Below are 127733 nucleotides of genomic sequence, written 5' to 3'. Positions count from 1 at the left end.
TGTGCTTCTCTGCCTTTGTCACCAGAGTGGAGAATGTGGGGGTGCGGAGAATGCTCGGAGAACACTCCCCAGCCCCGCAGCGCCCGCACCTGGGACGTCATGCCACACCAGAAGTTGGAGTAGGCGGCACGGGAGTCCAGCATGGGCGCCACCACCGTCTTGTTCTCAGCCATGAGCAGGGTGAGCGTGTCGGGGTTGAGCAGCAGGTTGTCTGCGTCCACAAACTGCAAGACACGACAGTGGCAGTACGTGGCCACAGGTCACGGAAGCAGAAGGAAACCAGCACCGGGCTACGACATATGGCGGCCCATGCCAGTGAAACGTGAGTTGCGCATGGGGTGGTCCACACAGCCCACAGCCCCCAGCCCCTGGACAGCCCCGGGCATGCCAGCAGGTGGAGGCCTGGCACCATGGCTGGGCATGAGTGGGGCAGTGGCGGTCATTCCCACATGCCCCCAAGTGCCCTCAGCACTGCCCAGCAAATTGATCCTCAGTGAAAAACCACAATGGCTGGCCCAAGTCCCTGAGGGAGACACACAGTTGGGTTTCTGCCCTGAGGCCTGATCTGATTCCCGCCGCTGTTTTGCAGAGATCAATAAAGGGGCCCCCTCCCCAGCACAGCCAGAAACACGTGACAGGCCTGGGGGTCAAGGCCACATACGTGGGGCAGGGCAAGACGCACTGGCCAGACCAAGGGTCCTATTACTCCCCTCAGCCCCCTGCCCCTGCAGCCAGGGCTGAGCTGACCCTCCCTGTCCCCTCAGGGCTGAGCTGACCTGCGGTGTCCCCCAGGACTGAGCTGACCCCTCCTGTCCCCCCAGGACTGAGTTGACCCGCCCTGTCCACCCAGCCCCACTTGCCCTGTGGACTTGGTCCCTCACAGTGAGCCCCAGTTCTGCCCACTTGTTCACCCGCTGCTCGCAGAGACCCCGTCACGGGTTGAACTGTGGGTGCGCCAGCTGGCAGGGCGGCCGGGGTCACGGCTGCAGCCACGACACTGGTTGTGCATGCAGACAAGGGCTCGATCCCCAGTACCCTGGAGTCCCTTGAGCTCCACCAGGAGTGACCCCTGAGCACAGAGCCAGGAATCAATTCTAACCACCACCAGGAGTGCACCACACCCCGCAAGAAAGGAATAACCCCTCTGGCTCCTGACAGTCAGAGGCAGACTGCCTGGAGGAGGAAGTGAAATGAGCTCAGCCCCACCAGGGACACAGAAACCCTGGGGCTCCTGCAGTTCAGAGGACGCTCTTCCCAGCCTCAGTCTCCCCAAGAAAGGGCTATCTCCATACCCCCCTGGGTCGCCCAGCCCACAAGACGCACCAGGATGTAGTCGGCCCACATCTCGCGTGCAGCCTTCAGAGCCGCCTGACGCAGCTTCATCACATGCTCATAGCGGGCGTCCGACCAGTGCTTCGGGCCTTCCTCATCCGGGTAGGACCTGGGGAGATGCAGAGCAGGACAGTGGGGCGGCTACAGAGGAAGTGGCCCCGAGGCCACCAACACTGGGCCATGAGGAACACAGGGGGTATGGGGAGTGCGGGTGGGGGGCCTGAGCACAGGGGCAGTGTGTCCCAGCTAGATGCTGGGGATGGTCAGGTCAGAAGAGCACGGGCCGGAGTCAGGACCTTGGGGGCGGAGTCTCTGTCTTGGGGGCGGAGTCAGGGCCTCAGGGACAGAGTCCCAGGTGGGGCTGTGTCCCTGCAGGTACTCACTGGGGCTCCTCGGCCGGCCGCCACTCCACCGAGTGGTAGAGACTCTTCACGGCCACCAGCCACTCCCTGAGCACCGCCGTGGTGTTGTCCGAGTTGTGGTCCGTGGCGACCCTGTGCAGAGGGGGGATCCCCCAGGGTTTAGATAAAAGGACTGAGACAGCAGGACACCCATGAGGGTACGGACAACACCTGTCAGGCAGGGGCACGGGGGAACCCAGGCTGCGCGTTCCAGGGGAGAGGTTGACGCCAGGCAGGCATCACCGATCTCAGATCTGCCCTACGCGGCAGTGGGGGGCTGGAGAGACAACGTGGGGATTCAGGTGTAGCCTGGCACGGGTGAACCCACTCCAGCACTGTATGGCTACAAGCACCTTGGACACCCCAGTGCAGCCAGGCACAGCCCTGAATGCCTGAGCACCCCTGAGTGCAGCCCTGCACGCCCCCAGAATCCCAGATGCAGCTCTGAAAGCCGTCGAGCATCCCCGAACTAGCCTCGGGCACCTTCCAGGACCCCTGGGCGTAGCCCTGAACGCCCCCAGCATCCCCAGGTGCAGCCCTGGACGCCCTCCCAGTATCCCGGGCGCAGCGCTGGACGAGCCCCACAGCATTCCCCGAGCGCAGCCCTGGACACCCGTTAACATCCCTGGCGCAGCCCTGGACAACCCCTAGCATCCCCCGGGCACAGCCCTGGACGCCCCCCAGCTTCCCGGATGCAGCGCTGGACGCCCCCCAGTATCCCGGGTGCAGCCTTATCGCCCGAGCACCATCGGGCCGGGTGTCCCCAGCACCGCACCCTCAGCCCTCACGCCTTCCCTTCCCCGCCCGGCCCGGTCCGGCCCGCCTCACCACAGCGCTGTGCGCGCCCGCGGGTGCCGGAGCCGCTCCAGGGCCCCGAGCGCGGCGGGCAGCGCGTGGGCCGCGTTCCTGGCCAGCAGTGCGATGAGCACGCGCGGCGCCTGCAGGGGCGACTCGGGGCTCCAGCGCTCCTCCGGGAAGTAGGCGGCGGCGCCCGGAGGGCTGCCCGGCGGCGGTGGCAGCAGCAGCAGCAACAGCAGTAGCTGCTGCAGCGCCGGGAGCGGCCACCCGCGCCGCCCGCAGGCGCGTGGGGCCGCCGCCATCGCGCCACGCGTCGCCTTTAAGCCGCTTTTCTGCCGGCAGATGAGGCCGCGCCTTAAGGGCGCCGTGGGGACCCCGCCCGGGCCGATGCGCCTTAAAGGGGAGGACTGCGCTGGCAGCCAATCGGCGGCCAGGCCCCGCCCCGGCTGGCCTTAAAGGCACAGGGAGAGGGGCACCCGGGGAGTGACGTCACTCGCCGCCCAGCGCCCCGAGCCCCGTACTCCGGCCACACCCTGACTGAGGCGGCCACAGGGTGTCCCGCTCCAGCTGCAGTACAGTCGTCCAAACTCCCTAAGCCCCAGGCTCTGCCCTCCTGGAGCGCCCGGAAAGCGGGAATCTGATTTAAAACCCTCCCCCAGTCCTGAGCCTCAGTTTCCCCAATTGCAATTTCGCTTCCCGACCTCGTGGGATGTCCTGAGCACATGTGTCGCCCGCATCTCCGCTCTTGAGATGTGTACTTTCTTGCTTTTCTGTCTAATGCTAAGATGTGTTCAGAGGCTCTCTCCGCCCTTGGAGAAACCCGTGTTCTCTCTTGAGTAAGTTATTCTCTCACTCTCTCCCCCTCCACACCCTAAAAATCCTCCAAATAAAATCTATTCTACTTCACTGCTTGTGTACTCCTGAAATTCCTTTCTGGGAGCAAGACAAGAACCCAGTAACCCTGGGTCCGGGGTGGCAGAGGCGGTTGGGGAGAAAGTGACTCTTTCTCCTCCCTACCTCACATAAGTCACCCGTGGGGCCCACCGACATCAGGTGGGGTGGGGGTCTGTCAGCTGGAAAGGCTCTGACTTTAGTGGGGGGCAGGGGGGTCAGCCCAAGTGACGCTGACCTCTGGGGGGGGTGCTTACAGGGAAATTCCTGGTGTTCCTGCCTGTTGGTGCCCCCAGGGCCACACACCTGGAGGGAGGTTGTTGGTTTGTTTTATTTATTTGCTTTGGGGCTATAACCAGCAGCATTCAGGGAGAGTTGAACTCTGACCTCCTGCCTGTAAAGCCTGTGCGGTCTCACTTTCGGCTCCAGCTGGTCCCCCTCCCCCACCCCCCCACCCCCCCACCCCCCCACCCCCCCCCACCCCCCCCCACCCCCCCCCCCACCCCCCCGCGCGCAGTTAGCTTCAATTCACAGAAACAATGGAAACCCAGAGACACCCAGAACCTTGGGTTTTCACAAAAGCCTTGGGATTTCTCCTGCCCGCCCCCTTGCTATCTGCTCCTGCTGCTGCTGAGGGAGCCAGCAGGGAGCCTGACAGCCCCAATCTCAGACAGGACCCTGGGCCTCTGGACAAGCTGTGTCTAGCTGCTGGGTTCCACCTCACACAGACCTTCAGGAAGCTCTTGGCTGGGGCTGGAGCCATAGGACACCAGGGAGGGCGCTTGCCTTCCATCATGCGGGTTGGATCCCCAGCATCCCACGTGGTTCCCTGAGCACCATCAGGTATGATTCCTGAGTGCAGAGTCAGGAGTAACCCCTGAGCACCACTAGGAACGAAAGAAGAAAAGAGAAAGAAAGAAAGAAAGAAAGAGAAAGAAAGAGAGAGAGAGAGAGAAAGAAAGGAAGGAAGGAAGGAAGGAAGGAAGGAAGGAAGGAAGGAAGGAAGAGAATTCCTTGGTCCTTTTGCTGAGTTTGGATTTACTGCATCTGTCTAAAAGAGAGAGAGACAGAGACACACAGAGAGAGAGAGAGAGAGAGAGAGAGAGAGAGAGAGAGTGAGAGAGACGGACAGAGACAGCGAGAGACAGAGACAGAGAGATACAGCGAGAGAGCTGAGCTCAAGCTCCCAGGTTTCCGACGCTGGCACCGCCCAGTCCAGAAATGACAAATCACTACTGCAAATTTTCCCGTGCAGACCCCGTGTCTCCTTCTGAGAAAGAAGCAGCTGGGGTGGACCAGGCCGCCCCGGATCTAGAACAGGGAACTGGGGGAAAGGGCGCTGGGCAGGAAGCCCTCATTTCTCCAAGGGAGGGCTGGACACCTGGGGTGGGAGGAAGTGGCCCCTGGCTGCCAGCACCCTGAAGATTGCCAGGGAGATCTCTCCGGAACCGGCTCCGGAAACAGCTGCTGGAGCTCGTGATGGGGACAGGCCGCCCTGTCCCGCTGACAGCTGCCTGCTTGGCCTCTGCAGAGAGGCCCTAGAAAGGGTCCCAGGATCAGGGGCCCCTGGGAGAGCATGCCACAGATCCAGGCGTCCCAAGGAGTGCGTGGACAGAAGTCTTGGCCTCCGCCCACCCCATGTCCACTGAGTTTTGTCTGCTCTGAAGAGAATTGCTGGACACAAAGAACCTTTACTTGTGTGTGGGGGAGGGGGCAGGCAGCAGGACAGGAAGTGTGGGGAGCTCTGCCCTTGCACGCCAAAGACCTGGATTCCATTCCCATACCCCGACGCTCGGCCCAGGATGCCGCAGTGACACAGTCTAGTAAGAAGAGGATCACGGGCTGGGGTGGAAGGTCAATGCCTCTGAGTCCTGAGAAAGTTCTGGCACAGAAATTCCACAAACCAACTTCCCCCTCAAGCCGAGAGGGGTGAAGGCTGAGGCGTGACCTTCAGTCCTGGAACGCCCCCGGGGCAGGCAGGGGGCAGCCCTGCTAGAGGCCTTCACTCCATCATCTGTGAGAAGCAAAGTGTCACAAGGCCCCCAGAGGTCAGAGAGGCTGATACCCACACGGAGCACCTGCTCAGCCATTCAGAAACCAAGTTGGGGACTGGCGGGGGGGATGGGCAGTTCGGGATGACCCTGAGCCTGAGCACCCCTAGGGGCAGCCCCCAAGCAACAAGCCAGAGCAGCTCCCAACTTGACAAGACTCAGAGTGCTCGTCCGTGCACCGACTCAGGGTCTCCCCAGTCCCCAAATTCACAGTCGTGGCCTGGGGGCCCTGTGAGTGTGTCACCTGCTGCCACCTGCTCCCTGGAGGCCTCCAGTGCGTAGTCACCATCGCCGAGGGCCTTGGTCAACTCTGAAACAGAGACAGAGCCCAGAGCCGCAGCTGCCGGTGAGGCCCATCTGCAGGGGAGGGAGCCCACCCAGTGGTGCTCAGGGGTTACTCCTAGCTCTGTGCTCAGGGATCGCTTCTAGCAGGGCTCATGGGTGATGCTGGGGCTTGATTCGGGGTCGGCGGCAGTATGCAAGGTGAGTGTCTTCCCTGCTGCCCTATGGCTCTTGCCCCTGTTGGGTGCAGTGCTCAGCCCCTGGGTTCACAGGAAGGGGGGTAGGCAGGGTCCTGTGGGTAGCACATAGCAAATGGGCTACGGCTGGGGGTTCACCTCTTTCGATCCTCTGCAGCAGGACCCCCCGTACAAGCTCCTCGTAGACCCCATTGATGGTCAGGGCCGGGCTGCCCACAGCCAGGATTTCCGCTTCAAACTCAGTCAGCTCCTGCAGGGGTGGGTCAGGCTGGGCTGCGGGGACTGTGCTCTGGGGACTGTCAACCCCAGGCCCAGCCCCGAGCAGCGGTTTCCCCAGTTTTAATATGGCTTTTAAGCACATACTGTTGTGGGAATGAAGTAAAGAGAAAACATGAGGCAGGGCAGGGCAAGAGTCCCAGAGGGACCTCCTGACTTTATCTAGATGAGCCTGGTGGCACTTCCTGCCTGGTGCCACCAACCCCTGTGTGACCCGAAAGCCTCCTCTACCTCCTTCCCACTCCTCACATGCACCACCCGCACTGCTGTAATGACCTTTCCCCAATATGCCAGAGCAGACCTACCTCAGTGCCTTTGCACATGCTATAGAGACTCACAGCCCCCCTCATGGCTTGGGTGCACTGCTCCTGACTTTCATCTCAGGAAGTGCCTCCCTGCCAACCTGGGACATCACACACACACACACACACACACACACACACACACACACACACACACACATCAGCTGCCTCCCTTTTCTCTGGAGCCTGCGCTATTGGGGATCTCTGAGGTTAATCAGCCTCGTTTGTCACCTGGGCACAGTCATAGGGTATGGTGGTGCCCCAGAGAGCACCTAAGCCAACGCTGGGCAGAGAGTACAAAAGTCTCAGAGAGTGGAGATAGCTGTCCGGCACTGCGCTCCTGTCTTTATAGAAAGACTAGGACTTTGGGGGTATGCCTCGAGTCCAGCCTGTGTGTCCCCCAGCTTGCTTACCACTCTGCAGCTTGGCTCCAGCCGGCTCAGCACGAAAGGCAAGAAGATGCGGAGCAGCCACCCGCTGACGAAGCTTCTCTGCGCTGAGCCACTGTCAGACTGAAACTTCTGCAAAGACAAGCTCTTGGGGTCTGGGGCAAAACCGGAGACCACCCCCAACGACCACGCCCCGTATAAGCCACGCCCACAGACTCCGGTTCTGGTGTGGGCGTGTCCAATGTGAAGCCACGCCTCCTGTCAACCTGGCTTATTTCCCTCCTCTCTGTTCAGCCACGCCGCCTCCCACTGGGTCTGAGGAGGCCACGCCCTCCCAGGTTCCCCTCAAGAGGCCACGCCCCACGCGCCCCCACCCCCACCCCGCAGTCAAAACCTTTTTCTTTTTTTTTTTTTTTTTGGTCACACCCAGGATGCTCGGGGGTTTCTCCTGGCTCTGCACTCAGGAATTACTTCTGGCTGTGCTCGGGGGACCCTATGGGATGCTGGGAATCGAACCCGGGTTGGCCGCGTGCAAGGCAAACGCCCTTACCCGCTGTGCTATCGCTCCAGCTCCTCAAACCCTTTTCTGCCCACACACCTTTAGCACGCGCCCCTGCACTTTCTCCAGCTGACCGGCAGCCTGGTCACAGTCTAGGGCTGGGCTCAGGCACTGGTCCGCTAATTGCAGGAAGGTGGCCACGGCGTCGGCCATGAGCTACAGGAGGAGATGCCATGATGAGCCCCTGCCCCGGCTGCCTTTAACCCCCAGTCTCCACTCTCCCTCAGCACCGGGGCTCATGCCATCATTAGGGGCCCTCTCCTCAGCAGGGAGGCGGCCAGGGCTCAAGTGCCCTTGTACCATCTCCCAGAAACACTCTTCCTTTCCCCACTCACCTGCTGCACAAGATCCAGGACCCCAAACACCAGGCTTTGAGTCCCAGAGAAGCCAAATGGTGCTGTCAGCTGCCCCAGGCGCCCACGGTTCTGCTCAGCCTCCCGGTAGCACTTCTGCATTAGCTCTGGATCCCATGGCATCTCCCCAAAGGAGTAAACCTGCACACCAGTGGCAGTGGGGTGGGCAAACATCATCAGTCTGTGGAGTAACAGGGATGGGGACACACACCCAGATAATCCACCCCAAGGGGGAAGACCAGCGGAATCGCACCTCATGTCAGTGGTCCCCAAAAATGTGTAATAAAACTGAGATTGGCTGAGGTGGACATAAAATAATAAAATGTTTTTTTTTTTAAAAAAAGGGCAAACACGGTGCTGGAATGACTGAGGGGAAATGAGCACTCCTGCCCCCTCACCCCCACCTGATCTCTTTGGGACACAGAGATAGAGTGGTCCTCAGTGAACTCTGCCCCAGCCACCTAAAAGGCAGGAGCAGACAAGCAGGCACAGTGAGGATAGAAGCGAGACGTGGCTGTAGCAAGGGACCAGGACTTCTCCAGGAGGAAGTGCAGAGACTTAAGGAGTTGGGGGCTTTCTGGTGCACAGTGGATATTAAACTCATACTTCATACGGGGGACAGTGAGCAGCAGAGGAAGAAGAAATTGTGGCTGGAAGACTTTGGGAAGGAGATCCCTGAGGGAAAGTGGCTCCAGATGGGTATTACTGAAAGTTTGACCCCCTGTATTAAACTGTGCCCCCTAATCAGCGTGTGGCGGCCTCCGTAAGGCAAAAGCCTAGAACATGCCGGGAACTTTTCATAAGCCTAGAACAAGCCGGGAGCTTTTCAAGCTAGATACACAGTTCCCACTCAGCCCTGCGGCCTGCCCGGCGGCTCTTACCTCCTTGCGCAGCCGCCTACCGGAGGGGCACCCACGAACCCCCTGCACGTGGCGGTGCAGCCGGTCCATGCCCTGGGTTAGAAGGGCCTGCACCGCCCCCAGCGCAGCTTCCACGGTACTCAGCAGCTTCTTCGTGACATGAGGCAGCTGCGAGTCCACGTTCCGGCACAGGCAGGCCTCCAGGGGAGCCTGGATCTGACCTGCGAGGGGAAAACGCTGCTTGGATCTCTACCACCAAGTGCGCGCCAAAGAGGGGGTGCGTGCTGGAAACTAGACCTTCCCGAGGGGGTTAGCGAGGGCAAGTGCAAGAGCCCTGAGCGCCCGCTTCTACCATTCACAGATGAGAAAACCAGTGCAGAGAAACCAAAGTCTTCTTAGGACAGGCATTGTCCACGGAGGGGTTGACCAGGTCTCACGGCGATTCTCGCCCTGCCCCTCCCCACCCGACCCTTTCTCCTCACCAAGCCTTGTCTCACTCTCGGATGCTGGGGTTTCCTGATCTGCCCCTATCAGCCCAGTCCACGCCCGGGCCGCGGACCTTCTAGACTTACCCGGCCAATGAAGATCAAGCCCCACAAGACCACGCCCCAAGAGGTCCCTTCCGCCTATTCAGGGCTTTCATCCAAGCACCCGGCCCCGCCCCTGCAGGATCAGGCCACACCCCAAAACCACGCCCTACAGGCCCATCCCTACTCAGGCCACGCCCAAGGCTGCGCTCTGTCCGTCAATCAAGCATTCAGCCCCGCCTCATGGCCAAACCACGCCCACAAGACAACGCCCTACAGCCTCACCTCATTCCTAGAAACTCGGGCTCCTGACTTGCCCTTGTCTGCTCAGGACCCATGAGGCCACGTCCTTTTTGCCTATTCAAGTTCTTCATCCAACCAAGCATTCAGCCCACGTTCTGCGTGCTCACACCACGCCCACAACGGCCCCGCCCCTGACCGCACCTTGCAGCCTCCCAGCCACGCGTGCCCGTAGCTGCTGCATCTGCTCCACGTCGGGCCGGAGGGTCCTCTCCAAATTCGCCAGCAGCTCGTCCTTTTCAGGCTGGAAGGCGCGCAGGCCTCCAGAGGTCCCTGCTAGCACGGCAGCGTGGACTGCGTCTAGAAGCTGTCGGGGTCATCAGAAAGGACCCCAGAATGGCCAGGTTTGCAAGAGAGCAGACAGGGCAGGATGGAAGCCAGATGCAGCTACCTCACAGCCACCCAGTCCTCCTTCCTTTTCCCTGTGTGAGTCCCGAGGAGTGCGGAACCTGGGTGTCCAGGGACCGCCGAACAGCCCAGGGACAGCCAGCGTATCTGTTCGCCCAGCAACCCGCCAGGTGCCTACCTCTGTCCAGCCCAAGGCCCGGGCCCGACCGGAACCCCGCAGGCCAGGCAGGGTCTGGGCACGCAGTACGGGCAGCAGCTCCCGCATCAGCACCGAGGTCAGCACCTGCGGGAGGGGCAAGGGCGGGGCAGTGGGCGTGGCCTTAGTGATCCCTAAGAGTCCCAGACCCTGCGCCCACTCACCTCAGCATCCGAACCCAGGGTCAAGTCGTCCTCGCCAAACTGGCCTCGGTGCTGCTGGTAGAGCCGGACGGCGTCCAGGAAGGCCTGAGCAGCAGGCGCCTGACTCCGCTGCAGGACTGGGGAGTGCGGGGGCGCCTCAGTCCCAGGCGAGCTCCCCAGCGCCGGAGCAGGAATCCTTCCTCAGCCTATCTGCCAGGTCCCCAAACTCCTTCTCATCCAGCTGCAGAATTCCGGACACACTCCCCAGGACCCCGAGGCCAGGCATCCTCTGCAGACAGAGCCAAGCAGCCCCAGCCCCCGAGTCTCAGGGCTCCTAACCTGTCCCGGGGCCCACCTGTGCCCCGAAGTCGGATTCCCTCCTGCAGCGCCAGACGCCACGCCCGCTGTGCAGCTGCCGACGTGGCCGAGAAGCAGAGGTGCCGGCGGAAGGGATGATGCAGGAACAGCGGGAAGGCTCCAGGCATCTCCAGGAAAGGGTCGGGGTCCTGTGGGGTGTGTCCTGAGAACAGAAGGAGGGCGGTAAGCCTCCAGCCTCTCACCTCGCGGCAGGTAACTGACCGCGCTCTGGACGCTAACTCTGGCTCCCAGCGACCCTGGTGGGCTGGCGCCCTCTGGTGGCCGTAGAGCCTCCCTGCGGCTAGGAGAAGGACAGGCAGAGGGGTTCACTAGAGCTGGGGGCTCCCCTAGCCACTCTGCTGCTCCCAGGTGCTGCTGAGAAATGCCTGGACCTGGACGTATTTTAAGGTGTCACATCTGGGTGTAGGTGCTACCAGTACTTGGTGGATGAGTTCAGGGAAGCAGGCTCAGGGACACCCCCCATCGGTGCTAGGAGACAAAGAGCCTTACCCAGGGGGTCCCGGCAGAGAGCGTCCAACTGGCGGAGGTACTCACGCTGGGAGGTGAGCACTGTGTATCCTGTCAGGGTCGCGCCGCCCAGCGGGCTCCCCCCCTTCTCATATTCCTAGAAATGACATGAGGGAGCCATGAGAAGGGGGTTTCAACTCCATGTCCCAACTGTGGGGACGGCGTCATCTGCACCTTGTCCCTCCCTCCCTGCCAGTAACTCAGCATGCACACCTACACACATGCATACAGGTACACACATGCACACACATGCTTGCATAGACACATATGTGTATGCACACACGTGTGCACAGATGTACACATACACGAGTATACACGCACACACATATGCAAACACACACACACATACACAGTACATGTGCTCACACACCCTGGCAGACAAGACACCTGCGATTGGCCCAGTGCAGTGGGTTCAACCTCAGCCCCAGGCTGAGTTTACCCATGCCTCAGTTTACCCACCTGACCCAGCCTACTAAGGACTGAAAAGCGATCAGAGGGTCTGGCAGGGAGCAGGATGCAAATTCAAGGTGGGTGGACGTGTGTGTGGAGGGGCGGTCACTCACCGCGCGGTGGCTGAACCACTCCAGGCGACCATCTCCTTGCAGCACACAGAAGATCTCATGCCACTGTAACTGGCGGACCCGGAGTTGGGTCAGGGTTCCGCGATGCTCCCGCACTCGTGGTAGCTTCTGGGAAGGAAGGGGGCGGGGGCAGAGACAGAAGGGGCGGGGTCAATGGCAGAAAGAGGTGGGATCAGAATTTGAGTGAGGGGGCTGAAGAGATATACAGAGGGTAGGGAGTTTGTCTTGCATGCGGCCGGCCCGGGTTTGATTCCCAGCATCCCATATGGTCCCCCGCGCACCACCAGGAGTGATTCCTGCGTGTATGAGGCAGGAGTAACCCCTGTGCCCATCGCTTGGCGTGACCCCAAAAAGCAAAAAAAAAAAAAAAAGAATTTGAGTGAGGAGGCATGGTCATAGATGGGAGTAGGGCGGGAGTCTGGTTGGGAAGCTTGTGGTCATATTGACAGGAGGGGTGGGGCAGAGGTAGAAGGGGCGGAGCCAGAACAAGGAAGATGACCGCCTTTTTGCATAAGGGGCGTGGTCACAGCCAGTGAAGGGCGTGGCCAGAGGTGAGAGGGGCGGGTCCAGTCGGGGAGGCAGGGGTGGAAGGCAGGGGAGGGGCGCAGCCAGAGGTGTGAGTGTGACCCAGATACCCATTCGGGGCGCCTCATTCATCCTGGACTGTGACATCCCCTTTTATGTCCCCATCCCACTTCATCCATTCTTGGTCTCCTCAGCAAGGAGACAAAGGAGCGGGGAGGAATGTGGGGATCGCAGACCCCAACTCAGACGCCGCGCCTCGGGTGAGTGGCTCCCCCATCACACTAGCACCCAGAGGGCAGGGTGGTGCGCTGTCCAGGTGCGCCAGTGTCCTGGAGGAGCCCGGTGAGTGTGGGGGGGAGCAGATCACCCAGGTCCAGCAGACGTGAGGAAGCCCCGCTTGGATGCCGTGACTCTCCCCCTCCGCACTGGCAAGCACCCACTTTGCTCCTCAGCAGCTGGCACACGGGGGGCTCCTGGGGGCTCAGTTCCCGGGAGAGATGCTGCAGGGTGGAGGCAGCCAGCTGTGTGCGGTAGCAGGGTAGGAAGTCTCTCAGCAGCGCGTCCACCCGGCCTGCGGGCACAAGGGGAGGGATGACAGGGGCAAGCTGACCTGTTAGGGAGCAGCCACAGGGTCCCCCAGCCTTTTTTCATCCATGTGGGGCAGCCACTCAGCTTAATCTCCACTCTCCTCCCCTCTCCCTGTTTTTTAAAACATTTTTTTCTTGGATGAGGGAGCCACACCTGGCGGTGCTCAGGGTTTTGCTCCTGGCTCTGTGCTCAGGGACCACTTCTGGCAGGGCTCAGGGGACCATATGAGGTACTGGGAGTTGGACATGGCTCAGCCTACCCACTCTGACCCCAGCAGCCTTAGCAGTCTGAAGCAATATTTTTTTTTTCTTTTTGGGTCACACCTGGCGACGCTCAGGGCTTACTCCTGGCTTTGCACTCAGGAATCACTCCTGACAGTGCTCAGGGTACCCTATGGAATGCTGGGAATCGAACCCGGGTGGGCTGCGTGCAAGGCAAACGCCCTACCCACTGTGCTATCACCCCAGCCCCTGAAGCAGTCTGAAATTTGGATGCATGAGTGACCCTGAGAGCTGTCACTGCTGAAATCATGAACACAGCCATTACACCTCTTACCTTAGTGTGTTCTCACACCTCTTACCTAAAAGACTGTCAAAAGCTTTTAGGAATAGATCCCCTCCAAGTGCAAGGGAGGTGGGGATGGGTGGGAGTGTTTTGATCCCAGAGATTTTCTCTTAACATGTGTGCATGACTGTCTGTGAAACCTCTGTTTAGCCTGACTGGAATGTGGACCTGATGGTGGGAGCTCCTGCAACTTTTCTGGGCCATGTGGTGGCCTGGGGCACAAAAGCTTGATGTAGCAAAAAGATGAGAGGGAAAGGGTAAGGGTGTCTTTTTTTGGCATGACACCCCTGTACCTCACTCTAGGAGGAGAAGTAAATACTAGAGGTGAAGCCACTCAACAAAAATAACAAATCCTCGATAGCACAGCAGTAGGGTGTTTGCCTTGCGTGAGCCGGGTTTATTTCCTCCACCCCTTTTGGAGAGCCAGGCAAGCTATCGAGAGTATCTCGCACGCACGGCAAAGCCTGGCAAGCTACCCGTGAAGCATTCAATATGCCAAACACAGTAACAAGTCTCACAATGGAGACAGTATTGGGCCTGCTTGAGCAAATCGATGAGGACAGTGCTACAGTGCTACAGATTCTTCTTAGAGAAAACTTTCTGAATTGATGCACATGAAGGTGCCTGCACCATCTTTCTGGTATGAACTTTGAGCTCACACAGGTGGGGACACCTACTCCACGGTGTACCCCAGCATCCAGCAGCTTTGTGTGCAGGATGCAGAGGACCAGTCCCTCTGTTTCAAATTGGAAACAGTCTGGTCTTTGAGGCCCCAGAGAGTTCCTTCCCACTTGGAGTCTCTGCAGAAGAGCTGCCTGGGTCTGGGACCATCTGGCCCCAAAGCCTCGACTCAAACCCGTGCCCTGAGTAGATCATCAAATTTACCAAATAAAGGGGCTGGAGAGATAGCACAGCGGGTAGGGCGTTTGTGTTGCATGTGGCCGACCCGGGTTTGATTCCCAGCATCCCATATGGTTTCCTGAGCACCGCCAGGAGTAACTCCTGAGTACAGAGCCAGTAGTAACCCCTGTGCATCGCCAGATGTGACCTAAAAAGCCCCCCCCAAAAAAATTACCAAATAAAAACTTTCTCAATAAAAAGGGATACCAGTGGAAAGTGAATCAGAGGGAAATAAAAGGGGAAAAAGTTTCATAAAAGCACTGCTTTGTGCAAAACGTGGGACATTAAATACTTCAGGTATTCCTTGCTTACCCGGCAGGAACAGCGACCCGGCACTGAACCCACCCACATCCCCGCCTCCGCTCACCCCTCAGGTCCTGCTGCTGTTGCTTGTCCAGAGGGCTGGAGGATCGCCCACCCATCCTGCTGCCGCGCCGGGCGTGTCCTCCTCGCGGCCCAGAGGACCCTCACTAGGAGCAGGCGGGGTGTGAGGGGTTCCAGTGCCGGGAGACCAGCTTCTACTGGGGATAAGAAGCCACGCCACTCACGCCACGCCCCTGCATCATCAAGCCACGCCCCCTAAGCCTTCGCGCTCCACTGCAGGCTCACGGCATAGGTCCCCAGCTGGTGGCTTTTGTAGCAGGGGAAGCCCCAGGGGCGGAGTGGGTGGGGCCGACCAAGTTTCGGCTAGTGCTGGAGAAGGGAAGTGGGGCAAACACCTGGCAGGATTGGGGAGCTGTGGTTGGTGTGGGAAGCAGCGAGGCGGGTCAATGATAGAGCAGCGATCTCCCCGCCAAGCCCCCTGCACTGGCCTCTGCTGGGGGTTGCTGGGTCTTCAGAGGGTCTAGCCTGGCCCAGCTCCCTAGGGGCCGCCAGACTGAAGACAGAACCGGACACCCACAAACACCCCAGTGTCAGCTGTCAGATCTGCAACAGGGGACAGGTGTAGGCAGGCCCTGGACTGCTGTTCCAGTCCAACTTTTACCAGAAATGTGATGAGAGAAATGGGTCTCCTCACCCCTTCCCAAGGCCCAGGATAGAATATCCTTGAGTGTTTGGCAAAGTAAGAATGGAAGGAAGGAGGGGAGCCTGCACTCATATTGAAATGTGATTAATGGGGCTGGTCTCACTGAAGGAAGTTCCTGGGGCCGGAACATGGATGTGAGGGCTGGAGCACAAGCAGTCACCTTGTGCCATGAGGTGACAGTCATCTTAACAACAAGGGCAGTCCTGGAATGGGGTTGGGCAAACCAGGGTCCCAAATGAGCTCATGGCAATGCTACCATGGGTGACTTTCACTCTAGTCAGGAAAGAAACATTCTTGGACCTAAGCACCCAGAAACCTCCCACTGTCCCTGTCCCAGAGTCTAAATCTGCAGCCTCTACCAGCCCTAAGCTTGGTGCAGCCAGCGTGGGACACACTGAGCACCCACCCACCCTCCTGGGACCCCAAGGAGGAAGAGAGAACGGAAAGGAAAGGGAGGGGTGGGAAGGGGACAGGCGGTGTCAAGGGCTGGAGGTGGGCGACTCAGGGCGCAGCGTGCAGGGGGGACTCCCTCCATGACTAGACATAGGTGCGGGTGCTGGGGGCTTGCAGGCCACAAGAAAGTGGGTCATGCTGAAGGGAAACGCAGGGGTTGGGGGCACGGGAGGGAACATCCGAAGCCCTGACTGGTCACGAGGGTCTTCTTGGTGCCCCTCAGGGTCCTGCACACCTGCAGCCACTCAAGCGTTGGCTGTTGTTCCTGCAGCCTGTCCACTTCCTCCTGGTCATGTGCCACAGGGTGTAGACGGAACCTTCACTTTCTGTGGTTTCCCCTCCCCCCCCAGTCTCGATTTTCAAGATCCCCATCCCCCTGCTTGGGCCTCCTGGATGGAAGTGCCCGCCCCATCAGTCCAGCCGAGACCCTGGGTCTGCCTGGCCAGTGCTGTGGGCCCACCAGCAGCTCGGGGAGAGCCAGCTCTGGCACTCAGCCTGAGGACACCAAGCAGGGCCCCGGACACAGGCCACATGTGTCTACAGGTAAAGGTCACAGGGACTGGCCCCCGCCTCCATCCAAATGCGGAAGGCGTGGGCAGGTGTGTGGACCTGAGCCCAGGTGCACCGGGGGAAAGGGAAGCCCCCACGGGTCTGGGAAACAGCACTTCAGATTCTGTTTTTAAATGAATAGGGGCTAAAGTGACAGGACACGGGGGAGGGTGCTGGCCAGCCCGGCATCCCACAGGACCCCCAAGCCTACCAGGAGTGACCTGAGTGCAGACCATGAACCCCGAGCATTGCAGCATGTAACCCAAAATGAAACAAGAGAAAAGGCTGAAGCAGGACACAGCCCTGCACACTCCAGGCTCGGGCCTGGCCCCCGGCATCGCATGGCCTGGCACCTTGGGCTGGGGGCTTGCGGGCCGCAAGAAAGTGGGTCACGCTGAAGGGAAGCATAGGGGGTTGGGGGCATGGGAGGGCATATCTGAGGCCCTGACTGGTCATGAGGATCTTCTTGGTGCCCCCCCAGGGTCCTGCACACCTGCAGCCCAGCTCTTCTGGAAAATCCCATACACCACCCCCCCCCCCCCCCCCGGAGGTCAGTCACGCCACCGCAGGGTCTTTAAGAGATATATGACCCTGAGGCTGGAGTGATAGTACAGCAGGTAGGGCGCTTGCCTTGCACGCGGCCGACCTGGGTTCTATTCCCAGCATCCCATATGGTCCCCCAAGCACTGCCAGGAGTAATTCCTGAGTGCAGAGCCAGGAATAACCCTTGAGCATCGCTGGGTGTGACCCAAAAAGAAAAAAAAAGAGAGAGAGATGTATGACCCTGTATTCCTGACCAGGCGACTCAAGGATGTTGGCACATGGGGTCCTGGATCCCCCCGATCAGGGACAAGCACATGGTCACCACGAGCCCCTGGCATGGCAGGCCTGACACTGATGCTGGGAGGTCCTGTGGGACCCCTCCTGAGGCTGCCAAGGTGGTCTCCTCAAGAGGAGCAGCGGGGAGATGGCTGAGGGAGAGGCACAGTGCATCCTGGGGATGAAGTTCCAGCAGGGGAGACAGAAAGTTCTAGATGGTGGGGGAGCCACAGGGATAATGGTGGTCTGGGATGCTCACACTTACGTCCCCAGAAGCCCTGGGTGCGGCCTTGCTGGAATAAGAGTCTCTGCCCAGGTGACTCTAAGGCCCTGGACCTGTCTGCCTGGGCTGGGGCACCCCAGAAACTCCATCTTGTCTCTGGGCACTTGAATCCTGGTTTATTCTAGAAGTTTCAAGCCTCAGTGCGTGGCATCCAGCTGTCATGGCCTGGCCCTGCAAGGCCCCACCCCCGCCTTGCCCCGCCCTGGGCCCTACCCACACCACACCCACCCCACTCTCTGGGGGGGGGGCAGAGGTGGCCGGTTCAGGCTGTCAGGGAGTCACCCGGCTGTGCGAAAGGACCACTGGGACAGGAGGGAGACTTCAAGCCAAGGCTGTTTAATACTCCCCGGTGTGTAGGCCTGCGGGTCGCCCCAGAGGCTCTGCAGAAAAGCACCTGATGATGGCCCCTGGGGCAGAGGCCGCAGGGCCCGGCGTGATCGTGGGGATCAGCAGGCTCTGTTTGGTCCTGGCGCGGCCCCCTAGGGCCAGCTACAAGGTGGAATGCTTCTCGAAGGGCACGGTGAGGAGCCGGGCGGCGGCCTCGTCCAGGAACCAGCAGAGCTTGCCTGTGTGCGGCTGGACCAGCGCCGCCGGGAGGGGGCGCTCCTCCTTGTCTTCCAGGATGCGCTGTGCAGAGAGGCGGGGCTGGCTGTGAGCCCCAGCGGCCCAGGGCCCACCGATAGCCCCCACCGCGAAACGGGGGCACACTCGAAAGAAACGGAAACCTTGTGGGAATGGAGGCTGGGACACACTCTGATGGGGGGGCGGTGCTGAGATTCGGGGGGCGGGGAGGGGGAGGAGTTGGCACAGCCAGGCCACACCAACGGTGCTCAGGGCTGACTCCTGTCTCTGTGCTCGGGGCTTGAGGAACTGTATGGAGTGCCGGGGATGAGCCTGGCTGGCCGGGTGCAGGGCAAGCACCCTCCCTGCTGTGCCAAGGCTCCAGTTCTGCTTTTTCTTTTGCTCTTCCCTTTTCCACCCGTTACCTTGAGGACGGCAGCCTTGCCCTCGCCGGTGGCCACGAAGATGACTGTGCGGGCAGCATTCAGCACCGGGAGTGTCAGGGTCACACGCTGTGGGGGCGGCTTCGGGGAGTCACTGATGGGGGCCACGATCTTCTCCCGCTCCTGATGGGGGGCGCAGGGCAACAGTCACCACGAGAGGCCTGCCCGGGGCCTGTGCTAACTTCAAGGCTCTTTTCAAGGTGGATAAATTGTGGCTGGCAGGAGTTAAGCCTGGGGCCCTGGTTCTTTCTAGAGGTTTCAGGCCCATAGGTGGCTCCCAACTGTGACGGCCTGGCACCCGCAAGTCACCTCTGTGGCAGGGCTAGCTTGGCCCCAGCTGGTCTCTCAGTCTGCCGGAGGCCAGAGGGCAAGAGGGAGCACTCACTTGCAGGAGCGGGTGGTCTGGGAAGAGCGAGCAGGTGTGGCCATCGGGACCCACGCCCAGGATCAGGAGGTCGAACACCGGGATGGAGTCTCCTAGGAAGGCCTGCATGGGCAGTAGGGGAAGGAGGCCCAGAGGACACCATGAGGGAAAGACGGGCTGGTGCCCACGGGCCGGAGGGCTCTGGCAGGGGGACCCCAGACATGGCCATGGGCAGCTGGACCCAGGGCAACACGACAGCTCCAGGGGCGTTTCTGTGGACCACGCCCTGGGGATTGCACTGCGGCTCTGGGTGTTTGTTCTGGGACCGCACAGCGGGGGGGGGGGGGGGGGGGATGGCGCTCACCTGTCGCAGCTTCTGGGCATAGTCCTCGGCGGCCACCTCCACAGGCAGCTGTGGATCAATAGTGAGCACTTGGCTCTCGGGGATGGGCAGCTTGGAGAGCAGGTGGGTCTGCAGCAAGGGGGGACAGCAGGGACACGTCGCCCTTGGGAACATGCAGTGGGGGCACCCCCAGCTGGACCGTAATGCCAGCCTGGCTTGGGAAAACTCCTCTCCACCTGCCTCACGCCACCTCCTCCTAGCAGCCCTCCAGTCTGCCCCCCCCATAGGCTGCCGCTATCATGCCCCAGGATGGCAAACTTGGGGGCTTTGAGGACTCAGCAGAAGAGCAGAAACCCTGGGAGGAGTGCTGGGATAGGGTAGCAGAGATGTGGGGGGGCTCCACTCCAGATTCCCGGGCCTGAGCCAATAGATACACTGCCCTGGGGGTGCAGGCAATGGGGGGCCAGGGAGCAAGAGGAGCAGGGGATGGGGCGCAGCCTGGAACTTCCCAGGGACACACTTTCCCACGTTGCATACTCAGCCTGATCTGTGGACACGTGTCCAAGCGCACGCCCACTCTCTAGACACGCCCCTACGCGCACCCCCATTGGCCCGCCCCATGCTTGAGTCCCTTCCCGTGACACGCCCCCTTCTCCTGGACAAGCATCAGGGACAAGCCCCTTGAAAGCACAGCAGGCGGGCGGGCAGGTTCTGAGAAGTGGACAGACAGGTTTTCCCCGGAAGCACTTGTGCTGCCAGGGCTTTCACCAGCTCACCTTTCACCTTCGCATTTCTACTCTGTCACCTGTGCTAACCCCTTCTTAGGAGCCAGAAAGCCAGAAACCTGGGGGTCCCCCTGGCCCGAGGGCGCAGAGATGTACCGAGGGTAGGTGGGACCTCTCCTCCCCAGGATGGACTGACCAACAGTCCCCCAAGCTCACGTCCACCGGGAACCCCGGAAGGGGGTCAGGTCTCTGGAGAGGGAAGTGGGACGAGACGCCCTGATCCCACGGGCGTCCTGCTAGGCCCAACAGGGAACAGAGACAAAGAGTCACAGAAGGGTGTGTGGAAGGGGCGCAGCACAGCACCCTCGGGCAGCTCCGCGATCTCGGTCGTGGTCCACACTTGCACGGGCTCGGTGACAAGCGTTTCCCCTTCTCTGCGGGACTTCTCCGAAGTCCACCCCAGGGCGCAAGCAGGTACTGGGCCGCTTCTCGGGCCCTGCCCCACACACTGGTCACGACTCCCGTCCTCGGGCCTCAGTGTCCCCATCGCTGCAGAGCGGAGCGTGGGGCGGGCAATCTCGGGATCCGAGCACCCGCCTGGGGAAAGGCGCGCGCCCTCGCCGCCGCCGGCCCTAGGGTGCTCACCCGGTAGAGGCCGTACGTGCTCTCGGCGTGCTCGAAGGGCACGAGGCGCTCGTCGCAGAAGCCCAGCGTCCAGCGCTCCAGGCTGGCGGGCCCGGCGGCGGCGGCGGCGGCGGGCAGCTCGCGGGCCAGCATGGACACCAGGCTGCCGCCCGACAGGCCGAGCGCGAAGCGCGCGCGGGCCCCCGCCAGGCAGCACGCCGCCCGCTGCGCCACCAGCTGCGCCAGCGACGCGCCCAGCTCCTGCGGGCTGGAGAAGACCGAGATGAGACCCGGGGCCGGCGCGGCCATGGCGACGCGGACAGGGAAGCGCGTCCGGCCTGGCCGCCGCGCCTGCGCCGTGGGCCGCGCCTGCGCCCTGGGTGCCGCGAAGCCCGAGCGCGGCCGGGCGGGGCCGGGGCGGGGCCGGGGCGGGGTGGGGCGGGGACGACCCGCCCGCCCCTCCCGTTCTGTTTGCAGGCCCTGAGCCGCCCAGCACAATTCTCTTGCTGCCTCTAAATTGTGAGTCCCACGTGGTCAGGGAAATTGAGAGACCCGTGCCCCAAGAGCTGGGGAGCAGTGTTGTTGGCAGGGACGGGGCACGGGATGGAACCGCGGGGGCTACAGGCAACCCAGGAAGTCCAGTACAAGGACCCCCACAGGATCAGCCCTGGGCTTTGGACACTCGCTGCACCCCGCACTCCCCTCTACCCTCAAGGGGCGGTGATGCCTAGGTGGCCACGGCCACAGGCTCTGGGGACCTCCCTCCCACGCCTTCACCAGCCGCCCCGTGCCTTCCCGACTATTTCGGTGACCACGCGGACACCCGCGGAGGGACAACGCCCTCCCCACGGGCCACTCCACGGCGACGCCTCCCCATGAACTGTCCGCCGCTGCAGTACCCCAAACCCCAACAGACAAGGCCCGCCCCCTGGCCCAGGTGCCCTGCCCATGGCCACATCCCTTTGCTGACCCACTGCTGCCAGCCCAGTGCTGGACAGGTCCCAGACCTGGACAGAGAAGGGTTCTGCTCCCCAGTGGCATCACTCCGTGCCTGCTTTATTTCAAAATCTGAACTAGGAAACAGCCTCGGAACTGGGTGGTGGCCCCGTTATCTCCGCTGCCTGGGGAGTGGGGGCTGCGGGTCACGGTGGCAGGTCCCAATCTCCAGCAAGCCGCCACCACGCCGCCGGAGGGGCTGGGGACGGCCCAAGGCTCCAGCTGTCCCCCGGAAGATCAGCGGGGACATTTCCAGCGGTCAAGCCCCTACACCTTACTGCCTGCACAGGCCGAGGGCAGACACGTAGGACTGGGGCGTGCTAGGGGGCGAACCAGGGTCCCCTGGTGGGAGCTGCATGGAGACCCCGAGGCAGGGAGACATGAGGGCTATAGTCTGGAAGCTTCTGGGGCGCCAAGAAGTCAGCTGGAGCAGGGGGGCCTGCAGACCCTTGACCCAGTCTGGACGTCTCTTGTCCCCTGCAACCCATGAGGGCTAGTCCCCCTCCAGCTCCTGGCTCTGCAGTGGAGATTCAGGGGGCCCGATGCCTGGGAACCCAGAAACCCTGGGAAGGGCTGCTTAAGGCACAGCTGGGAGGGGGGAGGCCCCTCTGTGAACCTCTCACAGTCCCTGCAACCTGGAACTGCCATTCGCTGGCTGAGAGCCCAGGAGAGGTTCAGGGAGAGGGGATGGCGGCACACAGGGGTGCAAAGGAGGACTCGTCCCCAGTCGCAGGCGGGGCTGCCCTCAGAGCAGGGCAGGGGACTATCCGGGCACAGGGGGGCGGGACAGGGCCTGCGAAGGAGGCGTCACAGAGCGAAGGCGCCTGCGCAGATGCGCGTGTAGACCGCCTGGTCCAGCGGCAGGTAGTGGCCCTGTTTCAGGTCCAAGAAGAAGAGCCGGTCCGAGGTCTGGCGGGGGTCGAAGCCCTCGTGCTGCAGCCGCGTCTTCTGGATCTTGAAGGTGCCTGGCGGGGACGGGGAGCATGACTCTAGCCCCGAGTCCCCTGTACCCCCAGGCTTCTGCGCAGGCCCGTTCCACCTCTGCCAGGAGCTGCCCTCCCCGTCTGTCATCCACTCTTCCACCCCCAGCTGCCCCTCTCATCTCCTGAAGCCCCGCCCGCCCCTGCCTGGGCACAGGGGTGCGCCTGCTACCTTCGAGGTCGGGCTGAGCAAACTAGAACCCAAGCGCCAAATTTGCCCTCCCTCCCCTGTATGATTTTTTTTTTCTTTTTGGGTCACACCTGGCAATGCACAGGGGGTTACTCCTGGCTCTGCACTCAGGAGTTACTTATGGCAGTGCTCAGAGGACCATATGGGATGCTGGGAATCGAACCCGGGTCAGCCGAGTGCAAGGCAAACGCCCTACCCACTGTGCTATCGCTCCAGCCCCCCCCCCCACCCGCCCCACGTAAAATTTTGGGGAGTTGTGCTACTGTGTTTGCTATTGTGGGGGACCAGGAGCTCAATGAGTGGGGGGACCTTCAGGGAGAAATCGGGGCCAGGGTGCTGAGCCTGAATGGACCAGGGAGCAGAGAGGGGCACGGGCCGTACCTGTCGTGTCCACCTGCGGCAAGAGGCGCAGGAAGATGGGGCGGGCGTAAGGTGCCAGGACCTTCTGCATCTCCTGGTAGAGCTCGTTGGGGTGCAGCTGGCCCAGGGGGTCTGCGATAGCCGCCATGCCAGCTTTGCCCTCCACTCCTGCGGGCAAAGGGTTGGCTTGACCACGTCTCGACCCACCCCCAGTCACCCTCCCCTGTAGGGGTCCCCGACCTTTCCAGCTGCCACGAAGCCTGCTCCCCAGCTTCTGCGAGCCCCCCGGAGTTCCTAGGCAGGGGGTCATGGCGGTGTGTGCCCGGCGACAAGCCACCTACCTGGCACAGCCACGCCGTACACTGCCACATCGGTCTGGCCCAGCAGGCGGCTGAGCACGGCCTCCACCTCGGTGGTGGACACGTTCTCCCCACGCCAACGGAACGTGTCCCCGCCGCGGTCGCGGAAGTACATGTAGCCCAGTTCGTCCATCACCAGCACGTCACCTGGGGGCAGGCAGGGAGGGTGTCGGTGGGGCGCCGGGGCCGGGCACCCCACCCCTGCTGACCACGCCGCACCTGACAGGTAGGCGCTGTCCCCCTTGCGGAACACGCTGTGTGCCACTTTCTTGCTGGTGGCGCTCTCACTCATGTAGCCGTCGAAGCGCCGCAACGGGTCCTGCTGGTTGATCTGGCCCACCAGGAGGCCGGGCTCCCCTGCGGGAGGCGCAGGCAGGGCTGGGGGGTGCGGGGCGGGGATAGGGGCGGGGCCGCGGGGCGGGGCGGGGTGCGGGGCCGCTCACCCGCCTGGCAGGGGATGCAGAGGCCCTGAGCATCCCGCTGCGGCTCCATGGTGTCCTCGTTCACCTTCACCAGCCGGATGGGGTACACGTGCGGCAGGATGCGACTGTTGAAGCCACAGGCACCCACCTGAGGGGGGACCAGGGGCAGTGAGGGGTCCTGTTCCAGGGTCTGGTCCCTCAACGCCCCCTCCCAACCCCTGAGGCTTGTGGCTGCTCCCCACCCCAGCCAGCCCACACCCCACCTGGAGTGTCCCCGCTACTAAGATCCTGGAGAACGGGGTGCGGGGTACCCAGGCCGGTGCCAGGTGGAAGAGAAAATAGTCCCTAGTGCATGGTCACTGTAACATCTGATGAGGAGGTGGGGCAGGATGTGAAGGAGAAAGACAGGGACCAGAGTCATAGCACTGCGGGGCCGGCACTTTCCTTGCAAGCGGCCAGGCTCGGTTGATCGTGGGCATCCCATATGGTACCTGAGCATCACAGGGAGTGATCCCCAAGTGCATGGCCAGGAGTAAGCCCTGAACACAGCCGGATGTGGCCCGATTAAAAGAAAAAAGCAAGCAGGAAAGAAAAAGGAGGAAGGGTACAAAAATCTGTAAGTCTACAACTGTATCTCATGGTGTTTCACTAATAAAAATTAAAAATAAAAATAAATAAAAATAATTTTTTTAAAAAAAGGAGGAAGGGCAAGAGTAATCCAAGTCCTGGCTAGCGTCTGTCCATCTGTCCATTCTGCAGATGGACCTGGTCAGTCCAGATGCTGCCCAGGGCGGGGATTGCTTTTCTCCTTTGAAGAAAAGGAAGTGAGGGGTGGGGCTGGTCTGCGTCCACTTCCTGGGGTCACTAGGAGCCACCCCCTCTTACAGAGGAAGCCGCAAGGCCAAGGGACTTGCCCCTTGGAAGGATCCTATGCGACCTGCTCTTGGCCTCTCAGCGTCCCGATTCCCCACGTTCCCGGGAGGTAGCGGGAGCGGCCAGAGCCCTAGGGTGGGGTGGGGGCACCCGGCCGCGCCCACCTTGCCGTCCATGTTGGCAATGCTGCAGTTGCACTCGGTGGCGCCGTAGAACTCGCCAATCTGGCGCACCCCAAAGCGCTCGCTGAACTCCTCCCAGATGGCCGGCCGCAGCCCGTTGCCCACAGCCAGGCGCACGCGGTGCTGGCCCTCGGCCTCGCGAACAGGCTGCCGCAGCAGGTAGCGGCAAATCTCCCCGATGTACTGGACCACCTGGAGCGGGGGCAGCGTGGGCCATGGGCAGCCGACAAGAGCCTGCCAGCAGCCCAGGACAGGCCCACCCCACCGTGTGGGCAGAGCCCAGGCTCTGGCCCCCAGCTGTTCCCTGGGCGCAGGGCTCCTGGGGAGGCACAGCTGACACCACCAGTGGACCCTGGACCCTGAAGCAGGACGACCCGTGACCCACACGTCAGCCAGCTCAGCTGCCCCTTGTCTCCTGAGGCCACCTACTGATCCCCAGGTGCTCTGCACTCATCTCTGGGCATCCGATGGCCACCCTCCCCATTCTGCAGCTGGCGAAACTGAGGCAGTCAGGCCTGGGTCTGGACACCCTCCAGATCTGCCTGAAGTCCTCTGCTGCCCTGATCACCCACAGTGGCCCCAGCCCAGCTGCCCCCACCCGCACAAATCCCTATCTGCGCCCCTGCCCCACTTGCAGCCACCTCCTCCCGCTCTGGGACAGCATGGGCACAGTCTGGCTGACCAACCCAGTGCAGTCCCCCGCTGGTGAGAGGGTGGATGTGCCCAAGTTGGGCCACGAAAGGCCGGAGCGATAGCACAGCGGGTAGAGTGTTTGCCTTGCACGCGGCTGACCCAGGTTCGATTCCCAGCATCCATATGGTTCCCTGAGCACCGCCAGGAGTAATTCCTGAGTGCAGAGCCAGGAGTAACCCCTGTGCATCACCAGGTGTGACCCAAAGAGCAAAAAAAAAAAAAAAAAGAAAAGAAAAACACCACACACACACAAAAAAACAAGCTAGTCCATGGAGAATCAGCCCTGAGGGTCTGGACCTATAGCAGCTGCTGGGAATAGCCCTGGAGAGACTGGAAGGGGGATGGCAGCACCCCCTGAGCAAGGCCGGGGACAGGAGGAACACATGGAGGGTCATCCAGCCTCAGCCACTTGACAAATCTGTTTCTGAAAGCCACGCGCAGGTTAGGGCTGGGGCTCCTGACAGTGCCCTGTCCCTCGCCTGCAGGGACCCAGCCAAGCTCTGGGCAGCTCTCCCTGTCCTCCTTAGAAACCAGGCCAGGGAGGGGTGGCCAAGGGTGACAATGACGCCCTTGTGGCCCAAGGCCACCGCCAAGCACTGGGAGCCAACAGCTGCCGCCTGCTTCCGCCCGGCCCTGACAGTGGGGGGCGAGGGGGGCAGAGTGCAGAAGGGGCCCCTGGCAGTCTCCAGATGGGGCAGACAGCAGGGAAGCCTGGGGGCGGGAGCCAGGAGCACCACAGCCGTGGAGGGCTGGGAACCTCTCCCCACAGGCAGTGCCCTTGGAAAGCAGGACCCTAAGGGCTTCCGCAGGCTCCCACCCCGCCATCACAGTCCCCCTGCTGTGATGATACTGAACTGACATTTGCTCATGAGTGTGTGTGCACATACGTACACATGTGTGTGTGCACATGTGTGCAAACGCACCATGTGTCCTGGGCCTGGCTCAGGGCATGGGTACCTCACATGGCCATGCAACCTTCCCCACCACCATCTAGAACCTTCCGTCTCCCCTCCCGCAGCCTGCCCCTTAGTCCACTCGTTCAGGGGCTCACAAACACCTCTTCTGCCTCCACAGACATGGGGGTGCCTATGCGTACAGTGCGCGCGATACAGCTCTTCATAGACTTGTCATTTTTGTTTTGTTTGGGGGGCCACAGTCACCGGTGCTCAGGGTTTACTCCTGGCTCCGTGCTCAAGGATCATTCCTGGGGACTCAGGGGGATCATATGGGGTGCTGGCAATGCAAGGCAAGTGCCTTCCCCACTGAACTATCTCTGGCCCATTCAGACTTTCAAAATCTTCCCCCCCCCCCACAAGTCCTTACCAAAAATGTACAAAATCCAGGAAAACGTCCAGAAAGTGGGGGACTAAGGGATTGAGGGGAGGAAACTGGGCCAGAGCTCCTTCTGGAACTACATGGAGTTGGTGGTGGCCCGACCCAAGTCTGTGGCTGACAGCCCAGAACTGCCCACTACAAATGGCTCCTCGTGGGAACTGCACCTCCACTTGGAAGGAAAACGATGCTGTGAGTGGTTTTCCAGAAACATCTGGGCAGGAAATCCTCTGGCACCTGGAACCGCTTACAGTAACAGGGGCGTGGGGGAGCTGGGAGGTGCTGGGGTCCCTGGTCATTCCTAGCTCCATGAATACATATTTGAAGCTTTGTAATTCCAGTTGCTTCCAGATGGACTTTTTCTTTGGGGGGTGGGGGAACTTGGGGGTACTCGGTGATCATTCCCAGTGGTGCTCAGGGTCATATGCACTGCCCAGGATCAAACTGAGTTGGCCACACGCAAGGCAAGTGCCTTACACCATACTACCTCTCCAGACCCACATCATTCCGTTTTGAAGACCAGCCTTCTTATACTCCAAAATTCAGACTAGTGTTTCCCCGAGAATCTCCTCCCCAAGCAGAATTTCAGCCCCTCCACACAGTGTGGGGTCCTCTGGAGGCCCAGCCCAGAACCCTGCTCTACACCGCTGTGTGATCTGGGGAGGCTGATAAACCTCTCTGGTCCTCTCCACACAGTGGCACTCCTCTCCCCTGAGAGGTGATCGACTCAGCGCTCTGAGACACCTTCATGTCCAAATTCTGAGCCCGTTTCCTTTCACTGCAGGGGCACAGGGTGACCCTCCTGCTCCCCTGCATAGCTGAGGACCCCCACCTCGCCTTGGCTGCACCCATCTTTCACAAAGAGCCACAGGCAGCTTCTCAGCGCCTAGCCAGCCAGAAGGGCGACCATGGGGGGGAGGGAGCAGCGGTGTCAGTGGCACAACGAGGGTTACAAGCTAAGGGGTGGGGTCTCGGGATGGGGCACAGGCAGAGGGGTTGGAGCACCAAAGGGAACGACATTGATGCAGGAGTGGTACTTAAGGGTAGGGGGGTAGGTGGAGAGGTGGAGCACTGGGGCAGGAGCCGAGCAGCAGAGGAAGAGTGGGCATGGGGAAAGGACAGAGCATTTGGAAGAGGTGGGGCCTCGGAGGAGAGGCAGAAACTCAGGGAGAGGAGGGGCAGCAGGGAGGGGTAGAGCATCAGGGCACTGGAGGGGAGGAGCTTGGGGAGTGAAGGGGCAGAGCATCGAGAGGTTGGTGCACAGGGGAGGGGCGGGTCATTGGGAGAGGGCGGGACATCGGGAGGGGCGGAGCATCGGTGAAGGGCGGGGCATCGGAAGAAGGCGTGGCATCAGGAGAGGCGGGGCATGGGCGGGATATAGGGAGAGAGCGGGACCTCAGGAGAGGGCGGGGCATCAGGAGAGGCCTGGGCATCAGGAGAGGCCTGGGCATCAGGAGAGGCCTGGGCATAAGGAGGGGGAGGGTCTTCAGGCGGGGCATCGGGGAGGGCAGGACCTCGGGAGAGGTGGGGCCTTGAGGAGGGAATCAGGAGGGGGTGGATGGGCAGGCTCAGGTGGGAGGGCAGGGGCAAGGGCGAGTGGGGGGCGGGACTCGGAGGGGCAGGACTCGGGTGGGGGCCTGACCGTGCAGTTGAACTGGACGCAGTCGTCCCAGAAGCGGCTGGCCGAGAACTTCTTGCGGAGGACCACGGTCTGCCCATAGAGGAGACACTGGCCCACGCCCATGATGTTCCCTGCGGAGACGCACCGGGTGAGGGGTCGCGGGCGCCGCACCACCCCCCGCCTGCCTCGCCGTACCTGCAGAGTGGTACAGGGGCAGGCAGTTGTACAGCACGTCGGCCTGGTTCATGCTGTAGGCGTGGTGGCCAAAGGCCGCGATGCGGTAGTACCTGCGGGCAGCAGCAGAGAGTGGCAGCGGGTGCTGCGGGGCGGCCAGGAGTGCGAGGATACTGCGAGGGGCGAGCTGGCGAGGGGCTCCTGGAAGAGGTGCCTGTCCACGGTCTAAGTAGGTCGAGGGATTACCCGGGGCAGTCAGGGAGAGGGGCCTAGGAACTTGGGTAGTTGTGCGGGGTGGGGAGCAGCGCGGGGGTCTCGGCAACCCAGAGTCCTGGGGGGGGTGGGGGCGGGGGTCGCGCCCCGCAGGGCCCTCACCTGCTGTGGACGATGATGGCGGCCTTGGGCAGCCCCGTGGTCCCCGAGGTGTAGATGTAGAACAGCCGATCTGGGGAAATGTGGTGATGGGGTGGGGTCTGGGCAGTGGGGGCGGGGTCTGGGCGGCCCGGCGGGGTGTGTCCCCCCACTCACCGTCCATGCCCTTGCCCGCGGGCTGCGCGGGGGCCTCGGTGGACGCGCCGAGCAGCAGCGGGTCCAAGAGCTGGGCGTCCGACAGGCCACCCTCAGGCCCTGGCTCTCCCGTGCAGAACTTGGTCAGGCTCTTGCCCAGCTGCGCGCTGACCTCGGCCACCGCTGCGGACCAGGAGCCCAGGAAATGGGGACGGTGAGGCGTGGCTGGGCGGGCGCCCCTCACCGCCGCCACCTCCCCCGCGCCCCGCGCCCACCTCACCCTCCGCTAGCTCCGCGCCGAAGACCAGGGCCTTGGCGCCCGACGTGCCCAGGCAGAAGGCCAGCGGCTCCCGGCGTAGGTTCACGTTGAGCAGCGCCGCCTCCACGCCCGCCTTGGCCAGGCCCAGCCACAGCCCCACGAACTCCGGCCGGCCCTCCACGAACACGGCCACCACGTCGCCCGGCCCGAAGCCTCGCTGACGGAACAGGTTGGCCACGGCGTTGGCGTAGGCATCCAGGCGCGCAAAGGTCCAGCGCGCCCCGCTGCCCGCGTCCACCAGCGCCAGGCGCTCCGGCTGTCGCTGCGCCACGGCCTGGAAGATGCCCGGGATGGTGTGGCCGGCGCGCTGGTGGCGCCGCAGCTCCAGCCTCACCCGGAGTAGGACGGAGAGGCCGCTGGGTGGGGAGGGCGAGCGGAAGGATGTGTCACCCGGGGGTACAGGGTGCCCTCTGCCTGCAGCTCTCCTGGGAGGGGGGGACAGAGCCCAGAAGCTGACCCAGTTCTCGGGTGGGTCGGGGGCGCGGCCTCACGCTGGAACATCTGACCCCCGACACCCACTGGGACCGTCCCCTCCACCTGTACCAGCAAAGTCGGGCACTGTGTCCCCAAGCTGCCTGCTGGGGTGTGTGCCCTGGAGGAGGGGAGCCAGCCATGAACATTTCCTGTCCTGCCAACAGCACCCAGAGTCCGTCCTGCTGCCAGGCTGTGTGACACAGCGCTCTCCTCCCCACAGGCCCCCCACCTAGTCACAGCTGGGTCTGCTCCCCACCCTCACCCCTCCTCCCACGCTCCCCTCTCTCCTCCCCTCCATGGCACCCAGGTCCCTGCACCCCATCCCGGCCACCCACGCCTCCACCCCCCAGGGCCTCTCTGCCAGGACAGTGCCCACTGCAGCTGCCACCACCACCCTGCCAGGGCCACACCCGGCATCAAGCCCAGCCCATGCCCCTGGGCAATTGCTCCCTCTCCCTCTCTCTCTGTCCCCCTGTCCCATTTCCCTCTCTGTCCCCCGTTCCCTCTCCCTCTGTGTCCCCCTGTCCCATCTCCCTCTCTGTCCCCAGTCCATCCTGTCCCCCTCTGTCCCCTCTATCTGTCCCTCCCACTCTCAGTTCGCTCCTTTACCACTGGTCCCTGGTGGAGGGTCACGTGTCTGTCCCCTCTAAGGCAGGGGGACACAACTGCATGGAGACCAGGCCCCCTCCTGGTGTGGCCGAGAGCGGCCATCCCAGCCTCGGGGCCATCACTGAGGGTGGGCAGGCTCTGGGACATGCAGGGCCCAGGGAGAAGGAGCCAAGACAGGGATTCTGGGCAGGGAGACCCAGAGGACAGCTCTGGTTGTGGGGTCCCCTGAGCCAGTGCCAGTTGCTGCCCACACTCCCTACTTGTTTCCCCCTATGCGTGGCCAAAAGGTGTGGGGGCCCCAAGTCTGGGCTCCATCCCCCGCTCCCTCACCCCCACCTGTGTGTCAGACTGGATGTGACCGTGGCCCTGAGCCATGTCCAAGTCCTGGCACCTCCCGCCCCTGACCTGTGAATGACCCTCCAGCGGATAAAGGGCTTGTGCGGGGCTGGGGAGCTGCGGGGTGCTGGGGTGGGTCTCAGAGACATCAAGCAGATGTGGGGGCGTGACCACAGCCTGTGTCCTTCAGGAAGAGCCTGGATGGGGCTGGCTCAGCCCATGAGTCCGTACCTACTAGGGGGCCTCTCCTGGTGCTGCCCAGCTGCTGCTGACCTTTGTCCATTGAGGGTTCTTCCCCCACAACAGGGCCTGGCACCTCTCCCTCTGTCTAGGAGCACTTCCTCCTACTTGCCCCAACCCTCCTCCCCAGACACCAGACCAACTGGGAACTGGCTCTGCTGCCCTCAGCCCTGCCTGTTCCCGCCACTCCAGCGCTGCCTAGCCACCTTACAGACACATCAGCCCCTCACATGCTTTGCAGCGTGAGACAGTGTGGCAGTCTGTACCCCTTCTCCTCTGCCCAGTGACATGACCATCTGCATGTGATGGCTGGAGCCACAGCGGGCACTATGAAGCCATGAGGAGAACAGGTGGAGATATCACATCTTTGCAGCTCAGAGAGCACTTCAGAAAGATGGCAGGAATTGGGGTCAAGGAGAGCATGGGAAGCAATAAAGTAAGCCACCTGACCCACGGGATCCCAAAGGCTAACCCCATCGCAGGGGCCCCTCCCCAGCACCTGAATCTCCCCCCCCACCAAGTTCCCAGTCTCAATCAATCAGAGCCCCCATCATGCAGGTCTGGAAACATGTCCCAAGTCCCACAGCGACCCTCCAGCCAACAGAAGCCTGTGTGTGCCCACAAGAAAAACACCTATTAAGAGACCCCAAAACTCCAGGGGCCTGGGGAGAGGACAGGAGGCCCTGGGCGGCCTCCTCCAGACCACAAGATCCCTCAGAACCTCAGCAGTGGCCCCTGAGCACTTCAGGCATTGCCAGATTTGACCCCCCAAAAAAGTCTTTGCAGATGCCCCAAGAAGCACTTTCAAACTCCTAAATTTCAGGCACCTTCAAACCGAGTTCTCAATAGACCCAAAGCATCTTACGTTGCTGGGTTTCCCTGCGAGCCACCAGGTACCTACCCGCGTCCCTAAAGGCCTCCCTGAGTCTCTGTCGTGGTCCTGAGATGCAGATCCCAAACCCACAGTTCCCCAGTGACACCCAGTGTCCTGGAAGTCCGGGCCGCCCCTGACTCTCCGAGGCTGTGTTTCGGCCCCTGAATTCACTCCTGGAGCTGCAAGAACCTTGAGACTACTTGTCTCCCACCAGCAACCCCCAGGCGGTCCGCGGCGACCCCTCTGGGCTCTCCAAACCCGCTATTCCTCAGTCCCGGCCCGGCCCCCAGTCTCCAAACCTCGGAACCCAGCCCTCAGCCCCCCCCTCCCGAAGCCCCGCTGCATAAGCCCCCTCGGTTTGTTTCTCGGGTTCCGGCATACCCTCCCGGCCTGGCGCGGACCCGGACCCGCATCAGGACGCACTCACAAGAGGTCCCGCCTGGCCGTCTTGCAGACGATGCGCAGGAAACGCCAGCCGCCGCCTCCCACGTACACGCCGACCGCCGCCGCGGCGCTCCAGGTCCACGGCAGCCCGAGCAGCCACAGCAGCATCAGCGAGGCCACGGAGGCCGCGCCCGCGCCCGGAGTCCGCATCCTGGGAGGCCGACAGAGCCGAGACCTGGGCCTCAGGGGCCTGGGCCCGCCCAGGACACCCCGCCCACTGCCCGCTCGCCGGCGACACGCCCCCGGAGGCCCTGCCCGGGGATAGGCAACTCCCTCAGGTCCGCCCCCAGGAACGCCCCCGGGTCCCTCCTTGCCGCTCCGGGAAGCCAGACCCCGCCCCCAGGAGGTGCCCCCACCACCCCACGCCAGAACCCAGAAAGATTCGCCAAGTCTCGGCCCCGCCCCGCTCCAAGCAAGATCGTCGGGTCGCAAGCCCAGCGCCCCCAAGGACGAGGACTGGCTTTGTACGGACCTGCGGGGCTCTAAAAACGAGCTGCACCCGCACTACGAGGCCCGGGTTCTTAGGCTGCACCTGATTCCCTAGAACACTGGCCTAGGCTCGTTCGGGTCACTGGACCAGGCCACGCCCCCACTAGCAGCGCAGCCTCCACCTGTCTTGCTCGCGGTTATTTTGTTGCAGCGGCCGCCAGGCCACAGGCATTGCACGTGACCAAGTGTTATGCTCCGCCCCCTTCCTCAGACTCCGCCCCATCGGTCACAGGCTCCGCCCTATAGGCCACAGGCTCCGCCCCTCGCTCAAGCCCCGCCCCGCGCAGGGCTCAGGTCGAAATTCCCCGCTCCAGTTCCACCCCCGGCTCCATCCGGGTTCCGATTCACCTGTCGCCCAGGCCCCGCCCATCGGCCCGCCCAGGCCCGCCCCGGGTCCCCGACCGACCGCGGTGGCCCAGAGCCCCTCAGCTACCCGCGAACCAGGCCGGCCCCTTGCCGAAGGCCGTGGCCATAGAGAGAGTTCCGGGCCAGAGAGACCACAGCCACTGAGACGCGGGAGCTAGAAGGGCCCGTCGCCGGCGCCGCTGTCTCCATGGCAACCAAACTGCGTTTTCCCCTACCCCCACCGCCCTGGCCCCGGGCGCCGCGTTAGAAAACACGTGCGTCCCTCCTACGGGGCGGGGGCGTGGAGAATCTCTGCCCCGGGGCGCGGAAAGTTCGGGCTCTCTAACTGGGTTGCCCTGCAGGGCTCCTGCCTCGGCTTGTTCAGATCTCATCCTTGGCGCTTCTGGATGTCAAATTCATTCCTGGGAGTCCTCAATTCCCTCCGTCCAGGTTTCAGGAGGCTCTGAATGGGTCTTGCAGATAGATGGCAAGGACCCACCTCATCCAGTTTTCAGAGCTTGTCATCGCGGAGGCCGAGCATGCACCTCTTCCTCAGAATGAGGTCCTGAGGTCCAACCCCAGCCTCCACCTAGGAAACGTTTGCACCAGGCTATCGATCTGCCCAGTGCGCCCCTCTGCACGTAGAAGCCCTAAATGCTCCCCCACAGTCCCTGAAAGCCCTGGTTAGGTCGGCCAGCGCTGGCCTGGCTGTCCACCACCCTGATTCCTGGCTCACCTGGAGCCCTCGGTCGCAGCTCCCAGCAGCTCCTGCAGGAGGCGAGAAGGGAGGAGGAGGATCAAGGCGGAGACGTTGACGCGTGCAGGGCAGGCTGGCCGGTGCAGGGGGCTCCCAGCTCCGTTTCTGTACACCGCTGGGTCCCACTCTGGGCGCTCACTGCCCACTGGGGCCTGCGCCCCGTGTCCCTCCCTCCCAGCTCCCCACCCCTTTCCACCCCTACTTGTTTTCTGCCTCTGCTGGCTTGGCCGACCTTTCCAGAGCGCTTCCTGGGGGACTGCCAGGGCCGGCTCCCAGCACTACTGGCAGGCACGGCTGGGCAGGCATCACCCCACGCCGCTTTCTGTGCCTGCCAGCCGCACCCGTTGCGCGGGATGGGGGCCTGGGAGACAGATCCGGAGCCCAGGCCCAGAGCCAGCCCCTTTCCCAGGCAGAACTTAAGGCTGTCATAGGGGCCAGCTCTGCTCCCGCTGACTCTGTGCGGGTCACCCCCATTTTGCAGCAAAAGATACTGAGGCTCATGGCTATCACACAGTGGGGAGTTGGGGTTCACTCCTGTCCTCTTTCCTCTCCCTCTCAGTCCCGGCTCCCTATCCTCACTGCCCCCCACCTATCCCCTCCTCTGTCTTTCCTCCCTCTGGTCCCCTCCTCCCATGACCAAATTTGCTGAACCCAGATGGTGCTTCTCTTCCAACTCTCCCCAAACCCAATACTTTTTTTTTAAAGGAGGGGGGGTGATGGGGCTGGAGTGATAGCACAGCGGGTAGGGTGTTTACCTTGCACACCACCCGGGTTTGATTCCCAGCATCCCATATGGTCCCCCGAGCACCGCCAGGAGTTATTCCTGAGTGCATGAGCCAGGAGTAACCCATGTGCATAGCCGGGTGTGACCCAGAAAACAAAAACAAAAAACAAAAAAGGAAGGGGGGGTGCATATGCTGCTTGAGCCCATGTGCTGCTTGTGCCCACGTGGCAGAGCACATGTGGTGCCTGAGCACATGTGTCACCCAAATCTCCCCTCTTGAGATGTGTACTTTCATGCTTTCGTGTCTAATGCTAGGATTTGTGTAGGGGCTCTCTCCGCCCTTGGAGAAGCCTGTGTTCTCTCTTGAGTACATTACTCTCTCGCTCTCCTCCAAATAAAATCTATTTATTTCAAAAAAAAAAGAAAATAGAAAAAGAGGAAGGGGAGAAGAGATGGATTGTCTTTTTTTTTTTTTTTTTTTTGCTTTTTGGGTCACACCCGGTGATGCTCAAGGCTGACTCCTGGCTCTACACTCAGTAATCACTCCTGGTGGTGCTCAGGGGACCATATGAGGTGCTGGGGGAATTGAATGCGGATCCGCCGTGTGCAAGGCAAATGCCCTACCCACTGTGCTATTGCTCCAGCCCTGAGAGATTGTCTTAAGTGGGTGCCAGAACTGTGCTCTGCTGTCCACATCCCTGCCCTGCCCCCCATTTCCACTCAACTCTGTTAACCATTTACGTGCCTGTTCCTTGTAATTTTTCCTTTCCTTAGATGCCCCTGGGCCTTAGGGCTTAGGAACAATCCTCAGTAAGCTTTCTAAGAATGAAAGAAACCAGACTGAGTAGGTTTCCGGACTGCGGGGGTACAGAAATGCAGTTCCTGGGGGAGAGGGCGCTTGCCTTGCAGGCAGCTGGTCAGAGCTTAATCTCCAGCATCCCATCTGGTCCTCTTAACTTGGCCAGGAGTAAACCCTGAGCATCGCTGGATGTGGTCCTAAAAACAAACAAACAAAAAGGAACAACTGCAGCTCCAGATTACACCAGGTTCTGCCCCCACACATCTGGGGGTCCTGAGAACTAAATACCTGATCATCTCATCTGGACAGAGGAGGGGCTAGGCAGAAAAGCAAGAGTGTGTGTGTGGAGGTCATGCCCAGGACTGTGGGGATGTTTCCAGGAGTGTGTCCTTGTGCTAAGGCCATGGTGGAAGGCTATGGGTCAGGGTTGGGACAGTGGCTGCATTATCAGTGGGGCAGGGCCATCTTTCCAGTCTCCAGAGACACCAAGACTCTGGAATCAGGGTGTTGTGGAGCCAAACACCCCTGGAATCTCAGGGAGTACCCTTCCCGGCACTCATATGAACAGGGGTTCCATGTGTTCTGACTGGGGGGTGTTCTCAGGCCCTTCTCTGCCTCCTGCCTGTGTGTGTCAGGGCACTTGTCACCCCACTGGGGAAAGCTTGGTAATCCAGGATGATTTATGGGGATCCTCCCACAAGGAGCCCTGTCCCGGCAGAGGGACGGGTGGCCGGAAGCTCCAGCCCTGTGAGCAGACCAGGAGCCCCAGCCCTGTGCCACCCACCTGTTCCCAGCACGGTCCCAGCCACCCCACCCCGTTACTGCAACAACACATCATCCGGGGTTCACAGCCCCCACACTCAGCCCCTGATGAGAATAGCCATAACAAGAGGGAGAGGGGCAGCCAGGCAGGTCCTGGGGCTGCGGACCTGGGCGAGGCTCTCTGGGCCACCATTTGCCCTGCCACAGCTGAGGAGTCCATTCAAGTCCTGGTTCCCAAATGTAGGCAGGGCTTTTGTCCCCACTGCCCAAAACATACACAGACTGGAAAGCATCAGGACAAGGTTAAGTGGTCACAGCTGTGAAGGGGTGGGGTGAGAGGCGGGGTGCGAGGCGTGGTTTGAGGTGCCGAGCAGGGCCTGACCAGCCCCCAGGGGAGCATGGCATCAGGGGTCATCTGAGAAAGGGTGGGGCCAGGAAAACTGGCTTGCCCATCCACAGAGGGTAGCAGGCACCAGGATGGGGCGGAGAGATAGGACAGCGTGGAGGAGGGCGCTTCCTTTGCACACGGTTGATCGGGTTTGATCCTCAGCATCCCATATGGTGAGCTGAGCATTGACAGGAATGATTTCTTTTTTCTTTTCTTTTTTTTTTTTTTTTGCTTCTTTTGGGACCCAGCGTATGGGATGCTGGGAATCGAACCCGGGTTGGCCGCTTGCAAGGCAAATGCCCTATCCCCTGTGCTATTGCTCCAGCCCCAGGAATGACTTCTTAGAGCAGGGGTAAGCCTTGAACATCACTGGGTGTAGCCCTTCCCCGCCAAATAAAAACATCTATGTGCCACCAGCTCAGTTCTATTTCAAACACCCCACAGCCCCTCTGCGCCCCCCCCCCACCGAGCCCTGCCACTGTAGTCCAAGAAACCCCAGACACTACAGGACCTCGAGTCCACCACTGGAGAATCACCAGGCAGCATCCCCAGCTACCCTGAATTCTGTTTTGAAGACCTCAAGAAACGGGGTGTGGGGGGCTGGGGGCATGCAGTGAATGCGCATGGGGCCCAGGCAGCCCGCCCCAACCTCCAGAATCAGGTCCTGGGTTAGGCAGATTAGTGGGCTCCTAATCCGATAGCCTCCAGCTGGAGAACGGCCCACCTGCACCCCGGGAGCCATGGCTGCCCTGTTCTCAGGAAGCGTGCTGATCCGGAATAACAGTGATCAGGACGAGCTTGACACAGAGGCCGAGCTGAGCTACCGGCTGGAGAACCGGCTGGTGCTGCTGTTCTTTGGGGCCAGGGCCTGCCCACGCTGCCAGGCCTTCGTGCCCACACTCAAGGACTTCTTTGTCCGCCTCACTGATGAGTTCTATGTGCTACGGGCAGCCCAGCTGGCCCTGGTGTACATTTCCCAGGACCCCACGGAGGAGCAGCAGGACCTTTTCCTCAGGGACATGCCTGAAAAGTGGCTCTTCTTGCCCTTTGAGGACCAGCTGAGGAGGTGAGGCAGGGGAAGTCAGGGAGAGCTTCCTGGAGGAGGGGGCCTTCCTAACTAAAGCAGCATCTTTGGTATATTTGGGGACGGTTGGTCTAAGAGATTGTGGGGCACAGACTTCTACCCACAATGTAGGGCTTGTTACCGCGACACCAACCGTTGCTAAATATCAAGTCTTTGTGTCTGTACAACTGACTCCCGGGAAGTTGTGCAGGGAGCAGATTTCTGAGGGCCACTGGGATGATCTTGTCTGTCCTCCCTTTTCCTGGCCATACCTGGCTGGGATTCTGGCCTGGACTTCAGAAGGGTGGGTGGGGAGACCAATCAAGGGCTCAGGCCGCGCATGCGCCACCACGAGTCCAGCCCCGGGCCACAGGGTGTGTGTCCGGTTGGTGGGGCCAGGCACTCGGGGTGTCCAGATGTCACCCAGGAGTGGCCCTGCAGGACCCCTGAGCACTGGGAGTCCCCCCCACACTCCATTTTCCCACCCCAGAGAGGGAGTCTGGGGTTGAAGTCTCCTGAACAGGCAGGAGGACTGAGGGGAGCTCGCTGCAGCCTGGTACCCCCTGGTTGCTGCCCGGAGCTCAGCCACCTCTGGTCGCTGTGGGTGCCCGGATGGAACCGCCATCTGTCCCCCTCCACCCGGGACCAGAGGTGGAATGTCATCCCCTGAGTCCTGACCCCGACGCCCGCAGGGACCTTCGGCGCCGCTTCTCTGTGGAGCATCTGCCTACCGTGGTGGTGCTGAAGCCGGGCGGGGACGTGCTCACGCGCCACGCGGCCGAGGAGATCACGCGCCTGGGGCCCGCCTGCTTCGCCAACTGGCAGGAGGCTGCTGAGCTGCTGGACCGCAACTTCCTGCTGGCCGAGGACCTGGACGAGCCCGCGCGGCGGAGCCTGACCGAGCCGCTGCGCCGCCTCAAGTACCGCGTGCCGCGCGGGGACAGGGCGCGGGGCGCCGGGGACGGCGGGGCCCCCGGGGGTGCCCGGCCGCTGTTCTGAGACCATCGGAGGGAGAGGAGCTGGGGGGAGGACCCAGCACAGGGTGCTAGAGGGTGGGTGGTCTGAGGATGGCGCCCCAACGGGGGGCCGGGAGTCTCTGAGTCCCCCTAAGACAGCAGGTTCGGAGTCTGTGATGGGTCCCCTGAGGGAGATGGGTGTCTGGCCCTGTGCTCCAGACTGGAGAAGAGCCAGGGATGGGGGGGTGGGGACTCCCTCAGGTCTAAGCGTCCCTTCTCAGCAGCAGGGGGGCTGGTGGAGCCCAAGTTGGAGCTTCTTTCTGAAGCCCCCCTCCACTAGGACAGGGCTGGGGTGCGCACCTCTGGGAGCAGCACAGTTGGACTTGGGGTAGGGAAGGACAAGATACAGGCCAGTCACTGGGCAAATGCCCACCCACCAGAGTGGGCACCAAGAAGAGTCCCCCAGGGGGCTGGAGCAATAGCACAGTGGGTAGGGTGTTTGCCTTGCACACAGCTGACCCAAGTTCGATTCCCAGCATCCCATATGGTCCCCCGAGCACCGCCAGGAGTAATTCCTGAGTGCACAAGCTAGGAGTAACCCCTGTGCATCACCGGGTGTGACCCAAAAAGCAAAAAAAAAAAAAAAAAAGAGTCCCCCGCCCCCAGTCAGGAGTGATTCCTGGGCTCAGAGGCACGATTCCCTGGCACCTCCAAAAAAACAGAACTCTTGTGGCTGGGGTGATAGCACAGCAGGTAGGGCGTTTATCTTGCAAGGTGGTTGACCCAGGTTCGATTCCCAGCATTCCATATGATCCCCTGAGCACCACCAGGAGTAACTCCTGAGTGCAGAGCCAGGAGTAACCCCTGTGCATTGCTGGGTGTGACCAAAAAGCAAAAAAATAAATAAATAAAAATAAAACCAGAACTCACACCCACTTGGGGCCTGAGCAGTGGTACAGCGGGCAGAGCGCTTGCCTTCCAGCTGGATTTCAGCCCTGGCAACAAGTGAGGTCCCCCATGCCAGCCAAGAGTGAGCCCCGAGCACAAACCCAGGAATGAGCCCCGAGAAGAGCCAGGAGCCAGCCCTGAGATCCGCCGAGTGTGGTCCCCCACATTTCCCACCCTCTCGCCACCCTTGGGGAGGTCGCTCTGCGCAGGAGACTCCTCGCTTCGTCTTTAGCGCCGCCTGGTGGCAGAAGTGGGAGGCGCGTCCTGGGCGCGAGCCTCCCTCCCAAGGCAGCTGCTGTGGACCCGGCCTGCTCTGGGGTCCCCACGCAGGCTGTGCACCGAGGCGGCTCGTCCGGGACTGGACAGGTCCTTCCTACCTCTCATCCCTACTTGCAACGTCCGAGGAGAAAATGCAGGCGCGGGGAGTGCCGCAGCTGCCCCTGACAGACCTCCGTGTGCCCACCAGTGGATGCATCCACCGTGTGGGATGCCCGCACCGCCGCGCTGGCCAGTAACGCACAAGTGGGCTGCTGTTTTGCGAAAACGTCGGAAAGTGTCCGTCCCTATCCGGGCTGTGGTGATGATTCACGCCTGGACTCTGCTCTCAGTCCACTTTCCACTTGGACGTGTAAATAAAATAAAATAAAATAAAAATTCAGGTTTCATTTATTACTAAAAATTCAAGACCGGTGGCAGGTCTGCGGAGCAACACGGAGCAGTGACTGGGGTGTCTGCAGTGTGGGGAACCCTGCTCAGCCTTGTGCCTCCACTTTCTCCCCTATCCAGCCCTGGGCGAAGACCACCTGACACGCCAGTCCCGTTTCTTGTTTTCTTGAACAAATTTCTTAGAAAAGAAAGAGGGGTCGGAATGAAAAGACAACGGGGAGGGCGCTGGCCTTGCGCGTGGCTGACCTGGGTTCAAGCCTTGACACTGCATAGGGTCTCCCAAGCACCTCCAGGAGGGATCCCTGAGGATCAAGGATCAGAGCCAGGAGTAAGCCCTGAGCATCACCGGGTGTGTGCTCCAAAAAGAATAAAGAAATCAGCAGCCTGATGGCGCCTTCAGGCTTCCAGATACCACAAAATTGTTGCTGTGCCTTTGGTCAGACCACAAAAACTTGGGGCAAAGTTTACCAAGAAAGTAAATGGCCAAAAGTTAGGTCTGTGGGAGACACACCCACAAACCACCTCCGGCTCAGCTATATAATTGGAGGCATGGCCTCTCTGGTTCCTGATGGGACTGTTTAACGGCCATGATCCCAGAGACTCAGAAACAAATCTCGAAACCCAATGGCTTTTGGCAGAAATGTGTCTGGTCCCTGTAGTAGGTTACCGGTGCCAGGCCACCCCAGGTGGGAATAGGTTCCGTGCCTTGGCCTGTTCCCCCTGGCCTGTATGACCCGGTGGCCGTCATCCTTCAGAGGCCACTGGACAGTCAGGTTTGGGTCCGCAGTGACGATACACGCGGGGCCTCATCGGATGGGGGTGGAGTCGGTCCTTTCCTCCCCGTCCCAAGGAGACCCTGAGTCGTCGCCCACGAATGGCCTCTCTGGCTCCTGATCAAGCTGCTTAACGACCATGATCCCAGAAACTCAGAAACTAATCTCAAAACCCAGCAGCTTGTGGCAGAAATGCATCCGGACCCCGAGTGGGTTACTGTCGCCAGGACACCCCGGGGGAAAGGGTGCTGTCCCTTTCCCTCCTCCTGCTCTCCCTAGGCGGCTCAGTGGCTGCCAACCTCCAGAGGCCATTGAACAGTCAGGATTGGGCCCGAAGTGGCAAGACATGCAGGGCCTCATGGGATGGGGTTGGAACTGGCCCTTTCCTCCCTGTCCCAATGAGACTCCAAGTTGCCACCCACGAATGGCCTCTCTGTCTCCTGATCGAGCTGCTTAATGGCCATAATCTCAGAGACTCAGAAACAAATCTTAGAACCCAGCAGGTTTTGGCAGAAATTCCTCCAGATTTAATTGCCAAAATTTTGGAATTTCAAAATCACGCAGTCATTACTGCAGCCACACAACATCATATGTTATTCATAACAGCAATAGAAAACAAATTGTCAATTATTGCCTTTTCGGCAGATCTGAGTGTTGGGGTAAAATCCCAAATAATAATGGTGGGCCTGGTGTCAAAATATTGAATGTAATTAAAATAGAGAGAGAGAGAGAGTAATGTGGAAATCATCTGCCCCACAGGTAGGGGAGGGTGTGGGATGGGGTTTTTGGTGGTGGAGAATGGGCACTGGTGAAGGTACGGGTGTATCATTTTATTACCAAGACTTAAACCCGAAAGTTTTGTAACTGCTCTCATGATGATTCAATAAATAAAATTATATTTAAAAAAAGGAAGAAGAAAGAAAAAGACACAGGTAGTTGGGGAAAGAGGGTTTAAAGGAGTTTTGGGACTAGTGAGATTGTTTTTCTGAGACTTTTTTTCTTTTTTTTTCTTTTTGGGTCACACCCAGAGGTGCATAGGGGTTACTCCTGGCTTTGCATTCAGTAATTACACCTAGCGGTGCTAGGGGGAACATATGGGATGCTGGGAATCGGACCCAGGTCAGCTGCGAGCAAGGTAAACGCCCTACCCGCTGTGCTATTGCTCCAGCCCCTGGAATAGTGAAACTTCTAGTGTCCAGCCACCATGTCCTTGCACCTGGCATGGTCCCCATTTTCACCCCTTCAGGGGCTTACCTCTTACTGGCCACGCCCAACATCAAGTTAAACCAGCAGAGATCCCGCCTCGAATGCACCCCGCCCTTCAAGGCCACGCCCACATGGCCCCGCCCCCGAAACGCCCGCTCTTCGGAGCTCAGTTCCGCCAGGTTGGCCCCGCCCCCTCCCCACCACGCCCCCAGGTCCTGGAGCCCAGAGGGGGCGCCCGCAGGGTCCTGGAGCTGCGGATAAAACTTTGACCCAAGCTTTTTGAACAGAACAGCTTTTTGGTCCCGAGCGGACCGACAACATATCGAGTCTCCTGCGGCCCCGCCCCTGCCAGGTCCCCGGGAGTACCCGGACGCCCCATCAACCCTCGACAACCTTTGCTGGTCCCGGCAGGGATGCTGGCCCCGATGGTCCTGCTGGGCATCCCCGCGGCAGTGCTGGCGGCGCTGGGCGCGCAGCTGCTGTTCCAGCTGCAGGCCGGCCGCGCCGAGCTGCGGGGGTCGCGCGTTCCCCGGCTGGACCACGAGCTGGGCGCCGGCCCCGGGCTGCCCGAGGACGCGGCCGGGGCGCTGCTGCCTCTAGCCGCTGCGCTGGCCGCGTTGGCCCTCGTGCTGGGCCTCACCTGCCTGGTGCTCGCTGCGCTCTGCGGACACCTGGGCGCCGAGCTGGCGCGGGGACCCGGAGTAAGCAGGTAGGAACCTACGTCCCTGGCTGCGGCCGGTCTCCTGGGCCTTGGGTTCGGGGAACCGTCCCGCCTGCCCTCCCTCTGTCTAGAGCTCCTGGAAACCGGCCTCACATATGTGGAAACTGAGACTCAGAGAAAATCCGGGGTCAGCACCCCTTTGCTGTTCAAGGATTGTTTGGGGGACGCGGATTCTGTGCACGTCCTGAGCCCTTTTCCTCCAGCAGCCTCAGATCGGCCGCGTTCCTGTCGGACTGCCGCCCACTCAGGCACACAGCCCTCGGTCTCTTCTGCTCTGGGATCTCCATCTACCTGGCAGGTGTGTGCTGGGGTGCAGAATGTGGGGGACTCCGGGGCTGGGGTCCAGCTCCTGGCGTTGAGGCATCCTTGCTCTGGGGCACCAGGAAGATCCCCCACCGTGCCTTGGTCCCCTCCATGAACAGAATGGCCGAGAGGGTCTCATCACTGTGGAGTGGGGTCTCCACCAGTGTCGCTGTCACCACACGCCTGCAGATACTCTGGTACTCTTTCGGAGGCCAGCCCAGCACCCCCTGTTTTGGTGACTGATGGAGGAAAAGTGCCTTAAAAATGGCTTAAGAAAAAACTTGAGGGGCTGGAGCAATAGCACAGCGGGTAGGGTGTTTGCCTTGCACGCAGCCAACCTAGGTTCGATTCCCAGCATCCCATATGGTCCCCTGAGCACCGCCAGGAGTAATTCCTGAGTGCATGAACCAGGAGTAATTCCTGTGCATCGCCGGGAGTGACCCAAAAAGAAAAAAAAAAAAAAGAAAAGAAAAGAAAAGAAAAAACTTGAAACCAAACCAGGGGATGGAGACTGGAGAGAGAGCACAGGAGTTCGGGTACTGGTCTTGCATGTGGCTGACCCATAGTGCGTGCCCCCAGGCCCCGCCAGGAGTCATTCCTAACACAGAGCCAAGAGTCTGCCCTGAGCACCTCCAGGTTTGGTCCAAAAACAGGCAAATAAAAATCTATGGTCCCCAGAGCATCCCCATGAGTAAGCCCTGAGCACTGGGGGTGAGGAACCAGCACACCCCCCACCAAGGAAAACAAAAGACATCCAGATTTTTTCCAGCAGAATTGAAACTTTAAATCCCCGAATTTGAAACAGAGTAAAAAGGAGAAGCCTGTTCTGGGATGGATGCCTTTTAGGGAACATTGTCCTTACAGGACCCACCTGTCAGCTTCCCTCCTCTGCTTGGCACTGTTATTAGACACTTTCCCTCACCTGTGTGGGTCCCTCAAGGAGTCACATCACCAAGTTTCTTTGTTGATTGTTTGGTTTTTGGGTCACAGTGGGTGGTGCTCGGAGATCCTCCCAGCTGGGTGCTCAGAGGTCACTCTTGGCAGTACTTGAGGGACCGTGCAGCGCCCGAAATCTAGCTCAGCCCTCAGCCCATGAGTCAGCTCCCAACACATCACCACGTTCTTGAGACTCCTGCCCCAAGGAGTAGGTGGAGTCGGTGGGGTCCCTGAGTCATGGGGATCTGGACAGCCCCAACAAAAACCCGTTTTACAGGAAGCAGAAATTCTCAGTTGAGCCACAGAGGATGCACCATTGCTGGCCCTTGCTTGGTGCCAGGAGATAAAGACGCAAAGGCTGTGCTGACGGCTGGTGGTGTGGACTTCACTGGAATTCTGCAAAGCCTTTGCTGCTTGACTTCATATAGTGCTTTGGACAGGGGTTCTTAAAAACAAACAAAAAAAAATTTGAACGAGGCTGGAGCAACAGGGCAGAGGGTGGGGCGTTTGCCTTCATACAGCCGACCCAGGTTCCATCTCTGGAATCCCATATGTCTCCCAAACACTGCTAGATGTAATTCCTGAGTGCAGAGTCAGAAGTAAGCCCTGAGCACTGTTGGATGTGACACCCAAACAAACAAATAAAAGTAGACAAGGTGACTTGTGTATCTGAAAAGACAAGCGATCATCAGCCTGGGCTTAGGCTGCGTCTGGGGCTCCAATGAGCTTGTCAGCAGTGCTCAGGGTCACGCCTTCGCCTCCCACCCCCAAACCCTGACCGAGTTGTCCATATCACTAAGTGCTTTCAGCCCGATCCCTGCATCCACGTGCCTTTCCACGTATGGGTGAACAGTATTGGGATCAGAACAAAGTAAAAACTCAAAGAAGCTCACACTGCAACAGGGCAACGGGGTATCTGTGGCTACGCACTAAACTCCGGACATAGTCACCTCCCATTTACATTCTTTTTGAGCTCAGGTGACCTCACTTAGAAAGAATTCCCTAGCGCATCAAAGCCATCCTTTGTGGGCCTAGAGCGACAGTACGATCCCAACCTGTGTTTGATCCCGGGCACCCGTATGGTCCTCTGGCACCACCAGGAGTAATTCCTGAGTGCACAGCCAGAAGTGGCCCCTAAGTACAGCCGGTGTGATCTAAACACAAAACAAAACAAACAAAAAAACTTAAAGCTATCCTTTGACAGTCCTCCGCCCGAATCCCAGCCAAGCCCAGTGAAAGTCCCAGAGCCCAAGCACGATTCCTCGGACTGATGCTGATTGGCTGGGTGTGGGTCATGTGGTATTCCCGCACCAATCACGACTAGGAGCGAAAGCAATGCTTTGATTGGCCAAGTCAAGGGTGCTGCTGGGATGCCAGGCCCGGCGGGGGACCCAACATGCAGGGAGGAGCTGGTACCGGGTGGGTGGACGCTGCTAAAGGTACAGCTGGTCCTGATGGCCCTCGCCAATGTCATGGTTACGAAGTGACAGAGCCAGGCCGGGCCCTCGGGCTTATGGCATGAACCTGTCGTTCAGATCGGTAAACTGGGTGACAAGGTTGCTGGGACTCCCTGGGCAGGGTCTCGGCAGCCTGAGCCTGAGAAGGTCACACAGCTATGGCTGAGGGGGACCTGGGGCCGACGGCCGAGGGCCACGCGGGAATGAACGCCAGCCCTTCCTATCCCCAGCGCTGTCCATCTACGCCCTGCTGCTCTTCGAGATTGAGACCGGGGCCGCCGCCGCTGCCATCCTGGGCCTGGGTGTCCTTGTCCTCGCGGCAGCGCTGACGCTTACTCTGCGCCAGGCTGCCCGTGCCTCCCGCCACGGTCCCCAGGAGCTGTCCCCTTCGCTGCCGCCACATTGTGAAGATGACACCATCCACCCCACCGAGCGCTGCAAGGCCGGCCCTCAGGCCCCTCATCAGCAGGGTACCCACCGCCAGAACCCCTGCTCATCCTGTCCAGAACCTGGGGACCTCTTCATACCTGCCACCGTGGGGGGAGGCCAGGACACAGGCCTGCTTGCTCCCCGCTCACACCAGACTCTGCTGGCTGGCAGGGGACCGTGGGAAGGGGTCACCCTTGAGATGTGCAACATGCTAGGCCACCGGCCAGGGGGCTCAGGGAAGGACTCCACGCTCGTGTAAGCCCCGTGTCACAGACAGAGGGCTGATGTTGGGGAGCAGGAAGAGCACTCAGGAGAGACAAGTCCGGGGCTGGAGCAATAGCACAGCGGGTAGGGCGTTTGCCTTGCACGCGGCTGACCCGGGTTCAATTCCCAGCATCCCATATGGTCCCCGAGCATGGCCAGGAGTGATTCCTGAGCCAGGAGTAACCCCTGAGCATCAGCTGGGTATAACCCAAAAAGAAAAAAAAAAAAGGAGAGATAAGTCCAGATGCAGCCATTGCAGGGTCTGGAGCAAGAGTACAGCAGGTTGCTTTGCACGCAGCCGACACAGGTTCAATCCGTGGTGTCCCATGTGGTCCCATCAATAGTAATTCCTGCATGCAGAGCCAGGAGTAAACTCTTGAGCACCACCGGGTATAGCCCAAACTCCCTGTCGTGAAATTTATCAGATGCAGCCACAGTCATGGGGCAACTTAATCTCTCACTTCACAGCATCCCTGTCCACTTTGCCTCATGACACAAAGTGGCTGCCAAGGAACAAACCATCACCTCCTTATTTAGACAAATATGCAAATATGCAAGGGTCAGGGCTGGCTTGACAACTTTCATGACTTCCTGGGAGGTTTTATATCTTACTGATCAGCATAATAACTCAATTCAGGGCCGGCTGGGAGATAGACTTCTTGGGAATGAATTGACAGGTGCAAGGGTGAGGTTGGGCGGGGAGGCCAGGGCAGTGGTTTGCTCAATGTCTCTGTCCATTTCGCAGATGAGGAGATCGAGGCCAGAGAGGGGCAGTGAGTCACTGTGTTCCCTAAATACCTCTCTGCTAGTACTGAGCGTCAGAACCAGGACTCACACCCAGATCCAGGAAGCCTCTTGCTGCTGCCATCAGACCCCGCAACTCCTCCTGGCTGGAGCATTTGGAAGCTCAGCGACAGGAGCCTCAAGGCTGTACCTCGGTGTCCTGGGGTGTCATCCCTCCTCCCCAGCTTCCCAGATAGGAACCATGCTTGGGGCGTGGCCAGGCTGTAGTGTCGGGAATGGGTTGTCCCCCGAGTTGGATGCTAGCAGAGGTCCTACTGCTGTGATGCACAGACTCAGGGACCCCCTGGGAAGCTGCCAGTCTCTCACGTGGCCCCCAGAGAGCAGTTATCAGCACCGACTGCCACGTAGGAAGAATAAAGTTCTGCATTCACTGTGTGCCTGGTTCTGGGCATGGTGGATGGCGGGGCTACACAGGAGAAAGTGGGGTGGTGTTCACAGCTGGAGTCCTACAATCATGGGCGGGGGGGTGGGAACAGGGCTTTGAGTTGTGCTGGGGGGTGGGGAAAGCCACTGGCACACAGCAACTCTGGGTACAGGGCTGGAGCACGAGTGTTAAGGAGGCCCAAGGGTCTGCCAAGTAAGGTCACAAGGACCCTCTTGGGTCACCAGAGGGACCCAAGCCAGAGCCCTCAGGACCTACCACTGGAGAGAGACAGACATGGCCCTCGCAGAGTGGAGCCCCGGAGGGTATGTCCAGAACTTCCCCACAGGCAGCCACAGGCGTCAGGGCTACCCCACTGACGCGACGTTTGAGCTCAGCCAGACCCAGGGGGACAGAGACCAGCTAAGCCTTCAGGGCCAGTCCCATGCCATGATGCCCTGGAATGTGACCCGGGCTGGTTTCGGGGTGGCTGCCAGGACGGAGAACAAACGCCCTTTGCTTCCTGCGGGGCCTCGGGTTTTGCGCGGCGCCAGAGAAGCTGTGGTGGGGCGTGTGAGGGCGCCAGGTGCAGGGAGGGGGTGCGGGGCGCTAGAGTACCTGTTCCCAAGGCCTCCCCCAGGCCCCCAAACCAGCACATGGCTCTCTCCTCGTAGAGACACCAAGTGGGACCGTGACCCTTCAGACCGAGTGGGCCCTGCAACCCGACACGAGCTCGCTAAGCCTCAGTTTCCCCCCCTGCCCGTGCCCAGTCAAAACCACACACCACAGAGGCTGGGGCCAGATCAGAAATGTATCAGGCGGAATTTATTCCCGGGAAGTTCCCCCGGCAGAGTTTTGACACAACGCTGGCTGAAGGCACTGGGCACTGGTTGAGACCGGGGACTGTGCCACCCCCTCTGCCCAGTGGCGAGTGAGTAGAGTGGGCGCTGAGCACGTGCAAAGGGGTGAAGGGCAGAGCTGATCTGGGCGGAGCGTCACCTTGGAGTACGGCCCTGTGGGCGTGGCCACAAGGGGCGGGGCGGGCCCAGGGCCAGGAAGTGGGGCTTCCCCACAGGCCACTACGTGACACTGGGGGGCAGGCGAGCCGCCGCTGTCTTCTCCACCACGAAGCCGTAATTATACTGCAGGGAGGGGGGCATAGAGTGAGAAAGGGGCGTGTGGGGGGTGGGGGGCAGCAGGAACAGTGGGAGCAGGATGCGCCCCTCCCGCCCAAGCACCCACCTCCTCCTCGATGTCCGCCAGTGACTTGATGGTCAGATTCCCGAAGTTGGAGAAGGCCTAACAGCAGGCACGGGTCAGTCCTGGTACTCGGAGTCCAGCCTGGGTTACTCCCCACCCCCACCCTCACCCTGTGTTGTCCTTATACCCCTATCCAGACTCAGGCATTGGGCACTGCACACTCCCCCCCCTCCGCAGAACAGACTCACCAGGGATCCGCAGGTTCGGCCCTCAAATCGGGGATGCAGTGTGAAGGGGACCCCGTCCATGGCTGCAGGAAACACACAGGGGAAGGCGCTGAGGGCGGGCCTGGGGTTTGTCCCCTCCTCTTCTCAGTGTCCCGGCCCGGCTCCAACTGACCACACCCAAGCTGCTTCCCAGACCTCCCTTCACCCGCTGGGGATGCAGCGCCGCCCACCGCATCCAGCGCTGTACCCCAGCGCACCTGAGATGCCATAGAGATTGGAGGCGTCGTAGATGGAGTCGTTCCTCCGCAGGGTGGAGGCCCGAGAGCTCAGCCTGGACAGTGTGGGCGCCTGGCCGCTGGCCTTGCTACTGCGGATGGGATGGTCGGGTCAGGCCCTGGCCCCCGCCAGCCCCGCCCCTGCTGAGGACTCACCTGGGCAAGCTGGGAGTGTCCAGGGAAAGACCCTGCATCTCCTTGTTGAGCGCTCTGGGCTTAGGCACTGGCCGCGGGGCTTTGGCCGTCTTGCACCAGATGGCGAAGCCCCCCATGTCCCTGGGGGAAGGAAGCGGTTCAGGCCAGGGCAGTTGTGGGCAGTTGCGGAGGGACCTGGGCGCCCGGCAGCCCCCGCCTTGGCGGACGCAGTGACTGCTTTGTGAGAGCCAAGCTCCAGCCATGAGGCCACCTGTACCCAGGTCCTCCCGCTACCGGTATGCTCCAGGGAGACTGAGGCACAGAATCGTCAGAGGGTCCCAGCCAGAACTAGAAGAGCAAAGTGGCCGTACCCCACACGATGGTACCCAGGAACCGTCTTGGTCTTGCCGCTGAGTCGGACGTCGACCACCACTGTCTCTGCTGCGCTCAGCGGCACCTGCTTCATACACAAGCGCTTCTTCTTGGAGATGGAGGCCTCTGGGAGTGGGGATGGGGGGTGAGGAGACGGAAGGGGCAGGGGAGCAGCTCAAAGGTGGCTGTGGGGGATGCGCTCCCTGAGGTGCCGCCTGGGGGAGCCACCTGGCCAGTGGTGGTCATATCAACAGTGGCCTAGGCAGTGGAGGACGTTCCACACTGCCAACGGCTCCTGGAGCGCATGGAGGAGCACCTACGGGTGGCGGCGCGAGTAAACGGCGGGACACCAGGAGGAGCCAGGAGTTAGGAAGCAGAGCAGCATACCAGGGCGAGAGCGGGGGGAGAGGGGCAGGAAAGGAGGAGGCGGCGGTGGAGTCCGCAGCATCCGCCCAAGAGGTGGGCAAGGCTGCTCCAGGCAGAGGAGCCGGCGTGCGCCGGAGCTGGGGAGCGCAAGGGAGAAGGGCGTCGTCAACCCGGCCTGGGCAGAGGCCATGCTCGGCGACAGAGGCGGTGCCCAGGGGCGGCCACGTCCACTCGCCTGGTGCGGACCCTCGGCCGACCTGCCGCTGCCCAGCGAGGGCGTCCAGGGGGTCGCCCGCCGCTCCCTCCACTCCCACCCCCACCCCCGGCTGGGCCAGGAGCCTCACTGGAGTCCAGGGGGTCGCAGACCGGGGCGAAGCCCGGCGGGAGGGGGCTCCTGTCCACCAGGACCCGGATCTCGGTCACCACATTCTCCTGCGGGTTCTGGAGGCGGCAGCCGGCGCAGAGTCAGTCCAGCCGCCCGGGGGCGCGGGCAGTCCCCGTGGGACCCTCCCGCGGGCGCCCCTTACCTCCAGGTTGCCCAGGGCGCTGAGGCACAGGAAGTAGCCGGGTTTCTGTGCGAAACTCCGGCCGAAGGCGGCGGGCGCGGCCTCCACGGTACTGGAGATCTAGGACGCGGACGCGGGTCAGCGCCCACTGGTCGCCCCCCGTCCCCGCCACGCCACCAGCCCGCAGCCCCGACGTCGCTCACCGCGCTGAAGCCCCGCGGTGGGGCGGCCGAGGCCGACGACCAGACCAGGCCGGTGAGCGGCGGTGCGTCGGGTCCGGGCCCGGGATCCATCTCCCTGCAGGTGCGGAGAACCGGGTAGGAAGTCCCCGCGGCCAGCCCACCGCCGGCCGGGGAACTACATTTCCCAGAAGGCCTCGCGAGGGCTTCCGCCTGGTGCCACCAATCGCGTGGCCGTAGTAGGGCCACGCCCTTACACATCACCCAGGTGCGCCCGGCCGACGTGGGCGGATAAGGGTCTTTTCCCACGGCCGGGAACTTCCGTCGGAAATGTGCCTCCGCGGTGCTGCCCGGAACTACATTGCCCAGAATTCCTGGCAGAGTCAGGCTCTCCGCCCCCGCGGCCCCCCCCAACCCCCCCCCCCCCCCCCCCCGCCTACCCCTCTTCTCAGGACTTTTAGGGGAAAACGAGGGAGGGGCGCGCGGTAGGGATGGGGAAGGAGGGGAACCTCAATTCTCGTTTCTGGAAAATGTCCCGCAAGGACCTCCGATGTGTGAAGTGGCGATTAAATTTAAATCAAAATAACGAGAAACAGGGCCTTGGGTTTCCTTGGGTTCCTTGGGTTCTGCTTACAGGACTTATTCACAGGTGCAATTCGCTTTCCAAGATGAAATCAAAAGGCGGCCAGAGCGATCGTGCAGTGTGTGGGGGTGGGGTGGGGGACGCTTGAGGCTGACCCGTGCTGTACCTCCCTGCACCCAAATGATCCTCGGAGTTTTGCCAGGGGTAGTCAGGGGAGGTCAGGATGTATGTTTTGCTCAGTTCGATTCTCAGCACCCCAGGGGTCCCTGAGAGGTGCCTGAAAGCTCCCCCCAAAAGGGAAGGTAACTGGGAGCTTGGCTATGGGTAACTTCTGGGCTCTGGGAGTGATCACGGACACGTCAGGAGCTGCCGGCGCTTGCCGGGTGCGCCCACTAGGAGTCACACTGGCGCCTGACCGCAGCCCTCCATCGCCGAGAAGGGGCAGGGATCTTGGTGGTGGTGGAGGAGGAGGTCTATGGACTGTGGATTCACCCTGATTCTTTATATATGTATTATTCAGTCATTGATTAAGCTGATTGAATTGGGCATGAACTCCACATTACTTTTTTTTTAAATTCAGAATGTTAATTTTATTTTATTATTATTTCCCCCTACCGCTTTCTTTTTTGATTCACAGTGAGACACAGTTACAAAGCTTTCATGTTTGAGCTTCAGTCATACAATCATCAAACACCCGTCCCTTCAGCAGTGCACATTTTCCAACACCAAAATCCCTAGTATTCCCCTACCCCCACCCCCATGCCAACCCTTTCCCTGCCTATGTGGCAGACAATTTCCCCCATACTCTCGCTCTACTTTGGTTACATTTGATATTTTGACACCAGTCTCACCACCACTCAAACCTGCCGAAAAGGCAATGCCAGATGATTTGTTTTGTATTGCTTGTTATGGATAGAATATAATGTCCAGGAAATTCTGTATCATTCTCTTCCAGTAGTTTTAGTTTATAGTCTCTGGGTCTTGGCTGTTGATGAGATTACATGGCGCCGGGGATAGTTCATGGGTGTGACTGCCAAGCTTCTGGAAAACTGGGGACCTGGGGGTAGGAGGCCCAGGCCTGATGCAAACAGGCTTGGAGATCTCAGTCATGGGTTCCAGCATACCTGGGTTTTCCTGCTGGTCTGTTCTTGGGTGAGGTTCATCCTGTCTTGGGTGAGACTCGTCCCCTCTTGGGTGAGGCTCGTCCGAGTGTGTGGAGAGTGACCTTGAGCATGATGGCCGTTGGATTCTGGAGGTCTTTGGCTGCCAGGGATTTGCTTGGGGCAGGGAGAGTGACTCAACCCGCCCCCTCCTCCAAGGTGCCCTGATGAGGACAACTTGGCATGAGGGCAGGAGATTCTGTGGTGCTCTGTTCCGGGAGCTTTAGCTTATAGTCTCTGAGTCTTGGCCACTGATGAGATTATATGGCACCAGCGGGCATTTTGGGGGAGTGACTGCCATAGGTAAAGGTAAAGGCCCTCCCGTTGATCGTCGATTTGCTCGAGCGAGCCCAGTAACGTCTCCATTGGAGACTTTGTTGTTACTGTGTCTGGCATATCGAATACTCTCGGTAGCTTGCCGGGCTCTCCGAGAGGGGCGGAGGAATCGAACTCGGGTCGGCCATGTTGGCCGCGTGTAAGGCGAACGCCCTACCCGCTGTGCTATCGCTCCAGCCTGGAAAACTGGGGAGCTGGGGGGAGGAGGCCCAGTCCCAATTCGAGCATCGCCCTGATTCTTGAGGGGCTTCTTTTTTTTTCTTTTTGCTTTTTAGGTCACACCTGGCAGGGTTACTCCTGGCTCTGCACTCAGGAATTACCCCTGGCGGTGCTCAGGGGACCATATGGGATGCTGGGAATCGAACCCTGGTCGGCCACATGCAAGGCAAACGCCCTACCACTGTGCTATTGCTCCAGCCCCTTGAGAGGGGGCTTCTGAGCCAGGGCACATGCCCCCAAGTCAAGGAGGGAAGTTTCCCCAGGAGGAGCTGGTGCACACTCTGAACGCCCCAACCTCCCCCCCTTTTTTTTGCTGTATTTGCTTTTTGGGTCACACCTGGCGATGCACAGGGGTTACTCCTGCCTCTTCACTCAGAAATTATTCCTGGCGGTACTTGGGGGGCCATATGGGATAGTGGGAATCAAACCTGGGTCAGCTGCATACAAGGCAAATACCCTCCCCGCTATGCTATCCCTCCAGCCCCACGCCCCAACCCTTAAATGCCCACCTGTCAGTTCCACTGGGTTCCATCCTCGCACCCCCTCACACCTCAGCATGGCTGGAGTGACCCACAGCACAGACCACAGGACGCTGGCTGTGAACACATCGACACAGGTCCGATCACCAGCAGCCCATGTGTTTCCATGAGTCCCCCCAGGAGTGACCCTTGAGCACCACTGGGTGTTACCCCCAAACAAAAACAACAACAAAAGAGCTGGAGCATTAGTACGTGGGGAGGGCATTTACCTTGCATGCGGTCAACCCGGGTCCTATCCCTGGCATTCCATGTGGTTCCCTGAGCCCCGCCAGGAATAATTCCTGGCTACAGAGCCAGGAGTAACCCCTGAGTATCGCTGGTCGTGACCAAAAAAGCAAAAATAATAATAATAATAAACCGCAAACAAAAAGAGGGTTCCCTCACATATGCCAGGCGTGATTCTGGTGTCGCTGCAGTCCGTGAACCAGGTCACCCAGGGGTGTGAGATTCACAAAGAGGCTGTGACAGCCCACACAGACAGCACCACTCCTGAAACGGAGACGCTAATGGCCAGAAAATGTCACCTCAGGGAGCACTGTGCCAACCAGGGGAGCACTGTGCACGAGAGCAAGTGTGTGACTGTGTATGTGTGTGTGTCAGCCTCAGGGAGGGCGTGTGTGAAGCCAGGAGGGCACTGTTAAGAGCACTGTGTGAGGATGAGTCTGGGGAGCACTGTAGGGCCCTGTGGGAGAGCTGGTGGGCGAGGGTGGTCAAGAGTTGGATGTGGAGCCAGTTCTGATGCCCCTGGAAGCTGAAACTGTTTCGGCTCCATCTCTGGGCGCCTTCAGGACGGCTCATGCTTCTCTGTCCAGTGGACAGTTTGACCTTAGACACAGAAGATCACACACATCTCTCAGGGCGCTGAACCAGGAGCTGGGGTGTGTGGAGACCAGGGCGGGGTCCTCAGTGTTCACGTGGCCCCGACAGGCTCATGACCTGCTGACCCATTCAGCCTGGTGCTGGACTAGCTACTTGCGCCTAGAGGCGGTGTCCAGCTGTCTGACACCCATCCTGCAGTAACTTCTGCAACGGCTGGGGCTGCAGCCCCTTGAGCTTCTCACGCTAGCCTGAAACTTAACTTTCTTTGTTGGGGGCACTTCTGAGCTCAGGGATCACTCCTGGTGGGCCTCAGAGAATCATTGGGGTGCCGAGCCCCAACCTTCTCTCCTGTCTCCCCAGTCTGAGCCTGAGTCCTGTGAAACCAGTTTCTTCTCCCCTGTGAAGCGGTGGGCACTGTAGTGGACATGGGGCAGAGCTGCCCTGGCACTGAGTCCCACAGTGTGTGTGTGTGGAGTGGGCTGGGCCCCGGGCCTCAGGCCAGCCCAGGGGTCCTGTCCACACACCCTAACTGGGAGCAGGGCAGTTCTGTCAGTTCTGCCCAGGCCCACCCGGGGAGGGCACAGTGGGTGTGAGCAGGGCATGGAGTCGCTCAGCCCAAACACTGAGACTCCAGATTAATGCTGGACTCTGGGTTTGAGGTCAGGCTTGGATTGCAGCTGCCTTCCGGAATGCAGGGGTCAGGCTGCAGGGTGGGGAGCCCGCCAACCACCCATTTCCGGCCACAGCCTCTGGCTGCCTTGGCCTCAGAGAGGAAAGGTCAGTTGGCCGCAGGCCCCTGCCGTCCACCTCCCTGCACTCCCGCCTCGCCTGTGTCCAGTGCTCGGCCACGCGTTTTCCAAGCGTCTCCACCCTCCAACCCTGAGCCGCCCCCCACCCCGTTGCTCCCTGCAGGGCGCACTCTCCCTGATTCTGAAAGGTGCGGGTTCCCCCAGGCTCTGAGGCCTCCGTCAAGGGTTTGTGGGTGAGGCGGCCCCTGGTGGTCGTATGGGGGACTGCAGGCTGGGTCACCTGCAGGGGGGCGGAGATTCTGGTTGGGTTTGGGGATTCCCTGCTCCTCAAGGCTGTGGAGGGGACCTCCCCGCGGGACACTGCTGAATCATCACGGAAACACCTACCCCCGCACATAACCCAGCTCGGGTTACCCAGGTTCTAGTCCACTTCGTCCGTGTCCCCACCCCCAACACCACCCCCTGTCCTCACCCCCCCACCCTGCCTCGCTTTCTCAGTCTCACTTTCTCTGCCTCATTTTCTCAGCAAGAGCGCCCGCCCACGTGCAGCGGGTAACTGTCAGTCATTGTAACTGTAAGAATAACCCTCTTCCCTCCCACAGCTGGAAAACGAAATTGAAACCTAATGGGCCTCTGAATCAGCGTCCAGTCTATGAACCGGGACCAGACAAAGTCTTACACAGGAGGAGTGGGTGGAGCATAAAACGTTCTGGCAGTGATTCGAGCAGGCAGCTGCCCCATCTCCCCACACAATGGCACCCACCTTCTACCACTTTGCCCCCGCGTTGGACCTGGAGATGCAGAACTTGGAGATGAGGAAGCTGCGGTGCTGGCAGTACCTGGCAGTGATTCTGGGGGTTCTGCTGCTCTTCCTGCTCTTTCCCCTGGGCTATCTCTGCTACACTGTCAGCCATCCAGCCTACCTGGATGACCTCCGCGCCCATAAGTTGTGTCACAACACTACAAGCCTCCTGGAGCAGCAGCTGGACCAGACCCGGAGGGAACTTGGGGATGCCCAGAAGCAGGTGGCATCCTACAACCAGACGGTGGTAAGGCAGGGGGCAGTGGAGGGGATGGGGGGGGGGGCTGCGGTGGCTGCGTTCTCCTCCAGGGCTTCTCCCACATCTAAGCTCTCTCTGGGGCGTTGGTGAAAAGTGGAGCCTTCCCTGAGATCTCCCAGCCAGAGGCCTTGGTTCCCACACCAGGATGGGCGGCACTGGTGGGGGGGGGGGCTGAAACTCCCCTTGGCCCCGTAGTGTTGGCGTGAGCTGCAAGTGAACAGAGATAGCTCAGGGTAGGAGAGTGAGTTTATTGGCGGCTCAGTGCTGAGGACTCCAAGTCAGAAGAGAAAGAGACTTGGAGCTCCATTTGCTGAGAGGGTCTCCCTTTTATCCTCTAAAGGTGCAAACTGGGGCCGGAATGATAGCCCAGCAGTAGGGCATTTGCCTTGCATGCGGCCGACCCAGGTTTGATCCCCGGCATCCCATATGGTCCCCTGAGCACCGCCAGGAGTAATTCCTGAGTGCAGAGCCAGGAGTAACCCATGAGCATTGCTGGGTGCGACCCAAAAAGAAAAAAAAAATAAAGGTGCAAACTACATACATTCTTATCAGTAATACAGGAGGTAGAGGTAACTGGCAAAAAACAATGAATGCATCTTTTTCGCTTGGTACAGCCTTCAGGTGCTCAAAGGGGAAACAGCCGGGTTAGCCTACCTCGCCCATGGTGTGGCCTTCAGGGGTCGTCTCCCGGGCGCGCCCATAAATTTGTCAGGCCCTGTGCTCTCCCAGAAATCCAGTAGGCAGGTGGGTCCTTAACTCCGTTAACTGGGGTCATAAAAGGAATGCTTCTCTCTCCCTTCCTTTGTTTAATTTAGGGGATCAGTTTCAGTTTGTTTTTTTTTTTTGCTTTTTGGGTCACACCCAGCGATGCTCAGAGGTTACTCCTGGCTCTGCACTCAGGAATTACCCCTGGCGGTGCTCAGGGGACCATATGGGATGCTGAGAATCGAACCCGGGTCGGCCGCGTGCAAGGCAGACGCCCTACCGGCTGTGCTATTGCTCCAGCCCCAAGTTTCAGTTTCTTGGTCCCCAACACATTTTCTTAATTTTCGTTAGAGTTTCATAATTCTCATTACATACAGCTTCTTATTACAGATTCCTATCTTGGGGACAGAGAAACCCTTCTCAGCCCCAGTCTGGGGGAGTGGAAGCCTCTCCCAGGGTATGGACTGGAGACCTCAGCAGGTCTGAGTCTCTGAAGGACTTGGACCGGAAGGAGGAGACTAATTTGGCTGGGAAATGCCCCTGGGTTGGGCTTCCCCAACACTGCAGTGTTTTGGAGGAACAGGTCAGAGATCTAGAGATCTCCAGGATTTAGAAGTTTCTAGGGTGTGGGGCATGGACAGCCCTCGGATTCCATGGGGACCTCCATGTCCCCACTGCCAGGCTCACATCCTTAGGGTAGACCCGGAAGTAGAGGGTGGTGGGGACCCGAGATCAGGCCTCCACTGAGACCCCCGACCCCAAGTCCAAGGAGAGGCCAGCTGCCCAGGGACAGAGCCATTTCTCAGTCTCTCCCCTTGGTCCAGGTGACCTTGATGGAGTCCCTAGAGATGAAGGAGAAAGAACATCACCGGAAGATGCAGGAGAAAGAGGAGCAGCATCAACGTGAGGGGCGGGGCCTGTGGGTGGGCGAGGCCTGGAGGTGGGTCAGGAACTGAAGACCAGGGAGCCTTGATGGGATCCAGGGTTGGAGTCCAGAGGCGCCACGGAGGCTGGGAGGGGCCATTCTGGCGTTCCCGGGTAGTGCTGGGCACGAGTGGACCAGAGGCGAGGGCACTCCGTGTTGGGCCAGTGGAGGATCATGGGCACTATGCTGAAGCACTCGATTCTGTCTCACTTTAGGGGAGATTCAGGCATTGAAACAGCAGCTGCAGGAGGCGCTGAAGAAGCCGGCCCCCCCAAAGTCTGACCCTGCCAGGTCTGGCCCCCACCCACACGCGGTGCCTCCGGGCCCAGGGAAGCGGAGAGAGCTGGGCTGGCAGCCTTGCCCCTGGCCATGCAGCAGGGGCTCTCGGTCTGCTTGCAGAGTTCCCCCCAATCCATCTCTTGGTGGGTGCAGGGAGGTTCCTAGGGGCCAGGCCCGGGAGCCGCCTGATCTCCCCTTGATGTCCACCCAGAGAGAACAAGTCCCAGGGTGAGTTGAACTCCGGCAGCTGCCAAGTCAGCCTCAACACCTGGGTGCTCCCAGGGCTGCTCCTGCTCTGGGCTCTGAGATTCCTGTGACCTCGCTCCAGGGAGTCAGCTGGTAATTGGGGGCTATCTGGGTGAGGGCCAGGGGAGGACCAAGCCTGGGGAGGCGGTCTTTCTGCAGGGGGCTGGGCTGAAGCGGCCAGGGTGGGCGTGGCTTAAGAGGGCGTGGCTTCTGTGGGGCGGGGCGGGGCGGGGCGGAGCAGGACAGCGCTTCCCTCCTCCTCCAGCGCCCCTGACTCTCTTTCCTTCTCTCCTAGGCCACAGTCTGGACTGGTCCAGGTCCTGCTCGGCTTCCGACCCTCTTCGTGGGACAAGGGGGTGCGCAAAGCAGTACGGCTGGGGGAGGGGAAGGGCAGCAGTGAGGATGGTACCTGGGCCACTCGGGCGGGACGGGCACGTGTGCTTCTTGCTGTCACAATCAATAGAGAGTTTGGTTCTGGACCCAGACAATAGAGATCACTGTGCTTCTGTCCACGTGCCGCCACTACCCACAGCCTGTGAGGCCCCCTCCACGGTTACCCCAGTGCTGGAGCTCTTCTGACCACTCACCATTCCCCTTCTCCCAAGACTGTGAGCAGTGAATCACACTCTCCCACAAAAAGGGTGATGGGGACCGGGGCGATAGTACAGAGGGGAGGGCGTTTGCCTTGCAAGTGGCCCCCCGGGTTCAATACTTGCCATCCCATATTACTCCAGTACCACCAGGAGTAATTCCTGAGTGCGGAGCCAGGAGAGACCCCTGAGCATTGCTGGGTGTGACCCCCAAAACAAAACAAAACAAAAAGTCGGATGGGTGAGAACCCAAACCTTGGTCAGAACCTGGGAACAATCCACCCCCAACTCAACCGCTCCTGTTCATCCTGCAAAGTGCAGTGCTGGGAACCTCCTTCTGTGGGACAAAGGACTGCGGGTCCCGTGAACCCTTCCCCCATTCCTGAGTCCCCACGCCCCAGAATCCCTTCCTCCTGTTGTCTCCCTCCCTCCAGCCATTGTTCAGACATTTCCTGTTCAGAGCGCTGGAGCCAGACCTCTGCTTCCCGCCAGAATTCCTAGAGCTCAGTGCATCCCCCCTTTCCCTGGCCTCCAGGCCCGATGTCAGTGGACACCCCCTTCATGATTGGCTGTGTGGTGACCTTGCTGAGTTCCTTCCTGCCCCAGGACCTTAATCTACTCCACCAGCCAAACACCTCCTGCTCCCAGCCCCGCGGTTCCAGGGCAAGGGTACTCGGTACCTGGGGCATGGTGAGTTCCTGTAGGGGCTGCCCTGTGCCCCCAGAAATGCCCAGCACTCAGACCCACAGATCTCTCTCAGCCCCGGACAAAAGCTGCCTTCCCTCGACGCACACAATCATTGGGGAGGGGTCGGGAAGGATGTCACATCTAGAAATCCCTTAACTGTGACTGAGTCTCTTTGCACATGCATTCACGGCTGCATGCCACAGAGGAGGAAACTGAGTCCAGAACATTCCAGAACTTGCTCCAGCTTTTCTGTTTTTTGTTTTTGTTTTGTTTTTTGCTTTTTGGGTCACAACCCAGCCATGCACAGGGGTTACTCCTGGCTCTGTACTCAAGAATTACTCCTGGCAGTGCTCAGGGGACCATATGGGATGCTGGGAATTGAACTGGGGTCGGCCATGTCCAAGGAAAATGCCCTACCCGCTGTGTTATCACTCCAGGAAATCTCTCCCTCTCTCTCTCTCTCTCTCTCTCTCTCTCTCTCTCTCTCACACACACACACACACACACACTGCCCCCATGTCCTGGAATGTCCCCAAATGAGCAACCTCGTCCATCACTGGGGATGAAGGGGGCAGGTTTGGGACAAATTGGACCTGCTAAACGTGTCCCCTCCTCCTCCTCCTCCCCCCTCCCAGTGGCATGGATATGTAGTTTTCTGTATTTTTGGCCACACCAAGCAGTGTTCAGGGGCTACTCACAGCTCTTTACTTGGGGGTCACTCCCTGCGGTCCTTCAAGGACTGTAATGCTGGGGATGGAGCCCGAATCCTGCACACAAGTCGGTGCTTCAGTCTCTTCTTTGTCCTAAAAAATGCCCCTTGTCCTGCAAGCTGGACCCGGGCTGTGTGCCTGTGGCCGGGGCGCTGCCTCTCGGGTGGAGAAAGAGACGGGTGAGCCCTGACGCTGTCTCTTCATCTCTTCATCGTTCCCAGCAGTGCTTACGCCGGGTGCCAGGCTGCTGCCAGCCAGAAGCGATAAGGCAGAGGAGAGGCAGCCTTGGGGCTTTAGGGGGAATGATGAACGTGAAACCTAACAACTGGTAAGGGGCAGGAGAGATGGGCCAGTAGGGAGGGCACCTGCTGTGCTTGCGTCCAGTCTAGGTTCCATCCCAGCACCCCGTGATGACCTGAGCCTGCCAGGAATAAGCCCAGAGCGTAGCTGGTTGTGTCCGCACAAAAGAAAGAGAAAAAAAAAGAGAAAAGAAGAACCCAGCAGTAAGAGTTCATGAACAGGGTCGTGAGTTGGTGAGGAGGGTAGTTTTGGATGGGGGGAGGTGAGGAACAATTAGGGCAAAGAGAGAGGAGAGGGCGGGTACCACGCACCAGGGAAGCCCTGGGAGGGCGTCACGGAGGAGGAAGGAAGTGACGGGCGTGCAGGCTTGGAGGGAAGAAGAAATGGGGCTTTAACTCTGGCCAGGAAGGGGAGTTTGGGTTTGGCTCCAACCCCGTCCTTTGGGGCGAGCGGCTCCAGACTGGACCCAGTGCAAGAAACCGGCGCCTGTCTCAAAAGACTAGGGTCAGTGCGCGCGGGGCTGCAGCGCTCGCGAGCCAACAGCGTCCCCTGGCGGCGAGCGGCGCGCGCCAACCCCGCTGGTCGTCTGACTGGCCGCTTGGGCCAAAAGGGCCACAAAAGGGAGCCGGGAGCGGGGGAGCCCGGAAAGCCTCTCCGGGCCTGGGTCCCTGTCAGATGGCCTCCGGCTCCTCACCAATGCACCCCCCATTCCTGCTCCCGCCGGGACTGGAGGGGGTCTCAGAACTTGAGGCTGGGATGGGAGCGCTCAGCCAGTGGGGAAGGTTTGACCGGGGCCAGATTCAATCTCCGGCACCCCAAAGGGTCCCCTAAACTCAGTCAGGAGTGACCCTAGCACAGAGCCAGGAATAAGCGTCGAACAGACACACACCTCGTGCCCCAGCCCAGGAACACGTAATGCGCTCCTCATCTAGGCAAGGAGATTAGGGAAGCCCCCCTCCCATCATGGCAATGAAATTTCTGGGAAATAAAAGCCACTAGACCTAAGTCTGACCCACCTTGTGGATACAGAAAGCAAAACCTGATAAGGCCTTCTCCAGCAGCTGATCCTGAGGGGACGGAACCCCTCCCTACAGAAAGGGCCAGACTACGCTAGCAACGGGCTCTTACCTAGCTAGAAAGTCCCACATGGGGCAGCTTGGGAAAACTCTCTGAAAGTCACCTTGAACAAAGGGAGGGCACACAGATGCTGCTTGAGCCCATGTGCTGCTTGTGCCCACATGGCCGAGCACATGTGTCACCTGCATCTTCCCTCATGAGATGGGGACTTTCCTATCTAATGCTGGGGTGTGTGTAGGGGCTCTCTTCGCCCTGGGAGAAGCCAGGGTTCTCTCTCCAGTGTGATACTCTCTCTCACTTTCTCTCCTTCCTCCCCTTCTTAAAAACCTCCAATAAAATCTGTTTTACTTCACTGCTTGTCTACTCCTGAAATTCTTCTCTGCGAGGCAAGATAAGAACCCCGTAATCCTGGGTCCTGGGGTGGCAGAAGTGGATGGGGAGAAAGTGACTCTCTCTCCTCCCACCTCACATAAGCCCTCCACCCTGGGGACCCTGACTTCACTCCCACATTGGGGCCGGGCTCCTGCCAGCGGGGGAAACTGAAGCTTGGGAACAGCCGGTGGGGGACAGGCAGGCCTCGAAGCCAAGTTCCCGCGGGTCACGACGCGTCTTGGCGTGGTTGTTGGAGGTCCGGCCCCTCCCGTGGGGCCGGGCGGGGTGGACCCGTGGGTGTCCCGGGAGCCCCAGGTGCCAATTAGTCGCTCGTGGCTGTCTGGGGCTGCAGCAAGAGGCATGGCCGAGCCGGGGCCAGAGCCGGGACGCGCGTGGCGGGCGCTGGCCGTGTGCGCGACCGCGGTGTTCCTGGCTGCCGCTGCAGCCGGGGGGGCCCTGCTGGCGTGGAACGTGGCGGCCGCCACCGCCCGGGGCTCTCGCTGCCCGGAGCCCGCGCCCGCGCCCACCGACAACGCCACCGCGACACCCGGGGTCCCGGCGTCCGAAGTCGAAGAGCTGCGGCGGCGACTGGCCGAGGCGGTCCAGGACGGGGCGGTCCTGGCGCGGCGGCTGGAGCAGGCGCACGGGGCGCGCCGGGAGCTGGAGGGGGCGCTCAAGGCCTGCGAGGACCGCCAGGTAGGGGTCCTGGGCGCGGGCCGGGGGCTTGGAGAATCTAGGACGTGGGAAGACAGTTCCCCGCATGCGCGCCCAAGTTTCCCAGGGAAGGAGGCTCCCGAGAGCGCTCATGACCCTCCCAGATGCGGGTGCACTGGGGTCCCCCTCACCCGGACGCCCCCTTGCACGCTACAAAGACGGCGAGTCTAATACACCCCAGGCACCAGAGCAGGACCTTGCGACCCTTCCTCCCCAGCCGACCCTGCAGCCCTATTTCTGGAGGGACATTCCGGCACCTATAATTAGGAGGCTAAAGTTGGCCTCGGGGGTGGTACCTGTCTGCCCGCCCTGCCCTTTGGCCACCCCTCCAGCTTGCTCTTTATATTTTTGGTTTTTGGGTCACACCCGGCTGTGCTCAGGGCTGACTCCTGGGGAGGCTCAGGGCAGGGATGGGTTAAGAAAGAACCAGAGTGAAGCTGGAGAGTTAGTACAGAGAGCGGGTGCCCTTGACGTGCATGAGATGTGTGAGATGTATGAGAGGGTTCAATCCCTGGCATCCAATATGGTCCCTAAGCATCACCAGGAGTAACCCTGAGCCCCTCCCCCCATCAACAAAAAAAGAAAGAAAGAAACCATCTGGAGGAGCGGGAGCCCTTGACTTGCCTGAGGGGGGTCCGGGTTCAATCCCCAGTACCTCATGAGCTCCCCCAATCCCCCCCCGAAGTGATCCCTGAGCATAAAGAAAAATTCCCACCTTCTCGTTGCCATCTCCCTTGGAAAGGGAGAGCGAGTGATTCCGTCTCCTGCAGAGCCTTCTCGAGAGCCAGCTGGCCACACTCAAGGCCGAGATGGACGAGGCCAAGGCACAGGGGACCCAGATGGGAGCCGAGAACGGGGAGCTGACAGGTATGTATGGGGGGGAACGGGGGGTCCGGACCAGAGGTGGGAAAGTTTGAAGCTCCTGGCTATGCAGGACTCTGAGAAAAGTGCACGATTACGGCAGAAGCCTGTAGAGAGCACAGGCAAAATGGTAAAGGTCCCTGGCCCTCCAGGAACCCAGCCAGGAAAAAGGTGCAGGGCATGGACGTGCAACCAAATTCCAGAGAGCAATGCCCGCTGACCTGGGCTGAGCAACCTGATGCGTCCCTGCTCCCACAGAGGCCGTGGCACGCTGGAAGGCGGCGGCCACCGAGTCCGCGCGGCGCCTGGACGAGGCTCAGAGACGCACGCGTGCAGCTGAGGCCGAGGGCGGAGCCTGTGCGGTCCGGGAGGCGGCGCTGCGCCAGCGCGTGTGAGTAAAGGGCGGGTCCGGACGAACGGGCGGGAAAACTGTCCAATGGCTGCGTAGAGAAAGTTCTTTCGCCCAATCACCACACGGGGCGTGGTCCCGGAGTAGCTGGCCACGGATAAGGATGGGCGCACTGCAGGGAAAAGTCCTGGGCTCCGATTCTCCGCTGCTGATGGCAGGGCCGGAGGGAGGGGTCCCTGGGGTCACACGCATTTGGGGAGGGGTCCAGGTTGACGCTGATCCACTGGGGGGTGGGCTTCTGGGTGGGCCTCAGATCTGGAGTAGCTTCCGGGGAAGTGGCCGAGGGTCCCCGGGTCGCAGCGCTGACGCATGCCCTCTTCCCTCTGCAGGGACGCCCTGGAAACCGAGCTGGACCCTGAGCGCAGACAGTCCCACTCGCGGCCCGGTTCCGGGGCGCGCCTCTGCCCCCGGACCCGGCCCAACCCCCGGACCCGTCCCAGCTCGTGCTCGCGCTCCAGCTCCAGAACCTCGAGGGGCTGCCGGCGGCCTCAGCGCACCCACCGGTGAGGACAGGACCGCGGGGCTGGCGGGGCGCACGCCAGGCGAGATCCCCATCAGCTTCTGAGCCAGGAGCCCTCCAAAGGGTTCTGTGGGCTCGCACGCTCTGCAGACAGGGAAACTGAGGCCCGCCTTTATCACACAGAAGTGCTGAGGTGCGGCTCGAGTTCGCCCTTCCCCTCCCAGCACTGTCCTCATCCCACAGACAGGGAGGTCTTACAGCTCAGTCCTGGCTCCGGAAAGACCTTTGCTCCAAGCCTCAGTTTACCTGGTCTGTTAAATGGACACTTTGATTCCAGCCCCAAAGGCCTGCACCTGTGATTTATCAAACCAAAGACCCCTCTCAGCAGAGGAGGACAGGATATTCTGGAGTGGAACTCAGGGGACCAGGAAGTATGACTCCATCATTAGGCACAGCCCAGGGGAACTGGGGATGGCTCTGTCCCCACAAGTCTTCATAAAGGTCATTGCTGATTCTGTTAAGAGGGTCTGGGGTCAAGGTGAGGTGATCCTCAGCATCCCAGAGGGTCCCCTGAGCCCTACCAGGAGGAAGTTCTGAGCACTGTCAGATGTAGACCCCAAACCAAAGGATGAAAAGAAAGAACAGAAAAAAATTAAAAGAAAGAAGTTAGATGCTAAAGTCCCGTATCATATAAAAAAGGGACACTTTCGGGGCTGGAGAGATAGCACAGTGGGTAGGGCATTTGCCTTGCACGTGGCCGACCCAGGTTCGATTCCCAGCATCCCATATGGTCCCCTGAGCACTGCCAGGAGTAACTCCTGAGTGCAGAGCTCAGAGTAACCCCTGTGCATCGCAGGGTGTGACCCCAAAAAGCAAAAAAAAAAAGGAACACTTTCTGAGAATTGCCTTGTCAGGCAATCAATAGCCACAGCAGACGCCTGCCTGAGCCTGGGTGCAGCTTGGAGGGGGGACCCGTCATCTACACCGCCCCTCCTTACCAAATGTCCTTAAGTAATGCATCACTGTACTAAAGACTCATTGTTTGTGGTGAATTGTGTGCATATTCTCTTGCAGAAATCATTGATTACTCAGGCCTGGGGAATGTGCTCAAAGGAGGTTCAGGTTCCACCCCTGGCATCCCATAGGGTCCCCAGAGCCCCCCTGGAGTGATCCCTGAGTGCAGAGCACTGTCAAGTGTGGCTCCCAAACCAAAAAATAAATAACTCCAGACTTACAGGAAACTTGGAGGACTAGAACACAAAATTCCTTGATAATGCCCCTCACCCAGATTCCCCATGTGTACTTCTGGCCCCAGTGCTCTCTCTTTCTCTCTGTCTCTGTCTCTCCTCCCTTCTCTCTCCGTCTTCTCTTCCCTCTCCCCATCTTTTCCTTTCTCTCTCCCCTTCCTCCCGCGAGCCCGATCCCCTCTCCTTTCCCCTACGGAAGACGTGCAGGATGCTGCTTCTTTATCAGAGGTGCTTGCCTAAGCCTTTCCTCAAAACAAGGATCTTCTACCACATGATTCTGGTGCAGAGGAAAGCGGAAGCGAGAACTGATAGCGACTTCTCAGCAGCGTGCTAGTGGCCCCTGCCCAGTGTAGCCTTGGGCTGACCTGGCCGGCACTCTGCGTGCCCACTCTCTTTCACCACCTGGAACTGGACCCCCCAGCACACAAGCACAGAGCAGGAAGCCGCGACCCAGGGGAGGGACCTGGGACCAGCTACTGTGCCCTGCTGGGCCACCAGGGTGCGCCCTTGCCCAGTGCTGGCTGCAGGACTGCCGTCGCGGAGGGGATTCTTTCTCTAAGAGGCCCCAGAAGTAAGCCATGGGGGCGTCGTGCCACCTCCCTGTGCAGCAGAGATGAGCCCCAACACCCCCATGGTCACTCCTTTGCCTTCATATTTGCCTGTTAATTATTGGAAATGGGGAATCAATGTGGGGCTCAGCTGCCCCCAGCTGAGCACAGGAAAGGAACAAATGGGTTTCTGGGTGGGACACCCCCAGCAGGAAGGCCCGTGGTCGACCCCCAGACTCCCCTCCCTCAGCTCTGGCCTCTACAGTCTGCCTCTGCATGCCTGTTTTTTGTTTATTTTGCTTTTTGGGTCACACCCAGCGAAGCTCAGGGGTTACTCCTAGCTCTGCACTCAGGAATTACTCCTGGCGGTGCTCAGGGTACCATGTGGGATGCCGGGGATCAAACCTAGGCCAGCCGCGTGCAAGGTAAATGCCCTACCTCTGTGTGCGTGTTTGGGTCTGAGTTTCTCGTCCCTGTCCCGGCCCCCCCCCCCCCCCCACCACCTGCCGTCACTCTGCAACCCATCACAGAAGAGAGCTGGGGTGCAAAGCGAAGTCCTGGATGGTGGAGGCAGGGCAAGTGGGAAGCAGCAGAGAACTGGGGGTCCCCATCCTGGTTAGGAAGTGGATGTCAGGCTGTACAGCAGGTAGGGTGCTTGCATGTGTCCAACCCAGATTCCATCCCCGGCGTCCCATTTGGCCCCCTGAGCACCGCCAGGAGGAAAGTCTGAGCACAGAGCCAGGAGCAACCCCTGAGCGCTGCCCAGTAGGGCTCAAAATCCAAGTAAATAGGTCAATTAAGTATTTGTTTTTTAAAAAAGAAAGTCCATGTCCTGGGCTGGAGGGACAGGACAGCGGACGAATAGGACAGCAGGAAGGGTGTTTGTTTTGAACAAGCCTGATCCAATTCAATCCCTGGAACCTTGTATTGTTCCCCTGGGCCCACCAGGAGTGGTCCCTGAGCACAGAGCCAAGAGTAAGCCCTGAGCACCGCTGGGCGTGGTCCCAAAACAAAATTTAAAAAATGGGCTGGAGTGATAGCACAGCGGGTAGGACATTTGCCTTGCACGGAGCCAACGCGGGTTTGATTCCCAGCATCCCATATGGTTCCCTGAGCACCATCAGGAGTAATTCCTGAGTACAGAGCCAGGAGGAACCTGAGCAGTCACCGGGTATGACCCAAAACCAAGCAGACCAACAGAAAAAGAACAGGAAGGGATGTGGTTCTTTTAGTGGGCATCAGAGGAAAGGAGATGGGGTGCCACCAGCCCCTGTAGAGGGCTGGGATGGGCCCTGGTTCTGGGGCTTCTGGGCCTGGTACCCCCAGGGCCTTCCTGCCCTGACTCGGTCCTGGGAGGCCCCACTTCCCTTGAGGGATGGATGCACCGGTCTCCTCTGTCCCGTGCAAACAAAGAGCACGGAATTGTTCTTCCCTCAGCAGGAAAACAAAGGCTGGAATCTGCAGGCCTGATCTGGTGATGAGTCTCGGAGGGAATTCAGAGATTCGTGCCCAGAACTTCCTGTGGCCGTGACAAATTGTTTTCAGGAAAAAAACAAAACATCCAAGTCAGGGCTGGTGCGAAAGAGGCCCTTGTGGCTCCCAGCGCTGTCTCCTCCCCCGCCTGAGCCTGGGGCCAGGAGCCCCTGGGCCAGCTTTGAGGGGCCATGTGGGTGCGGGTGATTGTGTGCACCCGGGCACCCAGCCCTGTGCTCCAGCTCTCCCCAGCACGCCCCCAGCCCCCAGAGGAATCTTTGGATTCTGAACCCTTTCTGGGGGGTTTGGGGTGGGCATCGCGCAAGAGAAGCATGAGGCCAGCTGCCAAAAGGTGTGGGGCCTAGGGAGCGTGCAGCAGGCTGGGCGCTGGCCTTGCACAGGACCCTGTCCCTCCCTCCCCCCGTCCCCTCCCCAGCATCCCATATGGTGCCCTGATCCCTGCCAGGAGTAATCCCTGGGCACAGCTGGGTGTGGCTCTAAAAACCAACCCAAAATGAGAGGTTTCAGGGCAGGGAGGGGACTTGGTCCCGCTGGCTGGAGCCCTGGCTTGTCCTCAGTGTTGCATGGGATCAAGAAGACAAAGGCGCCCGTTGGCCGATTGGCGGGCTGAGGGGCAGAGGGCATCTCCATGCTGGCAACCACGTGGCGGGCAACAAGTGGGCACAAAGGGTGTGTGAAGGGCGAAGTGCCATGGCCACACCGTTCTGGGATCTCAGGGGTCCTTTGGGCTTCTCTGTCCACCTCAGAGGCCTCACGAGAGTCGGGACCCTGCACAGTCCACCCACACCCCCGCCCCCAGCCCAGGGTCCCAGCGCTGCACGAGTTCTCCAAAAGCTACCCTGGCCCGGGGTTCCCAGCTGGCCTGGCCCACCTCCCAGGTCCTCCCAGAACACCCACACGGCCCGCCTCAAGGTGGAAGACAGGAAGCGAGCCCGCCCACTGGGGTAGATGGGGGCCCCCCAGGGGGCACGGACAGCCCCAAGAAAAGGCTGGTTGGCCGTGGCGCAGCCCCCCACCCTCCATCCTCCGCTGAGGGTCCGGAACCTGGAACCAGGCAGCCAGAGGGCAGAGGTCACGTGGGCTTTCCTGCCCACCCTGGGAACTTCCTCCTCACGGCCAGCGGGGGGACCCCTCCCCTCCGCCCCTCAAGACAGAGGGTCCTTCCCGCTGGGCCTGCGGCAGGTGCTGCTGTTGGGGGGCTGTGGCCCTACCCAGAAGTATCTGGTTCTGGGAGGACAGATGGAGGTGTCCTAAGCCTTTTCTCTTCTGTCCCCAAACACCCTCCCTGCCCCGCCAGCCATCTGGGCGGGAGAAGCAAAGCAAAGTCAAGAACATCTGCACAGACCCCCGCCCCCATAAGGCTACAGCCAGCACAGACCCCCCCCCCGCCCCCGCATAAGGCTACAACCAGAAAGTGACGAGGCCCCCAGAGACTCCATGGGGGAAACTGAGGCACAGGCAGGCACAGACTCCCAGGGCCCCTCATCAGGCTTCTCTGGGAGTGGGGGCGAGGTTGGGGGTGCCCCCGTCTGCGGAGCTCCACCCCCACCGCCAGCTCTGGGGCGGGTATTCCCCCGTGCCTCAGTGTCCCCTAGCCCCGGGAGAGGACAGGGCGAGCTCCCAGCCGGCCTGGGGGTGGCGGCCCCCACGTTAGGTGGGATTGTTGCGATAACCCGGCGCCCCCGCTTCCTGCGGGCCAGGAAGGAGCCGCGCAGAGGAAGTACTCCGAGGGGTAATATAAACACTTCCCCCGCAGGCGCGGCCCACAGGGAGCCCGCCCGCCAGTCCGCCCCGTCCGCCCCGTCCGCCCCGTCCGCCCCGTTCGTCCGTCCGTCCGTCCGAGCGCGCGCCATGGGTCTGCCGGCCGATCGCGGGAGCCTGTACTCGCGGCCCAGCCGCCGCGGCTGCTGGTACTACCTGCGCTACTTCTTCCTCTTCGTCTCCCTCATCCAGTTCCTCGTCATCCTGGGACTGGTGCTCTTCATGGTGTACGGCAACGTGCACCTGAGCACCGAGGCGGCGCTGCAGGCCACCGAGCGGCGGGCGCAGAGCCTGCAGGGGCAGGTGGCGGAGCTGGCGGCCGCGCGCACCAACCTCACCAAGGAGCTGAACCTGACGGTGAGTGCCAGGGACAGCATCATGCAGAGGCTGCTGGGCGGGCGGCGCGACATGGACCGCATCAACACCAGCTACCGCCAGTGCCAGGCCGAGCTGGTGAGCACCCCGCCCCCCTCGCCCTCTCTTCCCGCTGGTTCTGGGACCGCGCTCAGGGCTCACTCCCGAGGGACTTGGGGACTAGGTGCAAGCCCAGCGCTGAGCCTGCGTTCGCCTCTCGCTGCGCCCTCTCTCACCAGCCGCGTATTCTTCTGGGGACCCCGCAGAGCTCCGGGGACCCGGAGCAGGGAGACCCGCGGCGGGGTTTCCACAGAGGCACACTCCAGCCCTTCCAGCCCTTTCGGAATCGGGGACCTCCCAGCAGTCCTCAAGCACTCCCGGTGACCAGCGCTAAGGCACAGCCTCGCCTGGTAGCTGGCGGGGGTCAAAGCCGGGCACGTCATAAGCCCCCTCCCTGGCGACCTGCCCTGCCCAGCTGTTAGAGACCATCTCCTTGGAGACAGTCTGGGTGCCCGTATGGACCCATGAGCCAGTCAGACTCTGGGCCACAGAGCACACTCAGTCCTCGGCGGACTTCTAGAATATTCTACCCCCTCACCCACCAAAGGAGCCCGCCCCTGTGACACCCTCCCCCACCCCTGCGTATGCTCTGTTCCCTGTCTGGGGGGGGCTGTCCTGGAGGGCCCACATTTCTGGATCTCCAGGGATTCTGACTCCTCTGTGGGTACCAAGTCTCCCCCCAAGGATGGGCGGGGCACTCACGGGCCTGTCCATGAACAAACCCAGGGGGTCCCCTCAGGGTGCTGGAAAAGTCCTCTGGGCCCCCCCGAGTAGCACCCCAGCCCTGTCTCAGTCCTGCATACTGGACCCCACCTCTCACTCATGGTGGCGACGCTGCCACTGTGCCAGGCCAAAGGGCTTCGCTCATGGACGAAAAATTCTCTGGGACAAAGTCTGCCTGTCCACCCGCCCACTATCCATACATATCCCCCGTCTGTCCATCCACACAGCACCCACACACCATCCACCCACTGTCTCTCCCCATCCTCCCATCCGTCTGTCCATCATCAGTCCAGCTGTGTGTCCATCGGCTCGCTGTGGCTGAGATGGGCATGCAGATTCGCCCAGGCTCCAAGGCTCCTGGCGTGAACCCTGCCGTGTTCTCCCGCCCCTTCCTCCTTCCTGTGGGGGCTGCACTGGGCACCGAGGGGCCCCTCCCCGCGACCTTCCCGCACCTGCACCCATCACAGCTGGGGGGCCACGCGTGAGTGGAGCGGGGTGCGGGGATGCAGCCTCTGCGCCGTTAGACCTACCATGTGCCTGCAGGAGACCTACCACAACTACCAGCGCATCATCGCTGCCATCATCCTGAGCGAGGCCAAGTGCAAAGAGCAGCTCCAGGTCAACAACCAGAGCTGCAATGGTGAGGGCCGCGGGTGCGGGCTGGGCTCTCCCTCGCGTGGCTGCCCCCACCCCCGCCCTGCCTGACCCCCGTCCATGCATCCTTCCTGCAGAACATATCTTGAAGCTGAACCAGAAGACGCAGGAGCTGGAGGCGAACCTGGCTAAGGAGAAGGCGCAGTGCGCAGGGGAGAAGAACAGTCTGGCGCAGGCGCTGCAAGCGGCGCAGGCGCAGGTGGCCGACTGCAAGCGGGAGCAGGCCCAGCTGCAGCAGGACCGCATCCTGGCCGAGAGCCAGCTTCAGAAGGTGCAGAGGCTCTGCATCACCCTGGACAAAAGCAAGTTCGAGATGGAGCTGCGGGAACTGTGGAAGGACAGCATCATCCCACGCACGCTGAGCTCCATATCCTCCTCCTATAGCCTGTACGTGGCCCCCGAACTGGCCGCCCTGCGCATCACCTGCGACCAACTGCCCAGTGTCATGAGCAACAAGGTGGACGAGCTGGCCCGGAGCCTGCGTGCCGACATCGAGCGCGTGGCCCGGGAGAACACGGAGCTGGAGAGGCAGAAGCTGAAGCTGAACGAGGACCTGCAGGCCAGCCAGGCGGCCAGGGAGAAGGCGGAGAAGGAGGCGCAGGCCCAGGAGAGCCGCGTGCGGTCCGAGTGCGCGCAGCAGACGCAGCTGGTGCTGCAGGAGAAGGCAGCCCTGCGCAAGGAGCGCGACGCGCTGGGCCAGGAGCTGGCGCAGAGGAAGCAGGAGGTCGAGCAGCTGAAGATGAAGCTCACCATCAGCGAGTCGACCCTGGACACCTGCATCAAGGCCAAGGTAGGAGTGCCGGGGAGCCGGGCGGGTGCAGGCATCAGAGGGACCCCAGCACCACCCCCCACACACTAGCTGGCCTGGGGTCGGGGCGACAGGACAGCGGGGAGGCACTTGCCTTGAACCAACTTGGGTTCGATCCTGTTATTCCATGTGGCCTCCCGAGCACTGCCAGGGGGATTCCTGAGTGCAGAGCCAGGAGTAACCCCAGAAGTATTGGTGGGTTGGCCTCCAAACAAACAAAACCCCCAAATAAACCAGACCAGCTGGCCTGGGCCCGGGTCCCTAGCTCAACAGGCAGGCCATTGTTAGCCTTGCACACGGCCAACCCTGACATCCCATATGGTCCCTGAGCACCAGCAGGAGTGACCCTGAACACTGCAAGGTGTGGCCCAAACCACCCCCACAAAATACTACCCAAGGTGAGAAGCTTGGGGCAGGAGCGGGTGTCAGAGCGGTGGTCCCTTCCCCAGGCACCACATGGGGTCTGCCTCAGGTGGCGGAGGCCTGACTGGGGCAAACAGGACTGTAACTGCCTGGGGCTGGTTAGAACCAAGGCTGCAGGCGCATCCCTGGGGCTGGAGACCCCCAGACTCGGCTTGTGGGGTCGGGAGGGTTTGAGTGGGGTTGCCCAGGCTGTGGCCACGTTTTCAAAGTGCTTGGTGGGTCTCCAGACTGGGAGCTCATGAAAGACAGCGTTGGGTCTGGGAGCAGTTTCTAGAACCCAGGGAGCAACGGGCACCGGGTCCGTGCTGGGGGAGGCATGCAGTCGGCGGTCAGGTGGCTCTAGAAGGTTCGATGAGGACCAGGATGTGGGCAGGGGTGCCAGGGGCAGAAAGGGGTACAGGGTGGCAGCTGTGAGTGCAGAAACTGGCCAGGTCTGACTCAGTGTCTGAGAGCAGGAGGAGGCTGGGTGTGACTGGATGGGGGTCCCAGGGCTGGGGGTTGGAGCATCCTCAGACTGGCTTCACTCTAGTTCTGGGGGGAAGCGATGGCCGGGGCATCAGCTCCAGCTGGGCATCACAGTCACTGATGGGGGGACACCAGGCTGCCTGGCCGTGGGCCCCACCTTGAGACATCCACACCCTTTCCCCACAGTCACAGTTCATCCCTGCGCCGAGGACTGTGGTTGCGCCCCCCCAGCCCCCGTCCATCAAGGACATCAGTGAGTGATGAAGGGGGGTACGGGTGGGGTGGGGCAATTGTGGGGGTCTGAGGGGCTCAGGGATCCTCCCTGTGTCTACAGACCCAGGCCTGGTGGAAGAGTTCAAGAAGAAGATTCTGGAGTCTCAGGGGCTCCCCACAAGGTAAGGGGCAGCGGGGGTGCCTTAGAGGTGGGGATGGGGGTGCAGGGTGGAGGGAGGAAGCCTGGAAGCCCCTGAATTGGGCCCTGCAGCTCTTGACAGTGGTCAAGAATGGGGTGCACAGGGACAGAGGCCCGGGGAGGACCCTGGGGGCTGGGCTTGGAGACAGGGGTACCTGGGGTGCCCTGAAGCCCCGTCAGCGGAAGACGACAAAGGGTGCTGGTTGGGGTCTACTAGACACTGGACACTGGAGGGACACCCTGGGGACCAGAGCCCCCATGATGTGAGGGCTGGACCCTGGACCCTGAAACTGCACCTCCCAAGGCCCTGAGCCTTAGTCTGCCCCCTGGGGCCCCACATCTGCCTGTCCCACCTTGTTTTAAGGAGCCGCGGGGGTCGATTGGACGCTCCCAGCAGCCCCCTTCCCCTTCCCCTCCTCCTCCTCCTCGTCCTCTTCCTCCATTTTTGTCTCTTGGGGGCCCACACCCGGCAGTGCCCACAGCTACTCCTGGCTCTGCACTCAGGGATCACTCCTGGAGGAGCTGTGTGGGGTGCCAGGGATTGAATCCTGGTTCGTGGGGTGTAAGGCCAGTGGCCGGCCCACTGCACCCCCTGGCCCCAGCCAGGCTCCTGATGGGGCTCCGTTCTCCCAGGTCAGGCTGGGCTCTGGGTGGTGGCGGAAAGGGCGTGGGGGGGTTGGCCGGGCCCCAGCACCCCCGTCCTCTCTCAGCCTGGCCCGTAGCCGCACAGGCCAGGCAGGAGATGCTATTCTTAGCCCCCCACTTCTCCAAGGAGGGGCCCGGGCCCCGAGGCCGGGGTCGGGCCTGCGTCACTGGCTGAGAACGCGGGGGGAAGCGCTTCACTTCGGAGAACAATGAGCACTGAGTGGCGGGGGGGGGGTGCGGGGGGGTCACGGGTCAGCAGCAGCCTCGGGGGCCTTGTCTCAGCTTTGCATCGGGCCCACCGGGGTGGGAGGCTCACACCCACCCGGGAGGCCCTCAGCGGCTAGAGAGGGAGTAAGAAACCTCCAATCTTGGGGTCAGCATTGGGGGCGATAAGGGTGGGGAGGGTTCTGGGATTTTCCATTCAGGTTGGGGGGCCCTCGTCAGGGGTGCACATCAGCCTTTGGGGGGCCTCCAAGTTGGGATGCCAGGAGCCAACATGGGGGCTCCCAGAAACGGCTCCCAAAATGGCCTGGCGGGTGGGCGTCAGGGCTTTCCCCATCTGGAATTAGGTAGGGCCAGCCTGGGGAGATGGCCAGACTCAGGTGGTGACCAGCAGAAACATGGGGCAGTGCAGGAGGGGGCAGGAAGCAGGACTCCGGGCTGGGAGCGCCTCCTCCACCAGGAAGCCCCATGGCATGACCCCTCACTCCACAGAGCCTCATGAAGCCTGGGAGGGGGCAGGGCTGGAAGCACTTAGAAACTGGGGGGAACTGTGGCAGAATCTGAGTCTGGGGGCCTGGTGGGACCCTGGCATCATGGAGCGAAGGCAGGGCAGGACCACGGCCTGCCCCAGGAGGCCTCCCGCTCTTCCTCCGTGGGAGTGGGGTCTCTGACATCCCTGGCTGACACCGTTGTCTCCTCCACTCTTCCTGTGCAGTGGCTGAGGAGCCTGCGGGGACCCTCGGACAGCGGTCGGCACTGGGGACCCACACACAACCAGCCAAGCACTGCCCCGTCCACAGTGCTCACCCCCTGCCCCTGCTCCCCGCGGTGACCATGCAGACACGCCGGATGGACAGGCTTCCTGCCAGCCCCCACGCCCTTCACGCACCCCGCACTTCCTTCCCAGCTGACCCCTCACAGGACCCGGAATCCGGGCCTGGAGGGGGGCGCAGAGCTCAGCCCCTCATTCTGTCCCCCCCAAGACCCCAAGCCCCACCGGGGCCCCTTGTGCCAATAAATATTAGCAAACCCGCAGAGATCGGCTCCTGCTGCTGCTGTGAAAACCGCCGAGCCCACCCTCAGTGAGGAGGGATGGAGGGGCAGCGCGCAGCCCCTGGAACCAAAATGGGGGACCATGACTCGGTCCAGTTAGGGAGAGAGGGGAGGGGAGAGGCTGGAGCCACAGGCCAGCCAGTGGGCGTCGCCTGCTCAGATGTCGCCTGAGCCCCACCAGAAGTGACCCTGAGCATCAGCAGTTGTGGCTCAAAAATCAAGGGGAAAAAAGAAGAGAGGGAGAGAGTTTGGGGGAGGGAGGAGAGAGGAGAGGGAAGAGAGGGAGAGAGCAGAGTCCCAGCCCAGAAGGGCTTCCTGAGATCCCAAGCTCCTCCAGGGACAGCTTTGTGGTTGGCCACTGTGGCATCACTTGATATTTGTGTCTACGTTTTTTGGGTGCTGGAGATGAATTTGTTTTGCACACAAATCCCGCCCCCTGCCTTTCTATGTAGCCCCACCTGCAGTCCTGCACCAGTGTCCCTAAAATCCAGCCTGTGAGACACTCTGTCCCCAAAAGCAGGCTATGGCTTGGGGCTGGAGCAATAGCACAGCAGGTAGGGCGTTTGCCTTGCACGCGGCCGACCCGGGTTCAATTCCCAGCATCCCATATGGTCCCCAAGCACCGCCAGGAGTGATTCCTGAGTGCAGAGCCAGGAATAACCCCCAAGAATCGGCTGGGTGTGACCCAAAAAGCAAAAAAAAAAAAAAGCAGGGTGTGGCTTGTGTCTGTCTCTAATTCCAAGGTTCCCCCAGAGTGGGCACTGAAGGGGCCTCGCTCCTCAATGATGGCCACATGGAGCCCAACATCCCAAAGGTCCCTGGCTTGGGGTGCAGGCTGGGACCCCAGCAAGCTTCTGCCAGCCAAGGAATAACCTCTGGGTAGAGGTCAGGAGGGCCCGGGGCACTGAATCCAAGTCCAGCTACAAACTCCTGGACCCTAAACAGCATTCTGGGCAGTACTGGCTCCAGGAAGCCAAGCCAAGGGCCCTCAGTGGACAAGTAACCCCTGACCCCGGAGTGGACGCTCGGGCCCATCCTCCACCCCCACCACTGGTCCCGAGACCCCAGTGGGGCGGGTGAGTCACTGAACCGGGCTGGCAGCTCCAGGCTTCAGGCAGGCCAGCCAGGAGGGACAAAGGAGCGATACTTCCTGCTCCCGGAAACGCCGGCGAGAGACAGCGGCTGCAGGAAGCACTTGGCTGGGACCCTGCCAAGCTGGGGCAGGGGGTCAGGCGGGCTGGACCGCCTGGACAGGGTCCCCAGGAAGGAGGCTGACGAGGCAGCCTGGAGGCTCAAAGGTATCGACCTTGGTCTGAGGCGTCAGACCCCTGGGGACTTCATTTTCTGCCCCCCAAAGCAGGGGTGGTGCCCCAGACAGGTGGGCATGGGTCTCCCACACTTGGCTTTTCTCTCCCATGGGGGCAATGATGGGTCTCATTCTCCTAAAGAGCCTTGAATATATTCTCAGGGCTAGGATGAAGGAGACGTTACTGGGGCCTGCTCGAGGCAATCGACGAATAACAGGATGATCTGTGATCTGTGATCTGGGGGCAACCCAGGACTTAAACTTCCAGCTGGTTCCATGGCCAAGCCCACTCAGCCCTGACCCCGGTGGGATCCGACATCATCCCTCTGCAGCTTATTCGCTGCCCCTCCCCAAGCTCCATGACAGGGTCCCAGCCCTGGGCTCTTTACGTTGGGGGCACAGGAAATCCCTCCCTCCTGACCCCACCCCAGTCTGTGCTAGATAGGTTAGTGAGTCTAATCATCCCCTGGTTCTAAGCACTGCACGCTTGGATGATATCTTTTTCCTCCCAGCAGCTTGTCCAGCTCTGCCTGCTTTGAGGTCCAGTGCTCCAAAGCTCCTCCTCCAGGCAGCCCTCCTGGATGTCCCCTTGCTCCTCCCTGTGGGGCCCTTCAGCCCCATCTGCCCCTCGTTCCAGTACTGATCCTATAGTTTGGGTGCGCCCCCAAGAATGGGCCAGGGGGTGGTGGCAGAGTTCCAGTCAGGGAGCCATTGGCTAACCACTGTCCTGACCCTGTGGTCCAGCCACCAGGCAAAGTCCTGGCTCTTTGGGGATTTCCTGTCACCTATAAATAAGCCCCATGGCTGCTTCCCATAAACTGCCTCACCCTTCTTGGAAAAAAGGAATTGTAGCGAAGGTCCCCTGAGCAAAGATGCCAGGGTCGGAGGCATGAGGGGCGCAGGCTTCTGCGGCTCCCCCAGCCCCCAGAGACATGTGATCTGGGAACCCAAGGGCTCAGCTCCCCAGATCCTCCGACTGGGGAGCCCCAGTGCTTCTGGGAGGAGCAGACGTGGCCCCCGCAAGACAATTGGCTCATTAACAAACGAGGTTCAACGCGTGCCCTGGCTGGGGAGAGAGATTCTGGGCGCAGGCTGAGCCCCTCGGACTCTCCTGGCCTCGGAGCTAACCCCATGGACCTAAGACTGGTCCTGGGAAACGTGGACGCAGTGGAGCACAAGTGAGTTCCTGGAGGTTAGGGGGCGGCGCCCCCTGCTGGCCGAGGTCCGAACCAACACGCGGCCTGGCACCGCTGGGCGCTGCTAGGGTGGGGCCCAGACCGCCTAGTCATCAACCCACCAGGACTGAGTTTTTCCAAACCCAGCTCTCAGCACCCGCGTCCCACGGATGAGAACCCGTCACCGGCCACTCTGCGATGGAGGGTCAGCGACTCCAGGCCACTGTGCAGGCCTGCCCAGGGAAGCAGCCGCCCACCACACCCTTGACCACTGGGCTCTTCCTGGCGACCAGTTCAGAGTCTAGGGGTCACTCGGGAGGGGGCAGGGATGGAGCTGGGACTCCAGCCGTCTGTGGGGGTCACTCTGAAACACGGAAACCACATGGCCGTGGAGCAATGACCACACCTTGGACACACAACACAGGAGATGTTTTTTCACAGAGGTGCCACACGACCGCCAGGGTTCACAGAAGGTTCCGGAAGGAACCAGTGGGGCTGCTTTGCACAAGCCCTGGGCGTGTGCAAAATAAATTAAAGACTGGGAAGTGAGGACTTTGCCTCTCTCCTGCTGCCCTGCAAGGGCCAGAGACCCCTCCAGTCTGCCCCTCAGGGCCTGAATCCCTGGGTCGTCCTGAGACGTGGCTGACCTGGAGCTCTGTTTCTCTGAAGTCATATATACTCCTCTGGGTCTCAGCTGGCTCCAGAGGCCACGAGGCTCTCAGTGTCCGTGGGCCTGGTTCTGAGCTCTCTTCCTTGACCTCACTTGCCCACACAGAAGTCCCTGAAAATGATGTCCAGGATCTCCTCGGTGCCCCCTCCCCCGGTGAGGCAGGCCAGATGCCCCCGCGCCACCCGCAGGGCCTCGGCTGCCAGTGCCAGGTCCTTGGCCTGTGTGTAGTGGCCCAGGGCGTCGAGGCAACTCTGAAGGTGGTGCTGGTGCCTGGCACGGGTCAGTAGCGGCGGGCCTGCAGTCGGGTCCCCGCACCTAGGAGGGACAAAGGACAGACGCTGTGTCTCTCCTCCCTGGTTCGGCCCCATCCTGGAAGCCAGGCGCGGGGATACTCACAGGGCAGCCAGCTCCTTACGCAGCGCCTCCAGGAGCCCGTCCAGCCCCTCCCCGGTGCGGCAGGACAGCAGCACGTGCGGAGGCAGGTCGCCACCCGGGCGCCGGGGCCCAGGCACCAGCAGGTCCGACTTGTTCAGTATCAGCAGGAGGCGCTGGCTGCTCCCATTGGGGCTCTGGGCCCCCGCGGGCCTGACAACTGTGTCCAGGAAGCTGCAGCTGGATGGTGAGGCCAGGTCAGAAGCGTCCAGCACAGCCAGAATGAGATCGGCCTGCTCGAGCCTGGGGAACAAGGGCCAGTCAGAGAGGCCCGGAATCGCCAGGGAAAGGTGCTAGTGGGCGGGGCACAGGGCAGCAGTAGCAAGTGATTGGGGGGAGTGGGCCATGTGGAACCAGTCGGCCAGAGAAGCCGGGGCTGAAAGGGGGCATGTGATTGGAGCACGGTGCAGGGAAGGGCGTGGCAGAGCAGACAGGCGGGTTTGATTGGGCAGAATTGTGGGCCCGGCGGAGGGGCGTGACTGAGTGTACGGCTGAGACAAAGGGGCAGGTTTGATTGGTAGAATGTGTGGGCGTGGCCCAGGGGCCTGGCAGAGGGGCGTGGCTGGACGAGAGGGCGTGGAGGGGATACTGGCCAGCATGAAGGTAGTGGGCAGACATGGCATGTGGATGGGCTGGGCCAGCTGAAGGCTCAAGTCTTTTCTGATTTAGACAGATGGACTCCTACGGCTGTCCAACGCCCCTGACCACCCACCTCTGGCGGGCACGCCGTACGCCCTCCTGCTCCACGGGCCCTGCACCCTCCCGCAGCCCTGCTGTGTCACTCAGCAGTGCCGGGAAGCCAGCCAAGTCGACAGGGATCTCCAGCACATCACGCGTGGTCCCTGGCTCTGGAGACACGATGGACACAGGCTTCCGGCCTGTAGACCATGGGTGTCAGAGAACGGGGCGAGCCAGGGGGACTCCTCCAGGCCCCGCCCCTAGCTCACCGCGCCCCCTGCCCACCTCCCACGCACTGAGCAGGTTCACCAGGCTGCTCTTGCCAGCGTTGGGGGGCCCTGCGACTACCACATGCGCCCCTGAGCGGAGTCTCTGCCCACGTCGGGCGTCTTGGAGATGCGCGCCCAGTGCAGCCTCCAGCTCCCGCACCTGGCTGTCAGCTGTGGATGTGGGGGCAGACGGGTGCAGGTGAGGCGGAGGCCCTACAAGGCCAGCTGGCCCCAACTCCCAGCCGGAGGAGAACTCACCTCGCTCCAGCACGCCCTCCTCCAGGTTGTCATCCTCAGCAAAGTCGATATAGGCCTCGACATGGGCCAGAGCCTGGAGCAAGGCAGCTCTGTGAGCACCAACAAGCGCCACGCGCCACTCCTAGTGCCTCCAGGCGCATGGAAGGGGCTCCCTCCGCAAGGGGCGGAAGGATGGGGCTTGGGGACAGAGTGTGGGGTGGGAGGGACCTTGCCTTGGTGAGGGTCTCAGCCCAGCCGCGGCAGAGGTGGCCCAGCTCCCCATCCAGCTGCCTCAGCGCCTGCCGCCTTTGTGCCTCGGTTTCTGCGTGGATCAGATCTGCCAAGCCCTCCACCTCGGTCAGGGTCAGCTTCCCGTGGGCAAAAGCCCGTCTGGTGAATTCGCCCGCCTCTGCCGGCCGAAGCCCGGGCACGCGGCCTGCGTGGAGGTCCTGGATCCTCAGCCCCCTGGTCCCCGCCCTGCAGCACTGGCATCAACACAAGGGTGGCCGCAGACTCACCCAGGGCCTGGAGGACGCCACTCACCACGGCCGGGCCTCCGTGTACGTGGAACTCGGCGCAGTCCTCACCCGTGAAACTCCGGGGACCTGGCGCCGTAAAGGGACTCCAGAATTAGGAGCAGGCTCAGCCAGGGGATAAAATGGGTCACGAGAGCCCCAGGGGTTCCGGATTTAGGGTCCCTGACCTGGGAACCAGAGCACGAGCGCGCGGTCCAGCGGCTCCCCGGAGCGCGGGTCACGGAGCAGGCGCAGGCAGGCGCTGCGGGCTGGGGGCAGGTCCCGCGGCGCCGTGAGGCTGCGGAGAGCCTGGCTGCTGGCGGGGCCGCTGGTCCGGATCACGGCGACGCCGCAGCGGCCCTGGCCCGAGCTCAGCGCGAAGACGGTGGCCCCGGCAGCGGGGCCCGGGACGCCGCTGCCCCGGCGCGCGCACGGCCTGGGACGGGAGAAGAGGGGCGGTCGGGGTAACTAGGAGGGCCACAGCGGGAGGTAGCCTAGGGCTTCCGGGCTGGGAGATGCCCCAGTAGGATGCACTGGCTGGACGGAGGGAGAGAGGCCGCAGGGTGACCAGATTCGGGCAGGTGACCTAGAAATGCGCACTGCGGCACGAAAGGCTGAACACGGGGGGACGCGGGAGACGGTTCTGTCCTCGAAAGAAGTTGGGGGGCCCAGCAGCGCCCCACCTCTTCCCCCGGGTCGCCCCACCTGTCAGGCCCACGTGCCGCCCGGGAGACCAGGGTCCACAGCCCCCGCCACATGGGGTCCACAGACAGCCACCTGCCCGCCTGCTTTGCTTAGGGCACTTCCAGTCCGGTAGAGGCCCCGCCCACTCCGCCGCGCGACTGGAGAACGGCTCTCAGACTCTACACTCCCATTGGGTACTTTTAAAAGACGGGCCGCCCACGTGGGAGGATCTTCCTACCGATTGGTTGGTGATAGAAGGGGAGGGGCTCTGGGTTGGTGCAGCGGAATGCAGTTCCCCCCGGCTACAGCGGCCTGAATTTGTAGGATCCTAGAGAGCCGGGGAAATCCCCAGACACCGGAAAGGAGGAGTGGGAAGAAAGACCAGACTGGTCAGCGGGCTGTGGGAATTCCATTGGGGCGCAGGTTCGAGTCCCGCCTTTCTTATTCTGCCTTTCTTATCCCTGTCAGGGATCCAGATGTCTGGACAAAATAGAGAATGTGAACTCTGTGTGAATTTTCAGACCAGGGAAAATGTTTTAATGATTTTATTCTTATTACTATTTGTTTTTGAGCCATACCCAGGGGTGCTTGGGGACTGTTTGTGGCTCTGTGCTCAAAACTGATCCCTGGTGGTGCTTTATAGACCAGTTGCTGGGATTTGATCTGGGGGTCTGTAGAATGCAGGCAAGAGCCTTAAGCCCTGCACAACTCTCTCTCTCTCTCTCTCTCTCTCTCTCTCTCTCTCTCTCTCTCTGTCCAGTAATGACGTTTTTAAATATAACAAGCAGCTCTAAGGGCAGAGTACAGGCTTTGTGCATGTATGTGTAAGATTCTGGGATCCATCCCCAGCACACATCATCCCCCCAGCACCGCTAAGTCACCTGCCGCCTTACAACCATGCTGTGGACCTGGTGGCACCCCAGAGCCCCTGAGAAACAGCAGCTGTGATTCCCAATAACAACAACAACAACAACAACGCAAGTATCAGAGGTTCTGAAATCAGAGTTCAGTGTTTAATTTGAGTGCTTTGCATTTCTGTCCACTTTAGAAGCCTGGCACCACACATGATGCCCTGAATACAACTGGTGTTTGTTTGGGAGCCATGGCTGTCAAGGATTAGGGCTAATTTGTGGCTCTGAACTGAGGGATCAGTCCTGGCAATGCTCAGTGCTTATTGAATGCTGGGGATCAGTCCTAGCAATGCTTATTGAATGCTGGGGATTGAACCCAGGTCCACCCGTGCCAGAAAAGCACCCTACTCACTCCATTGTAATACGCCCCTGGCCCACTAAATACCACTCTTGAGCAGAGACAGGAATAGATCCTGAGCTTCTCAGAGCATGCCCAGCCCTCCCCACTCCAAAGTAACACCATGTCCCACATGATGTTCCAAGCATGTAGATGAAACTGATCTTGAACCAGGTGGGCTTACTGTCTTTATTAGTTTACTCTGGCAGTCCATGGGGGTCTTCTGTGAGAAAGCTCCCTCCTTTTTTTTTGTGGGAGTGGGAGACCCACAACAAGCGATACTTATGGGTTCCCCCTGGCCGTGCTTGGGGGACCATGTGGGAATCCGAGGATCGAACCCTAGGGATTAACCTAGGGAAAACGCCCTCTCCGCTGTACTATCGCTCTAGCCTGACCTTAGGAATCGTTGGCACGTTCGCTGGGGGGGTCCCGGGAATTTGCGCGACCCGGGCGCGCCCCTTCCCACGCACGTTCCTGTCGCGCCCTGGCGCGGCGCATCGCGCCTTCCCTACTGCACCCCTGCAGATAGGGAGACCCGCGGGTGGAGGATCCCGCCAAACCCGGGGCGGGCGGGGACGAGACCCAGAATCCGGCGCGGGCGGGCGGGCGGGGACGCAACCCAGAAGACAACCCCGCAAAACCGAGGCGCGCCAGGACGTGCGCGGGGCCGCGGAGCTCAGGCTACGATCGGCGCGGGCGGGGACGAGAAGCAGCGCTCGGGCGCGCGGGGACGGCGGCCGGCGCGGGCGGGCGCGGCCTTTGTCTCCTCCTCTGGCGTGCCTGGCGGCCGCGGCGGCCGCATGAGCGCACCGGCCGCCCGCAGCCCCTGACCTGACCGGCCTTCGCCATGACCGAGACGGCCTCGGGCGCCGGGGGCACATCCCTGGAGGGCGAGCGCGGCAAGCGGCCGCCGCCGGAGGGCGAGCCTGCAGCCCCTGCGTCCGGAGTTCTGGGTACGTGTGCGGCGCGGTGCCCGGCTGGGCTGCAGGTGCCCGAGGTGCGAGCGGCCACGGCCGGGGCGGGGATCCGGCCCCGCGGTCCCGGGCCTGCAGTCCAGTGAACAGGCAGGCCGGCTCCTCCCTGCGCCGCGGGCTCATGGGGCCCGGTGGGAGCCGCTGGGTCGGTGCAGTGGGGCCGGGGTCCGGGGAGAAGGTTGGGACACGCCCCTCGGGGAGCTGGGGAAGGCTTTGGGTTAGTGTCCGCTCACCCCCCGCGCTAGTGGAGAGCGACACTGCAGGGATGTGCTTGCCAGAGCCTCTCTGCAGAGAACCCAGGAAGACCCCCGCCGCGGGTTTGAATCTTGGGTGGTCTTTGTGACCTTGGGTTGTGCACGATTTCACTACCTGGTGCCTCAGTTTCTTCACCTCTGGAAGGGAGGTGTGGGCTGCGCCCAACTCTGAGGATGCGAGCAGGATGTGGCCTGGCACTCAGGCGGCTCTGGGCGTCCCATCGATTGTGGCTTGGAGGCGGAACTGGGCCTCTAGATGAGAAAGATATGTAAGGAAGGGCCTGGGGGAAGGGCGTTCCTGGAGGGAGGGGCTGGTGCCAGGCTGCTCAGCAGAGCTGGTAAGCTAAGGCCTGAGCTCCCAGGACCTTAAATGTCAGGACATGAGTCAGGGGTCCTGGGGGCCGAGGCTGTGGGTGGGGATCCTGATCCCACCTGACTCAATCTGCACCATCTACCGCTCAGATAAGCTTTTTGGGAAGCGCCTCTTGCAGGCGGGTCGATACCTGGTGTCCCACAAGGCCTGGATGAAGACGGTGCCCACGGAGAACTGTGACGTGCTAATGACTTTCCCAGGTACCCCTCACCACCAGCTATGGGCCCCCGCTGGGGCCTCCCCTGAGTAGGACTTGCTAAAAAGCCTCGGATTCCTGGTGGCCAGAGCCATCGCTTGCTGTGTGCCTTGGCAGACACGACCGATGACCACACGCTGCTCTGGCTGCTCAACCACATCCGTGTTGGAATCCCTGAGCTCATCGTGCAAGTCCGCCATCATCGCCACACCCGTGCCTACGCCTTCTTCGTCACCGCCACTTATGAGAGGCGAGTCCTGGCCCTGGCTTCCCACGGAGCCTGCCACCCGGCTCCTCGCCCCCTTTCCAAACACCAACTATCAGGTTCAGCCAGCAGGTGTTTGTCTGCCGGCTCGCCCCTGGATGGCGTGACCCCACCACTCCCCCTTCCCTACAGCCTGCTCCGTGGTGCTGATGAGCTAGGTCTGCGCAAAGCCGTGAAGGCCGAGTTTGGCGGGGGCACCCGAGGCTTTTCTTGCGAAGAGAACTTCATCTATGAGAACGTAGAGAGTGAGCTGCGCTTTTTCACCTCCCAGGTACACCGGCTGGGGCGGCGGCTCGCGCACCCCACCAGCCTGCTACGGGGGTGCTGTCCTCTCTGCTTGACACCCTGTTTTTTTGCAGGAGCGCCAGAGCATCATCCGCTTTTGGCTGCAGAACCTGCGGGCGAAGCAGGGCGAGGCGCTGCACAATGTGCGCTTCCTGGAGGACCAGCCAATCAGTGAGTTAGGCGGGACTGGCCTCCAATCCGGGGAGGAGGATGGTATCTGGAGCCTGGAGGGTGGGCGGAAGGGGCGGGGCTTCCCGTGGGAGGCGGATCCAGGCGCATCTTAGTGTGGATCAGGTAGGGCTTCGTGACAGCACCACGGACAGCGCCTGTCATCCAGCATGGGATGGCCCTGGGGCTGTTTCCCCTCCAGGAAACAAACCACAGCCCCAGTTACCTTCAGTCCCCAACTGTGGACCATTTCTCAGGCATTTGAAACAATGACCTGAGACCACAGGACTTGAAAAACAGAATTCCAAGTAGTAGTTGCCTTGTATCTGTGAGGCTTGGATTCGATTTCAGACACTGCAAAAATAATAAAATTAGTTAAGATCTTTAAATGAATGTAAACGTGGTTCCCCGCTGGGTCCACCTTCCTAGTTGAGCACCTCCCACATTCTGAAAGAGAACATACTGTCACCCAGAACGCCCCCCACACCGCCCGGGGGAAAATACCTCTGTGGGTGTAAGACAGCAAAAACCTGGGATTTGAGTTTCAGTCCAGGAACACGCAGAGTCAGGCCTTGTCCATTCTTGTCCCCTGCAGTCCCTGAGCTGGCAGCCCGCGGGATCATTCAGCAGGTGTTCCCTGTCCATGAACAGCGCATCCTGAACCGCCTCATGAAGTCATGGGTGCAGGCCGTGTGTGAAAACCAACCTTTAGGTGTGCCCTGGGTGGGGCAGGGACTGGGCGTGGCTCAGGTGGACGTGGCCTAGATGTGCCAGAGGCTGCATGGTCGGTGCTATGGGGTCCTTGGAGGCGGGTGGGTCTCAGGAGATAGGCCTGGCTAACGTACCCTTCTGTCTGCTCCCTCTCTGGCAGACGAAATCTGTGACTACTTTGGTGTGAAGATTGCCATGTATTTCGCCTGGCTGGGTTTCTACACGTCAGCCATGGTGTACCCAGCTGTGTTTGGCTCTGTCCTGTACACGTTCACAGAGGCGGATCAGGTGCCGAGTGTGGGCTGGGCAGTGGCTGGCACTCCCGAGACGCTAGCCTCCCTGGTCAAACCTGCCAACAGCCCTGCCCCACTTCCGCCCTCAGACTAGCCGGGATGTCTCTTGCGTGGTCTTTGCCCTCTTTAATGTGGTGTGGTCTACGCTGTTCCTGGAGGAGTGGAAACGGAGGGGGGCTGAGCTGGCCTACAAGTGGGGGACTCTGGACTCCCCGGGGGAGGCCGTGGAGGAGCCACGACCCCAGTTCAGGGTAAGTCCAATAGCTCGGAGAAAGCACCAGGGCTGCCGGCGGGGAAAGAGTTTGGGTGACATGGACGCACCAGCTGGGGCCGCCCCCCTCCCCCTGGGCAGAGGTCAGGTGGAAAGACCCCTGGGGGGTCTCACGCTGGGTGCGCTCCTCAACCCAACCGGCCCCCTGCTGTCCCCGCCCCAGGGCGTGAGGCGCATCAGCCCTGTGACCCGCGCGGAGGAGTTTTACTACCCGGCCTGGAAGCGCCTGCTCTTTCAGCTGCTCGTCAGCCTACCCCTGTGCCTCAGCTGCCTGGCCTGCGTCTTCCTGCTCATGCTCGGCTGTTTCCAGCTGCAGGTGATGCCCGCCAGACTGCCTTGCCCGCTCCTGCCAGCGCCTGCTTGGTCCCTAGCTGTGCCCGATCCACGGAGACCCCGCCCCGCCAGGACACGCCCCTTTCTAAAGGCCCTGCCCACAGATGCCCCGCCCTCCTTCGTGCCCTGCCTATAGATGGCTGCTCCACAGTGAAGGCCCCGCCTCCAGCAATGCTCTACCCCCAAGGCCCCGCCCTCCACTGCTCCGCCCCCGTTGGCCTTGGTGACTCCCCCACCCCACACCCTGCAGGAGCTGGTGCTGAGCGTGAAGGGGCTGCCCCGACTGGTCCGCTTCCTGCCCAAGGTGGTGCTGGCCTTGCTGGTCAGCGTCAGCGCGGAGGGCTACAAGAAGCTCGCCATCTGGCTCAATGACATGGGTACGCCCCCGCCAACCACCCGCCCCACCCTGGGAGGAAGTGGTCGCCCCCCACCCCGCCACTCCCTCACGCGCCCCCTCGGCCCCCAGAGAATTACCGGCTGGAGAGCGCCTACGAGAAGCACCTCATCATCAAAGTGGTCCTGGTGAGTGGCGACCAAGGGCACTGGGCAGTCCCCGCAGGGGTCCAGGGCACAGGGCCATGCCACGTGACTCCTGATCCCTGCAGTTTCAGTTTGTTAACTCGTACCTGAGCCTCTTCTACATCGGCTTCTACCTCAAGGACATGGAGCGCCTCAAAGAGGTGAGTGCCCCTGCGGGGCGGCCAGCCCACTGGCGGTCAGTAGGGGGGCACTCCCGGATCTGTGGGCTCTCGGCCCCTCCCTCCTCCATCCTTCTCTCCTCTCTGTCCGTGCGTTCGTCCTTCCGTGCGTCTTCTCTTTGCCTGTGTCCCCCCATCTGTCCGTCCTCTTGTCTGTCCATCCCTCCACAGCTCCTGGTCATCTTATCCCTGTCCCAGAGCCTCGAGCGGCAACTGCGGGCAGTACTGGTCCCGCTCGCGGCCCTGCGGTTCCGCCTGCTAGTCCTGTCCCTCCGCGGCCTCCTGCTCGAGGCCCGGGCCAAAGTACGGGCAGAGGGCGAGCTGTGTGGCGTCGGGGCCCAAGAGCCCACGAGCTGGGGGGGGGGGTAGGGGAACCTGGGGGCGGGGGGCGGGGGGCAGCGACGCCCAGTGCCCCACTCCGGCTCTCGCCCCTTCCGCCTGCAGATGCTGGCCACTCTGCTCATCACACGTCAGTTTCTGCAGAACGTGCGGGAGGTGCTGCAGCCCCACCTGTACCGGCACTTGGGCCGCGGGGAGCTGGGACTTCGTGCCGCCTGGGAGCTGGCCCGAGCCCTGCTGGGCCTCCTGGGCCTCTGGCGCCTGCCGCCCCGCCGCCTCGAACCCCAGGCCGAGGAGCCCAGCGGAGGTGGGGGCCGCAGGTGCCTTGGCGGGGGCTGCGGGGCCTCTGAGGAGGAGGAGGAAACGGCCCCGGTGGAGCGGCAGCCGGGGCGCGAAGGTGGCGAGGACAGCGAAGGGCCACAGGGGGGGAAGGAGGATGAGGAGGACAATGATGAGGACGACGAGGACGACGAGGACGATGAGGACGAGGGCGAGGAGGGCGCCCTGAGGCTGAAGAAGGTCAGCTTCGCTGAGCGCGCTGGCGGGCGGCCCCGGGGCCCCAGCCCCCAGGCCCCCCTGGAGGAAGGCAGCCCCACGCTGGTGGAGAAGGGGCTGGAGCCCGGTGTGTTCACGCTGGCCGAGGACGACGATGACGAGGCCGATGGGCCACCCAGCAGCCCGGAGCCGGAACCCCCGACCGTCCTGCTCCGCCGAGCCGGGGGCGAGAGCCACAAACAGAGCTCGGAGGGGGCCCCGGACTCAGAGCTGGGTGCCAGCGAGTCGGTCCGGGGGCAGCGGCGGCAGAACCGGGCATCTTGGATTGACCCGCCCGAGGAGGAGCCCTCCCCCCAGCTCACACAGGCTGAGCTGGAGAGCTGCATGAAGAAGTATGAGGTGAGCAGGGTGTCTGAGGATGGAGGGGGCCTGGAGGGTGGGGGGAAGCACAGGGCAATCTGATGGCAGAGGTGGGGCCCATATTTCTTCCAAAATTCTGGTGAGATCATCTCAGGGAATTAAACTTTTTTTTAAAAATGCTTTTTGGGTCACACCCAGCGATGCACAGGGGTTCCTCCTGGCTCTGCACTCAGGAATTACTCCTGGTGGTGCTTGGGGGACCCTATGGGATGCTGGGAATCAAACCCGGGTTGGCCGCGTGCAAAGCAAATGCCCTACCTGCTGTACTGTCGCTCCAGCCCCAAGGGGGAAGCAAACTTGACGGGAGGAAGGCAGTCTGAGGGAGGAAGCAGACAGCTGGATGAAGGGGGTCTAAGGGAGGAGGCAGGCCCAAAGGAGGAAGGTAGTCTGAGGGGGTTGGCAGACCTGCTGGAGAAAGTCTGAGGGAGGAGGCAGCCTTGCTTGAGAACGGGAGGAGTCTGAGGGAGCCGCCTGTCTGCCTGCCTGCAGGACACATTCCAGGATTACCAGGAGATGTTCGTGCAGTTCGGCTACGTCGTGCTCTTCTCCTCCGCCTTCCCGCTAGCCGCGCTCTGTGCCCTGGTCAACAACCTCATCGAGATTCGCAGTGACGCACTCAAACTGTGCACGGGACTACAGCGGCCCTTTGGCCAGCGGGTGGACAGCATTGGCCAGTGGCAGGTGGGGGGCCCGGCTGGGTAGGCTGGGGCGGAGGGTGCCTGCCAGCCCTGCCTGAGGCCCCCCCTATGTCCCCCACAGAAGGTGATGGAGGCTATGGGGGTTCTGGCCATCGTGGTCAACTGCTACCTGCTGGGCCAGTGTGGACAGCTGCAGCGCCTCTTCCCCTGGCTGAGTCCGGAGGCCGCCATCGTGTCGGTAGTGGTGCTGGAGGTGCGGCCAGAGGTGGCCGGGTGGGAAGCGGGGGGCTGTGGGGAGGGGGACAGCGTGTGCTGCCCGTGTCACCCGCCCCCGTCTGCAGCCTCCCCTCTGTCCTCTTAGCACTTCGCTCTGCTCCTCAAGTACCTCATTCACGTGGCCATCCCCGACATCCCGGGCTGGGTGGCCGAGGAGATGGCCAAGCTCGAGTACCAGCGGCGAGAGGCCTTCAAGGTGTGTGCCAGCAGCAGGTAGAGCTCAGAGACCAGGTCAGGGCTTCCTCGGGATACGGGGTCCTGCTGTCTGGGAGCCTCAGAACAGATCTGGGGTGACCCTGTTCCCAGGACAGCCTGGCCCGGCTGGCCCGGAGATCCCCTGGGCTGGGCTGTGGGTTCTCTGCCCTGTGTGGAGGGGTTCAGCCCACCCCACTCTTTTTTGGGGGGGGGTCACAACGGCATTGCACAGGGGTTCCTCCTGGCTCTGCACTCAGGAGTTACTCCTGGCGGTGCTCAGGGGACCATATGGGATGCTGGGAATCGAACCCGGGTTGGCCGCATGCAAGGCAAATGCCCTATCCGCTGTGCTATTGCTCCAGCCCCTCACCCCACTCTTTATGAAGCCCAACTAGCTGGATATGAGTCGGCCACAGGCACAGCCTGGGTTCTCGTTGCTTCTTTTTGCTTCTGGAGAATTCTCTCACTCGGGCACAGCCACAATCCCCAGGATTCCATACTCTCAGCCAGCATAGGGAATGGGGCTTCTCCGCACATCCCCTCCCCTCCCAGTTGCATCCTCTTGGGCTCCCCCATAGGCACCTGGGGAATGTCAGACAGCACCCCAAGACTAAGGAAGCCAGGGCAGGCGAGTCAGGGTCCCGCAGATCCGCAGCCGCGCGGTGGGGTGGGAGACGCCGGGTCAGGCCCAAGAAGGGCCCGTGTGGTCACTCTGTCTCCGCAGCGGCACGAGCGCCAGGCCCAGCACCGCTTCCAGCAGCAGCAGCGGCGGCGGCGGGAGGAGGAGGAGCGGCAGCGGCACGCGGAGCACCACACGCGGCGGGAGCGCGAGGGCGGCCGCGAGGAGGCGCGGGCGGAAGGCGCGGGCCCGGAGCCGGCCGCCGCCCCCGAGAAGGCCTCGGCCAGGGCCAAGGGCAGCGGGGCGGGCGGCCAGGGCCAGGGCCAGGGCGGCGCCGAGCGGCCCCGGCGCCCCGGCTCGCTGCTGGCGCCCAACAACGTGCTGAAGCTCAAGCAGATCATCCCGCTGCAGGGCAAGTTCCTGTCGGCCGCGCCCGCGCCGTCGGGGCCCGCCAGGCCGGCCGCCGCCGCCGCCGCGTCCCCCACGACCGACGCCCGCCTGGCCAACTTCCTCAGCTTCAAGTTCCTGAAGCCCCCCGAGCCTCGGCGCGGCCCGGAGCGCAGCCACTCACCCCCCAAGGCCTTCCACGCCGGGAAGCTCTTCCCGTTCGGCGGGGCGCGCGCCGAGAGCTCCAACGGCACGGGCGCATCCTCGGGCGGCGGCCGGGCCCCGCGCCCCGACGCGCGTACGGACCCGCGCTCCGACCCCGCGGCCACCGGCGAGCCCGACGCCCCCGCGCCCGACGAGGCCGGCCCAGGTCACAGGCTTTAACTCGGGGGCGGGGAGCCCGGGCCGGGCCGGGCGCTGGGGGCCCCCGCCGGGGTGAGGAAGTGACCCATCCCCAGTCCCAGTCCGCGACCTTGAGCCAGGAGAGGGGCGGGGGTGGGGGGCCCTGGGCGCCCTCCCTTGTCTCCTGTCCGCCGGACACCTCACTCCCAGCTCACTCTGGGGGGACTGGACCCCCCAAGACCTCTATGCAAAATCCCCAACCCCCAGTCCTGCAGCCCTGGGTGCTGAGCCCGCAGGGGCACTGCGCGGGGCTTCGCCTCCTCTATCCTTTTCTGGCCTCTTCTGGGGGCGCCCCCGACGCCCGCCCGCCACGCAGCAGAAGCAATAAGGCCCCCAGTGCCTGAGCCCGGGAGGGGGCGCGGGCCGGGTGTGCGGGTGGGGGGGGCTCGCGGCACCCCCGGAACGGCGCCCTCTCCCCCCGCAGGGCTGGCTCCTGCCCTCCACAGCCGCCGCAGCCAGAGCCCCGCGCAGACACCACCGCCCGGGCCCCCGACGCCTCCCGCCGGCTGCTGGCAGTGGGACGGGCCCTGGGGCTGTGGGGGTGAGGGCAGCGACCCCCGCCAGCCCCCGGACGCGTGTCCTCCCTGCACGCTGGCCGCGCCCCTGCCGGCGCCGCAGTCCCTCCCGGCGGACAGCAGCTTCTACAGCCTACCGCCCCCAACGCAGCCCCCCAGCTCAGAGCCCAGCCCCAGCCCCCCGGCCGTGTGCTGGCCCGGTGGCTGGCACTGACCAGGGCTGCCTGCAGCAATATCGCCCCCACCCAGCAAGGCGGGTGTGGCCCCCCACGCACCTGCCACCAGGACGTGGAAGAAACCTAAGACACCAACAGAAACACAAGGAGCAGGCGGTTATTTATTTGTTTTTAATTTATTTTACCATATTTTTGTAAAACGGCAGAAATGCAATAAAAAGTTTATTTCAACAGTGCCCGAGGACGGAGCTGTGGGTGGGGGGTCCTGGCCACTGGCCACACCCTCCACTCAGGGGCCTCCGGCTCAGAACTGGGGCTCCAGGCCTGGGGTGGCCTTCCAGGTCCCTGCAGGAGCATGGAGACCTACGGTAACTAGGGATGTGGGGGCCCACCCAGAGCCGGGAAGGGTGAGCAGTGCAGAGCCCTGGGCCCCGACGGTGGCCTCGGGAAGGCCGGGTAGGGACAATCGGGAGAAGTTGGGGGTGACCGGAGTCGGGGACACCTGTGCAAGGCACAGAGGTGTGGGAAGGCAGAGCGGGGGTCCAGGGGGGCACCAGCAGGCTCGGGAAGGCACCCCCGCCTCTCCTGGACTGGCGTTTACCTGCCGCCCTGCGGACACCCTGGGGCTCTTCCAGGCCGAGCCCTCAGGCCAGCCCCAGCTTGTAGGGGGAGCAGCACAGGGTCCACTTCCTGACACCCCAAGGGCCATGACCAAGCATGGGGCGCCTGGCTTGAGGCAGGTCCAGGGAACAGGGCACGATACTCAGGGCTCCATCCTCAGGGCCCTGTGGCCCAGGTAGGCGGAGCAAAGACGCGAGGTCGGAGAGGAAAGACCCTTTTATTGGGGTGGACACGGGCACGCTCGTCCATCACAAAAGAAGTCGGGAGGAAGGTCTGTGTGGCCTCTGCTCCCGGCCCAGGGCAGCCAGGGAAAGCAAAAGGTCGCCGACCCCGCAGAGGCCGGAGATGGGGCTCCCGCACCCTCAGACCCACGTTGGCCGGACCGGAGGGGTGGGGTAGGGGTGACACTGTGGTTAAAAAAAGCATCTATGGACACGACGCTGGTCTGACAGCCCCTGGAACCTCAGCTGGGTCACGTGACGGCATAAATAAAAACTCAAGGAAAATAAATACTCCTGCTGCTATGAGGGGCGTGGGGCGGGCGGGGCGGGGCTCCGAGAGGGGCGCGGGCAGCCACTTAGGTGTCCTCGTGCATGTCGGGGCTGCCAGTCCGCGCCACCTTGCGCGGGGGTGCCGAGCTCTCGCCGTCGAGGTCCACTTGCTCCTGCTCTCTCTTCTTGGCAGCGTTCTAGGGAGCAGCAGGGCCTGAGTCTCGCTGGGGAGCCCAGAGTAGCCAGCCTCCTGCCCCGCCCCTCCCCAGCCAGGGCCACCCCCCACACCAGCGCCCGGGCCGCCCGCACCTTCTTGTCCCACTGCTGGTGAAGGTAGCGCAGGAGAATGTTCGTCTTCTCGGTCACAATGACTGGGGACAGGCAGACGCAGATCTTGGGGAGAGGCCGTGGGGGTTGCCCGGCACATCTCCCCTCTGGGACGGCACATCCCCCCACCCCCAGTCAGTGCACCACCCCCCTCCGACCCCCCAGTGCCCGTGGAGCCCCTTACTCTGTTCCGAGGGGTACTCCCGCGTGGGCAGGTACACGGATGGGCGGCGGTTCTGCAGAAAGCGAGAGGGGTTAGGGTTAGAGTGAGGTTAGGGTCAGTGCCACCCATCAGGGCAGCTGGGACAACCCCGCCCCCGAAGCACTCACCGAGGCTTTGCACACAGAGTCGGCATGGAAGCGGCTGAAGTTGCTCTTGTTGTAGACTGGCAGCCCTTTCAGGAAATCGGCCTGCAAGACCAGTGCGCCATCCACGCCACGTTCTCCCAAGGGCGGGCACTGGACACTGTCCCACCCACTGACCATGCCCCATGGCGCACTAGAGGGGGGGCCCCTTTCCCACGATGACCCCAGAGGCACGTCTCTGCCCCAAATGCAGGGGAAAAGGGCATCAGGGCTTCCTGGGGACCCAGCGGCCAGGAGAGCAGAGGGCACACGGAGGGATGTGGCCAGGGCGAGTCCGTGCAAGAACCCCTGGACTGGCGGCCACCTGTTACCAGACAAGGACACTGAGGCAGGAGGGTCATACCACATCTGTCCTGGTCACCAGCCCTTCCGCCAATGAGGAGGCCAATGTACTTAGGCTCTCGGGGGAGGGGGGGAGGGGCATGCATCGGTTTTCTCCTCAGGGGGGCTCAGGCACAGCAGTCTGGATGCCCACTGGGCAGTCCCAGGCAGGACCAGGGGCTGGGAGAGGCACAAAGGGCCCTGAGGTGACGGACCCACGTGGGAGGGCTGCCTGGAGTGTTACACAGGTAGGGTGCCCTGCAGGACGAGGAGGGGTTCCCTCCTAGGAAACCCAGCATCGCTCCCCAAGCCCTGCCAGCTCTCCTTACAGCTTGCCCAACCTCAGAAGACCCGCGGGCTTCACGCACAGCCCATCTTGGGGCAGGGGGACCGGATGCCCAAAGTGTACAAGCCAGCTGCGGCCAGCTTGGCGCCTGGGCCAGCGGGGGCGACCGGCGGGCACCCTGAGCGAGAGTCTGAGGTCGTGGGCGGTTCCCTGGACAGCAGCCTGTGCGCAGGCCTCAGAGGCCTCGGGACAGGGGAAGGGCCAGGCCAGGGCCACGGCTGCCCCCTGGGGTGAGGAGGGGGCGAGGTCGGAGTCGCGGCTGTCTCCCGTGACGCGGGCTCCTCCACAAGGCTGGGACAGAGCGCTGAGCCCTGGTCACCCGGGACAAGGCCCGGCAGGGGGCCCTGGCGCAGCAGCGGGGACAGGCGTCGCCTTGGGGAGACTGAGGCTGGGGCAGCATCCACGGGCGCAGGGGACCAGCGCCCCGAAGGTTTCTGGCAGGGGCCAGCGGGGCGCAGGGGCGCTCGGGGGCGCCGCGCCCACGTGCTGGGTCTGCACTCCGCGAACGCCTCTGCGGGCAGGGACGCGGCGTGGGGCTCGGCGCGCGGGGGCTCCCGCGCGGCCCGCGATGTCGCACTGGCTCGGGGACAAAGCCCCTTCCCCGGCCTCGCAGGCCGCGCGCGCCAGAGCCCGCCGCCGAACCTCCCCGGGCCGGAGGGGCGCGCGCGGCCCGCCCCGACCCGGGGGTCCCGGCGGACCCGTCCCCATCCCGGGCGATTTCCGGGGGAGCCGCGACCCGGAAATGAATGAATTGTCAGGGCCGGGAGGCCTGGGGAGGGTCAGGGGTCGCGGACGGGGCCGGGGCAGGCGCGGGAGGAGGCCCACGGCGGGGTCCCGAGGTCGAGGGTCACGGGTCAGAGGGAGGGGCGGGGCCGGAGCCGGGGTCTGGCGGCGAGGGGAGAGGCGAGGGGATCGCGGCGGAGGGGGAGGGTCCGCGGCGCCATCTTGACGCGCGGAGGGGTCGGCGAGGCCCCGCGGTCGCGCTCACCATCTTCTGTCTCCTCCGTCGCCGTCTCAGCCGCCTCCTGAGCCGCAGCAGCCGCCGCCGCCTTCGCTGCCGCCGCCGCACTATAACTTCCAGCCACGGCACAACGCACACTGATGGCGTCGGCCCTTGCTCGTCATTGGCCCCTTCTCTAGCCCCACCCGCAGGATGTGGGCGCTCTCCGCGCTTCCATTGGCTGAGCCCCTCCAGCTCGCGCTCCTATTGGCTGCCACGCCTCCTCCCTGTTCATCAAGTACGGTTGAGGGAACAAACCCCGCCCGGGACTTGGAACCAAAGTGCTGAGAATCCAGAAGCGGGCGGAGGCCTTGCGGCGGGGCCTCCTGGGAGTTGTAGTCCGCTTCTCGGGTAGGGCCAGCCCGTGGGATGGGTGGGTAGAGACTCCTCGCTTCTGGAATTCGCCCTTTTTATCGACTAGGGATTCTCAGGGCAGCCACGGGGACACAGCACCATAACACTTCCCGCCACTCTCAGAGAGTTTCACCGTAGAAGCTTGAAGATGCATCAGAAGGCAGTCCCTACTCTTGTTCATCCAACAACCCCCAAGGGCTCCCAAGTGTCTCAAGGACCTAAGTCCCCCCTTCTCCGCACCCAGTCCTTGGCCCAGTTTTTCTCGCATACCCTAATTTCTCCTCCAGGTAGGATCCCTGACTGCATTCTTGCCAAGGGCCCAGTCAGGCCTCTCTTTCTGTGCTTCCCCAGGGCTCACCCTCTTCCTCCCAGTCCTGAATCCGGCAAATCCTGCATTCAGTGGCCTAGATTAAAGTCCAGTGTCTCCACAACCATCTCAGCCCACATATCGGCCCTCCAGGAAGAGTGCAAGGACCAGGGGGAAGAAGCACATTGGCAGCACCCACGGAGACACCAAGGGAACGCCGAGCTCTTACTCCTCCTGCAACAACGCGGCTCGGAAGACATGCCCCCCCCCCCCATTTTGCGGGAGCCTGAGGGGGGTGAAGTCTCCGGCATTCGCATGAGTTCTGTGCCACACCCCTTAATGATCAGGTGGGAGCCTCCAACCTCCCTGCTTTCTGCCCCTACTGCCCACTTTCCCCGGCCAGCGTAAATTAGCACGTGCACCAGCCAAAGCCTGGATTTATTCTACATTGAAAGATACTAAAGACGGTTGAGTCTCTTTTTGTCCCCCTAAGGTTTGTGAAAAGTTTTTTTACGTTTATTTTTTTTGTTTTGTTTGTTTTGTTTTGTTTTAATAAGCAGTTATCTTGTACTGAAGACATTCTGGGGCTTTGACAGATGAGAACCCAGGGCTGGTGGGTCAACTTCAACAGCGAGCAGGTCGGGTGGCCGGGTCTGAACTGTGTTACCCGCGGTGTTCTGTGGATCACCGCCCGCGTTCCAAATTCTTACGACTCCAAAAGGATGGCACTGTCGGGGTGTCACAGCAGCTTAGGGCTCCGCTGCTCTCCAGCCCAGCGGTCCTCAGTGGCTCAGCGACTTCCGACCCTTGAGCATGCGCCGCAGGATCACCTGCACACCAGCGGGCGTGCTCAGCCGCCGGACCCAGCCGTGTTTGTGCTTGCGTTTGATGTTGCTTGGCTGGTACTCGTTCCCGCGCGTCCTACCCCGCACCGGCTGCATCCAGGGGCACCTTCCGGCGTCGGGGAGCCCCAGCAGGGCTCCGGGCTGCAGAGACCTGCGGGATGAAGTCGGGGAGAGCAAAGTAACGGCGACAGAGGTCGGGGCGGGGAGCGTCCTCCACCCACCTAGGTCTCGGTGTCCCGACCGGAATCAGCAAGCACACGGCATGCCGCCGGTACGCAAGGGTTAGCGAGGGATCTGTCCGGGAAACAACAGGCGGCGGGCCTCCGATCCCTCAAACGCTGCCCCGACTCCCGATTCGGGAAAGACGTCCCTGAAGACTCACCTGCCACCCAGCAATGTCATCGACTTGCCACAGGCGCCCAACAGACGAACCAAGGAAGCCATGTCCGGGCGGGCACACAGTCCTGGCCCGCCGCCTGCGCCGCTGGAGGACGCGGATCCCTGCAGAGCGAAGAGTCCTGGGAAATGTAGTTTCTCCCCTGTAGAGGGCGCGGCCTGGCTGCGCGATGGCTTCTGGGAGTCGTAGTTTTTCTTCCTGTGCACGCAGGGGACTGTTTCCCTGCCTGCAAAGGGAACGTCATTCTCCAGGTGCATCAGCAGGTGGCAGGCGTGCGTCGCCTTCTTGGTCCGCGCGTGCGTAGAAGGGACAGTGTCCCGGGGTCTGAAGGGAGTTGGAGTCCTGCCTCGTGTCCACCGGCAGAGACTGCCCTGGGGTGGCCATGGCGCAGCTAGTGGCAGCCTTAGGAAACAGCGGGTGAATCCTCGCCATCCCCTGCGGGAGCCGGGCAAATGGCACACAGCTGGCTGGCAGCTTTTCTCGGGCCCCAGCCAAGTGTCTGCCCCTTGGCGGGGAGCCCAGGAAGCCTGCGTTCCTGCGGGCTGGCTGTCCTTGGAGTGTGGTCTGTGCTCTGCAACGGGCTTTCGCTGTTTTGGTTTTTTAGTTTAGTTTTTTTTTTTTTCTTTTTCTAAGTCTGTAAAAGTCTTGGGTTGAAAGCTTGCTCCTGGCAGTGTCTCCGTTCTGTTTGAACCCTTGGGGAATTTTTCTCATCCTCGGGCCTGTGCTCCATTCCTACACACACTCACTCTGGGGCTCCCCATTGCCCCAGGGAGATGCCCAGCTTTTCTGCAGCATGTGGAGCCCTGGAGACAGGCACACCGTGTGCTGCTGCCACACCCTCCTCCTTCCGCTGCAACCAATGAAATCCTGCTCAGATGCCCTACTCTTGCATCCTGGCCGAGGGCTCAGTGCTGGCTCCACCTGGCTGTTTCCCCAACATCCAGGGGTTCCTAGAGGGCCAGGATTAGGGCTGTGTGCCGGCAAGCACCCCAAAGGGTACTTTGCCAAAGGGTACTGCCTTTGCAGCATGAATAAGTCAGTCACTCTAGAGTGTGAGAGTGGGCGGTTGAACCCAATGCAGCCATGGCAGCAAATTCCAAGGGAGTGGACAAAGCCTGGGTAAGCCCTTGTCCTCTGGTGCCCGTTCTCCCTGCCACCGGGTCTCTAGCTGACAGCCCAGCTCAGAGAGCTGCTTGGCAGGCACAAGCACTTTCTGAGCTCTTGAATCTGCTGTAGTGCGTACTCATCCCGCGGTTAATTTCATAGGAGATAAATAAGGACTCAAGGAAATCACTTACCCAAGGTCACATCAGCCAAGGGCAGAGGCTGGCTTTGAACCCTGTGCCCCCAGAGCCCCTGTCTACACAATACAGTGCTGTGAAGCTCTTGGCCCCATTGGGAGTTCCAAATCTTCTCCAAAGGATGTCAAGAAAAGCCCTTGGAGAGGGGCTGGAGTGATAGCACAACGGGTAGAGCATTAGCCTTGCACGAGGCTGACCCCGGGTTCGATTCCCAGCATTCCATATGGTCCCCCAAGCACCGCCAGCCAGGAGTGAAGGAGTGATTCCTGAGTGCAGAGCCAGGAGTAACCCCTAAGCATCGCCGGGTGGGACCCAAAAAGCAAAAAAAAAAAAAAAAAAAAAAAAAAAAAAGCCTGATCTGAGTTCCATGTCGACACCTTCGCTGGCCTGTAACCTTGTGCCCTCTATGTGCCTCAGTTCACCCCCACCCCCCCAAATTGGAAGTCTCTTGAACAGAACGTAGAGCAGACATGGGGACTCCGTGTGGAGGGTACAGGGCAGTTCTGAGGCAGAGGCTGGATGAGGACAGCCTATTTGGAACCAAGGTCTCCCCGGAAGCCCGCTTACTCGCGACCCCAGCTGGGTACTGGATCGGGCCAGGTCCCTCCCTCCACCTCGCGAAGCTCCTAGAGGGGGCGGGGCCGTGGCTAACTTGTCCCGGCCTCCTCCCCGAGATCTAGCTTCCTACTGGTCGCCTAACTAGGCCAGGTGAGTTCGCAGCCACGATTGGCCGAGAATCCCGTTTGTCGGCCCGCGGCCCCGCCCTTCCCAGAGAGAGACTTAAAGGGCCGACTGACTCGGCGGCCGCGGGATGCCCCCAGCGCTGACCGTCCCGGGCCCGCGCCCACCCGTGTCAAGGCTCCCGCACCGACCCCGCGACACCATGTAAACGGCGTCAGCAGGCGGACGCTGGTTTCTCCGCCCCGGACCCCTCCGCCCTGCCTCGGGCCCGGGGCCCCTCAATGAGGTGAGAGGGGAGCGGGCGCGGGGAGGTGGGACGCCGCGTCCCCGGGTCTCCGCTTGCACGGGCCGATGTGCACAAAGCCTGCACTGGGGCTCGGGCTCCTAGGAAGCCGCGCAGCCCCAGTGGCCCAGACCGCGCCGCAGGGCTGCCGGGCAACCTGGCAAGCAAGCGGGGCCTAGCTGTGGGGAGGGGGGCTGGCGTGGAGCACCCGTGCCCCCCCTAGCTCCCACCGCGCGCGCTGCTGGAGATGGGGCGGCAGCTGGTTCCCTGTCCGTACGCAAGCACAGGGCCAGGCCGTCCCAGGCCTAGTCTTATCCCAAGGCCCCGGGATGGAGATGGGGGAGGGGTGAGTCCCCTTTCCAAACCCTAAACAATGGTGGTGCGCTGTGCGGGTATCCCCCCGACTTATGTAACTGCTTCCTGCTGTCGGGGACACGGGCTGGTGACCCTGGGCGCAGGGTGGAGGCATGAAACCAGCCACCCCAGCCGTGTTGGCTCCACCTGGGGCTGCAGCTCTTCCCCCAGAACCTGCAGTAGTGAACGGGGTGTCACAGATTCCTCCCTCTCTGTGCCCCAACCTCAGCCTGCCCGTATGTGAGACACAGTTGCACGCCAAAGCCGTCCCTCCTGAGTTCAGTCCCAAACCTCACTCCTGAGCACTTGAAACCTGGCCCCCTGCTTTCTGTGCCTCCTGAGAGACTCCCGGAACCCCTGGGGTCTGTCTGTGTGGGGAGCTAGTGAGAGAGCACAAGGGGAAATGAATGACTCTTGGGTAGAGGGGACGGAGAGGCGGGTGCAGGATGGGTGGATGGATGGGTACATGGACAGACAGATGGACAGAAGGATGAATTGATGGGTGGATGGGTCAGTAGCGGGTGAAACAAGGATGGATGGTGGATGGGTGATGCTGGTACACATGGATGTTGCATGGGTGCTGGGTGGATGGATGGATGGAGGACTGAATGACAGATGGCTGGGGGAGCCTTCAGCTGGAGGCTCCTGAGGGCCAGCCCACACTAGCCAAAGTGCCCCTATTCTGGGTGCCCTCCATCCAATCCATCTTCCTATTCTCCCTGGGGGCACCTCTAGGGTCAGTCTGAGCCAGGCCCTTTCCTGGGGTTCTTTAAGCTGGCCAGGAGGACCATGCAGGACACAGCTTGCTGGGCTGTTGATCCTAGACAGGGTCCCCTAGTAAGCCGCCACCACCTGCCTGCAGGTCGCACTATGCTGACGGGGGTGACCGACGGGATCCTGTGCTGCCTGCTGGGTGCACCCCCCAATGCCGTGGGGCCCCTGGAGAGCGTCGAGTGCAGCGATGGCTACTCTTTCGTGGAGGTGAAGCCGGGCCGCGTGCTGCGCGTGAAGCACGCGGGCCCGGCGCCCGCACCCAGCCCTGTGCCTTCGGTGTCTGAGGACGCACCGGGGGAGCGCGTGGGTCTGGTGCGCTGCCAGCGCCGCATCACCGTGTACCGGAACGGGCGCCTGCTGGTGGAGAACCTGGGCCGCGCCCCACGGGCCGACCTGCTGCAGGGCCACAATGGCTCCGGTGAGCCGCCCGCCGCGCTGGAGGTGGAGCTGGCCGACCCCGCGGCCAGCCGGGACAGTCGCCCTGGCTCGGGCAGCGCCAGCGCGGGTCGGCGGCGCCGCGCACGGCGGCCTAAGCGCACCATCAACATTGACTGCGAGAAGCACATCACCAGTTGCAAGGGCTCGCAGGCCGACGTGGTACTCTTCTTCATCCACGGCGTGGGCGGCTCGCTGGCCATCTGGAAGGAGCAGCTGGACTTCTTCGTGCGCCTGGGCTACGAGGTGGTCGCGCCCGACCTGGCTGGTCACGGCGCCAGTTCTGCACCCCAGGTGGCGGCTGCGTACACCTTCTACGCGCTGGCCGAGGACATGCGGGCCATCTTCAAGCGCTATGCCAAGAAGCGGAACGTGCTCATAGGACACTCCTACGGGTGAGCCGGTCATGGGCTGGGGGTGGGGGTGGGGCGGGGGTGGGATGGGGAGCAGACCAGAGCAATGAGGTGAGGGCGGAGCAGGTGGTGCAAGTAAGTGAAATGGCCGTGCTGAGTGGCCAGTACTGGCCAGAGGGGGACGAGGTGCATCCGCCCAGCTCCCAGCGCACGGGGCTGCTGGTGGCAGCATAGCGACGACTTCGTGCTGGGTGCTGGTGCAGAGTGATAGCGGGGAGGGCCCTTGTTGCGGGAGGCCAATCCGGTTCAATCCCCGGAGTCCCTTATGGTCTTCGGAGCCCCACGAGGAGAGATTTCGGAGTGCAGAGCCAGAACTAACCCCTGAGCACACTGGGTGTGCCCCCCAAAGAAAAAAGGGTGTGTGTGCAAAGTGGGTGTGTGAGCTTAACCTGTGTATCAGCTTAACCTCGCGAAGCTCAGAGAGGTTAAGCAACTCGTTCAGCACACAGCAGGTCACTGCCTGCCTTGGGTTCACTTCCCAGAGCAGTTGTTGGTGTGGGCTGCAGTGCAGGTGTGAAGCCCAGCCTGGTCAGCACCTGGCCTACTGCACAGCCTCTCTGGCCCAGGGTGCTACATTGTGTTTGGGGGTGGGGGTGATGCAGTGTTGGGTAGTCAGGTTCCACAGGCCAGCACTGGAGATAGTACAGTGTGTAGGGCGTGTGCCTTGCACGGGCTTCTGTCCCCAATCGTACCCCCCATTTTTTTTTTACCTTTTGGGTCACACCCAGCAATGCTCAGGGGTCACTCCTGGCTCTGCACTCAGGAATTACTCCTGGCGGTGCTTGGGGGACCATATGGGATGCCGGGGATGGAACCTGGGTCGGCCGCGTGCAAGGCAAACACCCTACCCGCCGTGCTATCGCTCCGTCCCCCCCCATTTTTTTTAATGTAGGAGTACTGCTATTTATTCAGCCACTGATTAGCTGATTGAATTGGGCATGAACTCCACCTTACTTTTTTTTTCATAATTTTATTTATTTTTTCTTCTTATATTTATCTATTGAATAACTGTGGGAAAAGTTACAAAGCTTTCAGGTTTAAGTCTCTGTCATACAATGATCAAACACCTCTCCCTTCACCAGTACTTATTTTTCACCACCAAGAACCCCAACATACCCCCCTCCCACCCCTCCCAATGCCTGTGAGGCAGATGATTTCTTACTTAACTCTTCTCTATACTGATTACATTCATTATTTCGACAAAAGATGCACCATTATTGTTCAGAATTACCCCCCCCCACAATCAGAATTGCTGAAAAGGCATTGTGAAATACTTTGTTTTCTATAGTTGGTTATGAGAATCATATAATGATTTTAGATTTCTGCAAAGAGCCAGATAATTATGAGATTGGTTTCTGTGCATCTGGAGCCATGACCATGCCGGAAAGCCACTCATGACCTTGGTAGGGTGTGAAGGACGAGCCGGTACCGCCCCCCTTCCCATGAGACTGCAGTTGCCCCGTCACCACCGGCTCAAATCTGGCTTTCCTATAAGCTCTGAGGCAGCAGCCGCTTTGTTGGGGGGGGGGTGGGGGGGAGGGGAGGCAGAAGGGAACAACACCCTTTCCCTCCTGGGGAGGCATGGCATCATAGTTTAACGCATGGTCCATTCACTTTTCTGCCGCAGGCTGCCGGGCTCTGGACTAAGTCCTTTTGCCTCTGGAGCCATGGCCGTGCCAGAGAACCGCTCGTGGGGCAACTCGTAATTCGTGACCTCGGTAGGGCATGAAGGACGAGCCAGTACCATTCCCCTTCCCATGAAACTGCAGTTGCTCCATCACCACCGGCTCATATCTGGCTTTCTAATAAGCTCTGGTGGCCACCTTGGCCACCTTGCTGCCAGGAGTGGAGTGGGGGGGAAAGGCGGAACAATGGTCCCCCTTTGCACAGCCAGGGGTAACCCCTGATCATCACCTGGTGTGGCCCCAAAACAAAACAAACAGAATGATCCTGCAGGCCCATCTATGGGCCAGCCTCTGAGCTATGGCACCCTGTCCCCGGGTGATGACCGGCCCTCCCAAACACGTATTGGACGTCCAGGGTTTCTCAGAAATTCAGTTCATCCTCAGTGCCACACAGCTGCGCCTGTGGGAATGGGACCTCCCCCACCCAGTCCTCCCCAGCCACACCTGGCAGCACTGACCTCCCTCTCCTGCCCGAGCAGCGTCTCCTTCTGCACCTTCCTGGCCCACGAGTACCCGGACCTGGTACATAAGGTGATCATGATCAACGGCGGCGGCCCCACGGCGCTGGAGCCCAGCCTCTGCTCCATCTTCAACATGCCCGCCTGCGTCCTGCACTGCCTCTCGCCCTGCCTGGCCTGGAGCTTTCTCAAGTGAGTGAGTGCACCAGGAAGGCTGGTGACCTGGCGCACAGGCCCTGGTGGGGGCGGTGACCCCACGCATGGCTCAGGTGGGCAGGGCCTGGTGGGGACAGGGGGCCGCTCGCTCAGGCACCGCACTCGCTGTGCAGGGCAGGCTTCGCCCGTCAGGGCGCCAAGGAGAAGCAGCTGCTGAAGGAGGGCAACGCCTTCAACGTGTCGTCCTTTGTGCTGCGGGCCATGATGAGCGGCCAGTACTGGCCGGAAGGGGATGAGGTGTACCACGCTGAGCTGACCGTGCCGGTGCTGCTGGTTCATGGCATGCACGACAAGTTCGTGCCAGTGGAGGAGGACCAGCGCATGGCTGAGGTAAGGGCGGGACAGCCGGCATACAAGGGTGGAGAGCCGGGCTTAGAGGCCACAGAGTACAGCCGGCCCATCCTCCCTGGGCCCCCAGCACACACAGAAACACTGCCCAGTGGGATGGGCAGTGAGGCTGTAACCAACCATGGTGTTCAGGGAGAAGGGGGGCCCCTCCCACTCAAGAACCCCCGCAAGAAAAGACCCTTGATACTCTTGGTCCTAGCCAGTTCCTGTCCTTGAGCTCCAGACCAGGGACTAGAGAAACAGGACAAAAAGGGAGGGCGCGGTCCTAGCAGGGTTCCATCTCTGGCACCCCATATGGTCCTCTCTGAGCACTGCCAGGAGGGAGCCCTGAGTGTCTCTGAGGATGGCCCCAAAACAAACAAAAAACTCAGGGCTGGGGCTGGAGCGATAGCACAGCAGGTAGGGCATTTGCCTTGTATACAGCCGACCTAGGTTCGAATCCCAGCATCCCACATGGTCCCCTGAGCACCGTCAGGAGTAATACCTGAGTGCAGAGCCAGAAGTAACCCCTGAGCATTGCTGGGTGTGACCCAAAAAAAAAAAAAGCTCAGGGCTAGCCAGGGTCCCTCTGTGCAGGTCACCCATTAGGTGACCCCTGAACGCCAGCATAGCTGGGTCAGGGGTCCCTCCTGGGGGAAGCAGGGGGCTCTGGTGCAGCCTGGCCCGGGCACGTGCTGAGCCTGTGGGTGCTGCCCCCGTGCAGATCCTGCTCCTGGCCTTCCTAAAGCTCATCGATGAGGGCAGCCACATGGTGATGCTGGAGTGCCCGGAGACCGTCAACACGCTGCTACACGAGTTTCTGCTCTGGGAACCCGAACCCTCTCCCAGGGCCCTGCCCGAACCTCCAGCTGCACCCACGCCCCCGCCAGAGGAGAAGTAGCCGTGGGTGGACCCGGCACTGCTTGGTGAGCCATGGAGGCACAGCGCCTTCGGGTGGGGCTCCCCTGGGCCGCTGCTGGCCTGGTGGGCATCACACAGGCGCACATGGTGAGGGACCGCAGCCCGGACCCCTGCAAAGGCTCTCCTTGTATAGAAGCCCCCTCCATGACATCACGGCCGACGCTGCCCCATCCCCTCTCCGCTCTGTCTTCTGTGACACCCGCGCTATCTGGGCCCCAAGAGGACTCGGGCACTGCCCTGGACACAGCCCGAGCCTCCACAGCCCACCCCAACCCCCATTTCTTGGCGTTGGGAACTACTGTCGCTCAAGGTGGGGAGGGACGGGGGGTGGGGGGGCTGGGCACCACTGAACCTGCACATCTCAACTTGTAACTCAATAAAAGGAAGTGACAGAGTCCCGTTACCCATCTGCAGGCGGGGTGACCTGCCATGGAACTGGGGGGTTGTGTGCTAGCGCTGCGGCCCCTGCACTGTGCACCATCACCGGGACCACACGGTTTGATCATCGCAATGATCTTTTTTCGAAGTCAGGGAATCTTATTTTTTAGGGGGTGAGGCACATCCAGCATCGCCCCGGGAACCAGCTCTCCACCCACTTCCTGCCCCAGTGCAGGTCATTTCCTCCTGAGCCCCTTTGCTTGGAGCTGCACATGGAGGCGAGAACTGCCTTATTTGGGGCAGGGGCCTCCTCTTGGGGTCCTCTTGCGGCTCTGGTTTTCTCATTGGGGAATCCTGGGGACATTTTGATGAACACTGCTGGGGAGAGGGTGGGAGGAAGAGATCCTGGTGCAAAGAGCATGGGGGTGCAGCGCCCCCCTCCCCATGCTCAGGACCAGAAGAAAAGGGACAGAGAAACTGTTGAAGAAAGTTCATCTTGGGGCTGGAGTGGGGAGGGCATTTGCCTTGCACACGGCAACCCGGGTTCGATTCCCAGCATCCCAAATGGTTCTCTGAGCACCGCCAGGAGCAATTCCTGAGTGCAGAGCCAACCCCTGTGCATCGCCGGGTGTGACCCAAAAAGCAAAAAAAGAAAATTCATCTTTTAGATGATCATTTTTTCCAGATGCCAAGGGCTCTACAGAGTCCCAGAGTCCATGCAAGCTGAGGCCCACAGCCCACCTCCTGCAGGATCTGGTTGGCTGTACCGCCATGATAGGCAGGCCTTGTACCCAATGAGGTGGTGCTCTGTCAGACCGAAGGATGCTGCATGTAGGGGTAGACGAGGTTCCTGGCCCCAGTGTGCCTGGGCTGGGGTGGGGGGAAGAGATGACTTCAAGGACACAGCCAAGAGCCCAGGTGGGGCCAGCCACCCCCCAACCCTGTCACCATGCTGTCCCCCAGATCTCCCCACTGGGCCTGGGCTGCCCTGGCAAGCAGAATCTCACAGACTTGCTCCCTGGAGCAGGTTTAGACCCGCTGAGTTCCCAGTCAATGGCTGCAACACAAGTTTTGTCAGTGGGGACACCCACACTTGATGCAGGGCACCCCATTTTATGTGGGCTCCCCCAACTAAAACCCACGCCTCTGAGCTGGATGGCTTTGGTCCACACCCCCACCTGTGGCTGGCTGTGTGGACCCCCAGGGAGATGAAGGCAAGCTCGTGGGCTCCCCGGGCATGCGCAGCACTGGATCCCGAGCACCCCTCCTGCGGCCGTAACTAAGCCCCCCCAAAGTCCTCCTGGCTTCCCTCTGTGGCACAGCGGGCAGCTTCTGCCAAGATGGCTCTCCTCCTGTCTTGGCTCAGGCCGGCTGGAGACCCACTGCCTCCGCACGCTCAGCCACGCTCCTGGATGTCCTCAGGACGCAGCTCTCGCTGGCCCTCAGCCAGAAAGATGAGGAGGGCCCGGTGCAGCAGGTGCACACCCAGCCTGCAGCGCCGGGTGTGGGGCCAGCTGGCCGCCACCCCATAGAAGTGTCCTTGTTTCTGGTTCGTCAGCATCCCGATCCCTGGAGAGATGGAGGGAGGTCACAAGGGGCCCGGGGCCCTCGAGGGGGGACCAGTCCAAAGGCTGTGTGTGGGGGGGGGTACCAGTGCGGGGGACCTCCTTCAGGTCTGTTCTCCAGCATCATATGTGCCCGTCAGCATTGCTGGGTCTGAGCCCAGGACAGCCATGGGTGGCTAAGGGACAAACCAACCAAAAAGGTGGTGCTAGGGCCAGACACCTGCACAGCAGGGAGAGCCCCAGCACCACGTAGGGTCCCCCGAACACCTCCAGGAGTGATCCCAAAGTGCAGACAGGGGTGACCCCCGAGAGCTGCTGGTGTGGCCCCAAAGCAACAAAATACTCACAGAAGTGGGTAGGACACTTGCCTTGCATGCGGCCGATCTGGGTTCAACCCCCACCACTCCATATGGTCCCTGAAGCCCCCCAGGAGTGATTTCTGACTGCAAAGCCAGAAATAAGCCCTGAGCACTGCCAGCTGTGACCCAAACATTTTTTTAAAAACTTGAATTGCTCAGGAGCTGGAGAGATAGCACAGTGGGTAGGGCATTTGCCTGGGTTCCATTCCCAGCATCCCAGGAGTAACCCCTGTGCATCACCAGGTGTGATGCAAAAAAAAAAAAAAAAGTTGAATAGCTCATGAATGAATGACCAGGTGTGTAGGTGTGGAGGGACAGTGCAGGGCTCAGAGCACCTGCTCTGAAAGCTAAGTACAGTCCCGTGTCCTCCTGCATCCAGGCTCATCCTGGAAGGCTCTGAGAGCTTCACAGCTGAGAGGAGGCAGGCTGGGGGGGGGGGGGGTGTGGGGGGTACCGCAGCTGGTCACCCCTGCCAGGGCCGCCTCAGGGCAGAGCACCCTGGGCTCACACCCCAGCACCACCAGGGGCCACAGACACTCAGATGTGTGAGGGTGCGAGTATGCGGCCCCCACGACTACACAGGGGCACAAGCCTTGGCCACCCTCTCATCGTCCCCCACAACAACAGCCGCAACAGTGCAGGAGGCACTGTTGGCAGCCCCCCCATCCCCAGCGCAGTTGCCCACCTAGAGCTGCCACCAGACAGGCCTCGCGGGTGTACGCCTCGGCCGCCACGGCATGCTGAAAGCAGTGCAGGGAGACCACGCCGCGTCCACTCGCCCATATGTCCAGGATCCGTAGCACCTTCGGGGAGGCCTGGGGGTGCCGGGCGGGGTCAGGGTTGTCCTGGGGGGCCCTGGTCGCCTCCTGCCTTCTCCCACCACCCTCACCCTCGCACCTGCTTCACGGGGCGCCGGCGGTGGCTCAGAGCCTCCCACAGGTGGGCATCGGGCCGGGCCCGGCTCCCTTTACCCACGTAGAAGATGGCCCGGACAAAGGTCCTGAGGCGGTCCACAGGGGACAGGGAGGTGGCCTGGGACAGTAGGTCCTGTGTCTCCCTGCAAGGACCGAAGGACACTCAGAAGTGACTGGAACACTATCCCTGAGTCAGACCCGCAAGCCTGTATTCAGGGCAGTGAGCAGGGGCTGGTGGGCTCGAACCACCTCTTAAGAGTAAGGGCATTCCTGTGGCTGGCCTGGAGGGCGCAGCAAACACTCTCCCCAAGCACTGCAGGGGGTGGCCCCAAAACAAAAAGGGATCTGGGAGCCCGGTGGGGGGGCTACCCCTCTTCCTGAGGACACACAGCATCTCCGACCCCTGGGGGCTGCGGCCTACCGCGCACCTGGGGTCCAGCAGCAGGTAGGTAAAGCTGCCCTTGGCCACGCCCTCCCGCCACCGCCTGCTGGGGTCTGGCCGCTCAAACTGCCGCGCCAGAATGTTCTCGTCCTCCTGGGCATCAGGGATCTGGCCAGTCCGCAGGGCCTCCGCCAGCTCCGGGCTGTGCCCTGAGAAGTTGGGGCCTGGCAGGGGAAACTGAGTTACGGGGGGTGGTGGCAGAGTGAAGTAGGGAGGGCAGACCATGGGAGGTGTGTGTCCAGGGACCCCTCAGATGCCCAGAGTGGACTCACCGCGAGCAGTCCGGGCTTCGCGCAGGCGCCGAAGGTAGTGTGGCCGGGTGAAGGGTGTGACCGGGCCAGGGCTGGCCCCCAGCGCCCGCAGTCCCTGCAGGAGCTCCAGGTCCGACTGGGGGACCACCGGGGAGCACCCGCGGGATGGCTCCCCAGCACCCACCTTCTCCCCTGTCTGCCACGGGGTGGCCACCGCTCTGTCCAGGCAGGACTCGGTGCTAGGGGAGGCCAGGGTCAGCGCCTGCAGACTGGCACAGAGCTCCACTTTGGGGCTCCCCGCATGTGTCAACTCAGGCCCCTCGCAACTCAGGCGCCCCTGCTTGGCGGGGGTCATGGGTCTGGCAGGGGGAGAGGGGCCTGGGGCAGAGTCCTTGGCCGCCGTGATGGAGGCATCGTCAGAGCTGGTGTCGGAGACAGCCTGAGTGTGTGCAAGACAGCTGGGGAGACCCCGACCAGTATCCTGGCCTGCGTTCCTGCTGGTGCCTCTGTCTGCCGCTGTCCCGACTAGGGTCGTGCTGTGGCTGGAAGCTGGTCCCATCCCCTGGGGATCTGGGCAGCCGGAGCAGAGGGGATCAGGGAGACATCGGGCTGGACGGGAAGAATTGGGCAGCTCTCAGGAGGGTGACCCTGGCGGGCCAGTGTCTGGGTCCTAAACAGCAGAACTGGCCCAGAGGTGGTGCCGCTGCGGGCCCACTCACCGCCCTCCTGGGGCTCGGCAGGGTCCGGGTCCGGGGTCCGGGTGCGGGTGTGCGGGGCTTCCCGCAGGACGTGGACACAGTCGTGATGGCCGTGCTGCTCCGCCAGGTCTCCCGCGAGGAGTCCGTCCTGCAGCGGGCGCGGTCAGCACGGGATGTCGGGGGCCTCCCTGTCCACCGCCAGGTGTCCCCCGCACCTGGTCACGCAGCTGGGGGTCCGCTCCCCAACTCAGCAGCAGTTCCAGGCCCGGGCGGCAGCCCCAGGCAGCGGCCACATGCAGCGGTGTCAGAGCCTCGTCGGACCTGGGGGCCGGAGCGGTCAGCGCGGTCAACCCCGCGCGCCCTGGTTCCACCGTCCAGTCCCGGAGCTCGGGCCCCGCGCCCTCGAACTCGACCCACGCCTTTTTGCTCCCTGAGCTCACCGTGCGTTGGGGTCCCCGCCGCGCCGCAGCAGCGCGTCCAGGCAGCGCAGCCCGCGCGGGTGGCCGGCTCGGGCCGCCAAGTGCACGGCCGCCGCGCCGTCCGCCAGCACCAGGTTGGGGTCCGCGCCCTGGCGCAGCAGCTGTTCCACGGCCCTGCGGATCGGGGACCCATAGTCTGAGCCCGGACCGCGCCCTTGGACCGCGCCCTTGGACCGCGCCCCGCGCCCACCTCACCCGCCCGCCCTCCCGCACCGGGGCTCCTCTTCCCGCAGCGCCGCCCGCAGCCGCTGCGCCAGCTCCTCGGCGGCGCCCATGGCCACGCCGTGCCCCGCCGTCCCCGCGCCGCCGGCCGCGCGGTCCCCGCAGCCTTCCAACTTCCCGCCGCGCCGCGGTGCGCACGCGCCGACACGCCCCGGGGCTCCCCGGCCGCGCGCGGGAACCAGGGCAGGCGGCCAGACTGGAGGCGTTCACGCCCCGCCTGGGGACGGCCGATTGGAGGCCCGGGCGGGTGGGGACAGCCCGGGGCGCCACTATCTCTAACCCGGCGGGCAGGGGTGGGGCTGCGGCCCGGTATCCTGGCTCTGCCCACCGGCGGTGTCCCTAACCCTCCGTCTGTTAAGGAGGTCGCAGCTGGACCCCGCATGATCTGGGCGCATTTCGACCTCTTGGAGCTGAGAAAACTCTGATTCCTAGTCAGCCAAGGAGGCGCCGGTACCCTTGGGAGGGCAGGAACCGACTGAACAGGCGTGTACCCATTCAATGATACTCAACAGGGTTGGATTTGCGTTCTGGGGGTAGTAAAGCTGGGAGCTCTTTCCACTGAAAGGCCCCTGGAACTCCCGTCGTGACTCCCATCGGGGCTAGACCAGCCCAGCTGCACAGCTCACCTGGATATAGCCTGAAGCTGCCCAGGGTTTCTGGAGCAAAGGTGCCTGCCTGCAACTCCCCACTCCATGGCTCCGGGTTTTTTGTCCCCGGCAATCCCCAAAGAGCCCCAAAATCACACAGTAACTATTGTGTATTTGAATCTGAGTGTCCTGGAGCTTTTATTTTGAGGAAAGAATAAAAATGCCCATTTGACAAACGATAGGTGGGAAGTATGGGGAATGGGTATCCAGAGTCTGCTGGGATCTTGGTTACCTATTGGGGACCCCCAGACACCCAGACACACACACACATCCTTGTGTCCTGGGTGTCTCCTGGAACTCCCAGCGGGGTCCCACGGTGATCAGTTTGAGCTGGCTGGCTCACACAGTGGCCTCTACCTCCGTGGCCTCCTCCTCGTCCTCCAGCAGGCTGTAGGAGGCATGGCTCTGGCAGGGCCGCTGCAGCGGGTGGGCCAGCAGTTTGGCCATGCAATTATGTAGCTCCAGGGCTGGCCCAGATAGTGCCACCTCATACTTGTAGCTGGTCCCCTTGGTATCCAGGCTGCCCATGAAGGCAAACATATCCTGGGGGGTGGGAGGCAGAGAGGAGCAGGAGACTCAGCAGGGGTGCCATCAGAGGGATTCCCAGAGATGGAAGCATCAGGGGTGGGTGCCGAGTTTTTCAGGCCAAAAAACAAACAAAAATCACAGCATCCAGCAAACACTGCCCACCTTGTGCCCCCCCCCCCCCAGAAGTATCTGTCCTGGTGCCCTACCAGGAGGGACAGAAGGGTGCACATGAGCTCCCCTGTCCCTGTATGGGGCTCCCTGGAGAGGGAACTTTTTTTTTTTTTGCTCTTTTTGGGTCACACCCAGCAATGCTCAGGGGTTACTTCTGGCTCTGTACTCAGGAATTACTCCTGGCAGTGCTCGGGGGACCATATGGGATGCCAGAGATCGAACCCAGGATGGCCGCATGCAAGGCAAACGCCCTACCTGCTGTGCTATCGCTCTGGCCCCAAGAGGGAACTTTTGGTTTGGGTACTGAGGGATGAATAGGAGCCTGTTTTCTTGGGAAAGCTCACTGCAGGCTGGGAGAGGAGAGGCAAGGCACAGAGGGTGCTCCCTGCAGGAGGCCTGGGGCATACATCAGGTGCAGGGAGCAGGGTCTGCCCACAGCTGCCTGGGCCATGATGGTCGTGATCCCTGGGGGCAGGTGCTACGCACCTGGGAACCCTCACCTTCCAGCTAAGCTCCTCCTCTTTCTCCTCAGCACCGTTGTGGATGTACACGATGTCGAAGAAGAAATACGGGCACTGGAACATTTTCTGTGGGGGAGGAACCCCATGTCAGACCCGCTCCCTCCCACTCCGCCCCAGGCGTCTCACTGCTCCACCCCAGGCCAGGCCGAGCTCACCTTCATGGGCTCTGTCAGGGAGAACTGGGGCTGGCACGGAGGCCGGCTGTACACCAGGATGGTGCGGACCACGTATGGAGGAGGGATGGTCTGCACGTTCTCCGTGACAGGCAGCTCTGTCTTCTGTTGGCTGGAGCCCCGCATGGCAGAGGCGGCTGGAGTCAGGCCACACAGGCCGAGAGCCCAGCCGCTCCCCTTGCTCTTTCTGCCCTGCACCCCCCCACTGCCAGGGAAGCCTCTGCAGACCCTTGGGGGCCTGTCTGGGTCTGGTGTGAAGATTTCAGAGACAAGCGCGCCTCTTTTTCAGGGAGAGCCTCCACAGTTAAGGAGCAAAGCTTCTCAGCCACAGCAGGGATAGCTGGTCCCAGACCACCACCATGGACAGGCCACGTGCTAGGTTTCTGGCAATATAGGGGCCCCTGCCTGGGCAGATGGCGCACCTGCCTGGGCAGATGGCGCACCTGCCTGGGCAGAGTACTCTGGGCACCTCCCAGGAGTCATGGGTGTGGTGGCTCAAAAAAGCAAAAATAAAAGAAAACGGAAAAAAACATGGGCCCACAGGTTAAGAATGACATTTTACATTTCCAAAGAGATTGAGAAAAATGATTAGAATGTCAGTGCTCCCAGAGTCACCAGAAGGGCCACGCCCACAATATCCGACCACACCCACAATTCAGTCACACCCGCTGAACATTTGCCACGCCTACAACCTAACCCAGACAACTTGGCCAGGCCCCACACCTAAACCACACCCACACAACTTGGCCATGCCCTACACAATCACACCCCTGTAATTTGATAACGCCCACACAACCTAACCCCGCCCCATGCCCAGTCACGCCCCTGGCCTGGACCCGGGGGCCCTGCAAGTCTGACAACTCATTTGCAATGAGTGGGAGAATCACGAAGATGGGGGCTCACATGAGGTTGAAGAGACCTTCCAGGTCTGGAGGAGATGCTAAGGAGAAGGCAGGAGAGGAGCACTGGTGGGCAGGGGTCTTAGAGCCACCTGGTGGGGTGCCACTGTCCCTGGACATGCCACTTGAATCCCCCACCCTTTTCACCCAGCAGGGTTCAGGGCGCTGGACCTGCGATGTCTGGTGACATGAAGATCCTACCTGGGCGGTTGCTCTCCTCACAGTGAGAGAACCACCCGGTCCCCCACGCCCCACATCCTATTTCTTGTTTTCTGTCTTGGGGTCCCCACACCTGTGCTGAGGTGGTGCGGGCCGGCTGCATGCGCAGCCTGGACAGTGAGTGCTGGGCTCGCTGCGGCCTGACTGCTTCCCGTCTACACTAGGGCCTCCTGGTGCATCACCATGAGCGCAGCACATTTGGTGGTGGAGACCGAGCCCAACCTGGGGGCTGGGGCCACAGTTGCAGTGCTCAGGGGAACCACGTGCAGCTGTGGGGTTCACGCAGAGGCTGGTGGCCCGTGAGGCTGCAGCTTCAGCTTTGCCGTGTCCAGACCCTGCAGGGTCAGATCATAACGCTGCCCAGGGGAGGGTCAGGTCGCTCTCCACCCGGCAACCGGCGGTGCAAACAGGTGCGCACATGCGCAGAAGGATGCGCAGAAGGATACTGCAGGCGGAGCAGGGTGCAGTCTCCAGGTCGTACAGGCAGCTGCAGAGCTCGCGGGGGTCTGAGGTGAGGCCGGACAGCTGCAGGACACACGTACAGGGCTCGCGAGGGGTGCGCGGCAAATCCCCCGCCCCGCCCCCACCCGGCCTCTGCACCCCCGGCCGCAGCTCACGCACCCAGGCCATGTCGTCATTCACCACCACCAGCGCGAACTCGTGGCTCTTGTCGATCTTGTGCTTGGTGCGCACAAACATCTCGATCATCTTCTGGGACACGTTCAGGGCGTTGGTCTTGGAGCTGGGGGTGGAGCCAAGGCTGGGGCTGCGCCGGACCCCCCCTCACCGACCATCCTTGGGGTCCTCCACAGGGAGGGAGTGGGGTGGCCCCTGGGACTGCAGCTCGACCTTCCCCACTGCTGGGTGGCCTCACCCGCTGCGGGATCCCCGCACCCCGCTTACCCCTGAGGGACTCCTGCAGCTCACTCACTTGCAGGGGGACCTCCACACCCCGCTCACCCCTGGGGGCCCACCATGGCCCCTCACCCGTTGAAGGATTCCAGCTTCGGCAATGCCATCTCCTCTGCCAGGTCCAGGCAGATGATCTGCACGGGTAGGAAGGATGTGGGCGCCATGATGGAGAGAGGGCCAGGCACTCCCCACCCTGCCCTCACCCTCTCAGCAGGCCCGGCAGAAAGGGCATGAGGATGACCCCCAAGTTCCAGACCCAGCACTCCAAGGACAGCAGCAAGGTTGGGGGGCAGCAGTTGGGAGCAGGCTGGAACCAGAAGCCCAGAACCAATGAAACGGCCCAATGGGCCAATCTGGGGAGCCTGCGGGTGGAGATCGGCGCCCTTGGCTCTGCCTCAGCTCCTCTGTGTGAGGACACAGATTTAGCCCCTGACACGGGCACTGGCCCACAGGGAACATATGCCAACTCAAGGCAGTGCTGTACGACTAGCCCCCACTCACCACCTTCTCTGGACAGTTGACCCTTGGTGTCCGGACATGGACCTCGGGTGTGGCCAGGGGCACCTGCCAGGGCTTGGGACCAGTTCCGGAAGGGCCAGGGGGGCCGTCATCTGCACTGGCTGCCTCGCCTTCGCCCTCACTGCGGCTGCCCACACTGGCCTGGGCCCCCAGCGCTCGGTCCTCTGCCCCCTCGGGGTTGGAGCGTGTGGGGGGCCTGGGCTCTGCCGCTGCCTGCTCCTCCTCTTCCTCCTCCTCTTCCTCCTCCTCTTCTGCCGGACTGATGGACTCGGCCACCTCCATGGCTCCCGAGTGGCCCGGTGGAGCAGACACGGGGGAAGCCAGGGTCCTCTGCTTCTGGATGTCGAAAGTCATCGGATTATGGGGCACAAGGGCTTCTTGACCGCCTGTATGCCCTGGTATGCGGCTCCTGTCAGCGGCCACTTTTCCCTGCCCCTCCTCGGCTAGGCGGCACCTCTGACCACTGCATGGTTCACCAAGGGGCCCAGGATCCCATGGAGGCCTGAGCATCCTGCTTGTCTGGAGCTGCCAGGAGCCCCTTTTGCCAGCCTGATGTGATGCTCATCCAGAACACAACACAGACCCTGGGGCGCGCCTGGCGACAACCATGTCTGAAATCCACCCCACTGGTTTCCCTTTCTTGCTCAAGCCAGACAGAACTGGGGTTTCTGTTACCTGAAACTCTTGGTAATCAAGGAATAAGCACCTCTAGGACTCTCCCCGGGGCGCTGGGCGGTCCAGAGAGGCTTCTGCAGAGAGCGGCAGGGAACGGTATAGGGCCTAGGAGGAAAGTCAGGGCGCCGGTGGCACCGCCAGCCTGGCTCTCGGCGCGCCCCGCAGCCCCAACAAAGCCGCAAGCGGGATGGAAGCGAAGCCGCAGAAAGCCAGAACTCGCGGAGGAGCCAGGCGCGGCGCGGGGCCCTCTAGGACCAGGTCGCCACGCTGTCAACACCCACTTTCTCGCTCACGGACGCCTGCGCCGCCTTTCAACCCGGCCGCCCGCTGCTAGGAAGCCGCCATCTTCGTGACCGGAAGTGACGACATCAGCGCCCCGCCTCCTGGGAAATGTAGTTCAACGGGGCGGGCAAGCGGGCTTCTCGCGAGGCCAGGGCACCGATAGGCTAGGACTGCGCCGGAGTGAGTTTGGGTCTTTGATGGACAGGGAAAGGGACGGGCGGAGTTTTCTTGTTTCTGGCTACGATTGGGAAGGGCCTGAACCGCGGGGAGGGCCTGAGATGGGATGGACAGGGAGCGGGACGAGCCCTGGAAGTTAATTGGGCGGAGCTTTCACAATTCTGATCGGTGATTGGCTGGGACGCGGAGGGCGAGGGAGGTTTCGTGCGGACTGGCCTCGCTTCCCGGTGACAAATGAATTGGGACTGAGCTGGCCCCGGGAGTGAGGACACGCGGGGCCGGCTAGTGATTGGTGGAGGAGCGGTGGCTCTCAGTGAGGGGCAGGATTTTGTGGCCAGGGTGCTTATGGCCGAGGGCCCCTCCCAGTTGTCCGGTTCGGCTGACTCCTTGTTTTACGCACATTTGCAGAAACCCAAACGATGGAGCCGGAAGTTTTCCTCAAACTACCTTTCTTCTTCCAACACACGCACGAGCTTTTTCAGCCCCCAGCCCTGTAAAGAACACTGGCCTTCGTTTTCTCTGTCTGTCAGTGACCGCCAGGGGCTGTTGGCCATGGAGGAAAGAGAATCCCACAGGACTGGGGCGTGGAGGGCCCGGAGGGTGGAACTCACAGATTCATGGAGGCTGTGGGAACTGCTGTGGGAACCCGGAACAGCGGGGGGGGGGGGGGGGGGGGGGAGCGGGGAAGGGGACCCTGACTGCAGAGAGCTCCACCACATCCCTCTCTCCAGCCCTGGTTGTTATTTTGGTTCTAATTTAGCGCTATACTGTGATGGGGGCTGCCAGGTGTGGTACCTGAGTCTTGTGGGGAAGCTGAGGCTTCAGGTGACATAGCATGCACTCCTCACGACCCCCAGCAAGCCTTTTCCAGACTGGAGAGCTCAAACTATATCCTGAGGGCAGCAGGGAGCCAGGGAGGGTGTGTGATCGGGAGGCACAGACAGCCATCTCTGGGGCCTGGGTGGGGAAGGGAGTGGAGTCACTGCGCAATCAGGGAGGGGGCAGGGCTGGCGCCCAGGTCATGGGGTGGAGGCCCATTAGAGGTAGGTGTGGGGAGGGACAGATGTGGAGCCCATCTAAGTAATGAGGCTGCTCTTATGCTGCTGGGACAATGGCTGGTACCTGCGTGGACAGCAGAGAAGGAGAAGGGGCCTGAGTCCCCCAGGTACCCAGACATGTGCTTAAAAACTCAGCAGAGATAGAGTGGAGAGACATCTCAGAGATAGGGTACTTGCCTGGCATTTCACCACCCTCAGTCTGAATTCCCAGCACAGAGCCACGAATAAGCCTGGGCATGGCCTGAAGCAAGCCACAAGCCTTGAGTGGGAATAGTGTCTGAGCACCACCAGGTGTGATCCCCAATCGTAGAAAACCTCAGTGGATATTGTTGAAAAAAGCTCCTGGGGCTGGAGCAATAGCACAGCAGGTAGGGCGTTCGCCTTGCACACCGCCAACCCGAATTCAATTACCAGCATCCCATATGGTTCCCTGAGCACTGCCAGGAGTAATTCCTGAGTACAGAGTCAGGAGTAACCCCTGTGCATCGCTGGGTGTGACCCAAAAGCAAAAAAATAAAAATGCTCCTGTCCCTGACACTTCACAGCTGAGGGAACTAGGGTCAGCCTGGGCATTGCCCACTGGAAGCTTCAATCCCACATCTGTGCTGGTCCTGATAGGAATGAAAACTGTGTGTGCATGCACAGACACGTACAGATACACACAGAGACATGCTCACAAACACATGCACAGACACACATATGCTCACGCAATCACACAGACACACCACACACACATGCACACAAAGAAATGGACAGACACAGGGTCCAGAGTGATAGTACAGCAGGTAGAACATTTGCCTCGTGTCCAGCCAACCCAGGTTCAATCCCCAGCATCCCATATGGTCCCCTGGCACCACTAGAAATAAATTCTGAGCACAGAGTCAGAAGTAACTCCTGACAATCGCTGGGTGTGGCCCAAAAATCAAAAGAAAAAAAGAAAAGAAATGGACAGACACACAGACAGACACAGATATGCACAAAACACATAGGCATGCACACAGACGCATACATTCATAGACATGCATAGACACACAGACACACAAGGCACACTTAGACTCTCATACAGACAGGCACATACATGAACACACACACACACATACAGGCACAGACATACACACAAACACCTATGGTACACAGACACACACATGCATACACAACACACATACACAGATATGTAGGCTCTGCCTCAGGGACACTGGGGGGGACACTGGGCAGACCCCTGGGACACTGTGGCTCTGGCAGTGAGATCCAAGGGTTCAAGGAGGGACCCCCAGACCTGGAGGCCCCCATAGTAGCAGGAGGAAGCTGAGGAGGAAACAGCACAATGACGGAGCACGTGACCGGGATAGGGGCTTCCTGTGCCCAGCCCCTCCCAGGCTTGAGTGGCCTGAGTGACTCCTGAGAGTACCCAGTGGACGTTCAGGTCCTCCAAGAGTGGCCCCACGGGACAGAGACTACAAGTGGCTGAGGGACCCTCTACAGCCAGGCACAGCTGACGCGGAGGAACAGAGGTGATGGGGCTGGAAGGAGACCTGGGAGGGACCATCTTTGGCCCCTGGAGAAGTGGTGAGCCGCCTGTCCCGGCAGGCGTCCCAGTATGGGGGCACATTAGGGCTGGCCTCAGAGGGGCTCGTCTGAGCCCAGGAGAAAGCACTGACCACTAATCTCTGCAGACATGAGCGCCCGGGCCACGCGGCCCCGAAGCCGCCGAGGGAGGCATGCACCGCCCGTGAGTATCCCCATGGCCATACCCCACTTAGGGGCCCCCAGACCCATGGCTGCTGACTCAGAGCAGCGACCCTTGGCAGGGGGAGCTGGATCCGGTGGTGGAGAGCTCGGAGGAGACTGAAGTGGCTGGCCGGAGTACGGGCCCAGGAGCCGGCTCAGCCACTGATCCGGCCCAGGAGGTGAAACCGGAACTGCAGGGTGTGGACCTGGAGCCGCCCCCAGGGCATAGCCCCCAAGGCAGGTAGGGCCCCTGAGTGGACCACCGCATGCATATGCTTCCCTCTGGCTCCTGCCAGACTGCCCCAGAGGGTTCCATTTCCAGAACCTTCCATCTCCCACTGCTCCCCAGTGTACACGCAGAAGCAGATGAGGATGGTGGCAAGGTCCTCCTGGAGCTGGCTGAGCCGGCCAGCCAGACGCCCCAGACCCCCCAGGCCAGGGAGCCCCCAGGCCCTACAGATGTGTTTGAGAAGCTGCAGGACGTGCTCTGTTCCCTGGAGGCCGCAGCCACTGCCTGGCGTGTCCAGCCCCAACCCCAGCAGGCAGAGGGCGGCGGCCCGGGGACAGGGAGGCCCGCAACGGAGGCAGGTCCCAGGGGCCTGCAGCGTGAGGCCGCCGGGCTGGCGGAGAGAAACGCGTGGCTGCGTCTGGCCCTGGAGAGCCGAGAGGCAGAGCTGGCGCGCGTGCAGGCCGAGAAGGAGAGCGCGCAGAGAGAGGTGAGTGGCCACAGCCCCTGCCCGCCCTGTTCGATGGAGGAGGCAAACATGGCCGCAACTCAGTGCCACCTTCCAAGAAACTTGCCTGGGCTGTGCAGGACTCGGCCTGAGCAGGGAGAAGCCGGGCCCGGCGATCTCATTCACGGGGTCTCCACAAGACACGTGGGCACAGAGACTGCAGCGAGGCAGCACCAGCGTTATGCGAACCTGACCCTCACTTGGCTCCCAGCACAACACAGGGGTCCCTGGAGCCATCCAGGAGGGAGCCCTGAGCACAGACTTGGGAGTGAACCCAGAGCACAGAGCCAGGAGTAATCCCTGAGCACAGAGCTGGGAGTCAGCCCTGAGCACAGAGCCAGGAGTGAGGCCTGAGCACAGAGCCAGAAGTGAGCCCTGAGCACAGAGCCAGAAGTGAGCCCTGAGCACAGAGCCGGGAGTCAGCCCTGAGCATAGAGCCAGTAGTCAGCCCTGAGCACAGAGCTGAGAGTGAGCCCTGAGCACAGAGCCAGGAGTGAGTTCTGATCATAGAGCCAGGAATGAACACTGGACATGGGGCCAGGAGTGACCACTGAGCCGCGGCAGGGACAGTGTTGTTGCAGCTGTAACCCAGGCAGGCCTGAGGGAGGTGACTGCGTGTCTGGATTGTTCCAGGAAGGGCCCGGAGGCCAGTGGGGGCAGGAGAGAGAGACAGGAGGTAGTGGCTGACCTGGCCTTCAGGCCTGTGGTTGAGGATGGAGGGCAGCAGGGCAGGAGCCCCCCAGGAACAGAGCTGGAGGGGGCATGGCAGTTAGAAGGACACTGGGGTGTTCTCGGTGGGTGTGGAGACCCCAATTCTCAGCCCCGCCCCTTCCTAGGTGCAGGAGCTTCAGAATTTCCTGCTGACTCTGGAGCCGGCCCAGCCCTTGGCCCAAGGCCAAGGCCCCAGCTCCTGCAGTGACCCCAGCAGCCCTGGGGCTGAGCCGTGGGGGACCGAGGTGAGTGGGGGCACTTCAACCAGCTCCCGAGCACCAGAGCGGAGAGCTCTGCCTGACACGACTGTGCTTCACACAGGGGGGCCCGTGTGACCCCAGTATTCTGCAGCCCCTGGGAAACTGTTGTTGTTGTTTACCCTCTAGTGCTTTGGGCCACGCCCAGCTGTGCTCAGGGCTTCCTCTGGGCTCTGCACTCAGGAACTCAGCAGCGGCTTGGGGAAACTTAAGGGATGGAACCGAGGTCCTGCCCCCCTTGCAGTCCTATAGCTTTGGCCCCTGGGGGACTTCTGGGAGCAGGCAGTGGGCACAGCCCGGTGGGACATTGCAACCGACCCCAAAGCAGCAGATAGAATGCATGCATGTGACCTTGCGCTCACATGCCGGGGTCTGGGTGCCGAGGCTCAGAGCCTGGTTATAGAACCCGAAAGTTTCATGACTGGGGGAGGGGGAAACATGCCCTGACCATCGGGGTGACACAAACCTTCTCCCTACCAGGACAGTCCCTTTCCCCTCGCTCAACCCCTGCTCCGGCGGCTGAGAAGTGCCCCCAGCGCCCAGCTGCTGGCCACCCCTTGCAGCGTCCCCAAGTCCCGCGTCCTGGAGATGCAGCTGGAGCAGCTGCGGGGGTGAGCAAGCCTGTGCCACGGGTGGGGGTGTGGAGGCTGGGACTGGCCCCCACGGTGGGGCTCATGGCCCTGCTCCCCACTCTGGAAGCAGCAGCATTGAGAAGCTCAAGTGCTTCAACCGCCTGCTGTCGGCCGTGCTCCAGGGCTGCAAGGGCCGGTGTGAAGCCCTCAGCATGCAGCTTGGCCAGCGGGAGGCAGAGGCCACTGTGCTCCGCCTAGCCCTGCAGGACAGGTGGGTGCAGCTCATTCATGGCCGGAGGCCCTGGCGGGTGCCCAGAGATGCCCCCATCCCAAGAGATACCTGAACCTAAGCCCCCAACTCACCTCGTCTGGGGAGTCCGGGCAGCTGTCTTAGTCCGCATGTCCTGGAAGTGGGTTGCTGCTCCCCGAGGGGGAAGGGGAGGGCTCCCCGGCAGCCCACCTCCAGGCGCGGTGGACGTCCCAGGGCGCTCAGGAGCCCATGTCCACCAGTGAGAGCTGCGAGAGAGCCTACGGCAGCCTGTTCGCCCTGTGGGCTGCAGCGTCCCCCGGGGAGCTGGAGGTGGCCGAGCAAGAGGCACAGAGGCTGCTGGCCCAGGATGGAGACACGTGGCGGGGCACCCTGCCCAGGTGCCGACCCTTCTTGGGGTGTGGGAGAGTGGGGGGTGGGTTGGGGCAGGCAGGAAGAGGCAGGAGGCCCCTATGGATCACGGCAGCCTGAGGCTGGTGCCCACCCACTGATTGGCAGGAGCAGGACCACTCCTTGGGGTGAGGGTCCCCCTGGGGTCTGTACTCCCGCACCCACCAGCAGCCCCTGGTGATGACTCATCGTGAGGGCCCCAAGAGGGGAAGGGGTGGCCGCAGGACTGCTCCTCCAGCGCCTCTCCTTGCTCGGCAGCCCTGAGGGCAGCAGTGTGGACAGACCCACGACCCTGGAGGTGGCCACGCAGCTCCGGAGCCGAATCCGGTGCCTTCAGGAGCACCGGGCATTGCTGAAGATCCCCCCAGAGCCGGGCCCTACCCTGACACCCATGTCCACCGTGCCCCGTGCAGAAGCCATGGTCCAGGCCATCCTGGACACCCAGCCTGGCCCCGCACTGCCCCAGCTGGACAAGATCCAGATCCAGCAGGACCTGGCAGCCACCCGGGTACTCCTAGGGGGCTGGCTCTGGGCTCGGTGTTTCTTGGGGTTGGAGAGTTGAGACCCTTTGCCAAGAGGGACATGATCAGGAACCCCACTGCAAGAGGGGGTAGTCTGCTGGGCGCGGCCAGGCTTTCTAAAAGAACTGGGGCTGAGGTTTTGAGGGATGAGTAGGTGTTTGTCCTTTAGTATCCAGTTTCTCATAAAACTCTTAAATCTGGGGCTGGAGAGACCACACTGTGGTGAAGGTGCTTACCTTGCACACAGCCAACCGCAACTTGCATATGGTCAGCCCAGCACCACACGGGGGCGGGGTGCTCTCCTGAGCACAAAGGCCTGAATAATAGCCCATGGGCACCTCTACACGTATGTCCCTCTGGAAAGGGGGGGGGGGGACAAGGGGCGTATGGTCGGGCCCAGGGAAGAACCCGTGGCGAGGAGGATGCGCTCACTCTGCCTTGCCGCACTCCAGGAGAGCCTGGCGGACCTGATGCTGCGGCTGCAGCTGGTACAGAGGGAGAAGCGAGGCCTGGAGCTGCGGGAGGCGGCGCTGCGCGCCCAGGGCCCCGCGCATGCGCTGCTGCAGGCCCAGCTGCGGTGGGAGCTGGAGCTGCTCCAGGCGGGCTGCTCGGGCAGCAGCTCCGGGGACACCAGTGGCGCTGGGAGCAGCAGCGAGGATGATGACGAGGGCCTCCCCCCGGTGAGCTGCCCCGCTGGGGCTCTCCAGGTGACCTCTCCTCCCTTGCTCAGGGTCCAAGTCTGCCTGGCAGGGGCCACTCCTAGGGTCCAGTGTTCCTGCCTTTGGGCTGATGCTTTTTGGAGGGGTTGGGTCATACCTGGCAGTGCTTGGGGTGGAGTAGGGGCTCTGGTATGCAGCCTTGCACAGAGGTCAACCCCGCTCACCCCTCTGCCTCCGCGGCCACATTCCAGCCCCTTCTTCCTCCCAAGGCCGGCTTTCCTGTCTCCTTGTCATATGCTTAAGGCCTACAGTGACTTCCGGAACCTTCCTTCAAATCACATCCCCGAGACTTGGCCTGTGTGGGGTATTGACCAATCAATCTGTCAGCCTGAGCTCAGACCTTGCCCCCTCCCAGGCTAGATTCACCTCACCTGCTCCCCTCTCCCCTCAGCCATTGGTTTTCCGTGTGAGGGAATGGCCTTGGGGTGTCTGTGCAGTGGCTGCGGCTGGGATCCAAGGGGCCTGGCTGCTCTGGTGCCCAGCCTGGATGAGCACATACTTGCTCGCTCAGCTGAAGTCTGTGCGCCTTTGCCTCTACAGCACCCTCCTGCTGTCCCTGCGGGCAGTCAGAGCCTTGATGGTGGCTGGGTGAGCCAGGAGCAGGACCAGGAGAAGCTCGCCCAGGAACTGGCAGCATCCCTCACCCGGTGGGTGGCCACGCCCACCTTGGGAGCCAGCCGAGAGTGGGGGTGCATGTGAGAGTGTGGGGAGGGCTGTATGCAGATGTGGTTGCAAGGAAACACCTGGGCAGGAAAGTATCGACAGGTGTGTCCACATGTCTCGACATACATGGACACACATAGGAACATGTATATATTTTCACATGAAGCACCTGGGCATATGCATGCATGTGCACAAGTGTACCTGGTGTGTTCGCGGGAAGCCGCGCGGCAGGGAGCAGGCAGGCCGGCTGGCCGCCGGGCTCTGGCTCCACCTGCTCTCTCATCTGAGCAGGGCGCTGGACCTGCAGGAGCAGCTTCAGGCGCTGCGGGAGGAGCTGGAGCAGGTGGTTCACAAGGGAAGAGCCAGGCGCATGCAGAGTGCCGAGCTGAACCGAGAGTTGTGCAAAGCTCACAGGTGGGCACCTGCCTCTAGGACCTCTGACCGCGAGGGAACCCTGACTTTCTTGGACCTCAGCTGCTGCCCCTCAGCACCCCCCAAAAGCCTCCACTGGCTCCTTGCCTGACCCCGCCCCAGCCCAACCCATGGGCTCCGCCTACCTTGACCCCGCCCAATCCACCTGCCTGTCCCAGCCCAAGTTTGACCCCGCCCCTCCAGGCTCCTCCCCCGCTCACATGACTCCGCCCCTGTCCCTCCAACTCCGCCCACTCCCCCCCCACCCCGCAGCTCCCTGGTGCTGGCCTTCCGTGGTGCCCACCGGAAGCAGGAGGAACAGCGGCGGAAACTGGAGCAGCAGATGGCAATGATGGAGGCGCGACACGCTGAGGAGCTGGCGGGGCTGGAAGCCATGGCCCGGGCCCTGGGGAGAACCCCACGGCCCCTGCCCTCACGGCCCCCGCGGCCAGGGGAGACCTTCCTGTAAGCCCCCTCAGGGATCCGGACAGCTGCACGCTGTGACTGGCCCTGCCATAAAGGCCCTTGGACTCCTTTGCGGTGTTTGTGGCTGTGACTTGGCGATCTGGGACCTGTTTGGTGTAGTGGGATTTGGCAGGGTGGTGGGTGGTATGATGGGGATCTGTCACTGTCACTGTCACTGTCCTCCTGTTGTTCATCAGTTTGCTCGAGCGGGCCCAGTAACGTCTCCATTGGAGACTTTTGTTGTTACTGTGTTTGGCATATCAAATACATCACGGGTAGCTTGCCAGGCTCCGCTGTGCGGGCGAGATACTCTCGGTAGCTTGCCGGGCTCTCCAAGAGGGGCAGAGGAATTGAACTCGGGTCAGCCATGTTGGCTGCGTGCAAGGCAAATGCCCTACCACTGCTATCGCTCCAGCCCCCCGGAAAAGGCCCTGGGTGTTTGGAGGGCACCAGGCGGCCTGTGGAGGTGCCAGCAGACTGAGGGCGTCATGTCTGGCTGACGGGACAGGAATTGGGGTAGGAATGCAAGCACCAATGAAACCCCAATTCTCATGATCAAGATCCCTCTGTGGGCCCCTGGGATCAGGGCATTCACCAACCCTTGGCAGAGTCCCACAAAAAAGATGCCATACCTCAGGAAGAAGTCCCCGAGCAGAGTTCTGCAGGCTCTAGAACTTTCCGTGGGAGAAGAATGCTGGGACTGGAGTGTGCATGGTAGAAGAATGCAGAGCTAAGGGCTTATAGGGGCTGTTGCTGGCGCTCAGGGCCCAGAGTCAGCGCAGCAGGCGGTTAATTAGCATAATATTTGTATACGCCCCGCCCCTCAGGTCTGAAATTGGGGGCTGGACACTACCCGAGGGACCGGCTCAGTGGCCAGCTGTCCTCTCCCTGGCTGAAACCTAAGCCCTGGGGCTGGGGGTGCTCTTCTGCCGCACCTGTGCAGGAGGGTGGGCTGGGGAGGGGCGTCTCAGGGCCCCCTGGCCGGGTCTCTGGATTCGGGCCCTCTGAGAAAGGCGGGGAAACTGAGGCAGGCAGGACGCCCGTGCGTGCGTGCGGTGCGGAGGATGTAACAGGGGCCCTCGGGGGGAGCGACAGCGGTCCTCAGGGGAACGACCTCAGCCCGCGGGGCCACGGGTCGTCCACAGGGGCCGGCGAAGGAGCCGCTGTCACCTGTTGGGGTGGGGCCGAGGGGGCGGGGCGGGTTCCCGGGCGGCCGCCAGCCGGTCCGGCTGTTCCCAGGGGCGCCCCGCGGCAGATGCACCCTGGCCTCTTTGGGTTCCTTTGTCCCGGGCCGCGGCAGCCGCAAGGTCAAATGTCATCGCGGGGCCGCGGGCAGGGGTCAGAGGGGCGGTGCAGGGCCTGGATCCACCCTTTGGCGGACCGGGGTGGGGGCGCGGTGTGGGCTGGCCGGGGAACTGGGCAGGGGGGCTGGTCCGACCTGGTTCTGGGATGTCTACCCTTACATAAGGGTTAGCACCCCGCCGCCGTGGTCTCAGAGACAAGGGGACGACCTCCCCTGCATGGACGCGGTTTCAGGCGGTCCCTGCAGGGTCCCCCGCAGCGCGCCAACCGTTTCTCCCCTGGAGCCTGGCGCGGCCAGGGAGCGGCCCCGCCCACGGTGCCCTGGATGCCTTCTGGAGACGTGCCTCATCCCCAGCCGGGGGAGCAGGGGCAGAGTGCGCGGTGCTCCCTGCCCACCCCCCACCCCGCCGTGTGCCGGTGCCGGTCTCAGATAAGGCCGGGCCGGCCGACCCGCAGGACTCCCGGGTGAAAGGTCCCGCGGGGATTTTCCAGCCGGTTAAAGGTTAACAGGCTCGGGGCCGCGGCTGGAGCTAGCCCTGCCCGGGCCGCCCGGGGCATACAAAGGGTGTTTAATAAATGCGGGCAGGAGGGCAGGGGCTGGGGGCGGGGCGGGGCGGCAGCTGCGAGGCTGGTGGCGAGGGCCCGGCAAGGGCCTCTGCGGTGCAGCCGGCTGCCGGCCCACCCTTTCAGTAAAGAGCAGAAAAAAAAAAAAGGAAATTAAAGGGAAAGGGAGGCCGGCGAGGCGGAGGCGGCCGAAGGGGCCTTCCCGTCACCAGCCGCGCCGCCGCCCCCCCCCCATACCGCCGGGCCCCGCAGCCAGAGGCCCCCTGACCCCGCGTCCCACAGCCCCCACAGCCCCGTCCCCCGGGGATCCGAGTCCCAGTTGTCGGCCGGGGGCGCCGCGGGGGGGAAGGGCGGGGGGCGGGGGCCACTTCTGAAGACGACGCGCCCCGCGCGGCCAGAGCGCGGAGCCGGCCACGGGGGCGCGTGCGTGCGTGTGTGCGTGTGCGCGCACGCGCGAGGGAGTGTGCGGATGGCGCAGGGGCGTGCCCCCCGGTGCTCGGACCCCCAGCACCGCCGTGGCCCGGAATGCGGGACCCGGGGGTCCCTCGGCGACGGCGCGTGCGCGCTGCCGGGCGCCCGGGGGACGGCGGTGGCCGGCGGCGGGCCGCGCTGGCGAAGGCCCGGGGCGGTGCGCGGCGGCCGGGCAGGGGTTAAGGCTGCGGCGGGGCTCGGACGGCCGGCGGGGGGGAGGCGCGGGGCGGGGGCGGGCCCGGCCGGGGCCCCGCGCTCCGCCCCCGTCCTCCCGCCGGCCGGGGCGCCGGGCGCCGCGCGCGGCCACCCATGCCCTTATAAGGGCGGCCGTCGCCCGGGCAACCAGCGCCCGCCCCCAGCCCGCGGCGCGCGCCCCTGCCCCCGCGCCCGCCCCGCGCCCGCCCCGCCGATGGGACGTTGTGTGTCAAACCGGCCGCAGCGCGAGGCCGGCGCGCGGGGTCGGCGGCGGGGAGAGCGCGGCGCGGGCCCAGGCGCAGGCCCAGGCCGGGCGGGCGCGGCCGCGGCGGCTGGAGCGCGGCGGCCGGCGGCGCGGCAGGCCCCGAGCGGCCGGCGGGGGCGCGGCGGGTGCCGGGGGGCGCGGCGCGGGGCCCCGGCGCGCGCCCGCCGCCCCTCCCCCCGCCGC

The 127733-nt window shown here is 61.9% G+C and overlaps 18 protein-coding genes across 29 annotated transcripts in view; 8 read left to right on the top strand and 10 right to left on the bottom strand.

The window, feature by feature from the left end:
* Positions 1-2875, bottom strand: part of COLGALT1 (collagen beta(1-O)galactosyltransferase 1) — an 8631-nt gene extending 5756 nt beyond the window's left edge. Inside the window, exons 1-4 of the mRNA XM_056119785.1 lie at positions 2562-2875; positions 1716-1826; positions 1324-1441; positions 90-224 (exon numbers count right to left, since the gene is read on the bottom strand). Of these exons, the coding sequence (XP_055975760.1) occupies positions 90-224; positions 1324-1441; positions 1716-1826; positions 2562-2833 (636 nt within the window). The 5' untranslated portion in view covers positions 2834-2875. The remainder of the gene's footprint in view (positions 1-89; positions 225-1323; positions 1442-1715; positions 1827-2561) is intronic.
* A 2382-nt stretch (positions 2876-5257) lies between these two features.
* On the bottom strand, positions 5258-14670 carry NIBAN3 (niban apoptosis regulator 3). The gene is made up of 15 exons (XM_056119674.1): positions 14616-14670; positions 12637-12767; positions 11654-11779; positions 11073-11187; positions 10561-10725; positions 10227-10342; positions 10045-10149; positions 9663-9825; positions 8713-8912; positions 7814-7972; positions 7518-7634; positions 6944-7051; positions 6091-6202; positions 5718-5783; positions 5258-5436 (listed from the first exon to the last, which is right to left on the bottom strand). Exons 1-15 carry the CDS (start codon positions 14668-14670, stop codon positions 5258-5260), a joined length of 1917 nt encoding a protein of 638 aa, XP_055975649.1.
* A 3024-nt stretch (positions 14671-17694) lies between these two features.
* On the bottom strand, positions 17695-20806 carry PGLS (6-phosphogluconolactonase). The gene is made up of 5 exons (XM_056119815.1): positions 20461-20806; positions 19112-19219; positions 18769-18870; positions 18366-18506; positions 17695-18006 (listed from the first exon to the last, which is right to left on the bottom strand). Exons 1-5 carry the CDS (start codon positions 20746-20748, stop codon positions 17869-17871), a joined length of 777 nt encoding a protein of 258 aa, XP_055975790.1. The 5' UTR covers positions 20749-20806; the 3' UTR covers positions 17695-17868.
* Positions 20807-22221: 1415 nt separating this feature from the next.
* SLC27A1 (solute carrier family 27 member 1) lies at positions 22222-34102 on the bottom strand. Of its 3 annotated transcripts, none has more exons than XM_056119783.1 (13): positions 33995-34102; positions 32408-32575; positions 29409-29803; positions 29150-29311; positions 28997-29066; positions 28643-28734; positions 28469-28578; positions 24784-24993; positions 23768-23894; positions 23544-23681; positions 23307-23471; positions 22987-23133; positions 22222-22400 (listed from the first exon to the last, which is right to left on the bottom strand). In XM_056119783.1, the coding sequence occupies exons 2-13, from the start codon at positions 32572-32574 to the stop codon at positions 22243-22245; spliced, it is 1941 nt and encodes a 646-aa protein (XP_055975758.1). In that variant the 5' UTR covers position 32575; positions 33995-34102; the 3' UTR covers positions 22222-22242. The 3 variants fall into 3 exon arrangements, with proteins under 3 accessions (XP_055975758.1, XP_055975757.1, XP_055975756.1); XM_056119782.1 differs by lacking the exon at positions 33995-34102 and adding an exon at positions 32957-33066; XM_056119781.1 differs by lacking the exon at positions 33995-34102 and adding an exon at positions 32924-33019.
* Positions 34103-37428: 3326 nt separating this feature from the next.
* On the top strand, positions 37429-38750 carry NXNL1 (nucleoredoxin like 1). Its single transcript, XM_056119673.1, has 2 exons — positions 37429-37754; positions 38444-38750. The coding sequence occupies exons 1-2, from the start codon at positions 37429-37431 to the stop codon at positions 38748-38750; spliced, it is 633 nt and encodes a 210-aa protein (XP_055975648.1).
* A 3914-nt stretch (positions 38751-42664) lies between these two features.
* Positions 42665-47325, top strand: TMEM221 (transmembrane protein 221). Of its 2 annotated transcripts, XM_056119811.1 has the most exons (4): positions 42665-43009; positions 43228-43319; positions 45948-46187; positions 47156-47325. In XM_056119811.1, the coding sequence occupies exons 1-4, from the start codon at positions 42714-42716 to the stop codon at positions 47185-47187; spliced, it is 660 nt and encodes a 219-aa protein (XP_055975786.1). In that variant the 5' UTR covers positions 42665-42713; the 3' UTR covers positions 47188-47325. The 2 variants fall into 2 exon arrangements, with proteins under 2 accessions (XP_055975786.1, XP_055975785.1); XM_056119810.1 differs by lacking the exon at positions 47156-47325 and having other exon boundaries at positions 45948-46432.
* A 1104-nt stretch (positions 47326-48429) lies between these two features.
* MVB12A (multivesicular body subunit 12A) lies at positions 48430-51018 on the bottom strand. 2 transcript variants are annotated; one of them, XM_056119813.1, is made up of 9 exons: positions 50860-51018; positions 50678-50776; positions 50495-50591; positions 49784-49910; positions 49434-49553; positions 49260-49366; positions 49024-49085; positions 48818-48874; positions 48430-48717 (listed from the first exon to the last, which is right to left on the bottom strand). In XM_056119813.1, the coding sequence occupies exons 1-9, from the start codon at positions 50947-50949 to the stop codon at positions 48655-48657; spliced, it is 822 nt and encodes a 273-aa protein (XP_055975788.1). In that variant the 5' UTR covers positions 50950-51018; the 3' UTR covers positions 48430-48654. The 2 variants fall into 2 exon arrangements, with proteins under 2 accessions (XP_055975788.1, XP_055975787.1); XM_056119812.1 differs by having other exon boundaries at positions 48432-48717; positions 49260-49369.
* Positions 51019-55300: 4282 nt separating this feature from the next.
* On the top strand, positions 55301-58935 carry LOC130028960 (bone marrow stromal antigen 2-like). Its single transcript, XM_056119820.1, has 6 exons — positions 55301-55428; positions 55843-56289; positions 57831-57909; positions 58147-58222; positions 58422-58549; positions 58752-58935. Exons 2-5 carry the CDS (start codon positions 55993-55995, stop codon positions 58525-58527), a joined length of 558 nt encoding a protein of 185 aa, XP_055975795.1. The 5' UTR covers positions 55301-55428; positions 55843-55992; the 3' UTR covers positions 58528-58549; positions 58752-58935.
* Positions 58936-62552: 3617 nt separating this feature from the next.
* CCDC194 (coiled-coil domain containing 194) lies at positions 62553-64683 on the top strand. Its single transcript, XM_056119672.1, has 4 exons — positions 62553-62888; positions 63677-63773; positions 64026-64158; positions 64506-64683. The coding sequence occupies exons 1-4, from the start codon at positions 62553-62555 to the stop codon at positions 64681-64683; spliced, it is 744 nt and encodes a 247-aa protein (XP_055975647.1).
* Positions 64684-69454: 4771 nt separating this feature from the next.
* On the top strand, positions 69455-75480 carry PLVAP (plasmalemma vesicle associated protein). The gene is made up of 6 exons (XM_056119800.1): positions 69455-70139; positions 71367-71463; positions 71555-72267; positions 73360-73426; positions 73508-73568; positions 75168-75480. The coding sequence occupies exons 1-6, from the start codon at positions 69777-69779 to the stop codon at positions 75172-75174; spliced, it is 1308 nt and encodes a 435-aa protein (XP_055975775.1). The 5' UTR covers positions 69455-69776; the 3' UTR covers positions 75175-75480.
* Positions 75481-78424: 2944 nt separating this feature from the next.
* GTPBP3 (GTP binding protein 3, mitochondrial) lies at positions 78425-81596 on the bottom strand. 3 transcript variants are annotated; one of them, XM_056119788.1, is made up of 9 exons: positions 81493-81596; positions 80976-81223; positions 80791-80877; positions 80506-80708; positions 80294-80366; positions 80063-80206; positions 79801-79966; positions 79053-79331; positions 78428-78971 (listed from the first exon to the last, which is right to left on the bottom strand). In XM_056119788.1, the coding sequence occupies exons 1-9, from the start codon at positions 81543-81545 to the stop codon at positions 78746-78748; spliced, it is 1479 nt and encodes a 492-aa protein (XP_055975763.1). In that variant the 5' UTR covers positions 81546-81596; the 3' UTR covers positions 78428-78745. The 3 variants fall into 3 exon arrangements, with proteins under 3 accessions (XP_055975764.1, XP_055975762.1, XP_055975763.1); XM_056119789.1 differs by lacking the exon at positions 80063-80206 and having other exon boundaries at positions 78425-78971; XM_056119787.1 differs by having other exon boundaries at positions 78426-78971; positions 80063-80366.
* A 1748-nt stretch (positions 81597-83344) lies between these two features.
* Positions 83345-92090, top strand: ANO8 (anoctamin 8). Its single transcript, XM_056119831.1, has 18 exons — positions 83345-83672; positions 84410-84520; positions 84634-84766; positions 84914-85052; positions 85141-85237; positions 85830-85946; positions 86106-86233; positions 86328-86489; positions 86673-86825; positions 87093-87219; positions 87309-87364; positions 87448-87522; positions 87985-88773; positions 89284-89475; positions 89554-89685; positions 89794-89904; positions 90628-91279; positions 91736-92090. The coding sequence occupies exons 1-18, from the start codon at positions 83567-83569 to the stop codon at positions 92038-92040; spliced, it is 3585 nt and encodes a 1194-aa protein (XP_055975806.1). The 5' UTR covers positions 83345-83566; the 3' UTR covers positions 92041-92090.
* A 68-nt stretch (positions 92091-92158) lies between these two features.
* Positions 92159-95598, bottom strand: DDA1 (DET1 and DDB1 associated 1). The gene is made up of 5 exons (XM_056119824.1): positions 95463-95598; positions 93772-93852; positions 93626-93677; positions 93424-93485; positions 92159-93311 (listed from the first exon to the last, which is right to left on the bottom strand). Exons 1-5 carry the CDS (start codon positions 95463-95465, stop codon positions 93201-93203), a joined length of 309 nt encoding a protein of 102 aa, XP_055975799.1. The 5' UTR covers positions 95466-95598; the 3' UTR covers positions 92159-93200.
* Positions 95599-96507: 909 nt separating this feature from the next.
* Positions 96508-98138, bottom strand: MRPL34 (mitochondrial ribosomal protein L34). Its single transcript, XM_056119671.1, has 3 exons — positions 98124-98138; positions 97363-97748; positions 96508-97131 (listed from the first exon to the last, which is right to left on the bottom strand). The coding sequence occupies exons 1-3, from the start codon at positions 98136-98138 to the stop codon at positions 96918-96920; spliced, it is 615 nt and encodes a 204-aa protein (XP_055975646.1). The 3' UTR covers positions 96508-96917.
* Positions 98139-99427: 1289 nt separating this feature from the next.
* ABHD8 (abhydrolase domain containing 8) lies at positions 99428-105622 on the top strand. The gene is made up of 5 exons (XM_056119790.1): positions 99428-99645; positions 100859-101600; positions 103783-103953; positions 104091-104307; positions 105029-105622. The coding sequence occupies exons 2-5, from the start codon at positions 100867-100869 to the stop codon at positions 105203-105205; spliced, it is 1299 nt and encodes a 432-aa protein (XP_055975765.1). The 5' UTR covers positions 99428-99645; positions 100859-100866; the 3' UTR covers positions 105206-105622.
* Positions 105623-106968: 1346 nt separating this feature from the next.
* Positions 106969-110586, bottom strand: ANKLE1 (ankyrin repeat and LEM domain containing 1). The gene is made up of 9 exons (XM_056119669.1): positions 110525-110586; positions 110273-110425; positions 110048-110153; positions 109854-109980; positions 109156-109704; positions 108870-109047; positions 108425-108584; positions 108213-108342; positions 106969-107172 (listed from the first exon to the last, which is right to left on the bottom strand). The coding sequence occupies exons 1-9, from the start codon at positions 110584-110586 to the stop codon at positions 107000-107002; spliced, it is 1638 nt and encodes a 545-aa protein (XP_055975644.1). The 3' UTR covers positions 106969-106999.
* Positions 110587-111329: 743 nt separating this feature from the next.
* BABAM1 (BRISC and BRCA1 A complex member 1) lies at positions 111330-116160 on the bottom strand. 4 transcript variants are annotated; one of them, XM_056119804.1, is made up of 10 exons: positions 116079-116160; positions 115829-115902; positions 115105-115458; positions 114679-114737; positions 114313-114433; positions 114138-114216; positions 113477-113501; positions 112556-112685; positions 112380-112466; positions 111330-111723 (listed from the first exon to the last, which is right to left on the bottom strand). In XM_056119804.1, the coding sequence occupies exons 3-10, from the start codon at positions 115402-115404 to the stop codon at positions 111520-111522; spliced, it is 1005 nt and encodes a 334-aa protein (XP_055975779.1). In that variant the 5' UTR covers positions 115405-115458; positions 115829-115902; positions 116079-116160; the 3' UTR covers positions 111330-111519. The 4 variants fall into 4 exon arrangements, with proteins under 4 accessions (XP_055975779.1, XP_055975778.1, XP_055975776.1 ...); XM_056119803.1 differs by having other exon boundaries at positions 111331-111723; positions 115798-115902; XM_056119801.1 differs by having other exon boundaries at positions 111331-111723; positions 115798-116154.
* A 2614-nt stretch (positions 116161-118774) lies between these two features.
* Positions 118775-124824, top strand: USHBP1 (USH1 protein network component harmonin binding protein 1). 3 transcript variants are annotated; one of them, XM_056119778.1, is made up of 13 exons: positions 118775-118825; positions 118988-119043; positions 119123-119283; positions 119392-119758; positions 120613-120732; positions 121225-121355; positions 121444-121587; positions 121827-121964; positions 122233-122482; positions 122948-123175; positions 123755-123861; positions 124169-124291; positions 124562-124824. In XM_056119778.1, exons 2-13 carry the CDS (start codon positions 118990-118992, stop codon positions 124755-124757), a joined length of 2019 nt encoding a protein of 672 aa, XP_055975753.1. In that variant the 5' UTR covers positions 118775-118825; positions 118988-118989; the 3' UTR covers positions 124758-124824. The 3 variants fall into 3 exon arrangements, with proteins under 3 accessions (XP_055975753.1, XP_055975755.1, XP_055975754.1); XM_056119780.1 differs by having other exon boundaries at positions 118776-118825; positions 121447-121587; XM_056119779.1 differs by lacking the exon at positions 118775-118825 and having other exon boundaries at positions 118934-119043.
* Positions 124825-127733: the final 2909 nt, after the last annotated feature.

The sequence above is a fragment of the Sorex fumeus genome, unplaced genomic scaffold (assembly GCF_029834395.1).
Source record: "Sorex fumeus unplaced genomic scaffold, SorFum_2.1 ptg000041l, whole genome shotgun sequence".
Lineage (NCBI taxonomy): Eukaryota > Metazoa > Chordata > Mammalia > Eulipotyphla > Soricidae > Sorex > Sorex fumeus.
This window is presented reverse-complemented; position numbering and strand designations above follow the sequence as displayed.

Excerpts from the sequence above, each read along its gene's own strand:
- NIBAN3 (XM_056119674.1), bottom strand. The coding sequence starts at position 14,670 with ATGGGTGGGCGATCCTCCAGCCCTCTGGACAAGCAACAGCAGCAGGAC. Across the intron at positions 11,188-11,653 it reads AGTGGTTCAGCCACCGCGCG|GAATATGAGAAGGGGGGGAG; the intron begins GTGAGTGACCGC and ends TGTCATTTCTAG. Across the intron at positions 5,437-5,717 it reads CAGGGAGCAGGTGGCAGCAG|ATGATGGAGTGAAGGCCTCT; the intron begins GTGACACACTCA and ends TGCTTCTCACAG.
- PGLS (XM_056119815.1), bottom strand. The coding sequence starts at position 20,748 with ATGGCCGCGCCGGCCCCGGGTCTCATCTCGGTCTTCTCCAGCCCGCAG. Across the intron at positions 19,220-20,460 it reads GCACGTACGGCCTCTACCGG|ACCCACCTGCTCTCCAAGCT; the intron begins GTGAGCACCCTA and ends CCCTTGCTGCAG. Across the intron at positions 18,007-18,365 it reads GCAAGGCTGCCGTCCTCAAG|CGCATCCTGGAAGACAAGGA; the intron begins GTAACGGGTGGA and ends CTCTCTGCACAG.
- SLC27A1 (XM_056119783.1), bottom strand. The coding sequence starts at position 32,574 with ATGCGGACTCCGGGCGCGGGCGCGGCCTCCGTGGCCTCGCTGATGCTG. Across the intron at positions 28,735-28,996 it reads GCCATCATCGTCCACAGCAG|GTACTACCGCATCGCGGCCT; the intron begins GTGAGGGCCCTG and ends TGCTGCCCGCAG. Across the intron at positions 28,579-28,642 it reads GCCCCTGTACCACTCTGCAG|GGAACATCATGGGCGTGGGC; the intron begins GTACGGCGAGGC and ends GCGTCTCCGCAG.
- NXNL1 (XM_056119673.1), top strand. The coding sequence starts at position 37,429 with ATGGCTGCCCTGTTCTCAGGAAGCGTGCTGATCCGGAATAACAGTGAT. Across the intron at positions 37,755-38,443 it reads TTTGAGGACCAGCTGAGGAG|GGACCTTCGGCGCCGCTTCT; the intron begins GTGAGGCAGGGG and ends CGACGCCCGCAG.
- TMEM221 (XM_056119810.1), top strand. The coding sequence starts at position 42,714 with ATGCTGGCCCCGATGGTCCTGCTGGGCATCCCCGCGGCAGTGCTGGCG. Across the intron at positions 43,010-43,227 it reads CGGGGACCCGGAGTAAGCAG|CCTCAGATCGGCCGCGTTCC; the intron begins GTAGGAACCTAC and ends TTCCTCCAGCAG. Across the intron at positions 43,320-45,947 it reads GATCTCCATCTACCTGGCAG|CGCTGTCCATCTACGCCCTG; the intron begins GTGTGTGCTGGG and ends TCCTATCCCCAG.
- MVB12A (XM_056119812.1), bottom strand. The coding sequence starts at position 50,949 with ATGGATCCCGGGCCCGGACCCGACGCACCGCCGCTCACCGGCCTGGTC. Across the intron at positions 49,370-49,433 it reads GACACTCCCAGCTTGCCCAG|TAGCAAGGCCAGCGGCCAGG; the intron begins GTGAGTCCTCAG and ends TCCCATCCGCAG. Across the intron at positions 49,086-49,259 it reads CAATCTCTATGGCATCTCAG|CCATGGACGGGGTCCCCTTC; the intron begins GTGCGCTGGGGT and ends TGTTTCCTGCAG.
- LOC130028960 (XM_056119820.1), top strand. The coding sequence starts at position 55,993 with ATGGCACCCACCTTCTACCACTTTGCCCCCGCGTTGGACCTGGAGATG. Across the intron at positions 56,290-57,830 it reads CATCCTACAACCAGACGGTG|GTGACCTTGATGGAGTCCCT; the intron begins GTAAGGCAGGGG and ends CCCTTGGTCCAG. Across the intron at positions 57,910-58,146 it reads GAAAGAGGAGCAGCATCAAC|GGGAGATTCAGGCATTGAAA; the intron begins GTGAGGGGCGGG and ends GTCTCACTTTAG.
- CCDC194 (XM_056119672.1), top strand. The coding sequence starts at position 62,553 with ATGGCCGAGCCGGGGCCAGAGCCGGGACGCGCGTGGCGGGCGCTGGCC. Across the intron at positions 62,889-63,676 it reads AGGCCTGCGAGGACCGCCAG|AGCCTTCTCGAGAGCCAGCT; the intron begins GTAGGGGTCCTG and ends CGTCTCCTGCAG. Across the intron at positions 63,774-64,025 it reads CGAGAACGGGGAGCTGACAG|AGGCCGTGGCACGCTGGAAG; the intron begins GTATGTATGGGG and ends CTGCTCCCACAG.
- PLVAP (XM_056119800.1), top strand. The coding sequence starts at position 69,777 with ATGGGTCTGCCGGCCGATCGCGGGAGCCTGTACTCGCGGCCCAGCCGC. Across the intron at positions 71,464-71,554 it reads CAACAACCAGAGCTGCAATG|AACATATCTTGAAGCTGAAC; the intron begins GTGAGGGCCGCG and ends TCCTTCCTGCAG. Across the intron at positions 73,427-73,507 it reads CCCGTCCATCAAGGACATCA|ACCCAGGCCTGGTGGAAGAG; the intron begins GTGAGTGATGAA and ends CTGTGTCTACAG.
- GTPBP3 (XM_056119787.1), bottom strand. The coding sequence starts at position 81,545 with ATGTGGCGGGGGCTGTGGACCCTGGTCTCCCGGGCGGCACGTGGGCCT. Across the intron at positions 79,967-80,062 it reads CAGCCTGGTGAACCTGCTCA|GCCGGAAGCCTGTGTCCATC; the intron begins GTGCGTGGGAGG and ends CATGGTCTACAG. Across the intron at positions 78,972-79,052 it reads CGTAAGGAGCTGGCTGCCCT|GTGCGGGGACCCGACTGCAG; the intron begins GTGAGTATCCCC and ends TGTCCCTCCTAG.
- ANO8 (XM_056119831.1), top strand. The coding sequence starts at position 83,567 with ATGACCGAGACGGCCTCGGGCGCCGGGGGCACATCCCTGGAGGGCGAG. Across the intron at positions 85,053-85,140 it reads TGCGCTTTTTCACCTCCCAG|GAGCGCCAGAGCATCATCCG; the intron begins GTACACCGGCTG and ends GTTTTTTTGCAG. Across the intron at positions 85,947-86,105 it reads GTGTGAAAACCAACCTTTAG|ACGAAATCTGTGACTACTTT; the intron begins GTGTGCCCTGGG and ends CCTCTCTGGCAG.
- DDA1 (XM_056119824.1), bottom strand. Across the intron at positions 93,678-93,771 it reads ACTCTGTGTGCAAAGCCTCG|AACCGCCGCCCATCCGTGTA; the intron begins GTGAGTGCTTCG and ends CGCTTTCTGCAG. Across the intron at positions 93,486-93,625 it reads GGAGTACCCCTCGGAACAGA|TCATTGTGACCGAGAAGACG; the intron begins GTAAGGGGCTCC and ends GCCTGTCCCCAG.
- MRPL34 (XM_056119671.1), bottom strand. Across the intron at positions 97,132-97,362 it reads ATGACATTGCTGGGTGGCAG|GTCTCTGCAGCCCGGAGCCC; the intron begins GTGAGTCTTCAG and ends TTCATCCCGCAG.
- ABHD8 (XM_056119790.1), top strand. The coding sequence starts at position 100,867 with ATGCTGACGGGGGTGACCGACGGGATCCTGTGCTGCCTGCTGGGTGCA. Across the intron at positions 101,601-103,782 it reads CTCATAGGACACTCCTACGG|CGTCTCCTTCTGCACCTTCC; the intron begins GTGAGCCGGTCA and ends CTGCCCGAGCAG. Across the intron at positions 104,308-105,028 it reads AGGACCAGCGCATGGCTGAG|ATCCTGCTCCTGGCCTTCCT; the intron begins GTAAGGGCGGGA and ends GCCCCCGTGCAG.
- ANKLE1 (XM_056119669.1), bottom strand. The coding sequence starts at position 110,586 with ATGGGCGCCGCCGAGGAGCTGGCGCAGCGGCTGCGGGCGGCGCTGCGG. Across the intron at positions 110,154-110,272 it reads GGCGGGGACCCCAACGCACG|GTCCGACGAGGCTCTGACAC; the intron begins GTGAGCTCAGGG and ends TCCGGCCCCCAG. Across the intron at positions 108,343-108,424 it reads GCCGGCGCCCCGTGAAGCAG|GCCTCCCCGAAGGTGCTACG; the intron begins GTGCGAGGGTGA and ends CGGCACCCCCAG.
- BABAM1 (XM_056119804.1), bottom strand. The coding sequence starts at position 115,404 with ATGGAGGTGGCCGAGTCCATCAGTCCGGCAGAAGAGGAGGAGGAAGAG. Across the intron at positions 114,738-115,104 it reads TCAACTGTCCAGAGAAGGTG|ATCATCTGCCTGGACCTGGC; the intron begins GTGAGTGGGGGC and ends CTACCCGTGCAG. Across the intron at positions 113,502-114,137 it reads TGCACCCTGCTCCGCCTGCA|ACCTGGAAGGTCTCTTCAAC; the intron begins GTATCCTTCTGC and ends CATCTCCTCCAG.
- USHBP1 (XM_056119778.1), top strand. The coding sequence starts at position 118,990 with ATGAGCGCCCGGGCCACGCGGCCCCGAAGCCGCCGAGGGAGGCATGCA. Across the intron at positions 119,044-119,122 it reads GAGGGAGGCATGCACCGCCC|GGGGAGCTGGATCCGGTGGT; the intron begins GTGAGTATCCCC and ends GACCCTTGGCAG. Across the intron at positions 121,356-121,443 it reads CAGCTGGAGCAGCTGCGGGG|CAGCAGCATTGAGAAGCTCA; the intron begins GTGAGCAAGCCT and ends CCACTCTGGAAG.